The sequence below is a fragment of the Loxodonta africana genome, chromosome 4 (assembly GCF_030014295.1).
Source record: "Loxodonta africana isolate mLoxAfr1 chromosome 4, mLoxAfr1.hap2, whole genome shotgun sequence".
NCBI lineage: Eukaryota > Metazoa > Chordata > Mammalia > Proboscidea > Elephantidae > Loxodonta > Loxodonta africana.
Genome location: NC_087345.1, coordinates 144,559,909 through 144,704,087, shown reverse-complemented (window position 1 = coordinate 144,704,087; position 144,179 = coordinate 144,559,909). Strand labels below are relative to the sequence as shown.

General features: G+C 40.2%; 1 protein-coding gene and 1 pseudogene across 1 annotated transcript; both read left to right on the top strand.

Annotated features, from left to right (window-relative positions):
* Positions 1 to 40,579: 40,579 nt before the first annotated feature.
* Positions 40,580 to 119,502, top strand: IL2RA (interleukin 2 receptor subunit alpha). The gene is made up of 8 exons (XM_023548949.2): positions 40,580 to 41,146; positions 99,724 to 99,915; positions 102,649 to 102,759; positions 106,930 to 107,133; positions 111,297 to 111,368; positions 111,837 to 111,908; positions 112,796 to 112,862; positions 117,612 to 119,502. Exons 1-8 carry the CDS (start codon positions 41,083 to 41,085, stop codon positions 117,634 to 117,636), a joined length of 807 nt encoding a protein of 268 aa, XP_023404717.2. The 5' UTR covers positions 40,580 to 41,082; the 3' UTR covers positions 117,637 to 119,502.
* An 11,987-nt stretch (positions 119,503 to 131,489) lies between these two features.
* Positions 131,490 to 134,383, top strand: LOC100655643 (programmed cell death protein 10-like; annotated as a pseudogene).
* Positions 134,384 to 144,179: the final 9,796 nt, after the last annotated feature.

Here is a 144,179-nt window from a genome sequence, read left to right as displayed (position 1 = left end):
TGTGTTCATTGGTTGAAAGCCAAGCATTTAAATAAGAAATTCACATTTTTAAAACTGAGTTTTTGTGCGTGCCTAATGACTTTAAGTGGATAACTTTCTTTAATTGTGCTTTAAGTGAAAGTTTACAGCTCAAGTTAGTTTCCCATACAAAAATTTATACATACATTGTTATGTGACTGTAGTTGCTCTCCCTATAATGTGACAGCACACTAAGTGGGTATTTTTTAAATGCCAAGTCTACATATACACACCTAAAATGGCCAACAAAATTATAAGGTATCTTTATCACTTTCCAGCTGTGAGGTTCCCACTCTTCAAGCAGTGAAATCAAAAGCTCTGTTAACCATATCTGAGTGATGACTCCTTGGTGGGCTGTTATCTCTTCCATCATGTCCTGTAGTGCCACCCCCAGAGTACGTCGGCAGAAGGCAAACCTGGCTCCAAGACTTTCATCATGAATACAACTTTGAGTGGAGACCTTAATGTGGTCCTCACTGTGTGACTGGATCATCAAAGTTGATAAATGACTTACGTGGCAGGATCGGGAAATAAGATTATCTGTCATCGGAGGGTTTTGAGGGATTAGTAACCCTTTCAACTTCTCTCTCTGTCAAGCAAAACTGTGAAAGGAGCAGCAATGACAGCTTAACACTGAGGTAAAACATCTGGGGAGGCCAGGTGATGAGAGAACACAACCTCAGGGTCCATGACCACAGGATGATGGTCCTCAAATTTCTCTTTAAGCCACCTTTCCCTCACCAAATCTTATTTCAACCCACCATGCCAGGAGAAATTAATAAGTGTGAAGAGATTTCTGTTTATTTGAGAAAGAGGCACACCATTAGTAATAGCCCCCACCCGCTCTATCCGCAGTCTTCTCCAGCCCTGAAGGTGGTAAGAGTGAATAGATTCTTAGCAGGTAAATAAAAGGAGAAGGTTTTGCAAAAGCACAGGAAAAGAATACACCCATAGAATTGTAGAGGAGAACTAGTGCCAACCATATGCTAGGAGTTTTAACATAAACCATTGCATTCACTCCTAATAACTCAATGATAAGAGAGAAAAAAAAAAAAAAAACAGTTGCCACCAAGTCAACTTTGACTCATGGCCACCCCATGTGTGTCACAGTAGAACTCTATGCTCCATTGGGATTTCGATGGCTGATTTTATTGGAAATAGACTGCCAGGCCTTTCTTCCAAGGTGTCTGTGGGTGAACTCAACCACCTTTCAGTTAGTAGCCAAGCAAGTTCACTCTTCATACCACCCTGGGACTCCAACCCAATGGTACAGTTATTATGGCCATTTTTCAGAATAGGAAACTGAGGCTCAAAGAAGTTAGGTAAGTTGCTGAAGTTACACAACTTGCAAATGGGTGAACTGCAGTGAGAATCTAGGCTTGTCTGACTGAGGTTAGTGGGCTTTTTAATATATTAAGCTGCTTCATGATGTGGAGGTAATTTAACAAATGAGTGGTACCATGGTGCTACCATCAGACATCTCTCTAGGATCCTACAGGTTTGTCTCCACACCCCCAATGGTCGCTCCCATCATCCCCATCTGATAAACCATACCACTTATCAAGCTCTTTCTATGTACCAGGTTCTAGGGTGAGCAACTTACACGTATTATCTAATTTATTCTTTACAACAGCCCTTTAAGGTGGCTATAATCATCCCCATTTATAGATGAAGGAATTGCAGCTTAGAGAAATTATTTGCCCAAGGCCCTTAAATACTTGAATCCAGAGCTCCCTGGTTCCAAAGCCTGTTCTCTTAATCTCTACTCCTTACTCCACCTAGTAAATGTAGGCAAAGACCAATCTCACTATGATAGATTTTTTTTTTTAATATGGATATACAGTAAAAAACATTTATAACAACATTCCGGTATGGCGTAAAATTTTAGATGAATTCTTAGATTTTATTCAATTCCAACTTAGAGTTTTTGAGTCCAGTTTCTTAGAACTCATCCTAGATCAGTATTGTACTTCAGAAATTAAGAACTTTCTTTGGCTTTGAATATCAAAAGCAGGATTAAAAAACCCTCCAGTTTTAAAAGGGAAAGGTAGACTGGGTGATATCTGAGATATCACCATAAAACCACAGATGTGATAAAAAACAGAAGTGTAAACTCCACCTTTAACCAGAAGATATCTCTGACTCTGGTCTACAAGAAAGGGCTGCCATGTGCAGGGAAGGCTAAACAAGGTGCAGGACAGTTCTCTCTGCAGCTGAACATCTCAGACTCCAGAAGAACACAACTCTTACACAGAAGCTTAATTCAACGAGCAAATTCATTCCTTGTCTGAACCAATAGAAATGGGGTGTGCAGGCCAAGGGAGGGAGTGTTTCTGGACTGTGTTTGGAACTTAGGAGAAGCAAGGGAGGTGGGATGGATGAGGAATAACCCTTGTGTAGGAAGCTGTCTGTGACAGAGGCAGGCTAGAGGAAAGGAACTGCATTGTAAGTATCCTTGCAGCAGCTGACAACTTGTTAGGAAGGACTGAAGGAGATCCATATTTGTGTGCATTCTAAACAAAGGTGATCCAACAAAATGCAGAAATCTTTGAACAATATCATTGGCATTAAGAAAAAAAAGAATTTTTTTTTTCTTAATCATTAACATTACACCCATGTGAAATTTTGCTGAAGATCATTCAAAAGCGGTTGCAGCAGTACACCGACAGGAAACTGCCAGAAATTCAAGCTGGATTCAGAAGAGGTTGTATAACAAGCGATATCATAGCTAATATCAGATGGATCTTGGCCGAAAGCACAGAATACCAGAAAGATGTTTATCTGAGTTTTATTGACTATGCAAAGGCATTCAACTGTGTGGATCATAACAAATTATGGATAACATTGAGAAGAATGGGAATTCCAGAACACTTAATTGTACTCATGAGGAACCTGTACGAAGATCAAGAGGCAGTTGTTCAACATAACAAGGAGATAGGTGCGTGGTTTAAAGTCAGGCAAGGTGTGCATCAGGGTTGTATACTTTCACTGTATCTATTCAATCTGTATGCTGAGCAAATAATCTGAGAAGGTGGACTATGTGAAGAAGAACGGGGCATCAAAATTGGAGGAAGACTAACAACCTGCAATATGCAGATGACATGACCTTCTTGAGGAAAGTGAAGAGGACTTGAAGCACTTACTGGTGAAGATCAAAGACCACAGTCTTCAGTATGGATTATACCTTAACATAAAGAAAACAAAAATCCTCACAACTGGGCCAATAAGCAACATCATTATAAACTGAGAAAAGATTGAAGCTGTCAAGGATTTCATTTTTCTTGGATCCACAATCAACCCCCATGGAAGCAGCAATCAAAACACCAAATGACCAGGGAGGCAGAGCCAAGATGGCGGAATAGACAGACACTTCCGGTGAGCCCTCTTACAGCAAAAACCCGAAAAAACAAGTGAAACAAGTATATTTATGACAAGCTAGGAGACCTGAATATCAAAGGCAAGCCTAGAAAATGAACTGAAGGGCAGGGGGAGAAAGAGACGGTTCAGAAGTGGAGAGGAGTTACCGGACCTGAATTGCGGGGAGCCCTCAGGCACCATTCCCAGGAGTGGTGGCAGCGGGCTGTTACTAGCGTTCAGCTGCAGTTTCCTCAGGGAGAAGCAGCCAGCCACACAGTCTACCCACACCTCCGGAACCAGAGAAGAACGGCACTCTCGACAAAACCTAAGTACTTGCGTATATTTTACTGTGTGCCACTCCCAAGCTGGCTTCAGTGGCTGATTTCACTGAGCTTGAGATAGGCCCTGTTGAGAGCCTAGAGCCATCCTCCCAGCCTTGGAGAAGGAATAAATTTGCAATTTCGAGCAAAGGTAATTTGCCAGCTCCACTAACCAGGGAAGCTCAGGACAGAAGCGGTTGCTGTCCAGGCATAGACGGTCCATGGACTTTGAATACTGCTCCCCTCTGCATGGACCTGTGTGGGCCCATTTCAGGAGAATAGGCCCTTGTTGGCAAACTCCAACCATTTCAGCCGTGTGGTGCAGAGGTGGGTGTTTGATGTTTGACATTGCTTTGCCTATTAAACAGGGTCCTCACCTACCCACATCAGGGGCCTAAGGACTGGTGGCTCCACTCAGGTCACCCAGCCACCCACGACAGGGTTCCAAGGATAACTGGTACCTCCCAGTCCTTACAATCAAATACATTGGGTGCCCATGGTCCGTTTGCAGAACCCACCCACCTATACGCTCTAGGCAACAGGGACATTCTTTCCTCAGAGACACTCGGGGGATGATTCTTAGCCCCCTGCCTTGTTCAGAGTGTGACCCCCTGGTGCAACCAGATACTGGTACCTATACCAATCATCCCTGCCCCTCTAAGACTGTAGGACAAAGCCTGTGCTACACACTTGATGATCAGCTACCTGGACAACTGAGCCGAATTCATACAAAAAAAGTGAATGGACTCCTAGACCAATATACTTGATAATAGCTCTAGCAATATGGGGACAGGACGTCAGAGCTCCAAAGGCAAAAATAATCAAGCTAGCTCACTTAAGCAATCCATTTGGGCATATCAGAGCAAAACAAAGCAAGAAGCTATGACACTGTAAGCAAACATAAAGTAAACTAATACAATAACTTATAGATGGCTTGGAGACAACAGTCAATATCAAGTCACATAAAGAAACAGACCATGATCGCCTCAACAAGCACTCAAAACAAAGAAACAAGGGATCTTCTAGATGAAAGTGCCTTCCTAGAATTACCAAAAGCAGAATACAAAAGACTAATATACAGAATACTTTAAGACATCAGGAAGGAAATGAGGCATTACCCAGAACAAGCCAAGGAAAACACAGATAAGGTAGTCGAAGAAATTAAAAAGGTTATTCAAGAACATAATGAAAAATTGAAGAAGCTGCAAGAATCCATAGACAGACAGCAATCAGAAATTCAGAAGGTTAACAATAAAATTACAAAAGTAGACAACTCAATAGAAAGTCAGAGGAGCAGAATTGAGCAAGTACAAGCTAGAATATCTGAACTTGAAGATAAATCACTTGGCACTAATATATTTGAAGAAAAATCAGATAAAAGAATTTTAAAAAATGAAGAAACCTTAAGAATCATGTGGGACTCTATCAAGAGAAATAACCTGCAAGTGATTGGAGTACCAGAACAGGGAGGGATAACAGAAAATACAGAGAGAATTGTTGAAGATTTGTTGGCAGAAAACTTCTCTGATATCACGAAAGATGAGAAGGTATCTATCCAAGATGCTCATCGAACTCCATACAAGGTAGATTTTAAAAGAAAGTCACCAAGACATATTATAATCAAACTTGCCAAAACCAAAGATAAAGAGAGAACTTAAAGAGCAGCTAGGGATAAGCGAAAAGTCATCTACAAAGGAGAGTCAATAAGAATAAGCTTGGATTACTTGGCAGAAACCATGCAGGCAAGAAGGCAATGGGATGACTTATATAAAAAATTGAAGGAAAAAAAAATGCCGGTCAAGAATCTTATATCCAGCAAAACTGTCTCTCAAATATGAAGGTGAAATTAGGATATTTCCAGATAAACAGAAGGTTAGGGAATTTGTGAAAACCAAACCAAAAGTACAAGAAATACTAAAGGGAGTTCTTTGGTTAGAAAATCAATAATATCAGGTATCAATCCAAGAGTAGAACACTGGGCAGAGCAATCAGAAGTCAACCCAGACAGGGAAATCACAAAAATAAATCAAGATAAAAAAGCTCAAAAAAGGGAAACAGAGATGTTATTATGTAAAAGAAGACAACATTAAAACAATAAAGAGGGACGAAGAAATGTAGTCATAGATCTTTCATATGGAGAGGAAGACAAGGTGATGCAAAAAATAAAAGTTACATTTAAATTTAAGAAAAATAGAGGTAAATAATAAGGCAACCACAAAGGAGACAAACTATCCTACACAACAAAATAAAACAAGAAAAAAATAGACTCAGCAGAAACAAAATCAACAACAATGAATATGAGGAAAGGGCAATATATAAAGATAAGCTACTCAGCACAAGAAAGTAAGTGTGAAAAAGAAACCGTCAACAACACACAAAAAAAGACATCAAAATGATAGCACTAAATTCATACCTATCCATAAATCACCCTGATTGTAAATGGACTAAATGCACCAAAAAGAGACAAAGAATGGCAGAATGGATTAAAAAACATGATCCATCTATATGCCACCTAGAAGAGACACACCTTAGACTTAGAGACAAAAACAAACTAAAACTCAAAGGATGGGAAAACTATATCAAGCAAACAATAATCAAAAAAGCAGGGGTGGCAATATTAATTTCTGACAAAATAGACTTTAAAGTTAAATCCACCACAAAGAATAAGGAAGGACACTATATAACGATTAAAGGGACAATATACCCAGAAGATATAACCATATTAAATATTTATGCACCCAATGACAGGGCTGCAAGATACATAAAACAAACTCTATCGGCATTGAAAAGTGAGATAACTCCACAGTAATAGTAGGAGATTTCAACACACCACTTTCGGTGAAGGACAGACCATCCAGAAAAAAGCTCAGTAAAGACACGGAAGATCTAAATGCCACAATAAGCCAACTCAGCCTCATAGACATATACAGAAAACTCCACCCAACAGCAGCCAAGTATACTTTCTTTTCTAGTGTACATGGAACATTCTCTAGAATAGACCACATATTAGGTCATAAAGCAAGCCTTAGCAGGATCCAAAACATTGAAATATTACAAAGCATCTTCTCTGACCACAGGGCCATAAAAGTGGAAATCAATAGCAGAAAAAGCAGGGAAAAGAAATCAAACACTTGGAAACTGAACAATACCCTGCTCAAAAAAGACTGGATTATAGAAGACATTAAGGATGGAATAAAGAAATTCATAGAATCCAATGAGAACGAAAACACTTCCTAACAGAACCTTTGGGACACAGCGAAAGCAGTGCTCAGAGGTCAATTTATATCAATAAACGCATACATCCAAAAAGAAGAAAGGGCCAGAATTAAAGCATTATCCCTACAACTTGAACAAATAGAAAGAGAGCAACAAAAGAAACCCTCAGGTACCAGAAGAAAACAAATAATAAAAATTAGAGCTGAACTAAACGAAACAGAAAAACAATTGAAATAATTAACAAGACCAAAAGCTGGTTCCTTGAAAAAAGCAACAAAATTGATAAACCATTGGCCAAACTGACAAAAGAAAAACAGAAGAGGAAGCAAATGATGCGAATAAGAAATCAGATGGGCGATATTACAGCAGACCCAAAAGAAATTAAACGAATCATATGAGATTGCTATGAAAAATTGTACTCTAACAAATTTGAAAACCTAGAAGAAATGGATGAATTCCTAGAAACACACTACCTACCTAAACTAACACAGAGGTAGAACAACTAAATAGACCCATAACAAAAGAAGAGATTGAAAAGGAAATAAAAAAAAAAAAACTCCCAACAACAACAAAAAAAAAGCCTAGGCCCAGACGGCTTCACTGCAGAGTCCCACTAAACTTTCAGAGAAAAGTTAAGACCACTACTACTAAAGGTATTTCAGAGCATAGAAAAGGACGGAACACTCCAAACTCATTCTATGAAGCCAGCACATCACTGATACCAAAACCAGCTAAAGACACCCGCCCCAAAAGAAAATTACAGACCTATATCCCTCATGAACTTAGATACAAAAAAAAAATCCTAAACAAAATTCTAGCCAATAGAATTCAACAATGTATCAAAAAAATAATTCACCATGACCAAGTGGCATTCATACCAGGTATGCAGGGATGGTTCAACATTAGAAAAACAATTAATGTAATCCATCATATAAATAAAACAGAATCACATGATTTTATCAATTAATGCAAAAAGGCATTTGACAAAGTTCAACACCCTTTCATGATGAATACTCTCAGGAAAATAGAAATAAAGGGCATTTATACAAAGCCAACAGCCAGCATCATCCTAAATGTAGAGAGCCTGAAAGCATTCCCCTTGAGATCGGGAACCCGACAAGGATGCTCTTTGTCACCACTCTTATTCAACATTGTGCTGGAGGTCCTAGCCAGAGCAATTAGGCTAGATGAAGAAATAAAGGGCAACCGCATTGGCAAGGAAGAAGTCAAAGTATTTCTATTTGCAGATGACATGATATTATACACAGAGAACACTAAGGAATCCTCAAGAAAACTACTGAAACTAATAAAAGAGTTCAGCAGAGTATCAGGATACAAGATAAACATACAAAAATCAGTTGGATTCCTCTACATCAAGAAAAAGAACGTTGAAGAGGAAGCCACCAAATCAATACCATTTACAGTTGCCCCCAAGGAGATAAAATACTTAGGAATAAATTTTACCAGAGATGTAAAAGGCTTATACAAAGAAAAACTACAAAACACTTCTGCAAGAAACCAAAAGAGACCTATGTAAGTGGAGAAACATACCTTGCTCATGGATAGGAAGACTTAACATTGTAAAAATATCTATTCTTCCAAAAGTGATCTATAGATTTAATGCAATTCTGATCCAAATTCCAATGATATTTTTTAATGAGATGGAGAAAAAAATCACCAACTTCATACAGAAGGGCTAGAGGCCCCAAATAAGCAAAGCATTATTGAAAAAGAAGAACAAAGTGGGAGGCTTTACTCTGCCTGATTTTAGAACCTATTATATCGCCACAGTAGTCAAAACATCCTGGTACTGGTACAACAACAGATACATAGACCAATGGAAGAGAATTGAGAATCCAGACATAAATCCATCCACATATCAGCAGTTGATATTTGACAAAGGCCCCAAAACAGTTAAATGGGAAAAGACAGTCTTTTTAACAAATGGTGCTGGCATAACTGGATATCCATCTGCAAAAAAATGAAACAAGACCCATACCTCACACCATGCACAAAAAAGAGCTCAAAATGGATCAAAGACCTAAATATAAAATCTAAAACGATAAAGGTCATGGAAGAAAAAATAGGGACAACGTTAGGAGCCCTAATACATGACATAAACAGTATAGAAAACATTATAACGTACGTAGAAGAAGAACTAGATAACTGGGAGCTCCTAGAAATCAAACACCTACACTCATCCGAAGACTTCACCAAAAGAGTGAAAAGATTACCTACAGATGGGGAAAAAGTTTTTAGCTATGACATTTCCGATCAGCACCTGACCTCTAAAATCTACATGATATTGCAAAAACTCAACTACAAAAAGACAAATGACCCAATTAAAAATGGGCAAAAGGTATGAACAGACACTTCACTGAAGAAGGCATTCAGGTAGCTAACAGATACATGAGGAAATGCTCACCATCATTACCCATTAGAGAAATGCAAATCAAAACTACAATGAGTTTCCATCTCACTCCAACAAGACTGGCATTAGTCCAAAAAACACAGAGTAATGAATGTTTGAGAGGTCATGGAGAGACTGGAACACTTATACACTGCTAGTGGGAATGTAAAATAGTACAACCACTTTGGAAATCAATTTGGCACTTCCTTCAAAAGCTTGAAATAGAACTACCGTACGATCCAGCAATCCCACTCCTCGGAATATATCCTAGAGAAACAAGAGCCTTTACACAAACAGATATATGCACACGCATGTTCACTGCAGCACTGTTTACAATAGCAAAATGATGGAAGCAACCAAGGTGCCCAACAACGGATGAATGGATAAATAAATTATGATATATTCACACAATGGAATACTATGCATTGATAAAGAACGGTGATGAATCTGTGAAACATTTCATAACATGGGGGAATCTGGAAGGCATTATGCTGAGTGAAATTAGTCAGTTGCAGAAGGACAAATATTGTATAAGACCACTAATATAAGAACTCGAGAAATAGTTTAAACAGAGAACAAAATATTCTTTGATGGTTAGGAGAGGGGTGAGGGAGGGAGAGTAGAAGAGTGGTATTCACTAACTAGATAGTAGATAAGAACTACTTTAGGTGATGGAAAAGACAACACACAATACAGGCGAGGTCAGCACAACTGGACTAAACCAAAAGCAGAGAAGCTTCCTGAATAAATTGAACGTTTCGAAGCCCAGCATAGCAGGGGCGGCGGTTTGGAGACCACGGTTTCAGGGTACATCTAAGACAATTGGCATAATAAAATCTATTAAGAAAATATTCTGCATCCCACTTTGGAGAGTGGCATCTGGGGTCTTAAATGCTAGCAAGTGGCCATCTAAGGTGTATCAATTGGTCTCAACCCACCTGGACCAAAGGAGAATGAAGAATACCAAGACACAAGGTAATTACGAGCCCAAGAAACAGAAAGGGCCACATAAACCAGAGACCACATCGGCCTGAGACCAGAAGAACTAGAGGTGGCCTGGCCACAAACGATGACTGCCCTGACAGGGAACACAACAGAGATCCCCTGAGGGAGTAGAAGAGTGGTGGGATGCAGACCCAAATTCTCATAAAAAAAGACCAGACTTAATGGTCTGACTGAGACTAGAAGGACCCCGGTGGTCATGGCCCCCAGACCTTCTGTTGGCCCAGGACAGGATCCATTCCCAAAGCTAACTCTTCAGACAGGGATTGGACTGGACAAGGGGATGGAGAGGGATGCTGGTGAGGAGTGAGCTTCTTGGGTCAGGTGGACACTTGAGACTATGTTGGCATCTCCTGCCTGGAGGGGAGAGGGTAGAGGGGGTTAGAAGCTAGTGAAATGGACACGAAAAGAGACACTGGAGGGAGGGAGTGGGCTGTCTCATTAGGGGGAGAGCAATTGGGCGTAGGTAGCAAGGCGTGTATAAGTTCTTGTGTGAGAGACTGACTCGATTTGTAAACTTTCACTGAGCACAATAAAAATTAAAAAAAAAATCAAATGACATATTGCATTAGGCAAAGCTGCTGCAAAAGTCCTCGTTAAAATGTTAAAAAGCAAAGACGTAGCTTTGAGGAGTAAGGTGCACCTGACCCAAGCCATGGTGTTTTCATTCGCTGCATTTGCTGGGCTATGTATGAATAAAGAAGACCAAAGAAGAATTGATGCCTTTGAATTACGGTGTTGGTGAAGAATACTGCATACACCAGGTACTACCAGAAGAGCGAGCAAATGTGTCTTGGAGTAAGTACAGCCAGAATGCTCCTTAGAAGCAAGGATGGCAAGACTTCGTCTCACATACTTTGGACATGTTTTCAGGAGGGATCACTCCCTGGAGAAGGACATCATCCTTGGTAAAGTAGAGGGGCAGTGAAAAAGAGGAAGAGCCTCAATGAGATGGTTTAACACAGTGGCTGCAACGATGGGCTCAAGCATAACAATGATTGTGAGGATGGCGCAGGACGGGGCAGTGTTTCGTTCTGTTGTCCATAGGGTCGCTCTTAGTGGAAACCTACGCGATGGCACACAACAACAACAACAATTCTAAATAATGATTCCCCACATTCCATTCACACCACAAAGCACTGACGCTTTTGCACCAGAGGATTGTTTCCAAAAAGGGGTCACAAGGACCAGCATGAAAATGTGCAGTATATATACATGTGTAATTAGGAGGGCAAAGATGATAACTTGAAGTAAAATGAGAAACCGTTTCTTCTGTTCCACCTCACCTCATTTCCACCACATTTCAAGGTAAGATAGCAGCTCTGTGACGAAACAGTACCAAGTGTATCTACCACAGTGCGACCGTATCTCTACTCACCAAAAAGGATGTCTTTATCAAAATACCTGTAATTGTGACCTTCAAAGAGACAGAACAAGAAGTGCCCATGAATTTCTTGTTTTTTTCACAGGTATTTTCTCTCTCGCTCGCTCTCATTTCCTTTATATCTAAGACCTCTTCCTTGAGCAAAAGCAAATACAGCGTCTCTCTATTACAAAAAAATTGGAAGACAGTTTAATTTGTTTCTATACATTTGCTTTCCTCTTCTGTGATAGTTGCTTTTCCCTGCTCTGAGAAAAGGCATTATGTTTGTCTGGACCTGAACATCCTCCCGGAAAAGAAAGTGACCCTGAAACATCTTCTTTCAGCCGTGGTTGGTGTCATCCTCTTGTCAAAAGCCGTAAAGTGACTGACTGGATACCTCTCCTTTCTCGAGTCAGAGAAGGGAATGGATTGAAAAGCCATTATAGAATTATATACTCTTAGAGTCGAAAGGAACTCTACACCATCTGGAGTCTCTGGGTGGTGCAAACGGTTAACATGCTTAGCTGCTAACTGAAAAGTCAGAGGTTTGTGTCCACCCAGAGGCACCTCGGAAGAAAAGCCTGGTGATCTACTTCTAAAAAATCAGCCATTGAAAATGCTATCAAGCACAGTTCTACTCTGACACACACAGGATCACCGCAAATTGGAAGAGGCATGATGGCAACTCATTTATATACCATCTAACCCCCATCACCTAATTCAGTGCTTAAATACATATTTCCTATTTATACCCAAATTGTTGGGCTTTGAGACAGCTAATTAATTCCATCTCTCTGCCTCTGGACACTGAACCTATTGAGAAATAAGGGAAGGATAAGGGAAGGGGGCACATAGGGATCAAAATATTAGTTTTCCTGATGGTAAAGGGAGTTTGGAGAAGGCAGTGGGTTTGAGGGAGAGTTGAGTATGCAGAACAGACACTTGCCCAGCCACTGTGCAGAGGGAGTGGCCTGCCTTATACCTTCTCTGGGCAGGAAGAGTATAAGAGAGAACTTCTAACACACTAACCCTGTTGAGTACAGTAACAAAGACCAATGCCTGCTGGACTATGACACCTCAGCCATCAGGGGATCATGCATCTCTCTGGGGGAAAAGCCAGCCAGGGTTGAAAGAAGGTAGCAATTTATACTCAGTAATAGTCAGGAGTGGAAACCCTGGTGGCATAGTGATTAAGTGTTATGGCTGCTAACCAAAAGGTTGGCAGTTCGAATCCACCAGGCGTTCCTTGGAAATTCAATGGGGCAGTTCTACTCTGTCCTGTAGGGTCGCTAGGAATAGGAATCTACTCAACGGCAACAGGTTTGGCTTTTTGTTTTTGTTTTTTTTTAGTACCAGGAACTCATTATCCTGAGGCTGTTCATATTTGGACAGTTGTGGCCTCTAGAAAATTCCTTAGGTGAAACTAAAATCCATAATATTGTGGCTTCTGCTCTATTCTCCCTGTTTTATTCATTGGCGCTTTTTAGAATAAAATAATCTCTCTTCCACTTAACAGCCCGTCAGCTTTCAGATATACTTTCAGACTGTTCTCATATTCCACCTTCTCTCAGATGAACAGTTTTGGGCTCACTCACCGTCTTGGTCTGTATATTAGATAATATTGTGAAAGCTACATTAAAACAACAACAAAAAAAAACAACACTCATTTATAAAGTACAAAAAAAATACACCAAAAAGTCTCTAAATAAAATGAAAATAGAAAGAAAATAAATATGATAAGGAGCACTTACTAAAAATACAATAAAACATCACACTAAATGATGAATAATCTTAAAATCATTAAAATTCAGGAACAAGACAAAGATGCCTACCCTCACCACTGTCATTAAATATTGTTAAGTTCTAGCTAAGCAGTAAGACAAGGAAGTGAAATAATGTTATAAATCTTGGAAATTAGGCACTTTTTTTTAATCTATAGACGATAACATATTGTTAGAGAAACAGCCCTGGTTTTCTTAGTTTATTAAAGATCTGTGATACAGTTTTGAAATCTTATTTACTAATTCTTGCTGTACCCCAGGGGATTTTACTCATTAAAAGAAGTTAACTAGAACCATCTCTTTCTCTTAGAAATACAATACTCTTTTTCCTTGAAAAAGGACAAGATTTCCTGGACAAAATTAGTCTCTTAGCATTTTTTGCAAAACAGTGCAAAGCTCTTTTGGTTGTACTTCTCTTTCTTCTTTAAAACTTCAGTTCGATTTAGATTATAGCTTTACCACACTGTTCCACAGACCTGTGCCACAATCTTGTAATTATCAGTGTCTGGTTTTCCAGACAATGCATGTATGAATACCCTTTTCCTATTATGTATGCATATACTTTTGAAATCTTAGCTTTCAGAATTTCCTGTTCAGTTATTTAATTTTCCTTTCTTGTTGGCATCATTATTTGAACTATGCCATCAGAAATGAAATGCTTTTGCTTCCGGAGTTTCTCATGCCATCTTTCCTCTCCCAATCTTATGTCATCTAATTTTGCCTGTATTTTTGTGAACATTTTGAAATATTCATTTCTAAAGGTTAACGTATGTGGATTAAGGATTCGTTCCTGCTACTTTTACCATTATCCAATTATTTCTTCTCAATTAGAATTATGTAGAGCAAAGAGTCTCAGTGTTGTCCCAGACCAACAGCATCAGCACCACCTAGGAACTTTTAGAAATGCAAATTTCTGGTCCCACATCAGACCTAGGAAATCAGAAACTCTGAAGACAGTACCCAGCAGTCTGTGTTTTAACAACCCCTCCAGGTGATCCTGATCCACGCAGAAGTTTGAGAACCACTGAAGTAGAGGATAGAATTACACCAGTTCTCATTTAAAAAAAAAAAAAAAGTTTTTTTTTAACTGTGCTCTAAGAGAAAGTTTACAATTCAAGTCATTTTCTCAGACAAAAACTTATACACACATTGTTATGTAACCATAGTTGCTCTTCCTAAGATGTGACAGCACACTCCTCTCCACCCTGTATTTCCCATGTCCATTCAACCCACTCCTGTCCCCCTCTGCTTTCTCATCTCACCTCCAGAGAGGAGCCACCCACACAGTCTCACATATCTACTTGAGCTAAGAAGCTCACTCCTCACCAGTATCATTTTAAGTCTTACAGTCCAGTCTAATCTTTGTCTGAAGAGTTGGCTTCAGGAATAGTTTTACTTTGGAGTTAGCAGACAGTACGGAGGCCATAACCTCTGGGGTCCCTCCAATCTCAGTCAGACCATTAAGTCTGGTCTTCTTACTAGAATTTGAGGTCTGCATCCCACTTTTCTCCTGCTCCATGAGCGATTCTCTGTTGTGTTCCCTGTCAGGGCAGTCATTGGTGGTAGCTGGGCACCACCTAGTTCTTCTGATCTCAGGCAGATGGAGTCTCTGGTTTATGTGGCCCTTTCTGTCTCTTGGGCTTACATTTTCCTTGTGTCTTTGGTATTCTTCATTCTCTTTCACTCCAGGTGGGTTGAGATCAGTTGATGCATCTCACATGGCCACTTTCTAGCTTTTAAGCCCCAGATGCCACTCACCAAAGTGGGATGTAGAACATTTTCTTAATACATTTTGTTATGCCGATTGACCCAGATGTCCCCTGAAACCATGGTCCCCAGACCGCTGCCCCTGATACTCTGTCCCTTGAAGTGTTTGGTTGTATTCAGGAAACTTCTTAGCTTTTGGGTTGATCCAGTTGTGCTGACTTCCCTGTATTATGTGTTGTCCTTCCCTTCACTTAAAATAAATTTTTTTTTATCTAATTAGTGAATACCCTTCTTCCTCCCTCCGCACCCTCTTAACCGTCAAAGAATGTTTTCTCCTGTGTTTAAACCTTTTCTTGAGGTCTTATAACAGTGGTCTCATACAATATTTGTCCTTTTACAACTGCCTAATTTCACTCAGCATAATGCCTTCCAGATTCCTCCATGTTCATCCTTGTTCTTTATCTTTGCTTAGTATTCCATTTTGTGAATATACCATAATTTGTTTATCCATTCATCCGTTGATGGGGACCTTGGTTGCTTCTACCTTTTTGCTATTGAAACAGGGCTGCAATGAACATGGGTGTGCATGTATCTATTCATGTAGTGAGATGGTATCTCATTGTAGTTTTGATTTGCATTTCTCTAATGGCTAATAACCGTGAGCATTTCCTCATGTATCTGTTAGCTGCCTGAATGTCTTCTTTGGAGACATGCCTGTTCATATTCTTTGCCCATATTTTAATTGGGCTATTTGTCTTTTTGTTGTTGAGGTTTTGCAGTATCTTCTAGATTTTAGAAATTAGATGCTGATTGGAATTTGTCGTAACCATAAATTTTTTCCCAGTCTGTAGGTTGTCTTTTTACTCTTTTGGTGAAGTCTTTGGATGAGCATAGGTGTTTGATTTTTAGGAGCTCCCAGTTATCTAGTTTCTCTTCTGGTGTTTGTGCATTGTTAGTATTGTTTTGTATACTGTTTACACCATGTATGAGGGCTTCTAGTGTTGTCCCTATTTTTTTCTTCCATGATCTTTATCGTTTTAGATTTTATATTTAGGTCTTTGATCCATTTTGAGCTCGTTTTTGTGCATGGTGTGAGGTATGGGTCTTGTTTCATTTTTTTTTTTGCAGATGGATATCCAGTTATGCCAGCACCGTTTGTTAAAAAGACTGTCTTTTCCCCTGTTTAACTGAATTTGGGCCTTTGTCAAATATCAGCTGCTCATATGTGGATGGATTTATGTCTGGATTCTCAATTCTGTTCGATTGGTCTATGTATCTGTTGTTGTACCAGTACCAGGCTGTTTTAACTAGTGTGGTGGTGTAACAGATTCTAAAATCAGGTAGCGTGAGGCCCCCCACTTTGTTCTTCTTTTTCAGTAATGCTTTAGTTATTCAGGACCTCTTCCCTTTCCATATGAAATTGATGATTTGTTTCTCCATCTCATTAAAAAAAGCCATTGGAATTTGGATTGGGATTGCATTGTATCTATAGATCCCTTTGGGTAGAACAGACATTTTCACAATGTTAAGTCTTCCGATCCATGAGCAAGTTATATTTTTTCACTTATGTAGATCTCTTTTGGTTTCTTGCGGTAGTGTCTTGTAGTTTTCTTTGTATAGGTCTTTTAAGTCTCTGGTTACATTTATTCCTAAATATTTTATCATCTTGGGGGCTATTTTAAATTGGTGATTTCCTCTTCAAAGTTGTCTTTGTTGGTGTGGAGCAATCCAACTGATTTTTGTATGTTTATCTTATATCCTGATAGTTTGCTGAACTCTTATATTAGTTCCAGTAGTTTTCTTGTGGATTCTTTAGGGTTTTCTGTGTATCGGCTCATATCCTCTGCAAATGGAAATACTTTTACTTCTTCCTCACCAATTTGGATACCCCGTATTTCTTTTTCTAGCCTTCTTGCTCGGCTAGGACCTCCAGTACAAATGTTGAATAAGAGTGGTGATAAAGGGCATCCTTTTCTGGTTCCCATGTTCAAGGGGAATGTTTTCAGACTCTCTCTATTTAGGATGATGTCGGCTATTGGCTTTGTATAAATGCCTTTTATTATGTTGAAGAATTTCCCTTCTATTCCTATTTTGTTGAGAGTTTTTATCATGAATGGGTGTTGGACTTTGTCAAATGCCTTTTCTGCATCAATTGATGAGATCACATGGCTCTCATTTTTTGTTTTATTTGTATGATGGATTACATTGATTGTTTTTCTAATGTTAAACCATCCCTGCATACCTGATATGTATCTCACTTGGTCATGGTGAATTATTTTTTTGATATGTTGTTGAATTCTGTTGGCTAGAATTTTGTTGTGAATTTTTGCATTAAGTTCATGAGGGATATAAGTCTGTAATTTTCTTTTTTTGTGGTGTCTTTTCCTAGTTTTGATATCAGGGATATGTTGGTTTCATAGAATGAGCTTGGGAGTATTCCATCCTTTTCTATGCTCTCAAAAACCTATAGTAGTGGTGGTGTTAACTCTTCTCTGAAAGTTTGGTAGAATTCTCCAGTGAAGCCGTCAGGGCCAGGGCTTTTTTTTGTTGTGAGTTTTTGAACTACCTTTTCAATCTCTTCTTTTGTCATGGGTTTATTTAGTTATTCTACTTCTGTTTGCGTTAGTTTAGGTAGGTAGTGTGTTTCTAGAAATTTGTCCATTTCCTCTAGCTTTTCAAATTTTTAGAGTACAATTTTTCATAGTAATCTGATATGATTCTTTCAACTTCAGTTGCGTCTGTTGTAATATTGCCCATTTCTTATTTGTGTTTTTTGCTTCCTCTTCTGTTTTTCTTTTGTCAGTATGGCCAATGTTTTGTCAATTTTGTTGATCTTTTCAAAGAACCAGCTTTTGGTCTTGTTAATTCTTTCAATTCTTTTTCTGTTCTCTATTTCATTCAGTTCTGCTCTAATTTTTATTATTTGCTTTCTTCTGGTGCCCGAGGGGTTCTTTTGCTGCTCTCTTTCTATTTGTTTGAGTTGTACGGATAACTCTTTGATTTTGGCCCTTTCTTCTTTTTGAATGTGTGCATTTATTGCTCTTAATTGACTTCTGAGCACTGCTTTTGCTGTGTCCCAAACATTCTGATAGGAAGAGTTTTCATTCTCGTTTGATTCTCTGAATTTCTTTATTCTGATCTTATTTTCTTCTATAACCCAGTAGTTTTTTTTTTTTTTAAGAAAAGAAATGAGTTTTATTGAGGAATAGGACAGCTATAGTTGGGCAACACTAGGTAAAAGAATACCCAGTAGTTTTTGAGCAAGGTGTTTTTCAGTTCCCATGCATTTGATTCCCCCCCCCCCTTTTTATTGATTTCTACTTTTATGGCTTTATGGTTAGAAAAGATGCTTTGTAATATTTCATTGTTTTGGATTCTGTTAAGCCTTGCTTTTTGACCTAATATGTGGTCTATTCTGAAGAATGTTCCATGTGCATTGGAAAAGAAAGTATATGTGGCTGCTGTTGGGTGGAGTGTTCTGTATATGTCTATGAGGTCAAGTTGGTTGACTGTGGCATTTAGATCTTCCGTGTCTTTACTGAGCTACTTTCTGAATATTCTGTCTTTCACCAAAAGTGGTTTGTTGAAGTCTCCTACTATTATTGTGGTGCTATCTCTCTTTTCAATGCTGATAGAGTTTGTTTTATGTATTTTGTCGCCTTGTCGTTGGGTGCATAAATATTTATTATGGTTATGTCCTCCTGGTGTACTGACCATTTAACCATTATATAGTGTCCTTCCTTATCCTCTGTGGTGGGTTCTGCTTTAAAGTCTATTTTGTCAGAGATTAATATTGCCACTCCTGCTCTTTTTTTGATTGTTGTTTGCTTGACATATTATTTCCCATCCTTTGAGTTTTAGTTTGTGCCTTTAAGTCTAAGGTGTGTCTTTTGTAGGCAGCATATAGGCAGATCATGTTTTTTTTTTTATCCATTCTGCCACTCTCTGTCTCTTTATTGGTGCCTGTAGTCCATTTACATTTGGGACAATTATTGATAGGTTTTTTTTTTTTTATAGTGCTGCCATTTTGATGTCTTTTTTTGTGTGTTGTTGACAGTTTCTTTGTTCCATTTAATTTTCTGTGCTGAGTAGGTTTTTTTATATATTGTCTTTTCCTCCTTTTCATTGTCGTTGGTTTTGTTTTCGCTGAGTCTTTATGTTTTTCTTGTGTTTTATTTTGATGTGTAGGGTTGTTAGTCTCCTTTATGATTACCTTATTATTTACCCCTATTTTTCTAAGTTTAAACCAAACTTTTATTTCTTTATATCACCTTGACTTCCTGTACATATGAATGACCTATGACTACATTTTTTAGTCCCTCTTTATTGATTTAATGTTTTCATCTTTTCAGCATTTTTTTTAATCGTGATTTATTTTTGTGATTTCCCTATCTGAGTTGATATCTGGTTGTTCTGTCCTGTGTTCTAGTCTTGGGTTGTCACCCGATGTTATTGATTTTCTAACTGGAGGACTCCCTTTAGTATTTCTTGTAATTTTGGTTTGGTTTCTGCAAATTTTCTAAATTTTTGTTTATCTGGAAATATCTTACTTTCACCCTCATATTTGAGAGACAGCTTTGCTGGATGTATGATTCTTGGCTGGCAGTTTTTTTCCTTCAAGGCTTTACATATTTCATCCCATTGTCTTCTTTCCTGCATGGTCTCTGCTGAGTAGTCTGAGCTTATTCCTTTTGACTCTCTTTTGTAGGTGACTTTTCATTTATCCCTAGCCGCTTTTAAAATTCTCTGTGTTTGTTTGGTTTTGGCAAGTTTGATTATAATATGTCCTGGTGACTTTCTTTTGGGATCTACCTTGTGTGGGGTCGATGGATATCTTGAATAGATGTCTTCTCATCTTCCATGATATCAGAGAAGTTTTCTGCCAACAGATCTTCAACAATTCTCTCTGTATTTTCTGTTATCCCCCCCTGTTCTGGTACTCCAATTACTTATAGGTTATTTCTCTTGATAGAGCCCCACATAATTCTTAGGGCTTCTTCATTTTTTAAAATTCTTTTATCTGACTTTTCCTCAAATATGTTTGTGTCAAGTGCTTTATCTTCAGTCTTACTAATTCTAACTTCCAGTTCCTCAGTTCTGCTCCTAAGACTGTCTATTGAGCTGTGTAATTATGAAATTTTATTGTTAATCTTCCGAATTTCTGTTTGCTGTCTCTCTATGGGTTCTTGCAGTCTATTAAATTTGTCATTATGCTCTTTTCTAATCTTCATAAGTTCCTCTAATAACATGCCTATGCATTCCTTGGCTTGTTCTGCATTTTGCCTGATCTCCTTCCCGACCTCTTGAAGAGTTCTGTATATTAATCTTTTGTATTCTACCTCTCATAGTTCCCGAAAGTTGTCTTCATCTGGAAGAATTCTTGATTCTTTGTTTTGAGAGCTTGCTGGAGTCATCATGGTCTGCCCCTTTATGTGATTTGATATTGACCGTTGTCTCTGAGCCATCAATAAGTTATTGTATATATTTATTTTATGTTTGTTTACTATGTCCTAGCTTCTTGTTTTGTTTTGTTTTGTTTTGATATGTCCAAATAGGCTGCTTCAGTGAGCTAGTTTGATTATTGGTGCCTTTGAAGCTCTAGTGTCCTGTCACCAGGTGGCTAAATCTGTTACTAGGTATATGAGTCCAGGAGTCCATTTACGTTTCTTGTAGAGATTCAGCTCATGTGTCCAGGAGTCAGTCACCAAGTGTGTGGAGCAGACTCTTACTTGCAGTTTTAGGTGAGCAGGTGTGATTGGTGTAGGCACAGGTATCTGGCTGCAGTAGGGGACCACGTGCTGAGAAAGGCAGGGGACTGACAACTGCCCCTGAGCGTCTATGAGGAAAGCATGTCCCTTTTCCCTAAAGCACCTTGGTGTGTGGGTTTTGCAGCCAGACTATGGGCACCCAGTGCTGTTGGCTGTAAGAGTGGGAGGCACCACTTTTTCTTGGACCCCCTATGGAGGGTGTCTAGGTGGCATGGGTGAAGCTACAAGTTCTCAGGCCCCTGATGTGGGTAGGTAAAGTCCCTGCTTAATAGGCAGAGCTGTGGCAAATGTCACAAACCTGCCTTTCCACCATATAGCTGAAACAGTTGAAGCTAGACTTCAGTTATATACCCTGTTGTACTGTGCTAATGAGGGCCTACACTGTTGAAATTGGCCCACACAGGTCTATGCAAGGGTGCAAGGCACTCAAAGGCCCTGGACTGCTTATACATGTGCCTAGGCAAAGGAGCTGTTTCTGCCCTGAGTTACCCACTTAGGGGAGCTGGCAGATTAGTTTTCCCCCCCTATTCGTTAATTTGTTCCTTCTCCAAGACCGGGTGGATGGCTCAGGCGCACAACAGGTTTTACTTCCAGCACAGGGAAAGAGGCCATCACTGAAGCCAGCTTGGGACCTGGTGCAGAGTAGGGAAGGGTCAGCTAAATGGGAGAGAATTTTTTCCAAAGGGGTGTTTTTTTGTCCACATGGTAGATTAGACGCAAGTACTTATCTTTTGCCAAGAGTACTGCTTTTTGCTGATTCTGGAGACGTGAGCAAACTCTCTGCTCCTCGGTCTCTCCCAGTGTGGAAAACGTGTCCCGAATGCCTCTGCTTGTTTCACTGTGCTCACGCCAACGGATCCGGCCTGTGGGGTGTCCATTCCCACTGAGTCAGGTCTAGCAACACCTTGCTGCTTCTGAATTGTCTCTACCTCCCCTTGCCCCTCAGTCTGATTCCTCAACTTTGCCTTTGTTCAGGGCCCCTAGATTTTCATATATAATTGATTCACTTTTTTTTTCAGGTCTTTGTTGTAAGAGGGACCGCTGGAAGCATCTGACTACTCTGCCATCTTGGCCCTTCCTCTGAATAATGAGGTTTCTAAAAGATATTCCTTTATTAGAATGTATGCAGCCTCTATGTGTTTTTTATCTTCATTCAAATATTTCCTGGCTCTTTCTATTCCTAGTGTGATACCTTTTCATGCAGATATACACCTTGACATATTGCAAGATTCTTTCTCCCCTCCTAAGGGGGGCATAGAATTGAGTATGCCCTTTCAGTGCTATATTCTAATCTTAAGTGTCTATCTGTTGATTTTATGCAGCTGCTTCTGCATACTTCACCAAGTGACTCACCCTCGGTAGATTTCCAAAATATTCTGCTGAGCCCCAGATGTTGTGATGGTGCCTTAGCAAACACCACAGGGGATAGGGGAAGGCTGAGTGGGAGTGCTTTGGGTCCTTCTACACCCATCTCAACTAGAGTGACTCTGCTTTTATCCAAGTTTAAATGTTGTAATTCTACAGCATATAATTTTCAAGAAGAAAAAGAAGAAGGAAGTTTTCCTGCTTTAAGAGTGTTTGAAGACCATTAGGTTAAATAACTGAAATGCATGTCTGTCTAGGAAGGCTTAGGCATGACCCAAAGGTGGGACAGGTACCAAATGTCTGAAATAATGCTTGCCTAGTCGTTACCATTATTATTAATCAGAAGTTACTTATATCACTGGCATTCTTCTGAAAATGCTCTTCATAAAAGGCCTATAGCCCACATAGAAAACTGCAGAGCAAAATGGACGTCACTAGCCTGATTCTCAGCCCTCTACTTCTCACTCTTTTAGTTCAAGGAGCTTATTAAGTTACTGTGACCCAAGTTACTCCCAGTTTCTGTGCCTTCTGAAAGTAGCTCCTGACTTTACTTGGCTTTCTATTAACATGGATGTAGTCAGTTTCCATTCTCTTCTTAAAAATTTCCCTATATATCAGTGTTATGGTTCTTAAGCCAGTTATACGTATGAATGTATCATTTCTTCAAATAAATTATAAGGTCTTCTATTTCACAGAGGGGCTGGAGTGAGGAAGAGATGTGTGTACGTGAACCATCAGGGGAACAAGTATATAAAACAGGAAACAACAAAATCATCATGTTTAGTGAGCTTTTATATATTCTGAATACAATATTTTGCAGGCGATATAATTCTCATCTATGTTTTTATTATGTTTATTCCGATAGTTTGAGTTTTTCTGTTTAAAATAATTAACTGCAAGGAAGACAGTCTCAAAGAAGCATGTTTAGTGCCAGAAAGAAGCCAAGCTGACATTATAAAATTGCTGTAGAAATTCATCAAATGTAGAAGCAAGAGTTGTTGATAGTGCCACATATCCTAATTAATTCATTCTTTCAATATTCTCCCTTTTACATTTCTGAGATAATCTTATTCTCTTTTGGGATTCCTACTCAGCCAAGGATTACCATCTTCCAGAACTAACCCCCATTGCCATAATCATACTATGTGACCATGGCCCCCTGGCAGAGTTGATTGGTCAAGAAATGGACCCATCTTAAACCAAAACCAAACCCACTGCCGTCAAGTCGATTCTGACTCATAGCAACCCCATAGGACAGAGTAGAATTGCCTCATAGAGTTTCCAAGGAGCGCCCGGTGGATTCAAACTGCCAAACTTTTGGTTAGCAACTGTAGCACTTAATCATTACACCACCAGGGTTTCCATCTTAAGGAAATTCAATTCATTGTTTGCCTATGGCCAATCAGATGCTCTCTTGAGAACATGCATTGACAACAAGAAACTGAGAATTGTGGAGAGAGTCATGCAAAGCTGGTTCATTAGATTGACAGCCCATACTTTCCCACAAAGCTCCCAAAGCTGCCTTGGTCCAGCGGAGTCACTAGGAGGGTGCTGGAGTGTACATCGCACTCCTTGACACTGTCAGAGGGGGTGACACTAAAATGACCCCAGGGTCTGCAATGGCAGTGGGCAGTCCAGCACCACTGGGGAAGGAGCCACCAAGGCAGTGGTGTCACTAGGGTTGGTGTCACCCATCACCCAGTGTAGTAAATCACCCCATCCCCACCCCCATTATTCCCACGCCTAACCCACCCCCACTGTCCTGCCCACTCCCTACTCCCAACTATCCCCTCTCTTCAGCATTGCCACCAGCATACCGCTACACTATAATAACTCTTTAGAAAACAAACAAAGAAGCAAAAAACTTCCTAGTCCTCCACAACTCCTTCCAGCTACTGCCCTATATTCTCTGTTCCTTTTTAGAGCACAACTCCTCAAACAACTTGTTTTTCCAACTGTCTAAAACGACATCTCTGCTTAGATGTCAATTACAATGGTCAAAACAGAACTCTTGACTCCACCTGTCTCCCATAATACTAAATCACTTTCTTTCTACCCAGCTTCCCTACTCAGGGAAACCCTGGTGGCCTAGTGGTTAAGTGCTACAGCTGCTAACCAAAGGGTCGGTAGTTGGAATCTACCAGGCGCTTCTTGAAAACTCTATGAAACACTTCTACTCATGGCACTGGGTTTGGTTTGATCTTGGTTTCCCTACTCAGTAAATGGCAACATCTTTTGTTCAATACTCAGGCCAAAAATCTGAGTCATACTTGATTCTTCTATTTTCCTTACACTCCTCAACCAAACAATCAAGCAAGTTCTGTGGATTCTAGTTTTAAACTGCATCCCAAAATTGGCTACTTCTCACACTTCCGCTGTGATCCTCCCAGTCCAAACCACTATCTCCTTGCTTAGACAACTGCAATAACCTGTTACTTTGCTCCCCCGCTCTCATCCTTCCAGTGGCTTCCCATCACGCTCATTAAAGTCTCAAACTCCTTACCTGTTCTACAGTTTCTTAAACAATCTAGTCTCTACTCACTGTTCAGTCCTACATCTCTTACTTCTCTGTCGCCTGGCTGACTCCACTCACACCAGCCTGTTGTTTCTAGGACATCAAGCTCATTCCTGCTACAGGGATGCCTTTCACCCAAATAGCTTATTGCCTCACTTCTTTCAGATCTCTGCCCAATGTCACCACCTCAGCGGGGTTTTTCCTGACCTCTCCACCTAAAACATAATCTTCTCTACCCCCATGCCTGGCATGTTTTACTTGCCTCCATTGTTTTTCTTTGTAACACTTATCACCATGGAATAGTACATTATACACCGATTTGTTAATTTGCTTATAGTCAGTCTGCCTCATCAAAATGCAAGCTCCATAAAGGTAAGGATTTTGTCTACTTTGTTCTTACTATAGTCTCAGTATTTGTGTGCCTGGCACATAGTAGGTACTCAATAAATAGTTGTAACAGAGCGCCAAAATTGATCTCAGCAGAGAATTAGGAATTACCTTCTTCATATAAAACAGACCAATTACCAATGTGAGGAAGTACGTTTAACAGTAGAATAGAGATGGGGCTTTTCAGTAAAAGGGAGGTGAGAAAGTTAGATATTACTCCCATTCTACCACTGGGTGAAATTCATCTAGTATCAACAGATCTCAATCTCTTCATCTGTCAAAGAAGGAACAGCGTATTTCACAGTGGGTTGGGGAGGGAAAAAAATGAGGCTCCTCACACAAAAAGTTTTGAACTTCTCAGAAAAATCAATTTCGTCAATTCCAGGTATTGTGAATACCCCATCTGGGCAAGGCTGATGAAACAGATACTTGAATTCCATGAATTTAGCCACTTGTTAATGTCATTTCTAGGTTCTTCAGACCTCTGTTCTAGTTTAACCCTTCAGACGTCATGTGAAAAAATTTGTCTATATGTAAATAATCCTCTGGCCTCATTACCCAGGAAATCCCTGTTGAATTTTTTTTCCCACTCAAGTTTTGAAACTAGAAGCTGCCGGGAAGAATTGTGGAGAAAGCTGTGAGTTTTAATGGAGGGGGCCAGAGTTGCTCGGGACCTAAAATAAGCAAAATGTTATACTTCCCCCTCCTCACCCTTCATTGCCTCATATACTCAGAAGACAGGGTTACTCAGCTCAGTTCTGGAGGTCTAACTGATCTTAAGGAGAGGCAAGTCCAGAATCAAAGAGAACAGCCTGCTCCTAAAAGAGAGGGGCTTACCTCAGCCGGCTAATTGCATCCAATTCTTTTGATTTTGTAGTTGAGAATACAGGCTGTTCTTGCCTATTGAAACTGAAGTGCAATTACAATTAAACTCTTTGTAATATAATGCATAATTATAGACTCTAGGCTCGGATATAGGAACCCTGGTGGTACAACGGTTACGCACTCAGCTGCTAACCAAAAGGTTGGCAGTTAGAACCCACCCAGCCACTCCATGGGAAAAAGAGCTAGTGATCTGGTCTTGTAAAGACTACAGCCTTGAAAACCCTATGGGGAAGTTCTATTCTGTCACATGGGATCGCTATGATTTGAAAATTGACTCTACCGCATGGCACCTAACAACACAACAGACTCAGCTATACCACAATCGAATGATTTTTCCTCAAATCCTATTCCATAAGGTAAAAAGCCTGATGAAAAATAGTTAAGGTTGATGCCATACTAGTCTTGTTTCCCAAAATCAGAGCCATAAAGGGTTCTCCACACAATCATTCATTCAACAGATGCTTACTAGGTGTCTATTTATATGCAAAGTACTACACAAGGCACTGGGGATAAAAAGGTGATTTAAGCGCATATCCTGCCTCTAAAGACGCTTGCAGTCAAGTTGCACTAATCAGACGTGTCTCCAGAGAGCTACAACACAGTTATGAATGGGTATATGCTCTGACAGCAATGTGACAGTGGCAGGTTTAAGAGTTAGAAAGACCTGGGGAATCAGACAGGACTCCACCCCTTACTAATTACGTGAATGTGGGCAAGTTCCACAACCACAGTGAAACTCAACGTCTTCGTTTGCAAAATGGAAATTGTGAGTGTACACCTACCTCAGCAGATTGCTGTGAGAAGTCAATGGGATCACACATGTCAAATGCTTAGCACAGTGTCTGCCATATATATATATATTAAAAATGTATATACGCATGTATATATATATATTTTGCCCTCGAGTCAATCCTGACTCATACTGACCCTACGGGACAGAGTAGAACTGCCCCATAGGGTTTCCGAGGGGCACCTGGTGGATTCAAACTGCCGACCTTTTGGTTAGCAGCCAAGCTCTTAACCACTGTGCCAAAATCAATGCTACACACACACACACACACACACACGCACGCACACAAACACACTTTGCTGTCAAGTAGATTCTGACTAGTGATTACTACATTACTGAGATGCAGATAGGGTAACAGTTCAGAGGAGTGAGAGCACTCAGGTGGAGGTAGAGGGCAGACAACTTTTAGGAGGTAGCATTTGAGTAAGTTAGATTTGGATTTACGGATTTGGCAGAGAGGACAAAGGAAGAGGAAGGCATAGTGGGGGGATACCGAGCAGGTCTTTTTTTTTTTTAGAGTTTTTTGTTTGTTTGTTTTCTACAGCAAAGACAGCATGAAGGAGAATAAAACCAGTTGTTGCCTAGTCGGCTCTGACTCATGGCTACCCCCATGTGTGTCAGAGTAGAACTGTGCGCCACAGAGTTTTCAATGGCTGATTTTTCAGAAGTAGATCATCAGGCCTTTCTTCCCAGGCACCTCTGAGTGAAGTTGAACCTCTAACCTTCCTGTTAGCAGCTGAGTGCCAACTGTCTGCACCACCTATGGACTCTGGACTCTATGAAGAATAAACCAGTTGCCATCGAGTTGATTCTGATTTAAGTGTAGAGTAGAACTGCACTCCATAGGTTTTTCATGGTTGTGACATTTTGGAAGCAGATTGCCAGGCTTTTCTTCCTAGGTACCTCTGGGTAGGTTCAAGCTGCCAAAGTTTTGGTTAGTAGCTGAGGACTTAATCTTTTCTGCCACCAGGGCTGAACGAGAATAGTGGAGAGTTAATGTTAAAAAAGATAGGTTAGAGCATGTTGTGGAGGGTCTTGAATGCCAAGCTAAGGGATTGGGGCTTCATTCCAAAGACACAGACTTTCCAAAGACACTTAGTTTTGGATAAGGAGAGGAACAAAATTACGGTTGTACTTCAGGAAGATTAAACCGGAAACAATGTATAAGAATTATGGAGGTGGGGGGAGATACAGTTGAGTCAGGGAAGCCAGTTGGAAAGTGATTGTAGAAGTCTAGACAAAGAGTGATACAGTCTTGTCTTCACACCCGCTTCTGAACACCTACGGCCCACTGAGCTCAGCTAGTGCCTCAGTCTTTACCCCAGACAGCCGTTAGTAAATGATCAGTGTTGGCTTGAGAGGAGAAATATAGTCACCATTTCTGAACTAGAGCCAGATGGAAGAGGCGAGGTATCCATTCAGCACACACATCCTTCTCTTGAATGGCAATGGGGTAAAGGAACCTGACGTTTTGACAATGTCCAACAGGAATGGTCACTGTAAGCTACAAAATGATGGCAAAGTCAAAGTCAATCTTCAACTGTTAGGGACTGAACACTTAGCTTATGATTCATACAAACCAACTGTCCTCCTTTTCTCCCAAATGGTTGCCTTTGTGGTATTTCATGGGCGGGGCAATTCACAACAGTCAAATAGCTCCTTGGGAGCTAGACATTTCAGTAGGGGAGGAAGTTGTCTGGTTCATTGTGGATTTCAGCTTTCCACAGGACCCCTGTGCCCCATCTGGTAAAATCTAGTGGAAATTACAAACTGTAGAAATTCAACTCAGAGTCACAATAACAGGATGCACCTGTAGGTTCGTAGAATTGGCAGCAGCGTTCTCAACCGGTGTTTGAGAGAAATGAGACTGTTTGCACAGCACCAACTGGGGCAAAACCTGAAGGGTTCTTACATGCTTGCAAATGATGGAAGGTATCTGTCACCGTAGATACTGTCCATCCATCTACCCAGCCACCCACTTAATGTGTATTGAAGAACAGTTTTATTGAAAGCATGATTTATTTACTATTCTTGGGATCATCAATTTGACATATGTGTTTGCAGTTACAGACTTTTCTGTTCCCCAACACCCACAATTAGATTGCAGACTCTTTGAGAGCGGGAACCCTTTTTTATTTGTTTTTGCATCTGCCAGACCCTGGATGGTTGCCTAGTTCCTGGATCCTCAATAGGTATTCATCGCATTGAATTATACTAAAGGATATGCCTACTACCGTGAAGTCAGTTTGTCGTACTATGGTGGCTTACGTGTTGCCATGATGCTGCAGGCTCTGCCACTGGTATGTCAAATACCAGCAGAGTAGCCCATGGTGGACAGGTCTCAGCAGAGCTTTCAGACTAAGACAAACTAGGAAGAAAGGCCAAAAATTAACCTGTGGATCATAACAGAACACTGTTCAACTTGCTTGCTTTGGACACATCATTGGGACAGATCAATCGTTGGAGGAGGACATCCTGTTTGGTGGTGAAGTAAAGGGCCAGGGAGGGAAGGGGAGAGAGACACTCAGAGAGATGGATTGGCACAACAGCCGCAATGATGAACTTGAACGTGCCAGCAACTGTGGAAGTGACACAGGACCAGGCTTTGTTTCATTCCGTTGTACATAAAGTCGTCATGAGTCAGAGTCAACTTGAGGGGGGCTATCTAGCTATAAAGGAAACACGAAGAGCACATGAGCTTTGTAAAAAGTAAATTACGGAACCTCAGATGGAGGTTTCAGGTCCAGATCTAAGGGATAAAGAACAGAAAGGCCTGGGATACCACAGGCTTGGACAACAACCTCTATTACTGAAGCTAACAAGAATGTCAAATATGTAAACACCAGGTCTCTGCAACTATTAATACTTCGGTCAGTATACTGCCACTGTCCAAGAAAGCAAAGGCTTTTCCTCTCTTTAGATTTTGACCCTGAGGCGACAGCTCAGTGCCTTACTCTTCTAGAGAAATGAGACGGTGACATGAGAGGGTGAGGCTGCTTTTATGTGGTGCCAGCTGGGTAGGGCAGGGCTGGCCTCTTTAAAGGTTCCCTGCAGAACTGATCAGCCATTTCCCTTTTCAAGTCCTATCTCTTTTTCTCTTGGAGTCAATTGTGAGCATCCTCAGAGGAGGGACCGTGTCTTCATGTTTTGGATCTCACTCCAGATCCTAGCATAGTGCTTTTTTTAATTGCAGGTACTCAGTCAACATTTGTTGATGGACTACTTGACAGAAGTGAAATTCTTTTATCTGAGTTTCGGCTTTCCCTTCCCATGGATTTCCCTGGTGAAGACGCTAGTAAGCACTGAAGTGGTAACAGGACAGCAGCAGGAAAGAGAGGAGAAAACTCACGTGATTCCTGGGATAAACAGCCTTCCCTCTTGTCCCTAGTTCACAGAGAAAGCTGTGCTCAGCATTTTAACACCTCAAAGTTAATTCACTCAGATCAGTGAATTTTACCTCTGCCAAAACTCACAACATCTGTTCTTTATTAAAACTGCAGTTTTCCTTTGCAAGATATTCTGACATCAACCCTCCTTGTCATGAATTTTACTCAAGCTTTTTTTTGAATGTTAGGGGAAAGGATTAACATTTCAAAGTGAATTGCTAACTATTATTTTTCAAATGATTTTTTAAATTGTTTTTATGCTCTCCTACTGTTTCCCCAAAATTTCTCTTGTCTTTTTACTTTATCCTGTCACTTTCCTCCAATTCCACCTCTCCATTGTCCACCATTTCTTTTCTGCTATAGAGCCTCTATAACCCCTCAATGTCAAGCATGCCTTGGCAAACCAGTGTTTAATACCTGACAACAGTAATAAGTGTATTCAATAAAGAGCTCGTCTTAGCGACCTTTAGTCTCCAGTGTGACACCATCTTCCCATGATGAGGAGTTAGTAAGCTGTGGTACCCATTAGCAAGGAGGACTCACCATTTCTCACTGTGTTCACTTCTTTCTTATCTCTTTTTTCCTTATCCTCTTTTTTCTCCTTACTCTTTATTTCTGCATCCTCTCAATCATGATCCATTTCTTTCGTCTTCCTTTCATCCAAATTTTTTTGTTACATCTGTGCCATTTGGGACTAGGGACATTGTTGAAATGATCATCGACAAGCCACAAAGGAAGATGAAAGAAAAGGTAAGGAAGATGATTTATTTCTCCTCACCTATCCCCTTTACCCCCTCCCCCCAGTTGCAGTGGAATTGACTGACTCATGGCAACCTCATGTGTATCAGAGTAGAACGGTGCTCTGTAGGGTTTTCAATGACTGATTTTTTTGGAAGCAGATCACCACAGAGGCACCTCTGGGTGGACTACAACCTCCAACCTTTTGGTTAGCAGTCAAGTGTGTTAACTGTTTTCACCATCCAGGGACTCGCCCTTTCCCCTACGACTCCTCTTCTTTTCTTCCTTTCTTCCCAACCTAGACTCTGACAAATACGAACTGTTTCTGTTACAAGCCAACAATTCATCAATGGAATGGGGAGCCAAGGTTTAAAGTAGTCTGGATAAGAAATGCCAAAAACTAAGTTCTATCTTCAAGTACCATCAAATATAGTGGGAACGAGAGAATACACAAAAGTGAACAACTAACTCTTACACACTAATCGTACCTTCACCTTACCTCAGCTTCATGTTTCTGGATTCAATCACGTGTTGTCTTCTCCTCTCTCCCCGTGTTGTTTTCTCCATTGCATGTTTACTAGCATCTGGGCCAGGGAATGTTCATGGAAAGGAAAAGTTAAAACTCAAATCAGTGAATTTTACCTCTGCCAAAACTCACAACTTCTGCTCTTTATTAAAACCGCAGTTTTCCTTTGCAAGATATTCTGACATCAACCCTCCTTGCCATTCCAATTTGCATCATTTCATTCAACTCCTTATTAACTCATTAATTCATGCTGGAGAACATCCTGACGTGTCTCTAAGCCTCCTACATCCTTGTTCCTTTGCTCTTTCCTGCGCATGTCAACAGCTCAGGCTTACTATGACATCACCTGTATTATGTCCCGTTCCTCTTTAGACATCTTCAGTGGCTGCAGTCCAAACATCTTATTCTGTCCTTCAAAGTCTACCCTACTCTGAATCCAACAGATTTTTCTACCCTTAACTACTATTACCTATGTCCCCAACTCTACTTCTGGTCAATTGTAGGCCATGCTTGCTACCTCAGGATCCATCTACAAAGCCCACATCCACCCTTCAAAGCAATTCTTACACCTTTCTTGACCATATCAGCCCAGTACTGAGTTCCTGTTCTTATCATGATTGTTAGCATTTTCCAAGTCACTGGATAATACAAACAGTTAAGGCACTCAGCTGCTAAATGAAAGGTTGGAGGTTCTAGTCCACCCAAAGGCCCTTTGGAAGAAAGGCCTGGTGATCTACATTTGACAAATCAGCCTTTGAAAACCGTATGGAACACATTTCTATTCTGATACACATAGGGTTACCATGAGTCAGAATCAACTACAGCAACTGACTTTTACTGCAAGGAAATTATTTCAAATCTAAGATAAGACAGACTGGGTCAGAAAATTTGTCGTCTGATGTAATGAATAGCTTCTTCTAGGAAGCACCAAGCATTTCTGATAATCAGGGTGAGCAATTTCCTGATAAACTGAGACTCAACCTGCACAATTGACCGTCTGTCCCGGGAGTAACTTAGTTACTGTGATGGCTAAGGTTATGGTCAACTTGGCTAGACCATGGTTCTCCATGGTTTGGCAGATATTATGTAATCACCCTCCATTTTGGGATCTGATGTGAGCAGCTGATCAGTTGAAAGGAGAATTTCCTTGGGTGTGTGGCCTGCATCCAATATACATGGATATTCTGGCAAAACTCGCTCTCTCTTGATTCTGCATCCAACTCATCAACCTCTGACCTCTGGTTCTTGGGATATGAGCCAGCAGCTTGCCATCTGACCTGCAGATTTTGGGATTCGCTGACTCCCACAGATTTTGGGCTTATCAGCCCCTGCAACCACGTGAATCAAGAGAAGCCTCCAGCCTGATGCTTAACACACAGATTTGGGACTTGCCAGCCTCCACAACTCCATAAGCCATTTCCTTGAACTAAATCTCTCTACGTATGTATATATATCTACACTTCACTGGTTTTGCTCCTCTAGCGAACCCTGCCTAAGACAGTTACCTTTAACAAAATGTTTCTTTCTTGAACCTAATCCATCAGTGTTTTCAAGCTACCTTTTCTTCCTAAAAACTCTCTACCAGGAAAGAAATCTTTGACCTGGACCTTTTGGATATCACCTCCTTGCAGCAAATATGAAACAAAATCTTTACAGGTACTGACGAAAAATTTGTCTGAAATTGCTTTAATATCTGTTAGTTGTATTTTTCATGTGCATGTGTCTTACTTAACAAATAGCTGTTGGACACCCTTATGTGTTATATATTGTGTTAGGTGACACGAGTTTAAAGACATATTGGACATAGACCTGTGCTCTAGAGTCCCACAGTCTGGCACAGATGTCTTTAACCTGAGGCCCTTGGACCCTCTGGTTCAAAGTGTCTATGAAACTGCCTACTGAATTACTGGGTGTATACTGACGTGAATTTTTTCCAAGGGAAGAACCACAGATTTCACCAGATTCTCATAAGGATCCTTAATTCCAGAAAAGGTTAACAACTACTAGACTAGAGGAAGAAAAGGCATGTAAATAGCGAATTACAATACAGTGGGGCAAGATGTATGATACCAGCTGCTGTCGAGTCAATTCGGACTCATGGTGACCCCATATGTGTCACAATAGAATCGTGCTCCACAGTTTTCAATGGCTGATTTTTTTGGAAGTAGATCACTAAGGCCTTTCTTCTAAGGTGCCCCTGGGTGGACTCAAACCTCCAACCTTAAAGTTAGCAATTGAGTTCATTAGCTGTTTACCCCACCCAGGGACTCTGCTGTAACAAATGGCCCAGCAATAATGTGGCTTAAAGCACAAAAAAAGTTTACTTCTTCCTCATATTACCAACTTGAGTTATGTATTCCAGGTCATAGGTAGCTATGTTGCAGTCATTCAGGAACCCTGGCTGAGCACAGAACTGCCATTTTTAACACCTGGCTTCCGGAATCGCTCTGGTCATGGCCATTCTAGCCAGCAGGAAAGAGGAAAAGCCAAGGATTCCCAGAGAGCAAGCAAGGCAGAAGTGCTAAACATCATTTACACTAACGTTTCTTGGCAAGAAGTTCATTATATGACCACACTAAGCTAGGGAAGGCTAACAAATGTATCCTATTCATGTACCTAAGACAAAAAGGAACAACAGTTTTGGTGGACTGTTGGCAGTCTCCATCACACCAAGTTTCATTTTGCAGCTGTCAATTTATTAGTCCCTGGTTTGTGTTAGGAGCCCCAGTGGCACAGTGGTTAAGAGCTCAGCTGCTGACCAAAAAGTTGGCAGTTCGAATCCACCAGCACCTCCTTGGAAACCCTATGGGGAAGTTCTACTCTGTCCTATAGGGTCACTATGAGTCAGACTCAACTTGACGGTGATGGGTTTAGTTTTTTAAATCTGTGTCAGGTTGGTGCAAACAGTTAATACAACCAGCTGCTAACCAAAAGGATGGAGGCTCGAATCCACCCAGGGTTGCCTCGAAAGAAAGGCCTGGAGATCTACTTCCAAAAAAGCTGCCACTAAAAACCCTATAAACACAGTTGTACTCCAACACGTATGGGATCACCATGAGTCAGAGTCAACTTGATGGCAAGTAGTACTTGATTTGGTGTACGTTATGTAACTGAAGTTTTAATTTCTTGTGTATTTAATTTCATGTATTTGTGATATTATTTTGTTTAACAAATATCCAACATTTGTACCATATAATCATGGTTGACTTGGCTCTCTGACTGAAAAAAAGAATTTTAAACAAAAAGCAGTCTCAGGCTTCTTCAGCTGGGACTGACTTGAACAAGCAACAAGTCCTAACATTTCAAAGTGAAAATGAAAACTCCAGCCTGCAAGTTCTGAAAAATTGAGAAGTGAACTCTCGAAAGTAAATCAACTGATAAATTTTTTGAGCAGTATAAAAACATTGAAAATATGCAATTTCTACAATCTTTCTGCTAATATACCTGTGCAGAATGGAATGTAAGGATTGTCTAATGTGGCCTCTGACACAAGGCTCTAACTCAGCGACATCATTCAAAAATTAAACCGTTATTTGATTAAAAAAAAAAACCCAAAATTACTATTTTCATTTTAATGGTTTGTATTTCATTGTTAATAATTTTAAAATGTAAAATAAAAGGCATTTAACCTATTTTGCTAATATTTCATTATTTTGTTACTAATAAAATAAAATAAAATTGATTTAACTTTTCCAATCATTATGAGGAGGAGTTGAGGGAGGCATTTTTGTAAAGCAATACAAAAATCATGATTCATACTCAGATTATTTTGTATAGCAATAAATTAATTTGTGAAATTAATTTTGCTGCCTTCTTTAATACAAGTATACCTCATAAGTTCTGGTTAGTGTTTCTGTGATCTCTCCCAAATTTTCAGTAGAGAATGTTGAATTTAATTTTACTTAAACTTACTAGAAGAAAAAGAAACATACAAAACTGAAAGCATTACTGAATTTCATGTAACTGTTACTTAACAATGTTGTTGTTGTTGTTGTTAAGTGCCATCAAGTTGGTTCTGACTCATGGTGACCCTATGTACAACAGAATGAAACGCTGTCTGGTCCTGTGCCATTCTCACAATTGTTATCCATAAGCCCGTTGTTGCAGCCACTGTGTCAATGCATCTTGTTGAGCGTTTTTGTATTTTTTGCTGATCCTCTACTTTACCAAGAATGATGTCTTTCTTCAGGGACTGATCCCTCCCGATAACATGTCCAAAGCATGTGAGACGTAGTCTCGCCATCGTTGCTTCTAATGAACACTCTGGTTGTACTTCTTCCAAGACAGATTTGTTCATTCTTTTGGCAGTCCATGGTATATTCAATTCTTTGCCAATGCCACAATTCAAAGGCATCAATTCTTCTTCAGTCTTCCTTATCCTTCGTCTAGCTTTCACATGCATATGAGGCAATTAAAAACACCATGTCTTGGGTCAGGTGCACCTTAGTCTTCAAAGTGATATGTTTGCTTTTTAACACTTTAAAGAGGTCGTTTGCTGAGATTTACCCAATGCAATGCATCTTTTGGTTTCTTGACTTTTGCTTCCAAGAGTGTCAATTGTGGATCCAAGTAAAATGAAATCCTTGACGACTTCAATCTTTTCTCTATTTATCATGATGTTGCTTATTGGTCAAGTTGTGAGGATTTTTGTTTTCTTTATGTTGTGGTGTAATCCATACTGAAGGCTGTGGTCTTTGGTCTTCATCAGTAAGTGCTTCAAGTCCTCATCACTTTCAGCAAACAAGGTTACTTAACAATAAGAAATATGAATTCCTAATACCCTTTAGAGTTTAAAAACTTAATGAAATACATTAAAAGCTTGGAAATCATTATTGTTTTGCTTTCCTTGCTTCTTCATTACGGTGAACATATGTGCTGATTCTCTGAGCTGGTCTGAATTTCAAATTTTGGCCTCATTTTCCTTTTATTTCCTTACTCATGAATGGTGGTCACTAGCCTTCCCTTCTCTTTCCCTTTCTGGAAAATTCAGTCCTAAAACTGTTAAGAGGAGTAAAGCAAGGGAGGTATCTGTTGTGTTCTGGTAGAAGGGGATGCTGTAGCTCAGCGTGGGGTGTCACAGCCCAAACAGGTAAAGAGGGTGTCACTGTGGGGAGACAGTCTAGAATGAGAAGTCAGATCTAAGCTGAGTGAAGAGGGTTCCCAAAGGAGGGTAATCTAGTGTAGGAAGTCAGACCTGTTAGGATCCACACAGACTGGCAGGTAGAAAAGGGGTATCCCTCAAGTAGGGTGGGGAGGATGTCGATGCATGGGGATGAGTTGGCAAGGGTATCAGAACTTAAGCAAATTGAGCAGGTCATCCACAGGGGGGATGGCTCAGCATGGGGATTCAGTGCCTGAACAAGGTCAGAAGGATGTCCATGTGGGGGTGGATGGCTAGCCTGGCATGGAGCCTTAGGGTGAGGAGGCCATTCACTTAGGGTTGGGAGTTGGCCCAGAAGAGAGCATCAGCCTGAGCAGACAGAAGAAGGGTATCTGCACGGGGAAGGGGGTGGTGATAGAGATAGGAGATTGGTAACATAGGGGTATTGATCGAATAAGTAAATATATTAGTGATAATGAAAGTCAAATTTCTCACTGTCAGGGAAAAGAGTTACAAATACAGAAGAAAACACTAGCATTCAACCCTGTGGTGCTGGATTAGAATGGGGATGCTGGGATATATTCATGTGAATTCATGGCTTCCAATATAGATAGTGTCATGGATTGAATTGTGTCCCCTAAAATATGTGTCAACATGGCTAGGCCATGATTCCCAGAATTGTGTGCTTGTCCTCCATTTTGTGATCTGATGTAATTGTCCTGTGTATTGTAAATCCTAATCTCTGCCTATAGTTGATGAGGCAAGATTAGATTATGTTAAAGAGAATTAGAGTGGGATGCAACACCCTTAATCAGGTCACAGCCCAGATCTGCTGTAAGGGGAGTTTTCTTTGGGTATAGCCTGCATCACCTTTTATCTTACAAAGGGTAAAAGGAGAGGGAAGTGAGCAGAGAGAGGGGAACCCCACTGCCACCAAAAAAAAAGTGCCTGGAATAGAGCACATCCTTTGGACTCTGGATCCCTGCTACCAGAACCTCCTAGATCCAGGGGAAGATTGATGGCAAGATACATGGACAGCTCCAAGGAACGCCAGGCCCACGACGTTGAAAGGAGTCGAGGACCTTCCCCCAGAGCCAACAAAGAGAGAGAAAGCATTCCCCTAGAGCTGGTGTGCTGAATTCAGACTTCTAGCCCCCTAAACTGTGAGAGAATAAATTTCTGTTTGTTAAAGCCATTCACTTGTGGTACTTCTGTTATAGCAGCATTAAATAACTAAGACAGATGGATCTAGAAACAAATATAGGTGTAAAGCTGTGTGTGTGTGTGTGTGCGCGCACGCATGCAAGTGTATTACCTAGCTATGCCCACAGGGAAAGACTAGGAGCAGTGACACCTCAATAGCAATGAATACAGCTAGTGCCCAGGTCTTGGCTTCTAAAGGCCGTTTTCCTCTAAAGGAACCAAGACTCTTCGTAAAAAATGACTGGTTCCAGAAAGTTCAAGATGAGCCTGAAAAATCTTTTTGTGCTTCCAAAGCAAAGAAGTACTCAAAGAATAATGAGGATATGCCAAAAGGACACAAAAGCCAGCTCTCGTGGACATGGGCTCCCACTGGACAAACAGGAGACAATTTAAACATTGAAATAAAGAACTTTAATAATAGATTATAATCCATCGAATAAAATAGAAAATCATGAGTCCATACAGATATAAATAAACAAATGAGTAAATTAAAAGTTTGAGCAAGGGGATATTTGCATAACTTCACAAAATATTTATTACACAGGGGAAAAGAGTAACTTGAAAGAGAAGGCACTGGGGAGACACCACTTTAATCAAGTGATGAAAGTGAACATCATCAGCGATAGGATAAACTAAAATTGTGAAAGAACACAATGAACGCAATGAAGAGAACACAGCACCACTTCTGTGTTGTTCCTGCCAAAGGTGCAAAACCTGAACCTAATCATGAGAAAACAAAAAAGATGATCCAACTTCTTCAAAAGTGTTGAGGTTATGAAAGTTGAGGAAAAATAGAGGAACTGTTCTAGACTGAAGGAGGCTAAAGATAACGTGAAAACTAAGTGCAACAAATTATTCTGAACTGGATCCTTTTGAAAGGATCTGTTGAGTGAAAGACTATGGAGAACACTAGAGACACCTGGGTATGAGGACTGAATGGTAGTAATGCATCGGTGGAGCCCTGGTACAGTGGTTAAGAACTATGGCTAAAAAAAAAAAAAATTTAAATGGCTGCTAACCCAAAAATTGGCAGTTCAAATCTATCATCTATTCCTTGGAAACCCTATGGGGCAGTTCTACTCTGTTCCATAGGGTCGCTATGAGTTGGATTCGACTTGACAGCAACAGGTTTAATGCATTAATGTTATTTCATGAGTTTTTTATAGTTGTAGTGACATTGGACAATGTTCTTGTTTGTAGTAAATACACATTATTCAGGGGCGATAAACATCACATTGGCAATTTACTTTCAAAATGGTTTAGGGAAAAAAGTTATTTGTGTTATTCTCCTAATTTTTCTGTAAATTTGCGATTTTTTCAAAATTATATGATGGTAACAATAGCTAGGAAAGATCTCCAGCTTAATATCTGGGACAGGCCCTGAGGGTAATAGGAATTGCTGCAGTTGAAAATGTTTCTAGCAATGAGGCTGTATCTACTTGGAAATGTTGAAAGGTAATCTCACATTTTTGAAGTACCCTCATCCCCTGAAAGAGATCACTGTTTTTGTCTGCAAACTCTGGAACCTGGAGACCACTCAGTTCATTTTTAGAACTCTAAGACTCTTTTTAGAGATATTGCCTTCCTGAGAGATTTATGTTAGGGGTGAGAGCAATGCTTGTTGGAGCCATGACCTGCTTTGGATTGTCCAGCTGGTCTTCCTTTTGCCAATATCTTTGTTTGCTTTCTAATATTTTTAAAGTTGTTTTGTACTATGACTATATGATTCAAAATGGGCATACAAACTTCCAGATAGCAAAACAGTCAATGATTTCATGAAAACCAGAATACAGCTCTGATCATTAAATAAATAAGATTTCATTTATTAAAAAAAGTCCAAAGTTTAAAACCAAAGCCCACTTTTAGTATGATTCCTTTAGAGAAAGACAAACCTGGAGGCAAATTATCTTATAAAATGACAAATCACTTTCAGGAACCCAGGACATCGTCGTGAAATTATGGTTAGTACCAATTTCAAACCTGAGATTATTCACAAATTCTGGATATCAGTCAGTCAACTCATACCTGAATGTTGGAGACCCAGCCTTGCAGCACACTAGACATTTTAAAGGAATCTAAGTACGACTCCTGAGTGGCACAAATGATTTGTGTTCAACTTCGAACCCAAAGATTGACTGTTCAAACCCACCTATTGTTGCTGTGAAAGGCCTGGCAATCTGTTTCCGTAAAGATTACAGCTAAGAAAACCCTATGGGGGACAGCTCTACTCTGTCACATGGCATTACTATGAGTTGGAATTGACTTGATGGCAACAGGTTTTTTTTTTTTTTTTGGTTTATAGTCAGACAGAGGGCAGTGGTGGTTCAGTGGTAGAATTCTTGCCTTCCATGCAGGAGACTCAGGTTTGATTCACGGTCAATGCACCTTAAGCTCAACCACCACCCATCTGTCAATGGAGGCTTGAGTTTTGCTTTGATGCTGAATAGGCTTCAGCAGAGCTTCCAGACTAAGATGGGCTAGGAAGAAAGGCTTGGCGATCAACCAGGAAAACCCAATGGATCAGCCATGAAAACCCTGTGGATCACAACAGTTCAATCCCCTTATGCATGGTGGTCACAGGGGTTGACTTGACGGCAGCTAACAATGGCAATGACATGGTCAGACAACTTAAGGAAATGCCCGCCTATGGCCAAGACATTCTTGGCACGGTCTTGCTCCTGTGTCCTGTGTGGTACTTGTTGACACTACAGGGAGCTGTGAAATTGGGGAAGGACCTCTTTTTATGGTGACGTCAGTTTATGAAAAGCCAGATGAGACCACTGCCAAGAAGTGCTTGCTCACCTCTCCTTCAACGGCAGGGGAATCTCCCTTTCCTTTTCTGGGTGAAGCGCAGAAAGGATTCAGAAATGAAGCTCTATCCCTCTCACCAACCCCAGCCCACACCTCCCAGCAATTGAACTTGAAAAAAACCCTGGTCTGAAAAATTACCACAAACTATGTTGTCATCAAAAAACCACTTCCTATACTTGAGGCCAAAGAAGAGAGTGGCAGGCACGATTTCCTGGCTGAGCAAACCATTCTAATACTTAAAGAGAGCAACACTTGACTGTTATAGAGACTGGATGGACCGGCAAGGGTGACAACCTGAATGGATTGATCCTCTCTTCCCCACCCTTCCGGCACAATGGAAAGAAGAGGCTGACAGGCAAATCCAGCATTCTGTAGAAAAAACATCTTTTCTTCACTGCTCCCAAATAGGCAGCCAGTCCCAGGTCCCAGGAAGATGAAGCCAAGCTTGCTGGTGTGCGGATTATTGACATTCACCATGGTAACTGGCTACGTGGCAGGTAAGGGGCCAAGGGATACCTCTGGAATATTGAGAAGGCTGATGGATGTTACGTTTCCCAGCCACAGACCAGAGAGGGGGCAACTAAGTAGAAAGTTCATGGAAAGGCATGTCCATGACCCACGGGGCCCCATTTTCTGCCTCAGTGGGCCCTAATCTGTAAAGCTAGCTTGGAATGGTTGTAGGCTCTCTGTCATTTAAAGTCTTTGAGGATTAATTTTGTGAAAAATGAAATGACATGATATTTGAATGTTGACAGAATACTGATGAGCATATTCCTCAAGAAATTCTCTTTTATTCTTCAATTAATTTTTTTTTTTCCTACCCTCACTGGCTATAAGAAAATACTAAAAAAAACTATTAGGAATCTGACTCCAGGTTAATGTACCTGAAATATCAGTAAATGTTACATAAAACACTGTGATAATTTAATGTGTCCAAAAAGTTTAGCTTCAAGGATGTATACTTTGTTTTTTCTGCATTAGGAAATAATACCTAGGAAGCTCCTTACCAGTCTAACTGCAACTTCATAGACATTTTAGAAAATCTAAGGATAATCACTTTCAGAAAATTATTTTGTCCTCTGTTTTATGTGTATCTATATATACATATATGTGTGTGTTTGTGTGTATAATCATACATACGCAAATTTGAATTTCATTCATCCTTTCAAATGGGTTTTCGCAAAGTTTTTTTTTTTTTTTTTAAGAAAAAAAAAAATCACCAACTTCTACCTCAAACCGCTCTTCCTAATTCGATGTGAACTTTCTGGTAACTTTTTTCCCTTCTGACCCAGGAAGACAGATAAGATTTAAAAGTTCTGTAATTTCATATACTTAATTTTTAGTCCTTATATTCAGGAATTGTCAACTGTCTACAAAAAAAAAAAAAAGAAAAGAAGAAGAAGTGAAACATGATGATGTGTAAGAGTCTGTTAGCTTGTTTGGGGGAAGTAGCCAAGTTATATTGGACTATGTACTGACCCAGGTGTAGGAATTTCTTCTTTCTGGAATTAAAGCCAGGCTGATTTCTGGAAGGCTTGTGGTGTGATTTCTGCCTTAGCTGTCACAAGATTTTTGGCAAGTAGGAGGTCAGTCTAAACCAGAACAGCAAAATCTCTACAGTTAATCATGCCCTGTCTCTGGGAAACCCATTTCAAATAAACCTATGTAATTACTAGCCTTGGCAACTTTATCTGAGGAGTTGAGTTGTCTCTCGTGTCAGTGGAGCAAATGGAGATAACACATGGGCTCTTTCATTTCAGTTCTCCAAAAATCCATCTGGTACTTAGGATGTCACTTTTCAACATTATAGGAAATACAAAAATGAGCAAGGCATAGTCCTGATCCTTAAGAGGTTTATAACATAGTGAGGGGGAGAAAGGCACAGATATAATAACAGTAATACAAGTTGGAATGTACTAAAAGCTATGAGAGACTGGGGCTATCAGAGAAGGCTTTATGGAGGAGGCATGCAAACAGAGCCTTGAGGGGCTAGTAGAATGTCTCTAAGTGGAGATTCCAGAAAGAGAGAGAGAGAAACCATAGGAGCAAAGACACAACAATGCATTGTTGTTGGTAGCTGCCATTGAGTTCACCCCTTACTCATGGCAACTCCATGCACGACAGAATGCTGGACAGTCCTGTGCCATTCCCATTATTGGTTACTGATCAAACCATTGTGGTCCACATGGTTTTTACTGGCTGATTTTCAGAAATAGATTACCAGGCCTTTCTTTCTAGTCTGTCTTAGCCTAAGAACTCTCCTGAAACCTATTCAGCATCACAGCAACACACAAGCCCCCACTGATGGGCCAGTGGCGTCTGCACATGAGGCGCTGTCTTAGTTATCTAGTGCTGCTGTAACAGAAATACCACAAGTGGATGGCTTTAATAAAGAGAAATTTATTTTCTCATAGTCTAGTAGTGGTGTAGTGGTTAAGTGATACAGCTGCTAACCAAAAGGTCAGCAGTTTGAATCCACCAGGCACTCCTTGGAAACTCTGTGGGGCAGTTCTACTCTGTCTGATAGGGTCCCTACGAGTTGGAATTGATTTGATAGCAAAGGGTTTGGTTTTTTGGGTTTTAGTAGACTAGACGTCCAAATTCAGGGCATCAGCTCCAGGGGAAGCCTTTCTCTCTTTGTCGGCTCTGGAGGAAGGTCCTTGGCATCAATATTGCCATGGTCAAGGAGCTTCTCAGGCACAGGGACCCCTGGTCCAAAGGACGTGCTCTGCTTCTGGTGCTGCTTTCTTGGTGGTATGACTTCCCTCATCTCTGCTCAATCCCCTCTCCTTTTATCTCTTGTAAGATAAAAGATGGTGCAGGCCACACCCCGGGTAAACTTCTCTTACACTGGATCAAGGATGCGACCTGAGCAAGGGTGTTACATCCCACCCTAACCCTCCTTGACATAATCCAATCTTGCCTCATTAAACCACAGGAGGAGATTAGGATTTACAACATATAGGAAAATTATATCAATCACAAAATGGAGGACAACCACACAATACTAGGAATCATGGCCTAACCAAGCTGACACATATTTTCAGGGGGACACAATTCAATCCATGACAGGTACATTGGCTGAAAATCAAACTCAGGTCTCCTCACAGAAGGCAGGAGCGCTACCACTGAACCACCCCCACACCCATCAGTAGTGCATTAGGGAACAGCATGTGGTCTACTGTGCTACAACACGGGTTGGGTAAATGGAGATGCTAGAAATTAAGACTGGAAAGGCACAATAGGATCAAAGGAATGATACAAGTCCTTGTATATCAAGTCCAACATTTTAAAACTTTATTTGGTAGGCAATAAAGAACTATTAAAAAGTTACCATTTATAGAGTATCTTCTATGTGACAGACAGGTAAGTCTTATTTTAATCCTTTTAACCACTTTACGATATGAAGTCATGAACCCCATTAGATGAAAAAACCAAAACTCAGAAGTCACACGGGCAGTGACAGAGCCAGGGTTCAAACTCAGGTCCCTCTGGCTTGTGCTCATTCTGTTCACTCTGCAGACAGGGTCAGAGCTTTATGAAGATGTCATAGAGAGGTGAGAGATTAGATGCACAGAGATGTGGAATAACCAACCATTGCCATTGAGTCGATTCTGATTCATGGTGACCCCATGTGTGCAGAGCAGAATGGCACCATACCATTTTGATGGCTGTGATCTTTTGGCAGTAGATCACCAGGCCTGTCTTCTGAGGGACCTCTGGGTGAGTTCAAACCACCAATCTTCCAGTTAGTAGCTGAGCACTTAGCTGTTTGTGCCACCCAGGGACTCATAAGACATGGCACGAAGTCCTTGAAATGGTCCACTCAAGAGACAAATGAGGACCATAGCGGGCAGAGAGAATGACATAGGCTCAACATGTGGCCTAGGAACCATTCCAGGGTAAGAAATAATTTCGTCTCAGGCTTTTTCATCCAAGAGGGGACAAGTCTTTATATAAACAAGTCTTTTTATTCCTCAAGGGGTGGGAGTTCTCTAAAGAAATCAAACAGACTGTCAACAGATGCAATTTCTAGCTGATTCATAAGGCAGATTTTCATTCTGAAAATTTCCAAAGCCACGATTTAAAATTGTGAGGGGTGGTGGTGTGGGGGGGGGGGTGGGTGTATTAGTCAACTTGGCTATTTTTTAGTCTCTATATTACTGGGTCCTGGGATGTGGTTAAAAAGAGAATTCTCCTGATGTTGCCAACACGGCACGTTATTGAAGCTACCTTTCTCAGAATTGTGGAAATTCTGAGAGTTTATCTGTCCCTTGATCATCTTTCTTTCATTCTAGGAATTCTGTGATCAAATCTTCAGCTCCTAGATTCAAAAAAAAAACAAAGTGTGGAAACCTATAACGATGATATTTTTGTCTAAATTATCCCTTCTTGTAAAGACTGCTGCCCACACTGGAATTTCCCACCTTCACATTTGTGTTTTAATGACAATTAAAACACAAAATTTAACTCTTCACATTTGATCATTCAATTTATCCAGGTCCCATAGCATTATTACTGCTATTACCTTGCTTATTTTCAAGATAAGCCTTGCAGAGGTAGGGCTTTGGTAAGTATAGGAAGTATCTGGTAAAACGGTCACTACTGTCTTTAAAACTGTACGTCTTAAGTTATTGTTGTTGTTTTGTACCGTTGAGTCGATTCCAACTCATAGTGACACTTTACGACAGAGTAGAGCTTCCCCATACGTTTTTAATCTTCCGGGGAGCAGATTGCCAGGTCTTTTCTCCTGCACGGCAGATATCGACCTTTCGGTTAGCAACCAAGCACTTAACCGTTATGCCACCAGGGCTCCTTGTATGTATTAAGTAGGCAGTGCTAAATATCACCTGTACATGTGTTCCTTTTTAGATTTGAGGAAACTGAGGCACAAATAGAACTGACTTCACTAATGAGTGGGAGATGTTTGTATAGAATGGTCAGTGGGATCCACAACTCTACCACTTAAATGTACTCTTCCCAAAAAAAAGTAGCCTTACACTTTTTTGGCATTCACTTGCTAAAGCCTTGGGTATTGTTATGTGTAATTTCTTGTTGAAGTCATTCCTGTAATAGCTATAGTCACCATTTAGTAGGGCTATGCCTCAGCACTGTGGCCATTCAAGGTATTGAAGTTCTCTGCTCCATTCATTCCCAATGTAGGAACTTCACAAGTAAACAGAGATTTCCCTTAGGAAGTCACTTGAGTTCAGTGAGGAGCAGAATTAGGAGGAAACTAAACCTTGGAGGAAGCTGAAAGTGTGCCAAGGCACCTCCTGACTAACGTCGTCGGAGAACTGTAGAAAAGACTTGCAAAGAGTGTGACCTTTGACAAACTGCTGTACTACTCGAGCCTCAGTTTCTCCCTATAAGATGAGAAGGTTGACCTACATGATCTTTAACCCCCCTTCCTGTTTCACCACTCTATGTTAAGAATTCTGAAAAGGAAATAAAATAAGCTCTGCTTAAAAGGCATTTTCAAGCTGGGGTACTTTTGGATGAAAAAGTTTCCAAACTCAAGATTTACAAGGCAGGGTCTGGGTGCAGAGACCTTTGAGTGTCAAAGCACCAAAGCCTGATATCTCACTGTAGGTTATTTCCAACTTTTAAAAGGTACTGCACTGTGCTCATGCATGACCCACTGCTTCCGTAACCGCTGCAGTTGTAGATGTCAAGACAAAAACACCACCAACCGTTGCTGAGGACTTCTGCTCTTTGTTTGCCTGTTCAGGGAATTTTTACCCTCCAACAATTTCTTTGTTTCCCTCAGGAGAATTCTTATGTGAGTGGAAACCTGTTTCTCTTCTCTTTATACCAGGCCGTTCCATTGTGAGAAGGCGGGGGGCGGGGCGGGGGGGACAGTTGCCATCAAGTCAATTCCAACTCCTGGTTAGCACTTGTGTGCCAGAAGTAGAACTGTGCTCCATAGCGTTTTCAATGGCCAATTTTTCAGAAGTACATTGCCAGGCTTTTCTTCCAAGGTGCCCCTGGGTAGACTAGAATCTCCTAGCAGCTGAGTACGTTAACATTTTGTACCACCCAGGGACTTCAAGAAAGGGATCCAAAAAAACCAAACCAAACTCGTTACCATCGAGTCAATTCCAACTCATAGGGGTCCTATAGGACAGAGTAGAACTGACACATAGGCTTTCCAAGGAGCAGCTGTTATATTTGAACTGCCGACCTTTTGGCTAGCAGCCAAGCTCTTAACCACTGCACCATCAGGGCTTGAGGACCTTAACTCAATGGACTGCTTCAAAGAGTTGTAAGCCCCCTCATCCTTAAAACGTTTAAATAGAAGCTGTATGGCCACTTCCTGGGGCACCATAGAGGAATGACCATGCTGGCTGGGGAGATGAACTGGACGGCATTCTGGGCTCCTTCCAAGCTATCCATTCTGGTTCTCCTCTCCTATTTTCCAATCTCTACTTTATACTTCCTCTCCAAGGTAGTAAAATTACCCATTAACTATTGCCATAGAGTCGATTCCAACTCATAGTGACTCTATGGGACAGAGTGGGACTGCCCCATTGGGTTTCCAAAGAACAGGTGGTGTATTAAAACTGCCGACCTTTTGGGTAACAGCCGATAAAACTAGTGATACGTGATTTTCATACTTTTCAGTTGAAGAAGCACCCAGATCCACAAGTGTGCATTCTAGACCAAATAATGCTTAAAATGGAAAACATGACCCAGTCCACTGTCTATCCCTGACCCAAACTTTGGGAAACAATGAGAAGCTCAAAAGGAAAGAGAATTTGAATGACAGTGGTAACTGAGGCTGGGTGAGGGGAATCAAGTGAAAAGGTAAAACTTGAACTATGGCTTTATTTGTGCTTGGTGAGCTTCCGATAGCCAAGCATTCAGAGTAAAGAGTTCCTCCATCCTTTTTTTCTCCCCATGTCATTGGCTTCCTTTCTCTGGAAGTGTTTAAACAGGGCCCGAAGGACTATTTGTCAAAAGGGTTGCAAAGATTTCCCTATACCGGGCTGGAGGCAGAAGTGATAGCCTCTGATTCCTTCAGGCTTGGAATCTGATTCCTTCTTGCTGGGCTGGCAATGCATGTCACCTCAGCATCAATCTATGGCCTACCCAAGGACCCTCTAAGGCTACGTATGGGAGATCTCTAAACCCTCCCTGTGGCCCTCTTTCTACTTAGCTCTTCTTACAGGCAGATATTAGATGAGGAAAGTTTGGAGAATTTAAAGATTCGAAGATTTCCCTCCTCCCTTGTCTTTCTCCTTGGTGACCCTTTCTAATAATTTCTTCAGGGAGTTCTAATTAGGTGGGGTCAGCTGCTGTCCCTGGTAGCACTGAGGGGGCAAAAAAAAAAAAAATGGCCCAGAGAACCTCGCTATATCAGCCCTATACACACAGCCTGAAATTCTCAACAGGAAAAGCAATATGTTAGCAAGAATCTACTTAGCTTTTTGGTTCTTAATCTTTTTTTTGGTGATGAGCCCTTGAAAAAATTTTATATCTATTCACTGTGTCTTAAGAAAAATGTACCAAAACCAAAAAACCAAACCCATTGCCATCAAGTTGATTCTGACTCATAGCGACCCTACAGGACAGAGTAGAACTGTCCCATAGAGTTTCCAAGGAGCGCCCAGTGGATTCGAACTGCTGACCTTTTGGTTAGCAGCCGTAGCGCTTAACCACTACGCCACCAGGGTTTCCAAGAAAAATGTACATACACACAAAATTTTGTATACAATTCTTGGGGTTATAGTCTTCTTATAAACCAGACCCCTAGGTAAGACCTCTGATCATGCTTTTTAATGTATTAACAACCACAGTCATGAACAGAGAGCATAAAGGCTGAGAAGATGAGACACTGGAAGTTACCCTCCCTAGAAGGAGAACTAAGGTGGCTTGGCAAGGGCAATATAAAAGGTCTGGGTTATTAGGGAGGATAGCAGGAAAAGGGTACCCAAGACAAACCAAGTACACTAGGCAAATGAGAGAAGTGGCAGAGCCAGGACTAGAACCCAGGCCTCTCAAATTCTAGTCCAATATTCCTTGCATATCTTTACAATAACTCTCAGTGATATAGTCATTCATCCAGCGACTCATGCATTCATCTATTTATTCTTTCCAAAAACATGTATGCACTTTTACTCTGGACTAGGAACTTTGCCGCATACTAGGATTACAGAGATGAAAAAGGTCACAGTCCTTGCCCTCAAACGGCTCGTGGTTAACGATGGAGACAAAACATCTGCTGAGCAAGAGAAGCCTGCCAAAGGAAAGCCAACAGTGTTAGCCAATGAGTCAACAGCCCTTCACTGAATCCCCCATTGCCCTTTCACGTAAATCACCCATTTAGGGGAAAACAATTAACATCATCATCTCTAGGGATTTTAGGTATTTTCCACTCTAAGTTTACTCTGATTTTTTGGGGGGCTCTTGAACTGATTTAAGGTTATTCTGAGATTTGCATCCATCAAGAAGAGAACACAAGTCCCCCTGGGAAATGTATGTAAAGCAGCAGTTCCCAACACCAGCTGCATATGAGCATGTGTATCAGGGATGCCCTAAAAAATGATGCCCAAGCCAAATCAAGACCAATTAAATAAAAATCTCTGACGAGAAACAGACATTGTTATTTTAAGTGCTTCAAATGATTTAAGATGCAGTTAGGACTGATAGCTACCAGTTAGAGAGACACAATGATGATTTCCACAGTTGATCTGGTTCCATTATTCATCTCTATGCACTAAGAATCAGTGCCCAGGTGTAGTACTTCTCAAATTTTAACGTGTTTACAGATGCCCTGGGAACCTCTTTACAGTGCAGATTCTGACTCAGAACGTCGGGGCAGGACCTGAGATTCTGCATTTCTAATAGGCTCCTACATCAGGCCTGTGTTCTGGTACGTGGACCACATTTCAGGTAGCAAGGCTAGGATGGAAGAAAAAATGCGCATTGCTGCTACCCAACCAGAACGTACAACTAAAATGGAAAACAAATCTTAGAAAGACGGAAGAAAACAAATCTTAGAAAGACAAAGCTGATTAATGTCATAGGTGGTCAGTATAGGGGGCACAATGCTACCTAGACAGGTAGGAAAGGCTTCTTGGAGAAGATGGCCCATCGACATGCTGGCTCTGAGTGGTGCTTCTGAATATCTTGAGACAGACCGAAGGGAAGTCTTTCCTATTGACTTTGCTAAAGCTGTATACATGGACCATGCTCCATGAGTAACCAACTCTGAAAACCGAGGAGCTTCTAGGACCATTAAATAAATGACCCATATTTCATATATATAAACATTTTGTGTTTGTGCCGAGTTGAAATGAGGCCCAAAAAGGCTAGCACTCAAATGACGACAACTAATGCTTTTGCTCAGACAAAAAGGCTTCAAGTGTTCCTCATCTCATCTTAATCCCCAGTGTCTATGGATGTCCCTGGTCTCTGATAGATTCCTTGACATGATGGACCATTGAATCAGTATCACCAGTACCTCCTGGGTAACAAAATACCCCAAGGAGTCCCTAGGTAGTGTAAAACAATTAACCTGCTTAGCTGCTAATCAAAAGGTTGGAAGTTCAAGTGTGCCCAGAGATGCCTTTGCTTGGTGATCTGCTTCTGAAAAATCAGCCACTGAAAGCCCTGTGAGGCACAGTTCTATTCTGACACGTGTGGGGTTGCCATGAGCTAGAATCGACCCATTGGCAGCTGGTAATAATCAAAGAAGTCCTGGATCCGATTTCCCTGACTTCTACCCCTGACTTAACTCCAGTGAACCACATACCGCAAAGCTTCCATCCTGACTGCCCACTTTTGTAACTGAGCCACACGATTTGTGGGGCTTTTGATCCAGGTCTGCTTATAGCTCTCGACCCAGGACTAGGTATCCTGAGTACAGAAGAATTTCAGGCAGCAGAAAACTCTAAGGCACCAAACTCTGGGTGACATGGGTTGGCGGAGCTGACCAGAAAAGGTCCTGGGAGGAAGATAAGTGGAGGGAACAGAAGGAGCGGAAGGAGCAAGATACTGATCAGAAGTCTCCCTTCCTTTGCCGCTGCAGGCCTGCCCGTGGGTGAGGGCACAGACCAGGTTAGTCAGATGTGCTTGCTGAGGTGCTTTCTGTCCTTTTGCAAGGCTTTCCCCTCAAGCTGGATGCAAAGGAAAAGCAGTCTTGTGTCATGAGTCTAGGAGCAATTGAGTAGTTATTCCCAAAGGAAGAAGAAAGAGCAGAGTGTTTAAAAAAAATAAAAAGGAAGTTATAAGGAAGCAATTGGTCCTTTAACCTAAAGAGCAAGGGAAATAGACAAGGCTCTAACAGGAACTGATCTCCTGTAGGTGAGAAAGATGATCAAAACTGTGAACTGTAAAACCAGCCCATGCCCAAATAGTGATGCTAATACCTATTTTTTTTTCCCCTCTGAGGCTTATTTGTTTTAGACCTTGTTGCAGGAAGCATTTTAAACACTAATGATAACAGGGCTAGTATTTATTGTATATATGCTGTCTTCCAGGTACTATGTTAAAACAGTATTACTTCATTTAATCCTCATATTAAGTTATGTCTCATTATAATCCCCATTTCGCAGCTGGAGAATTGAGGCTTACAGAGGTTAAGTAAGTTCCCCAATGTAACACACCCTAGAAGGTGCTAGGATTTGAACCCAGGCAGTCTCATTCCAAGGAGCCCTGGTGGCGCAGTGGTTAATCTCTCCACTGCTGATCGAAAGGTTGGCGGTTTGAACCCACCAGCCATTCCACAGGACAAAAGACTTGGCGATCTGCTCCTGGAAAGACTAGAGCCTAGAAAACACTATGGAGCAGTTCTAATCTGTCATATAGGGTTTCTATGAGTCCAAATCGACTTGATGACACACAAGAACAATAACAGTCTAATTCCAGAGCCAGCATTCTTTACTACTATTCTAAACCACTGTTAAAGGTCAAAGATATACATGCTGAGTTAATAAGAAAGTTTATTTTTGCCTTCTAAAAAGTTCAAGTACACTATGAAGTATATACTCTGCTGCTCATATAGCTGTGCATAAATTAAGAGTGCCCATGCCTACAGGACCCCTACCACCATGGCCATACACCAGTTGCCATCAAGTCAATTTCAACTCATGGTGACCTTATACATGTGAGAGTAGAACAGTGTTCCATAGGGCTTTCAAAGGGTTGATTTTTTTTTTCAGAAGTATATTGCCAGGCCTTTCTTCCAAGGTGCCTCTGGGTGGACTTAGACCTCCAACCTTTCTGTAAGCAGCTGAGCATATTAACCATTTGCACCGCTCATGGACTCCCCATGGCCATATAGCAGCTCCTTAATTGACTTTAGTGATTGACCTCTTGTAGAATCTTAAAGCCGCATCTGGTCCTTGGAGTCTTGGTTCTCTGCATCCTGCTGCTTCCCTCCAGTCCTCTTTCTACCCTCGGAGAGCAGCTTTGGGTGTCTTTCTTGCATTTGACTGTGCTTCAAAGAAAGCTTTGCAGTCGACTCAAGTCTGCCCCAGCAGCCCACAAAACAGAGGAAATTCTGAGTACTTCTGGGCATGAGTCACCACCCCGTGTTCAGGAATTGCCATCTCTGCCCACGGAATCACCCACTCTTTTCTGTTTGGGACTGAAATAGATACCTCCTTCAGAAGCCCCACTGTTCACTCTACTCTCAGCAATAAAAAACAAAGTCAAAGATAGGTGTGCGCCTCTAAGGCATGAGGTGGGAGTTTTCTCTCGTGTGACGATTTTCAGGGTAAAAGAGTTACTGCAGCAGTATTGTCAACAGAAGGGGTGGGTGTGACAGGTGGAAGGGGGAATGCAGGTGATTGGGAACAACCTTGCTCAGGGGCAGGACTTCCAGTCATTCATTTGTTCTTATTTATTGAGCAATTACTATGTGTCAGATACAGGGTTAGAGATACAAAGACAACTAAGACCCAGCCCTTGGTCTCCAGGAGTTCACCATCTAGTAGGAGAGAAATGTATAACACAAGTTAGGTGCTAAAATAGAAGTTTGAAGACAATTGATGGAACACACAGACGTGCATGACTACTGCAAGACCCAAACCAACCAAATCAAACCAGTTACCATTAAGTCAATTCTGACTCATAGCGACCCTATAGGACAGAGTAGAACTGCCCCATAGGGTTTCCAAGGAGCTGCTAGTGGATGCGAACTCCCAACCTATTGGCTAGCAGTTGGGTCTTAATCACTGCAAGACCCAGCACATCTCAAATCAGCAACTGCCTCGTGTTTATACTAACATTTGGGACAGAGAGGAGAGCCGAGTGCTTTGCTTTGTCATGTCGAAGTAATAAAATTATTAAAATCAAATGCCACTAATTTTGAATTTAGAATAATAGAGACAGAAGACACATTGGGATTTTCTTTTGCTTAAGAAACTCCTTTACAGAGATCATGGAATCATTCCAGGTGGAAGTATTCGTATTCCTTTAAGAACAGTTGTTTGGTGGCTTCCATAGCCTCCAAGTATTTATAGACAATACTAAGCAATTGTCACGTGTCCTACCCATCCTAAATGTCTGTGACCTCTCCAAGGAATGAATGAATGAACCTCCTTAGTCCAGCTTAAGTTATTATGTATTTAGAAGCAAAACAACGATGTTCCATATATATATATATATATATATATAATTTTATGAAATGGTCCCTGAGAAGCCATGTGCCCCAACTCTTCAGAGAAAGATCAGTTTATTTCATTACCTAGTAAAGAACAAGGAGGAGTCCCTGGGTGGTGCAAACTGTTAACATGCTCAGCTGCTAACCAAAAATTGGAGGTTCAAGCCTTGGAAGAAAGGCCTGGAGATCTGCTCTCGAAAAGTCAGGCATTGAAAATCCTATGGAGCACAGCTCTACTCTGACACACATGAGTTGCCATGAGTTGGAGTCAGCTCAACAGGCAACTAGTTAAAAAACAAAGGAATCATTTCTAAGTTGTCTGAAGTCCTCAAATGTAAGTTTATGTCAGCTTCTTTCTGTTCCGGAGCTCTGTAAGTTTCCTGGGAGTTTTTGGGGACTGTGACTTTCAGAGAGCCGCCTATCTGACCACTTTCCAGGCTGTAGGTGGGGCTTTCAGTAGGCTTCCCCTCTGATGAAATGAGCAACGCCTTCAAACCCAGCTGAGCACTGGTGTGGTATCTACTTCCGGCCCTGTGGTAGACACCTCTGTTAAGAACCTGATTTAGAATAAAAGGACCTTTATAAAGAGAAAACTCATTATTTTAAGTGGAAAGCAAAACAAACAGCAACCAAAAAAAATCCCCCCTTTTTAAAAATAAAGACAATTTCCTCAGACATCCTGCTAACCCACAGGCGATCACTGAGACCGCAAAGGGTTAACATTTAAGCTCTTGATGTTCAATCATTTTGGCGCTTATTTCACTTTTGGCTTTCACCGCCTTTCACTCACCAGACCCATTAGTTTCACTTTCCCTCTTCCTGAGTTTTACTTCTCTGGCCCGAGTTTTTAATGAGCTGGCGCAGAGGAATGGTCCCTGGGTGGTGCAAGTGGTTAAGTGCTCCACTGCTAGCCTGAGGGTTGGTGGTTCGATCCTGCCCTGTGGCGCCTTGGAAGACAGGCCTGGCAATCTTCTTCCAAAAGTTCACGGCCTTGAAAAATCATGATGGGAGAGCAAATGCAGTCTAACCTGGACGGGAGCTGAGGCAGTGGCATCACTAAGGGGGTGCAGGGGTGCAGGCCGCACTGGGTGACACCATCAGAGGGGATGACACCAAAATGACTGTCTATAAAATTTTTGTGCAGTGTTTCAGCAGAAACTTATTTTTTAAATTAAAATACCCCTGTAGTTAGATATAACAACAAAAGCATTTTTCATAAAGCCAGCTAACATGCATCGATATACCTACAAGGCTAAAACTCTTTGCTAATTTACTTTTTGAACCTTCTAAAGGGCTCCAGTCACAGCTGTCATTATTACCCAATTACAAATCACATGTTTTTTTCTGCAAGTGCTGCAACCACTCACTATCGTTTTCATTGCTTCTGAATTTTTATAGTCGCTGATTTTGTCAATTCTTTTGGTGTTTTAGCTACAATATCAAAATTGACTTGACGGCAGTGGGTGGGGTGAGTTTACTGTGGTGTTAGCATGGGGGGGGTGACACCATGAGTTACCACACTGGGTGACACCAACCGTAGTGACACCACTGAGGCTAGGGTGAGAGACTTGGGGGAAAGAAGCTGAGGGCTTAGTTAGCTTAGGAGTCATTGTGACCTGAAGTTTGGACCTAAGGTTAATAACAGCAACAGCAGCCACAAATAACATTTTTTGAGCACTTAAAAGGTACTAAACGTTTTATGTACATTAAGGTCCTTGGGTGGCACAAACAGTTGGTACTCACTACTAAAGGTTGGCAGTTTAAAAAGAAAAAAGTTGACAGCCTTGAAAACCCTATGGAGCAGTTCTACTCTGCACACATGAGGCCACAATGAGTGGGAGTCAACTTGGCAGCAGCTGACAACAGTGCCGAAGAGCTGTGAGCCGGAGCGTGCCAGTGCCTCCAAATCACTCTGCCTTCCTCACCATCACACCACAGTAATGGAACTGCAGCTGCTGAGCATTTAACCACACTGTGCACTTTGCATCTAGTATTTCACCAAATCACCCCAACAACCCTATGAGATGGGTACTATTATCATCATTCCCATTTTACATATGAGGAAACTGAGGTTGCGAAGCAATAACTCACTTGCCCAAGAAAGTGATGGAGCTGGTCCACTTGACCAGAAACCATGCTTTCAACCCTGTACACATGGTGACTCTTCCTACGTGCACTCAAAGGAAGCAAGCTGTCAGCAGGTATCATTCATTCCCATGGGTTTCTTAGGCAAGACTTCAGTCTTTCATTTTGTCATTCTTTCATCCATTCCCAAATTAATCTCCCTTAAAAGTAATCTTGATTATGTCTTTCTCCTTTCCAAGAGCTCCAGTCATTCTCCATGGCCCATAGGGCACATTGCAGTCTCCTCTGCCTGACAGTCTGGGCTGTGTAATGACATGTAAGCCCCCTGTGCGATAACATGCACCCCAGCTGCAGGTCTTCTGTGCTTCAAACGCAACTTCCTCACCTGTGATTTCAAAGCTTGACTCCTCTGGGCACCCTTCCCACCTACTGAAATAATCTTCCAAATCTCATCTGCTTAGTGGAATTCTTCCCAACTGGAAAGCATCCTGGGGTAATAGAAAGGGCTCATCAGGTTAGGAGTCTGATAGACTTGAATTCAAATCCTAGCTTGGACTTTCCTTTAAACAATCTTTGAGGGTCTGTTTTCTGCAGGCACTAACTAGCAAGGTGGGTGGGGGTACAATGGATCCAGTATGGTAAGTGCCATGTGAAGAAATGGCAAGATGGTCTAGGAGTGCAGAGGAATGCCACAAAACTGAGGCTGGGGAAGGTTCCAGAAGGCTTCCTAGCGAAAATGACCACTAAGGGGAGGGCTGCAGGACAAGCAAGGAAAAAAAAAAAAAAAACTAAACCCGTTGCCGTCGAGTCGATTCTGACTCATAGTGCCCCTACAGGACAGAGTAGAACTACCCCACAGGGTTTCCATGGAACACCTGGTGGATTCGAACTGATGACCTTTTGGTTAGCAGCTATATAGCTCTTAACGACTACACCAAGCAGGAAATAAGAAGGTGGAAACTAAACAGTGAGCACAGCATGAGCAAGGCCAAAGACAAGCAACATGGTGAGTTCCAAGCCCTGCACGCAGTTCTGCAAGGCCCGAGAGTCCAGTTGTGAGGCAGGAAGTAGAGATCTTCGAGGCTGGGGCGTGAGCTATGCCACGGAGGCCTTGCCATGTAAAGGGGCTTAGGCTGTATCCCAAGAGGAATGGAACACCTTGGAGGCGTTTGAGACAGGGACCGAATGGCATGATAGTTTGTGCTTTACATCTTGTGCTTCAGATTCTTCAATATGAAGAACAGTTGAAGACAGACGAGACAGGAGGCAGACGGGCAAAATTAAAAGGCACTGCTTTTTAACCTAGGTGAGAGCTGATAGCAGGCAGGTTCTTTAAACGTCTGCGGGCCTTGGTTTCTATTGGCATAAAATGAAAATAACACGCCACTTGCTGTAAGGTTAAATAAGATTTAAAACAAACAAAAACAGTCGCCATCCAGTTGATTCTGACTCGTGGCACACTCGTGTGTGTCAGAGTAGAACTGCTCCACGGGGTCTTCGTGATTGTGACTTCTCAGAAGCAGGCTGCCAGAGCCTTCTTCCTGGGCACCTCTGGGTGGGTTTGAACTGCCAGCCTCTCAGTTAGTAGCCCAGTGCTTAACAGTTTGCACTACCCAGGGACGTTAAATAAGATTGCCTGTCTTAAGTAACCAGGATACAGTAGGTGCTCAATAAACATGACATGCCAGGTCTCTAATCCACATAGCCGAAGACCCAGCAGACCTTTTCACACGGATATCTCAGCAGGCTTCTCAAACTCCATGCATCCAAAACTGTTCCCCCAGGGCTACTCTTTCTCTTATATTTCCTATCTCAATGAATGGTACCACAATCCACCCAATCGCCCAAGAAACCTGTGCAAAATCCTTGTTTCTTCCCTTTTGCTCAACCCACATACCCAATCAGGCCCCAATTCCCGGAGATTCCAACCCTTGAAATTTCTTAACGTTAGGAATCTCTCTTCATGCTCACTGTCACCGTCTCCATGTACATTTTCATCACTTCCTGCCAAGCTTTCTATGTCCTCCCCAGGTACAGGAGCAGAGCTGTAACAAATGCCATGAAAGATCCCAGGCCACAGTAACCACAGGAGCAGGACGGAGCCAGTACACAGACGAAAGAAAGGTTGGAAGAAAAGTGGCTAAGAGCACGGACTCGAATCAGGCCACCTGGGTCCAAATCCTGGCTTCACCACTGACTGGCTATGTGACTTAGTGCCTTCATCTAGAAAACAGAGGTGATAATAATTGCACCTACTTCATAGGGTGGCTGGGATGATTAGAGAAGTTAGTGTATGTGAAGTACCTAGAACAGTGCCTGGCATGCAGTAAGTGTCAAATTTTAGTTAATATTATTGTTGATATCAGTGGTCCAGTGGAACAGGTTGGGAGTAGGCATGGCAGTCTTAGAAAAGGCTTCGGAGCAAGAGTGACCCCTGGACTTTACTCAGGTATCATCACTTCTGACACCCTCTCGATGTCAAATAATCTCTCACCAAGCTCTTGTTTCTCTTGTACTTTGTCCTGAGCAATTAGTGTAGTATATGTCATATTCCTGTCCTCTAATTGTATCATGTAGTGCCCTTTTCTATATTAGAATATAATGCTGTTAGCACGGTAGCGAACCTGTGCACTAATTGTTTCCTGTGCCTGCTGTGATGGTGCCCCACCATTATCCCCTTCTTCTGATCAGCGAGGGTCCTGTAAGTGGAGTCTTTGCACCCCCTGGCAGGGCTTACACCATGCAGGGACATACATGGTGGACCTCCAGGAACAATGAGAGGCTTTGGGAAAAGCATTCACTTTCTCTGTATAAGTGAGAAGACCGATATAGAGGGTTTTTATGAATCCTTTCATCTATAACATTCTGTATTTTAATAAATACTTGCTCTAACCCCAAAACCAAATGCATTGCTGTTGAGTCGATTCTGACTCATGGCAGCCCCGCGTGCTTCCGAATAGAACTGTGTTGCATAAGGTTTCCAATGGATTTTTTCAGAAGTAGACCGCCAGGCATTTCTTCCAAGGCACCTCTGGATGGACTCAGAGGTTAGTAGCCCCGAGCTTAACCTTCTGCACCACCCGAGGATTCCTATACTCGCTCTATGTTGTTAGTTGTGGTTGAGTTGATTCCAAGTCATGGCTGCCCCTGTGTGTGGTGTAGAACTGCCCCATGGGGTTTTCAAGGCTTTCGGAAGCAGATCTGTAGGCCTGTCTTCCAAGGTGCCTCTGAGTGGGTTCAAATCACCAACCTTTAGGCTAGTAGTGGAGTGCTTAATCATTTGTGCTACCAGGGACTCCAGACTTACCCTATAGCTGATTAAAAAGCAATATCTCTTCAATACCATATTGACTAAGTCATTACCCTCTCAGCAGGACAGCAAGCACCCCTGGTTGTTATTGTGTGCCATCGAGTCAGTTCCGACTCAAAGCAACCCTACAGCGCAGAGTAAAATTGCCCCGTAGAGTTTCCAAGATTGTAATCTTTATGGAAGCAGATTTCAACATCTTTCTGCAGTGAAGCGTCTGATGGGTTCAAACTGCCAACCTTTCGGTTAGCAGCCAAGCACTTAACCACTGCACCAACAGGGCTCCTCACAACTCCCCTACTTGCATCTAGTTCACAAGCAGAACACTGAATGTATTGGTTCAAGCCTGAGAAGTATATTTAGTTCATGGTGTAATTACTACATCCATACCCAACCAGTGTCCTCGAGTCGATTCCGACTCATAGCGACTCTATAGGGCAGAGTAGAGCTGCCTCGTAGAGTTTTCAAGAAGCGCCTGGCGGATTTGAACTGCTGACCCTTTGGTTAGCATCCATACCAATTCCTATTTTTCACTTTTTAGCACAAAGCAATTTCCAGTAAATGATGACAAAAGATCTTAAATTCTTATGAATTTGAAAAATATGGCCACTTTGGTTTTAAATTTCATAATAAGCCCAACATTAACCACCACGGCAGGAGTGTTATCTGTGGTCACGTTACTAACTTTCAGGTGTCTATTGGAAAGATAGGACCCATTTATCTGAGATGATCAGAGATAATGATTTCACATGTAAGCTAAGAATTTACATAAGGCAGGGAGAATTTACAGCCAAAACTTTAAAAGTGAGCTCTGGGGAAAATGTAATATGATTCTTTTCACATTGGCTGAGGGAGAAGGATGCCAGCTCAGCTAACAGGAGCTTTTTTTGTTTGTTTGTTTGTTTAAATAATATTTTATTGCATTTTCAGTGAAGGTTACACAGCAGTTTAGGTTCCCATTCAACAATTTCTACACAACTTGTTCAGTGACATTGGTTACACTCTTCACAATGCACTAACACTCTCATTATTTGTGTTCTGGTTGTTCCGTTTCCATTAATCTAGTTTCCTTGCCCCCTTACATTCTCGTCTTTGTTTTAAAGTAATTGTTGACCATTTGGTCTTAGGTAGGTGATTTTTTAAAGGAGCACAGCACTCATGAGTGATAGTCTTTATTTTGTGAGCCAATCCGTTATTCAGCTAAAAGGTGACTTCAAGGGCTAGTTTTGATTCAAGGTTTAAAGAGTATCTCAGGCCGAGAGTCTCGGGGAATCCTCCAGTCTCAACCAGTATAGTGAGTGTGTTTTTTTGTTTTTTTTTTTAAACGAATTTGAGGTTCTGTTCCACATTTTTCTCCCATTCTATCAGGGTTCATCTATTGTGGCCTTGATTGCAACAGTCATTAGTGGTAGCCGGGCACCCTCTGGCTCTGGTCTCGGAGTAGATAAACCATGGCTCCTGTAGATTATTAGTCTTGTAGACTAGTTTCTTCTTTGAGTCTTTGGTTTCCTTCTTTCTGGTTTTGTCTGGATGAACAGAGACAAATATTTGTATCTTAGATGTTCTCTCGCACACTTTTAAGATCCCAGACAGTACTTACCAGACTAAGATGTAGTACATAAACTTTATGAACCGTATTATGTCAATTGACTGAGATGTCCCATCAGACTATGGTCCTAAACCTTCAAACCAAGGTAATAAATCCCAGGAGGTGTTTGGTGCAAACAGGAGTTCTTGATCAGCTCACTCTGATTACATAGACTGAACTCAACAAAAGCATCTAAGTTGGTCTTTGTTTTTCTGAAGACAGTCCCTGGAGCTCACAGGAGGGCTTTCGGTGTCATTTTCTTAACATAGTCTTAATATAACCTTCTGCCTCTCCTGTGTTGCCCACCCTACCAATCCCACCCACACCTGAAATGCCATTATCCTTCACTCGTATTTGGTGTCCACCGCCCCTCTCTGTCAGTTTGTTGTTCTGTGGTCACTTGTGTGTTGCTATGACACTGAAAGCTATGCTACCAGTATTTCAAATACCAGCAGGGTCATCCAAAGTGGGCAGGTTTCAGTAGAGCTTAGAGACTAAGACAGACTAGAAAGGAAGGCCTGGTGATCTACTTCCAAAAATTAGCCAACAAAAACTCTATGGATCACAACAGAATACTGTTTGATATAGTGCTGGAAGATGAGCCCCTAGGTTGGAAGACATTCAAAATATACAGTGGCTGCAACAATGGACTGAAGCGTACCAATGATCATGAAGATGACAAAGGATCGGGTAATGTTTTGTTCTGTTGTACATAAGGTCACCAATATGAGAGCAACTAACAAAAACATATTTGGTGAGCACTTGTCAACATGTGGATTTCTGGAGAACTTCCATGCTGCTGTTTATACAGAATCCATGTTAAGCACAGTCACAGTAGAGAAGCAGATCATCTGTTTAGGGCTAGATCTAAATCACCAAGAACCTCAGAACTTAAATCAATTCTCCCTTCCTCAGGTGGTTTGTGGTCTAACTTCCATGCTTGGACTGTCATTCTACATTAAAGGATTTGACCTCTATCAAAAATGGATAGAGTATACAACTCTTGTGTTTAAAATCGAGTGAATTCTTGACAGCAGGAAGTAAAAATGGTTGAGATGGTGCTGGCTGCCTTAAAGTGCGGGATACAAAGAGGCACTCCCAGAGAAAGGGATGTGAAAAATGGCAGAGAGGGGACCCTGGCTATTGGGAACATTCTACCCAGGGACATCTCAGATTCAGTACATATGAACTTGGTGTGTCTGACATGATTAGGACCTGTGTCAACACTATCAGTCGTTGCCCAACACCTGGGCTAGGCTACAGTTCTGAGGAGAAATACTTTGTCTCATCACTCCCTCAGACTGCATATGATCACAGCACTGCTAGCAGGACTTTTTCCTTATTTTCTATGTTTTGCTTTCTGGTCTTAAGTTTCCATCCAGCATTATGTTTACCTATTAAGTCTTTTTTTTTTTTAATCTCAGGGGAAATTCCATTGCTATCCAGTTGAAAATCTCCTCAGGTCTATTGTCTAATTTCTCAGAAGACTCTTGCCTTCCAGAACACTGTGGGTGGGATTCACCGATTTAGCATATTTATACCAAAAATATCACTCTGTCCCAAGGAAGAAGTTTCAAAGGTTTGAGGGAAAACTGTTCTTAGATTTTGGAGAAAGAACAAGAGTATATTTCTACCCCCTGTTTTTTTAATCTGATAACCCTTTAATTTTCATCAGGTTGACATTCTGTGGTAAACTTGTGGTTAACTTTTCATGTACAGAAACTTGTTTAGAAGCCACTATCAACTGTGAAGTCTCCCAGGGATAGAAAAAAAAACAGCCCCCCACATTTCATTTGAAAATGTATTCGAGATTCCAAAACATGAGAGATTAGATTTAAAGACAGCAGTTGGGGGGATTATTTTTGGTTCCCTGACTCCTTTTTTCCTCCCAAGGTAAAAAGGACATAACTGGATCCTTTTAAAAAAAAAAAAAAAACAAGTGTTGATTAAGGGACAAGTTATTCTCCAACAGCCTGTCAGCCTATGAGTCACTCATTCTTGGGTCATGGAATGGAACACAGGAAACCTGACCATTTGACCCAGCCAGGGGCAGCCAGGCTCCGGAAACTGTGGGTGAGGTAACACAAATAACTGAGGTCCTGACTGAGAGTTGATCAGTGCTAATTCCTACAGAAGTGTGTCCAGTTATGCTGATATCTTCTCCCTCAAGCACGCTGCCTCTTCTCTGATTCCCCATCAGGCGCCTTTTCTTTAATGGCTATAACAATAAATGTTTACAGTTTACTTTGTTCGCTCCAAGTGTTTTGTTTTTTTTTTTTTAATTTTTAATAACATTAGAGAGATAGTGGAGCTCCCTCTGTATCTACCCAAATTCATTCTTCCTCCCAAATAATTGCTCTCTTGAACTTATGGTGCATCTTCGGATGCAATCTGCACTTCTGTTTTCGCGTGTGTCTGTTTTTGAATATTCATAAATAATATTTTTTTCTTCTGTAGCTTACTTTTTTCACTCAGTACTGTTTTTGAGGTTTATTCTAGATTAAAAAAAAGAAAAACCCATTGCCATCAAGTCAATTCCAACTCATAGCGACCTATAGGACAGAGTAGAACTGCCCCATGCGGTTTCCAAGGGGCAGCTGTTTTAGTCATCTAAGTGGATGGCTTTAACAAAGGTAAGTTTATTTTCTCACAGTCCAGTAGGCTAGAAGTCTGAATTCAGGGCACGGGCTCCAGGTGGAAGGCTTTCTTTCTCTGCAGGCTCTCGAGGAATGTCCTTGTCATCAATCTTCCCTTTGTCTGGGAGCACCTCAGCGCAGGAACCTGAGGTCCAAAGGAAGCTCTCTGTTCTCAGCACTGCTTTCTTGGTGGTATGAGGTCCCCAACTCTCTGCTTACTTCCCTTTCCTTTTCTCTCTTCAGAGATAAAAGGCGGTGCAACCCACACCCCAGGGAAACTCCTTTGTATTGGATCAGGGATGTGACCCAGTAAGGGTGTTACAATCCCACCCTAATCCTCTTTAACATAAAATTACAATCACAAAATGGAGGACAACCACAGAATACTGGGAATCATGGCCTAACCAAATTAATACATTTTTGGGGGGACATAATTCAATCCGTGTTAACTTTCGTTCCCCCCACCCCATTCCACTCTGCTTCTGCCACATTTCCCTCAGCATTTATCCTTAATGAATGAAAGAATGAAGACGGATATCCATTTGAATGAATAAATTAATGGATATCTGTTTGAATGAATAAATTAATGAGTTGATAGTATTACCAGTGCAAATATGCCCATGTACTTATTAATGCAGGCCATGTTCAAAAAGAGTTACAAAGTCAGACAAGACATATTTTCTGTTCTTGGATACTGATCTAGCCTGAGATACTGGGTGGGAGGGTGAGGTCCTCATACCACCGTTTGTATTTTGCTCTATCCTATTTTTGTTGTCGTTCTTTTCAATGGGCACATAACCAAACCAAATCGAACCTGCTGCCGCCCAGTCGATTCTGACTCATAGCAACCCTATAGGACAGAGAGACTTGCCCCACAGGGTTTCCAAAGAGCGGCTGGTGGATTCAAACCGCTGACCTTTTGGTTAGCAGCCTGAGCTATTAACCACTTCGTCTCCAGGACATATATAATATTTTATATAGCTGTCATTATGCAATTTTTTAGAAGTCCTCTTAACGCTTCCTCTAGGAAGCTTCACACTGAATTCAGTCGCTGAGGACTGAAAAAGGGGATGGAGACCATAGAAATGAGAAATAAAACTGGGAATAAGACATAAAAAAAAAAAATTTTTTTTTTTTTTGCAGCTTTTATTTCCTGCGGTGGAGGCCTAACCTGAGTGGGGGGTGGGGGTGGGTGTGTCTTCCTCTGATAAATTTCTGTAACCACAAATGGAAGGGAAAGGCTCTGACTCCGTCACTTCCTTCAGCAGAAGCTTTAGGGAAGGAAGAATTAGTTATCTGAGAACTTGGCAAGAAAACCCATTTGTTCAACAAAAGTTTTAAATTACAGGTAGTCCCCAACTTACGACGTATTTGAGTTACTATGAATCACACTTAAACAACCGTTGTTTTTTTTTTTTTTTTGTATATCGTATTATTAGTAATATGTACTACACATATAATGTCGTAGCACGTAATTTGCTGATGTTATTATTTTCAGATGTCCACTCCCAGATGTTCAAAGATCAAATTTATAAAGAGACCGATAATAAAAGGCAAAAATAATAATAAAAAAGAGGTAATCAACTTACATCAGAACCGACTTACCAGGGAGTCTTCGGAACACAGCCCCGTCGTAAATTGGGGACTACCTGTATTCAAATCTCAAATAATACAGAGATTAATACAGCAAACAATCACGTGCCCACCATCAGGATTCAATAAATGTTCAGTTTACTTTGTTTGCTCCAAGTGTTGTTTTTTGTGAATTTTTAATAACGTTAGAGAGATAGTAGAGCTCCCCCTGTATCTACCCAAATTCATTCTTCCTCCCAAATAATTGCTTTCTTGAACTCACGGTGCATCTTCTGATGCAATCTACAGTACTGTTTTTGTGTGTGTCACTTTTTGAATATTCATAAATATTATTTTTTTCTTCCGTATCTTACTTTTTTCACTCAACACTGTTTTAGAGATTTATTCTTGATTTAAAAAAAAAAAAAACAAAAAAAAAACCATTGCCATCAAGTCAATTCTAACTCATAGTGGCCCTATAGGACGGAATAGAACTGCCCCGTAGGGTTTCCCGGGGCCATCCCGTGGATTTGCTGACCTTTTCATTAGCAGCTGTAGCTCTTAACCACTGCACCATTTGTTCTTGATAGTGCATGTTTATTCTTTTTAACTCCTGTATAGTATTTTATGTGCAATTCTGCCAAAGTTTCTTAATCTAACCTCCTACTAGTGGAGGGTTAGATTGTTTCGAATTTTATGGGTGTTACAAGCAATGCTCTAATCAACAGCACTGAACATGTGCACAAGCTGCTAGAGCTTCTCCAGGGAATCTACCTAGAAATGGAACTGTTAGTTCGTAGAACTGTGCACCTTCACTTTTTCTACTATATTTTCAAATTTCTCTTTGAAGTAGCTTCATTAATTTACACTTACCATCAATTTATGAGATTCCCCCATTTCCTCACATATTTCCCACCATCATTTAGTATTGGGAAACCTAACAATTTCTGGCTAACCTGATAGAATGAAATGAAGTCTCATTAGTATTTTAAGTTTCATCGATGGCTGGTGATATTGAGCATGCTTTTACATGCTATATGGGTCATAGGGCTTCCTCCTCCTCGGTGACCTGCTTGTTGGTATCTTTTGTCCCTTTTTCTATTGAGTTGTTTTCTTTTGTACTTATTCATTTGTGAGAGTTCTTTAATATTCTCGGTACTTAATATTGGGGATAATTGTTTGCTGATTCCTGGATTTTCTTAGCAGATACCATTATCTGTACTGACTGTAGTGATTTCTATTGATGCTTTTGCCTTGAAGTCTCATATTAATATAACTAGAAACTCAAAGGTTAGAACAGATTGATAAAGGTTTAATACACCAGAAAAAATGTAAAAATTCTACACTTTTATGTACCCAGTAATATAGCTTCAAAATGAGCAAATATTAACAGAACAAGGACAGATTTACACATCTAGAGATGGTGATACCTGCCTAGATGTTGACACCAAAATCTAGAATGTGCTGACATCTAGTTCTAGCCACCACATTGCCTAACCATTTTGTCTATTTTCCATCTCTTTATCCCTTCCTGGTGCTTTTGGAAATTTTCTCAGTGTGGTATGCCAGATTCCTAATCCATGCCTCTGCCGTATTCCTGTTCAACCCATCTCTTGTGTTCTTTGTTTCAGTTATTTTAACTAATCTCTAGGCTTTCTTGTCCTTGCCTCATCCTTTCCGTATTCTCTTTCACCTCTTTTAGGACATAAAAAGTTTATTTAAAAAAAATTTTTTTTTTTTCCTGGTCTCTTGATTCTGCTTTGGTAGGTACACGCTTTTCAGTCTGTTGTTGTTTCTTTCCTACTGGTTGCATTCCTCACTTGTTTTGTTATTTTCCCTTCTGAGGTCACTGCTTCTGGGGATGTCAACCCAGATGTCCTATGGAAGAGGCTAAAGGCTGAGTCCTGGATATGGCCCAGCTGCTCAGTTTGCAACTGGGAGAAAACAGGACATTCCTCAGGCCAGAGAGGGCTGTTGCTGCTGTCTGTGCCCCTGCCTCCCCTATTTGCCACACCACCACCCTCGCCTGTGGGCACCCTCCTGGAGAACGGATCCTGCTCTTTTCCCAAGGTTGTCTCTCTCGTGGTAGTCACCTAGCCTTGGACACAAACTGGGGAGCAGCAGGAAGAAAGAATGTCCAGGGACTAGCCAGTCCCCTGTATCTGTTGATGTCAACCTAACCACCCAGGCAACCTTAAAATTGCCACGGTATAAGTCCACTGCCTGCTGCTGGTGCTGAATTAAAAACCAGTTGCTGTTGACTGGGTTCCGATTCATGATGGCCCCACCTGTGACAAAGTAGAACCGTGTTCCACAGAGTTTTCAATGATTGATTTTTTGGAAGTAGATTGCCAAGTCTTTTTTCTGAGATGCGTCTGGGTAGACTGGGACCACCAACTTTTTGATTAGCAGTTAAGCACCTTAACCATTTGCAGTACCCAGGAATTAGTGGCGGATTGTTGCTGTTGTTGTGTAGCGTCAAGTTGATTCCAAGTCATAGTGACCCTATAGGACAGAGTAGAACTGCCCCACAGAGCTTTCCAGGCTATATTCGTTTTGGGAGCAGATTGCCAGGTCTTTTCTCTCATGGAACTGCTAGGTAGGTTTGAAACTCTGGCCTTTTGATTAGCGGCTGAGCACTTCACCATTGCACCACCAGCACTCCTCAGTGCTAGACTAAAAAATTCTATTGCCGTGGAGTCAATTCTGACTCATGCTGACCCTGTAGGACAGAGTAGAACTGCCCCACAGGGTTTCCAAGGCTGTAAGCTTTATGGAAGCAGATGGCCACATCTTTCTCCCATGATGTGGTTGGCAGGTTCGAATCCCTGACCTTTTGGTTAACAGCCAAGCCCTTAACCACTGCTCCAGCAGGGTTCCTTAGTGCTGGATTATAGTGCTGGATTAGCTCTGCTAATTTTCTGCTTTACTGCAGTGATAGAGTAGGGAGTGCAGGGAAGCAATACGAATGCAATTAGAAACCCTGCCTCCCAAAGCATGGCTTTATATCCTCCCCAATCTTTGTGGCCTCACCCTTATAACACACATACATACACACACGCATACAGAGAGAGACTCAACCACCTTCTGCCATGTTTATGTTAGTTTCTCAGATCTCTAAATTGCCCTTTTACTCTTGTGACACTCCAGGGTTGGGTTTGTAGGAGGGAGCCAGAATTCATGTTAATTTGTTATCTTGTCAAGGAACATAGACCTTAGCTCTTTTAAGGGACAGAGTTGTATTTATATATAATCCACATGCTGGAGCAAACACATAGCAGAACAGAACAGAACAGGTTTTTACAACCTGATATATCTGAATCTTGGAACTAGCTCTAGTCCTAGCCATTTCCAGCAAGGGTGTTCTAGAAATCAAGGAGCATGGCTTATGTTCATCTGGTATACCCTAGTGTGGTGGTTCTTAAAGTATGGTTAGCAGACACTTTTTGAAAATGAACAGTGAGCCTGTCACTTCAAGGAAAACAACTGACAGTATTTATTGTCAATGATACAATTTGAGCTTTCAAGCAAAAATTAGAATTTTGGAAAACTTGTAGTGCCACTGCGAGTTGACAGATGTAAAGATTTTTCTGATGTGATTAGAGGTGATATTAGCAAATATGATTTTTTCAATATACATAATAAAACGTGTCAGTATTTGGAAGATCTGCATAACTGTGAACCATTCCTTTCCAAAAGGCTGATGCACGGTGTTACAAAATCATGGATGGGTAAAAAGAGCCATTAAAGTGCAAGATAGATTAATGGGTTTTAATGTAACAAAGTACGAAAAGTTCATTGACATGCAATTAACAATTAAGAAACTACCACTTGTCGAGTATTGGTATAGTATTAAATACCTACAATTATCTGAGAAGGCTATTAAAATGCTTTTCTCTTTTCCAACAATATTAGGCTGCATTTCCTTCATGTACTTAAATTGAAACAACATATTTCAATAGATTGAATGCAGGAGCAAATTTGAGAAATCAGTTGTCTTCTATTAAATCAGATATTGAATAAACTTGCAAAAGCGTAGAACAATACCATTCTTTTTGCTAGTTTTTTTTTTTTTTTTGTAAAATTTAGTTAACATAACGATATGTTGTTTATGTTAACAGTATAAAGGATTTAGCCCTGGTGGCACAGTGGTTAGGTACTCAGCTGCTGACCAAAAGATCAGCAGCTCCAACCCATTAGCCGCTCTGCTGGAGAAAGCTGTGGCAGTCTGTTTCTGTAAAGATTACAGTTGTGGAAGCCCTATGGGGCAGTTCTACTCTGTCCTGTAGGATCGCTATGAGTCAGAATGGGCTCAACACCAATGGTTTTGGTTTATTTTTAAATTAATTAATACATCAATAAATTTTAAATTTCTCAGTTTTAATTTCTAATATGGTAAGCCATGAGTGATATAACCACAAAAGCTTTTGGGAGTCTCAATAGCTTTTAAGAGTATAAAGGCATCCTGAGATTAAATATTTTGAAAACCGCTGACATAGCCACAACCTAGCCAAATTTTTAGCAACCAGCTAAAAAAACTGAAATACTTCCAAACTTGCTAGTAAATATCTGTTGCCTTGAGCCTCTTGAATGACCCCTTTCATACCCATTACCCAGGTCCCTCCAACTGGAGGCTTCAGACCTCCCACACACCAGCAACTAAAGGGTTAATACCTGGGCCACGGGGGGCTCCAGGACCTTCAGGTCATCCCTACCTTGGTGTCCCTGAAGGATGGATCATGAAGCCATATGCTACTCGTTAAATATTTTGAATCTTGCTCTTGCAGAGAAACCAACTTCACTGCTCCCTGAGCTTCTATGGTAAACTGAGTTCAGGGAAATCTTTTTTCCTCTTCATCCTCACTTCCTCCTAATATATTTGATTTTGCTATTTGAAATAATTTCCTGAAAGTAAAAACTGAGACTAAAAAAAAGGCAGAAACGAGGGCAACAATAGTAGGCTCTCACATGATTCCTGCCTCACTACCAGCTGTGTGGTTTTATGTAATTTACTGAATCTCTCTGAACCTCCAACTCCTCCTATGCAAAGTGGGGATGAGAATGTCTACCTTTTGGGGTTGCAGTGAATATTAAAGATAGTATAACAAAGAGGCAGCACATAAGCACGGCTCAGACAGCACCACTATTATTATGTAAATAGCCCCAAATGGAAGATCTGAGCTAGCTGACTTCTTCGAAGATAATGATCTGAATTAAACCACAACATTTCATAAGCACCTCCCAGTGACCCAGATAGTCGAGATATAGCTCTACTTCTTAGGGAGAGAAAACCTTCAGGAGATGAGTGAAAAGCACACCATTTCCTGAAGATTAGCACTGAACTGGGAGTCAGGGGACCTGGCTCTAATCCCAGGTTTGTCACAAACTCGCCGAATGGCCACAGCCTCAGTTTCCTCATGTATAAAATGTGGAGGCCAACCTAAATGATCTCTAAGGTCTCACCCAACACTAGGATTCTACGATTCTGAGAAACGGAAAATTGAACATGTTCTATTTTGCACCAAATCCACTTACTTTCTATAAAGCCCAGACTCCTGGTTTGGGTTCCCCAAGGAAGTGGGGGGACTGTCTTTGACATTAGTGTATCTTTTGGATTCTTATTGGCCCTGACATAGCAGATGAATGGCTTTAGGGAAAATAACAGATCACTTCTTTACCAGATGCCCCAAGTCTCTGATGTAATGCTTAGTAAATCAACATCTAGACGTTTCTGTGCTTATTAAGTTATTCCAATGTTCAACCTCAATCCCTATTACACAGATGGGGAAAAGGAGACGCAAAAGATGAAGGTATTTACTTAATGCTGCCTGGGCTGTGGGTGAACATAACTTGCCCTTGATTCACCCACAGAACAAAGAAATTTATCTCAGACTCACTTCACAACCTTCTGAAGCCCGTTCCTTTTCTGTGTCTTTCATGTTACTCATACCGGCCACAAGAGGCAGAGGCGCTTTCTCTTATTTTGAATAGCATCAGAGAAAAACCAAAAAAAAAAAAAAATTCATCCGGCCCTCAAATGTTTTTTCACCCACCTACCTTTCCTCCTTTCCTCCAGGCAGCGAAGGCTCTACTGCACCCTAGCAGATACTGAGCAAAGCACCTGGGTACAAAACTGTAAGCAAATTCAGCAGCTAACCCAGGGTCCCTACTCCCTGTATACAGGTAGGCATGTGGATCCTTAGGAAGGGGACGGGTAGAGAGGGAGGATCAGCAGCCAGGGCTTCAGTCACTCTAAACCCTTTAAAGTGTGGTCTGATTCCCATCTGATTTGTATGCACATTAAAATTTGACAAGCTCTGCTGAAAACAATCCAACCATCAGTTCTGGCAGTTGTAGAGAATCCAACTTAGATACATTCGGTCAGCAGTGAGTAGCTAACTGATGAAACGAACAGCTATATTCTCTGCCTGTTTACTTTGTGACATATTGGTTGTGTTTCTGGTTAACTCAAAGGACACAAATATATTTCACAGCAAAATCTATATATTTTTTGTTCTATTACCCTTCTAAAATGCAGGGGTCAAAAATAAAGGGATAACCTTTATACTCAAAGAGTGGAATTGAGGGCATATGGTGAAACAAAATAAAAATGTATCACAATCCCAAATCAGATTAAGAACCACTGGTCCGCATACCTTGCTCGTTACATTTGTTATTGTGCAATGTGGCCACTTATCATGAAGAAAAGAGGGCAAGACAGAAAGTAAAGACGACCTCATTTCATGAAATTTCTCTTCATTTGTTTGAAACCCCAGAAGTAGAGGCTGCACATTTGCCCTTCCGGAATAGTGACAGATGGCTGATAGTATGATCTAATATTCTAAAGGAGAGAGCAGATGTCTGGAAACCACAAAGCTGGTTTGAATTCCTAAATCTTTTGCTGTTGGTCCTTGGTTAAGTCATTCCTGTCATCTATGAAATGAGAGCTACAAATGCCTGGACATGGTGAGATGGAGAAGTCGAGTCTCTAGCCTGCCCTGGAGGGAATAAAAACAGTTGAAAGAAGAGTTCCCTCACTTTCACCTACTCCAGAGGAAGCTATTGTCTCAGTTACTGTCACTAATATTTGCCAATGTGTCAGCTGAGGAAGCCAAAAGCTCCTAAGGGGTGTTGCCCTCCGGTTGAGCAGGGAACTCCTGGAGGCAACGAATCTACAACGGATCCCAGGGAAAAAGGCACCATTGGTAGTATTTCAGGCACAGTGGTAGAGACACAGCGTGGGAAGGAATGGAAAGATAAGTGTTTTTTTAATGGGTTCCTGCCTGTGTCTGTCAAATTACCATCTGTATTAGTTTCCTTGTGCTGCAGTAACAAAGGACCAAAAACTGGGTGGCTGAAAACAACAGAAATTTATTCTCTCACGTTTCTGGTGGCTATTGTTGTGAGTTGCCTTCGAGTCAATTCTAACTCATGGTGACCTCCTGTATGTCAGAGTAGAATTATGCTCTGTAGGGTTTTCAAGGCTGTGACCTTTTGGAAGCAGATTGCCAGGCCTGTCTTCCAAAGTGACTCTGGGTGGGCTCCAACCACCAACCTTTCAACTAGTGGTCAAGCACTTAACCATTTGTGCCAGCTGGGGAGGAGGCTAGAAGTCCAAAATCAAGGTGTCAGCAGAGCCATGCTCTCTGTGAAGGCTCTAGGGGAAGATCACTCCTTGCCTCTTCCAGCTTCTGGTGGTTCCTGGCAATCCTTGGATTCCTTGGCTTGTAGATGCATTACTCCAATCTCTGCCGCCATCTTCCCTTTGTGTTTGTGTCTCTTCTCTTTTTATCATGGCACCAGTCGTAGTGAACTAGGACCCGCCTTACTCTTATATGACCTTGTGTTAACTTATAACATCTTCAAAGACTCTTTTGCCTAACCACAGGTGCCAGGGGTTAGGACTTCAGCATACCTTTTGTGGGGGGGGCGGGGCGGGCAGATATAATTCAACCTGTAACACCATCCATAGCAAAAGTCTGAAATAAGCTGTGAAACAACTTTCTGCATCAGGAAGGCTTGGTTTAAATCTCTCTGAATGCATGTCCCAGGTCTAAGCCCTTCGGATTTTCAAGGTTAATAATACCTGCTGGCTGCCTCTTTTTCCCTCTGCCCACATAAAGGTACAAAAGCTAAAAGCCAAGGCTACATCAATGTACCTCTGAGACTATGGCAGTTCTCTCCTTCTCAGAGCCCCACTTTCCAAGCTCTGAGCAGTTGCCCCAACTTCCCAATACAAAGTTAAGTAATCTAACATTATTTCTCCAACCCAGAAGCAGCAGACATTTTAAATACTCTCAGTAGAGAAAATTACATCTAAATCCAGAATTCTACCTATACTTTAAAATTACAGGGAGAAAAATTCTTCTTTTCCCATCTTCCAAAGAAAATTCTGTGTTTGCCTGTTGAATTTCCTGCCCACTGTGGTATGAGCTGAAGTAATAGGTGAAGTCGAGAACCGGAGAGGCTGGGAGGTCAGAATGACTTACGTTAAAAAGTCAAGCAACTGGTAGAAGCAAGAAATTGATCTGAAAAGGGAGGAGCAAGGATAAAGACAGAGAATGGAATTTGGAGAGTTTTTAAGAAGTAAAACTAGAGAATAGGGCAACTGCCATGTTGCACAAAAAAAAAAAAGTGATAATATAGGGAAAGAGGATTTAATGATATTTAGCTGGATGTTATAAATGGAATTCTCCTTTGCTACCTCTCTGAAAGACTTCAGGATAGACAAATCGATTTTTGATTCTTTTTGTGAACGTTGTCCTGCTGTTTCTTTGGTAATATCATGCTCAGAAAGGCCAAAAAATACCCCGGATTTATTCCTATTAGATTAAAAAGAAACAAACCTCCAGAGCTACCTTTCCCTCAGACTTTTCTGCTTCCCACTTCCATCAGGTGACTCTTGGGATACCCTTGGCAAGGACTTCCAAGGAAAAAGACTGTAGCCAAGGTGCTGACTGGTTCTTAGCTATATACTTAGAAGTTTCAGTGCTTCTAAATTCCAGGAAGGATACTTTTATGAAAGGAAAGTCTGTGAGAGTAACAAGGTCTGGAACTTTCCCTTGTCCCTACATGACCTCTTCAGATACAAGCTAATTTATGGTAACTCTGGGAATTTCCATGGCTGTGCCTAGAAAAACATACTATCGTGTAATTAAAGAATTTTGAAGGGCAAGAAGTTGCCTCAAGAGCAATTTGTCTTTCTCTTTTCAAGTTTATGCATTTAGAAACTTTCTTGCTTGTGGTTCAGATATCAGATTTCGAATGCATCTGAGGTCAATTCTTATTTGTGCTCATGGATAATTAAAAATTATATAAGTATTTTTATTATTTTTTATGGAGTAAACTTACAATGAAATGCACAGATCTTAAGTGTACAATTTGATGAGTTCTGATAAATTGATACACCCATATAATCACATTTCTATTACCTCACTGCCCCTTTCAATCAATCTTAACCCACATAGAGCAACCACTATTCTGATTTTTTTCTCTGCATATTAGGTTTGTCTTTTCTTGAACTTCTTATCAATGGAATCATACATTATGTACTATTTTGTGTCTGGCTTCTTCTGTTGAATGTTTTTGAGATTTATCCATGTTGTTTTATTAGTAGTTCATTCTTTTTTTTTTTTTTACTGTTCAGTAGTATTCTAGTGTATGAATATATAATAAAATGTTTGTCTCTTCTCTCAATGATGTATATTTGAACTTTTCCTATTTCTTGTTACTTCTAATAAAGTGGTTAAGAGCTCAGCAGCTAACCAAAAGGTCCACTGTTCAAACCCACCAGCTGCTCCTTGGAAACCCTATGGGGCAGTTCTACCCTGTCCTCTAGGGTCACTATGAATCAGAAATCAACTTGACAGCAAAGGGTCTCTTTTTTTTTTTTCAATTAATAAAGCTACTATAAATATTTTGTACAAGTCTTTTTGTAGATACAGCTTTCACTTGTCTTAGAAAAATATCTAGGAATGGAATTGCTGCATCATAGATCATAAAAAATTTTCAAACAATTTTCCAAAGTAGTTGTATTATGTTACACTCCCATCAATAATATAAGAGTTTTAGTACCTCTACATCCTCTCCAACAGTAGATGTTCTCAGACTTTTATCAATTTTATCCATTCTAATTGGTTATTTCATGGTGGTTTTCAATTTGTATTACCTTGTCTGATGATGTTGAGTACCCATATTGACAACCATATATCTTCTTTTGAGAATTGTCTGTTTAAGTTATCACTCATTTATGTATTGGATTGTTTGCCATTTAGTATTCATCTGCAGCTTTTTTGTTTGTTTTTATGTTCTGGACACAAGTCTTTTGTCAAATATGTGTTATGCTTTGGTGAAGGGTAAGAGTGCACAATACTGGGGAAGCCAGCACAACTTGTACAAGGCAAGGTCATGGAAGCTCTATAGACATATCCAAACTTCCTGAGGGACTGAATTACCGGGCTGAGGGCTGTGGGGACCATGGTCTCAGGGAACATCTAGTTCAATTGGCATAACATAGTTTATAAAGAAAATGTTGTACATTGTACTTTGGTGAGTAGCGTCTGGGGTCTTAAAAGTTTGTGAGCGGCCATCTAAGATACTCCCCACTGGTCTCACCCCATTGGAAGCAAGGGAAAATGAAGAAAACCAAAGACACAGGGAAAGATTAGTCCAAAGGACTAATGGGTCACAACTACCACATCCTCCACCAGACTGAGTCCAGTACAACTAGATGGTGCCCAGCTACTACCACTGACTGCTCTGACAGGAATCACAATAGAGGGTTCTGGACAGAGCTGGAGAAAAATACAGAATAAAATTCTGACTCACAAAAAGGGGCCAGACTTATTGGCCCGACAGAGACTGGAGAAACCCTGAGAGTATGGCCCCCGAACACACTTTTAACTCTGTAGTGAAGCCACTCCTGAGGTTCACCTTTCAGCCAAAGATTAGACAGACCCATAAAACAAAATGAGACTGAAGGGGCACACCAGCCCTGCGGCAAGGACTAGAAGGCAGGAGGGGACAGGAAACAACAGTAATAAAATACAGACATATATACATAAATATGTATGTGTGTGTGTGTTACAAAGATTTTCTCCAAGTCTCTGACTTGCTTTTTCACTTTCTTAATGTCTTTTAATAAGCAAAAGTTTTGCTTTTATTTTCTTTTATGATTAGTGCATTTCATTTCCTAAGAAATTTTTGCCTACCTCCATGCGAAGCTATTTGCCTTTTATTTTCTTTTAGGAGATTTTATGTTTATATCTATAATGTGCAAGCCACACTGAAGGTATTTGCAAAAAAAAAAACAAGACTCAGGAATTGATGAAATACCTACTGAAACGTTTCAACAAACAGATGCAACACTGGGAGCACTTACTCATCTATGTCAAGAAATTTGGAAGACAGCTATCCAGCCAACTGACTGGATGAAATTCATATTCTTGCCCATTCCAAAGAAAGGTGATCCAACAGAATGCAGAATTTATTGAACGATATCATTAATATCACATGCTAGCAAAGTTTTTTTTTGAAGATAATTCAAAAACAGCTATAACCATACATCAACAAGGAATTGCCAGAAGTTCAAGCTGGATTCAGAAGAGGACATGGGACAAGCGATATCATTGCTGATGTCAGATGGATCTTTGCCAAAAGCAAAGAATACCAGAAAGGTGCTAACCCGTGTTTCATCAACTATGTGAAGGCATTTGATTGTGTGGATTATAACAAATTACAGGTAACATTGCGAAGAATGGAAATTCGAGAACAATTAATTGAGCTCACATGGAATCTGAATGTGAATCAATAGGCAGTCATTCAAACAGAAAAAGGGAATACTGTGTGGTTTAAAATTGGAAAAGGTGTGTGGCAAGTTTGTGTCTTTTCACCTTACTTATTCAATGTATATGCTGGACAAATAATCCAAGAAGCTGGATCAGAATGGGGAAGATTTATCAACAACATGAGATATGCAGATGACACAACCTTGCTTGCCAAAAATGAAGATAAGTTGAAGCACTTGCTGATGAAATAAAAGACTACAGCCTTACGCCTCAACATAAAGAAAACAAAAATCCTTACGACTGGACCAATAAATAACATCATGACAAATGGTGAAGAAATTGAAGTTGTCAAGGATTTCATTCTTCTTGGATCCACAATCAAAGCCCATTGAAGCATCAGTCAAGAAATCAAACGACATATTGCATTGGGCAAATCAGCTGCAAAAGACCTTTTTAAAGTGTTAAAAAGCAAAGACGTCACTTCGAGAGCTAACGTGGGCCTAAACCCTAGCAACGGTATTTTCAATTGTCTCACATGCATGTGAAAGCTGGATAACGAAAAAGGAAGACCGAAGGAGAATTGACGCATTTGAATTGTGACAGTAGTGAAGAATTATCAGAAGAACGAACAAATCTGTCTTGAAGGAAGTACACCAGAATGCTCCTTAGAAGTGAGAATGAGACTTCAACTCCCTTACTTTGGACATATCATCAGGAGGGACCAATTGCTGGAGAAGGATATCATGCTTGGAGGGTCAGCAAAAAAGAGGGAAACCCTCAATGAGATGGACTGACACAGTGGCTCCAACAATGGGCTTAAACATAGCAACACTGTGAGGATGGTGCAGGACCCAGCAACACGTCCGTGAGGTCCCTACAGGTTGGAGCCAGCTGAACGGCACCTGACAATAACAACATAGATCTAGTGTATGGATAGTTTGTGTTTAGGTCTCTAAAGCAATAATTTTTATACAAGCTGAGGTTCTTTTCTCCCCACACATTTGTTCAGTCATTCCAGAAGCATTTGTTGGGAAGATTTTCCTTGCCTTATTGAATTGCCTTAACCCTTTTATAAATTATCGATTGCTCTGGACTTTCTATTCTGTTCCATTACTTTTCCTAACTTTATGTCAATACTATACTGTCTTGGACACTGTAGCTTTATAAGAAGCCTTGGTATCAGACAGTGTGATGAGTCCTTTAACTTTGTACTTCTTTTAAAGACTGCTTTAGATATTCTAGACCCTTTGCTTTTCCAGGAGGTTTTAGAATCTACTTACCAATTTCTATCAAAAAGTGTGTTGGATTTTTATTGGAATTGCATTGAATTTGAAGATTAATTTAAAGCAACATTTTTTAAAAATTAAATCTTCCAATCTATAAACATTTATACATTTCTCCTTTATCTCAGCAATGTTTCAGAGTTTTCAGTTTAGAGATTTTGCAAATTTTGAGGTACACTTATTTGTGAGTATTTTCTGGTTCTGATGCTCTTGTAAGTTGAATTTTTTTTCCAAATTGTTTCCTTCTGATATATAGAACTAACTACAATTAATTTTTGTATAAAAAGTGTTAAATTTGCCAAGTTGTAGTAGCCTTGTAGATATTTCTGTAATTTTATATAAACAATTGTGTTATCTAGGAATAAAGACAGTTTACTTCTTCCTGTCCAATATATGTATGACTTTATTTCCTTTTCTTATCTTGGTGGACTGGCTAGAATCTTCCATACAATGTTGATTAGAAGTGGTAAGACCAGACATTCTTGCCTTGTTCCTGATCATAGGGAAAAAGCATTCAGTCCTTCACCATTAAATGCAATGCTGGCAGTAGGTTCTTCATACATAATATTTATGAGGACATTCTCTTCTATTTATAGTTTGTTGAGAGGTTTTTTTCGTTCTTTTTTTTCATTGTGCTCTAAGTGAAAGTTTACAGCTCAAGTTAGTTTCTCATAAAAAAAGGACACACACATTGCTATGTGAACCTAGTTGTTATCCCTTATAATGTGACAGCACACTCCTCCTTTCCACCCAGGATTTCCCGTGTCCATAAAGCCAGCTCCTCCCTTTCTGCCCTCTCATCTCTCCTGTATCAGCAGCTGCCCAGTTAGTCTCGTGTATCTACTTGAACTAGGAAGCACACTCTTCAAGAGTGTCATTTTATGTCTTATAGTCCAATCTAATCTTTATCTGAAGAGCTGGCTTCGGGAATGGTTTTTGTTCTGGGTTAACAGAGAGTCCGGGGACCATGTCTTCTGGGGTTCCTCCAGTCTGTCAGACCATTAAATCTGGTCTTTTTACTAAATTCGAGTTCTGCACCCCACTTTTCTCCTGCTCTGTCAGGGACTCTCCGTTGTGTTCTCTTTCAGGGCGGTCATCGGTGGTAGCCAGGCACCATCTAATTCTTCTGGTCTCGGGCTGATGGGGTCTCTGGTTTATGTAGCCCTTTCTGTCTCTTGGGCTCGTATTTTCCTTGTGTCTTTGGTGTTCTTCATTGTCCTTTGTGCCAGGTGGGTTGCAACCAATTGATGCATCTTAGATGGCCACTTGCTAGCTTTTAAGACCCCATACACCACTCACCAAAGTGGGATGCAGAACATTTTAACCTGATTTTTCTTCAAATATATTGGTGCCAAGTATGTTATCTTCAGGTTCACCAATTCTGCCTTCCACTTGCTCAATTCTGTTCCTCTGATTTTCTACTGAGTTGTCTAATTCTATAATTTTATTGTTAATCTTCTGAATTGCTGATTGCTGTCTCTTTATAGATTCTTGCAGCTTATTCAATTTTTCATTATGTTCTTGAATAACCTTTTTATTTTCTTCGACTACTTTATCTGTGTTTTCCTTGGCTTGTTCTGCATATTGCCTGATCTCCTTCTTAATTTCATTCCTGATGTCTTGAAGAGTTCTGCATATTAATCTTTTGAATTCTGCATCTGGTAATTCCAGGAAGGCACCTTCATCCAGAAGATTAGTTGATTCTTTTTTTGAGAGCTTGTTGAGGTGATCATGGTCTGTTTCTTTATATTGACTGTTGTCTCCGAGCCATCTATAAGTTACTGTATTAGTTTATTTTGTTTGCTTACTGTATCCTAGTTTCTCACTTTGTTTTGTTTTGATATGCCCAGATGGGTTGCTTGAGTGAGCTAGCTTGATTATTTTTGCCTTTGGAGCTCTGACATCCTGTCACCAGATGGCTAGAGCTGCTATCAGGTATACCAGTTTAGGAGTCCATTCACTTTTCTTATATGAATTCAGCTCAGATGTCCAGGTAGCTGATCATCAAGTGTGTGGTACAGGCTCTGTCCTACAGTCTTAGAGGGGCGGGGGTGATTGGTGTAGGTACCGGTATCTGGTTGCAGCAGGGGGTCATGCTCTAAACAAGGCAGGGGGCTGAGAATCGTCCCCCAAGTGTCTCTGAAGAAAGCACATCCCTCTTCCCTACAGCGTACAGGTGGGTGGGCAGCCAATGTTTTTAGTTGTAAGGACTGGGAGGTACGGGTTATCCTTGGACCCCTGTCATGGGTGCCTGGGTGACCAGAGTAGAGCCACCAGACCTTAGGCCCCTGATGTGGGTAGGTGAGGGCCCTATTTAATAGGCAAAGCAATGTCAAACATCAAACACCCACCTCTCCACCGCACAGCTGAAATGGTTGGAGTCTGCCAACAAGGGCCTATTCTCCTGAAATAGGCCCACACAGGTCCATGCAGGGGGAAAGGTATTCAAAGTCCATGGACTGTTTATGCCTGGACAGGAGGTGCTTCTGTCCTGAGCTCCCTAGATTAGTGGAGTTGGCAAATTATCTTTTCCTCCAATTGCAAATTTATTTCCTCTCCAAGGCTGGGAGGATGGCTCCAGGTGCTCAACAGGGCCTATCTCAGGACCAGGGAAATCAACAGCCTCTGAAGCTGGCTTGGGGGTGGGGGGTGCAGTAAAATATGGCCGAGTACTTTGCTTTTGCCGAGAGCGCCGTTATTCTCTGGTTCTGGAGGTGTGAGCAGACTGTGTGGCTGGCTGCTTCTCCTTGCAGAAACCACGGCCAAACGCTACTTCTGGCCTGCCACAGCCGCTCCCGGGAATGGTGCCTGGGGGATCCCAGCGATTCAGGTCCAGCAACTCCTCTCTGCTTCTGAACTATCTCTCACCCTTCCACTCAGTCCATTTTCTAACTTTGCCTTTGATGTTCAGGGCTCCTAGGTTGTCATAAGTATAATCACTTCACTCGTTTTTTTCGGGTCTTCCAGTTCACAGGAAGCATCTGGCTTCCGCCATATTGGCCCCACCTATCCATAACATTTTCTTAATAAACTTTGTTATGCCAATTGACCTAGACTTGTCCCCTGAAACTGTTGTCCCCAGTCCCCTGCCCCTGCTACTCTGTCCCTCAAAGTGTTTGGTTATAGTCAGGAAACTTCTTGGCTTTTGGTTTAGTCCAGTTGTGATGACTTCTCCTGTATTGTGGGTTGTCCTTCCCTTCACCTAAGATAAATCTTGTCTGCTATCTAGTTAGTGAATATACCTCTCCCTTCTTCCCCATCCTCATAACCATCAAAGAATGTTTTCTCCTGTGTTTAAACCTTTTCTTCAGTTCTTATAATAGTGGTCTCATACAATATTTGTCCTTTTGTGACTGACTAATTTCACTCAGCATATTGCCTTCCACATTCCACCATGTTCTGAGATGTTTCACAGATTCATCATTGTTCTTTATTGTTGCATAGTATTCTGTTGTGTGAATATACCATAATTGTTTATCCATTCATGCATTGATGGGCACCTTAGTTGCTTCTATCTTTTTGGTATTGTAAACAGTGCTCCAATGAACATGGGTGTGGGTATATCTGTTTGTGTAAAGGCTCTTATTTCTCTAGGATATGTTCCAAAGAGTGGGATTGCTGGATCATGTGGTAGTTCTATTTCTAGCTTTTTAAGAAAGCACCAAATCGATTTCCAAAGTGGTCATGCCATTTTACATTCCCACCAGCAGTGTATAAGTGTTCCAATCTCTCCACAACCTCCCCAACATTTATTATTTTGTGTTTTTTGGATTAATGCCAGCCTTGTTGTGGTGAGATGGAATCTTATTGTAGTTTTGATTTTCATTTCTCTAATGGCTAATGATCATGAGCATTTCCTCATGTATCTGTTAGCCACCTGAATGTCTTCTTTGGTAAAGTGCCTGTTCATATCCTCTGCCCATTTTTTAATTGGGCTATTTGTATTTTTGTTGTTGAGGTTTTGCAGTATTTTGTAGATTTTAGAGATTAGGCCCTGATTGGATATATTGTACCCAAACATTTTTTCCCATTGCGTAGGTTGCCTTTTTATTCTTTTGGTGAAGTCTTTTGACGAGTATAAGTGTTTGATTTTTAGGAGTTCCCAGTTATCTACTTTCTTTTCTGGTGTTTGTTCATTGTTAGTAATGTTTTGTATTCTGTTCCATCATGTATTAAGGCTCCTAGCATTATCCCTATCTTTTTCTTTTATGATTTTTATCATTTTAGATTTTATATTTAGGTCTTTCATCCATTTGGAGTTAGTTTTTGTGCATGGCATGAGGTATGGGTCTTGTTTCGTTGTTTTGCAAATGAATATCCAGCTATGCCAGCACCATTTCTTAAAGAGACTGCCCTTTCCCCATATAATGGACTTTGGGCCTTTGTCAAATATCAGCTGCTCATAGGTGGATGAATTTATGTTTGGATTCTCAATTCTGTTCCATTGGTCTATGTATCTGTTGTTGTACCAGTACCAGGCAGTTTGGACTAGTGTGGCAATACAATGGGTTCTAAAATCAGGTAGTGTGAGGCCTCCCACTTTGATCTTCTTTTTCACTAATGCTTTAGTTATCCGGGGCCTCTTCCCTTTCCATGTTTTGTTTCTCCATCTCATTAAAAAATGCTGTTGGAGTTTGGATCGAGATTGCATTGTATCTGTAGATCACTTTGGGTAGAACTTACATTCTTACAATGTTAAGTCTTCCTATCCATGAGCAAGGTATGTTTTTCCACTTATGTAGGTCTCTTTTGGTTTCTTGCATTAGTGTCTTTTAGTTTTCTTTGTATAGTTTTTTTATATCTCTGGTTAGATTTATTCTGAAGTATTTTATGTTCTTGGTGGCTATTGTAAATGGCATCGATTTGGTGATTTCCACTTCACAGTTCTGTTTGTCGGTGTAGAGGAATCCAACTGATTTTTGTATGTTTATCATGTATACTGATACTTTGCTGAACTCTTCTATTAGTTCCAGTAGTTTTCTTGTGGATTCTTTCAGGTTTTCTGTGTATAAGATCATATCATCTGCAAATAGGGGAACTTTAAGTTCTTCCTTACCAATTTGGATGCCCTTTATTTCTTTTTCTAGCCTAATTGCTCTGGCTAGGACTTCCAGCACAATGTTGAATAAGAGTGGTGATAAAGAGCATACTTATCTCATTCCTGTTCTCAAAGGGAATGATTTCAGACTCTCTCCATTTAGGACAATGTTAGCTGTTGGCTTTGTATAAATGCCCTGCTATGGATTGAATTATGTCCCCCTCAAAAATGTGTATATTAACTTGGTTAGGCCATAATTCCCAGTATTCTGTGGTTGTCCTCCATTTTGTGATTGTAATTTTATGTTAAAGAGGATTAGGGTGGGATTGTAACACCCTCACCAGGTCACATCCCTGATCCAATACAAAGGGAGTTTCCCTGGGGTGTGGCCTGCACCACCTCTTATCTCTGAAGAGAGAAAAGGAAAGGGAACTAAGCAGAGAGTTGGGGACCTCATACCACCAAGAAAGCAGCACCAGGAGCAGAGAGCATCCTTTGGACCCAGGGTCCCTACACCTGAGAAGCTCCTCGGACAGGGGAAGATTGAAGACAAGGACCTTCCTCCAGAGCCACAGAGAGAGAAAGCCTTTCCCTGAAGCTGGTGCCCTGAATTCAGACTTCTAACTTACTGGACTGTGAGAGAATAATCTTTTCTTCGTTAAAGCCATCCACTTGGGTATTTCTATCATGACAGCACTAGATGACCAAGACAGATTTGGTACCAAAAGAGTGCAGTGCTGCTCTAACAGATACCTAAGATGTGGAAGCAGTTTTGAAACTGTGAACGGACAGAGGAGCATCAGCAACAGAGGGCTGGCAGCAGCAGAGAACCTGCAGCAGCAAAGAACCAGCAGCAGCAGAACCAGAAGATCAGTGCAAGACAGCACTGGGACTGACCCATGGAGGGAGAGAGCTGAGTGCCTGTGCGCAGGAGGCTTCCTGGCGGAGTGAGTTATCTCCGGGCACCTGACAGTGGAGCTAGGCTTGCCGACCCATGGAGCAAGAAAGCTGAGTGCCTGCGCATAGGAGGCTTCCTGGCAGAGTAGGGTACCTCCAGGTACTTATCAGTGGAGCTTCAGAGCTTTGGAACACTTGCCCCAGCAGGGCAGATGCAGGCATGAGGCCCGAGGAGCCGAGAGGCCAAGAGACCAGGAGGCAGGAGTTGAAGAGACAAAGAACACAAGAAGCCAAGCTGCCTCATTCTCAAAAGGTATGGCCATGATGTCAGGGGTTTCAAAGAGTGGAGCCGTGGCCTCTGGTGTTTCTAAAGGTGAAGTCGCCACTCAGAAGGACTAGGAGAATGGTGCGCCTAAAGCTGACGGAGCACAGTTGCTGTCCCAGTGAACCTGGAAGGCAGAGCTGAAGCCCAGGGCCAAGTGGCCTCCACTCAGAATCCAGAGAGTATGGCCAATACCTAGACATTGGAGGGCAGGGTTATTGTGTAAATCATCTCAGAGAACAGAGGATTATTTTTAAAGCCTTGAGGGCTAACGTAATGTGTTCTGCTGACTTGCTTGGTGCCTGTTATCCCTCTTTCCTTCCAGATTCTCCCATTTATAATGGAAATGCCTAGCTTATGCCTGTTCTGCCATTGTACCTTTGGAAGCAAATAACTTGTATCCTAGATTTCACAGACGAAGAGGAATTTTTGGATTTTGGACTTGGAGTTAAGACTTTTGCTATACAATGGTTATGAATATGTTTTGCTGTTGGAAGAATGTGATTTGGGGGGATTTGTCACGGATTGAATTATGTCCCCCCCCAAAATGTGTGTATTAACTTGGTTAGGCCATGATTCTCAGTATTCTGTGGTTGTCCTCCATTTTGTGATTGTAATTTTATGTTAAAGAGGATTAGGGTGGGATTGTAACACCCTCACCAGGTCACATCCCTGATCCAATACAAAGGGAGTTTCCCTGGGGTGTGGCCTGCACCACCTCTTATCTCCGAAGAGAGAAAAGGAAAGGGAACTAAGCAGAGAGTTGGGGACCTCACACCACCAAGAAAGCAGCACCAGGAGCAGAGAGCATCCTTTGGACCCAGGGTCCCTGCACCTGAGAAGCTCCTCGGACAGGGGAAGATTGAAGACAAGGACCTTCCTCCAGAGCCACAGAGAGATAAAATCTTCCCTTGGAGCTGGTGCCCTGAGTTCTGACTTCTAATTTACTAGACTGTGAGAGAATAAACTTCTCTTTGTTAAAGCCATCCACTTGTGGTATTTCTGCTATAGCAGCACTAGATGACCAAGGCATGCCCTTTATTATTGTGGAGAATTTCCCTTCCATTCCTATTTTGCTAAGAGTTTTTATCCTGAGTGGGTGTTGGACTTTGTCAAATGCCTTTTCTGCATCAATTGATAGGGTCATGTGGTTGTTGTCTTTTGTTTTATTTATATGATAGAGCACATTGATTGTTTTTCTAATGTTGAACTATCCCTGCATACCTGGTATGAATCCCATTTGGTCACGGTTTTTTTTTTTTTTTTTGATATGTTGTTGAATTGTATTGGTTAGAATTTTGTTGAGGGTTTTTGTATCTATGTTCATGAGAGATATTGGTCTGTGATTTTCTTTTTTTTTTTTTTTTTTGTGGTGTCTTTACCTGGTTTTGGTATCAGGGTTATGCTGGCTTCATAGAATGAGCTTGGGAGTATACCATCATTTTGTATGCTCTGAAATACCTTTAGTAATAGTGGTGTTAACTCTTCTCTAAAACTGGTAGAATTCTCCAGTGAAGCTGTCAGGGCCAGGGCTATTTTTTGTTGTGAGTTTTTTAATTACCTTTTCAATCTCTTCTTAGGTTATATGTTTATTTAGTTGTTCTACCTCTGTTTGTGTTAGTTTAGGTAGGTAGTGTGTTTCTAGGAAATTCTCCATTTCCTCTGGGTTTTCAACTTTGTTGAAATACAATTTTTCATAGTATTCTGTTATTCCTTTAATTTCATTTGGGTCTGTTGTGATATCGCCCATCTCATTTCTTATTTGGGTTATTTGCTTCCTCTCCTGTTTTTCTTTTATCAGTTTGGCCAATGGTTTATTGATTTTGTTGATGTTTTCAAACAGCTAGCTTTTGGTCTTGTTAACTCTTTCAGTTGTTTTCTATTCTCTATTTCATTTAATTCTCCCCTAATTTTTATTATTTGTTTTCTTCAGGTGCCCAAGGGCTTCTTTTGCTTCTCTCCATTTGTTAAAATTTATAGGGTTAATGTTTTGAATTTGGCCCCCTTTTTTTGTATGTGTGCATTTATTGCTATAAATTGACCTCTGAGCACTGTTTTTGCTGTGTCACAAAGGTTCTGGTAGGATGCGCTTTCATCCTTATTTGATTCTGTGAATTTCTTTATTCTGTCCTTAATTTCTTCTATAACCCAGTAGTTTTTGAGAAAGGTGTTGTTCAGTTTCCAGATGTTTGGTTTTTTTTTTTTTTCCTTGCTTTTTCTGATATTGATTTCTACTTTTATGGCTTTATGGTTAGAAAAGATGCTTTGTAATATTTCAATGCTTTGGATTCTGTTAAGGCTTGCTTTGTGGCCTAATATGTGGTCTATTCTGGAGAATATTCCATGTGTGTTGGGAGAGAAAGTATACTTGACTGCTGTTGGGTGGCGTATTCTGTATATGTCTATGGGGTCAGGTTTGTTGGTTGTGGCATTTAGGACTTCCCTGTCTTTATTGAGCTTCTTTCTGGATGTTCTGTCCTTCATCAAAAGTGGTGTGTTGAAGTCTCCTACTATTATTATGGAGCTGTCCATTTCTTTTTCAATGCTGTTAGAGTTTGTTTTATGTATTTTGGCGCCCTGTCGTTGGGTGCATAAATATTTATTATGGTTATGTCCTCCTGGTGTACTGACCCTTTAATCATTACATAGTGTCCTTCCTTATCCTCTGTGGTAGACTTTGCTTTAAAGTCTATTTTGTCAGAGATTAATATTGCCGCTTCTGCTCTTTTTTTTGATTGTTGTTTGCTTGATATATTTTTTTCCATCCTCTGAGTTTTAGTTTGTGTCTTTAAGTCTGAGATGTGTCTCTTGTGGGCAGCATATAGATTGATTACATCTTTTTATCCATTCTGCCACTCTCTGTCTTTTTATTGGTGCATTTAGCCCATTTACATTCAGCCTAATTATTGATACGTATGAGTTTAGTTCTGTCATTTTGATGTATATTTTGTGTTGATGACAGTTTCTTTGTTCCACTTAATTTTCTTTGCTGAGTTGTTTTTCTTTATGTATTTTCTTTTCATCCTTTTCATTGTTGTTGATTTTGTATGTGCTGAATCTTTATGTTTTTCTTGTTTTTTATTTTTATGTGTAGGGCTGTTAGTTTCCTTTGTAGTTACCTTAATATTTACCATTGTTTTTCTAAGTTTAAACAAACCTTTTACTTCTTTATATCGCCTTGATTTCCTCTCCATATGAAAGATCTATGACTACATTACTTAGTCCCTCTTTTTTGTTTTAATGTTGTCATGTTTTACATATTGACATCTCTGTCTCCCTATTTTCAATGTTTTAGCTTTAATTTATTTGTGACTTCCCTATATGGATTGATATCTGGTTGTTCTGTCCTGTGTTCTAGTCTTGGGTTAGTATCTGATGTTACTGATTTTCTAACCAGAAGACTCCTTTTAGTATCTCTTGTAATTTTGGTTTTGTTTTTAGAAATTTCCTAACCTTCCGTTTATCCGGAAATGCCCTAATTTTGCCATCATATTTCAGAGACAGTTTTGCTGGATATATAATTTTTTTTTTAATTTCTATTGCGCTTTAAGTGCAAGTCTACAAATCAAGTCAGTCTCTCATACAAAAATTTGTATACACCCTGCCACACTTTCCCAATTGCTCTCGCCCCAATGAGACAGCACACTCACCCCCTCCACCTTCCACTCTCATGTCCACTCAGCCAGCCTCTGACCCCCTCCACTCTCCCCTCTCCCCTCCAGACAGGAGATGCCAACATAGTTTTGTGTGTCTACTTGATCCAAGAAGCTCATTCTTCACCGATATCATTTTCCATCCCATAGTCCAGTCCAATCTCTGTCTGAAGAGCTGGCCCCGGGAATGGCTCCTGTTCTGGGCTAACAGAAGGTTCAGGGACTGTGACCTCTGGGGTCCCTCTAGTCCCAGTCAGACCATCAACTCTTGTCCCTTTATGAGAATTTGGGGTCTGCATCCAACCGCTCTCTTGCTCCCTCAGGGGCTCTCCATTGCACTCCCTGTCAGGGCAGTCATTGGTTGTATCCAGGCACCATCTAGCTCTTCATGTCTCAGGGCGATGCAGTCTCTGGTTTATGTGATCTTTTCTGTCTCCTCAGCTCATAATTACCTTGTGTCTTTGGTGTTCTTCATTCTCCCTTGCTCCAGGTGGGCTAAGACCCATTGATGCATTTTAGACGGCCGCTTGCAAGTGTTTAAGACCCCAGATGCCACTCTCCAAAGTGGGATGCAGAATGTTTTCTTAATAGATTTTCTTATGCCAATTGACTTAGACGTCCCCTGAAACCATGGTCCCTAAACCCCCGCCCCTGCTACATTGGCCTTTGAAGAGGTCAATTTATTCAGGAAACTTCATTGGTTTTTGTTTAGTCCAGTTGTGCTGACCTCACCTGTATTGTGTGTTGTTTTTCCCTTCACCTAAAATAATTCTTATCTACTATCTAATTAGTGAAAAATCCTCTCCCTCACTCCCTCCCTCCCCCCTCTCGTAACCATCAAAGAATATTTTCTTCTCTGTTTAAACTATTTCTCCAGTTATTATAATAGTGGCCTTATACAATATTTGTCCTTTTGCAACTGACTAATTTCACTCAGCATAATACCTTCCAGATTCCTCCATGTTATGAAATGTTTCATGGATTCATCATCATTCTTTATCGATGCATAGTATTCCATTGTGTGAATATACCATTATTTATTTATCCATTCATCTGTTGATGGGCACCTTTGTTGCATCCATCTTTTTGCTGTTGTAAACAGTGTTGCAATGAAAATGGGTGTGCGTATATCTGTTGGATATATAATTCTTGACAGACAATTTTTCTCTTTCAAGGCTTTCTATATGTCATCCCAGTGGCTTCTTGCCTGCATGGTTTCTGCTGAGTAGTCAAAGCTTATTCTTATCAGCTCGCCTTCGTAGATGACTTTTCTTTTATCCCTAACAGCTCTTTTTTAAAAAAATTTTATTGTTTTTTAATGAAAGTTTACAAATCAAGTCGGACCGTCATACAAAAATTAACAAGCACATTGCTATATACTCCTAACTGCGCTCCCCCTAATGAGACAGCACACTCCTTCCCTCCTCTATTTCTTTTCGTGTCCATCGAGCCAGATTCTTACCCTCCCTACCCTCTCATTTACCCTTCAGACAGGAGATGCCAACACAGTCTTATGTGTCTACTTGATCCAAGAAGCTCATTCTTCGCAAGTATCATTGTCTACCCCATAGTCTAGTCCAAACCTTGTCTGAAGAGTTAGCTTTAGGAATGATTCCTGTCTTGGGCTAACAGAAGGTCTGGGGACCATGACCTCCAGGGTCCTTCTAGTCTCAGTCAGACCATTAAGTCTGGTCTTTTTATGAGAATTTTGGGTCTGCATCCCACTGCTCTCCTGCTCCCTCAGGGGATCTCTGTTGTGTTCCCTGTCAGGGCAGTCATCAGTGGTAGCTGGGCACCATCTAGTTCTTTTGGTCTCAGGCTGATGTAGTCTCTGGTTTATGTGGCCCTTTCTGTCTCTTGGGCTCACAATTACCTTGTGTCTTTGGTGTTCTTCATTCTTCTTTCCTCCAGGTAGGTTGAGACGAATTGATGCATCTTAGAATGACCACTTGCTGGCGTTTAAGACACCAAAGTGGGATGCAGAATGTTCTCTTAATAGATTTTCTTATGCCAATTGACTTAGATGTCCCCTGAAACCATGGTCCCCAAACCCCTCCCCCTGCTACGCTGACCTTCAATGCCTTCAGTTTATTCAGGAAATTTCTTTGCTTTTGTTTTAGTCCAGTTATGTTGACCTTTCCTGTATTGTGTGTTGTCTTTCCCTTCACCTAAAATAGTTCTTATCTACTATCTAATAAGTGAAAACCCCTCTTCCTCTCTTCCTCCCTCCCCTCTCTCATAACCATCAAAGAATATACTCTTCTCTGTTTAAACTATTTCTTGAGTTCTTACAACAGTGGTCTTATACAATATTTGTCCTTTTGCAGCTGACTATTAATTTCACTCAGGATAATGCCTTCCAGATTCCTCCATGTTATAAAATGTTTCACGGATTCATCATTGTTTTTTATCAATGTCTAATATCCCATTGTGTGAATATACCATAATTTACTTATCCATTCATCCTTTGATGGGCACCTTGGTTGCTTCCAACTTTTTGCTATTGTAAACAGTGCTGCAATGAACATGGGTGTGCATATATTTGTCTGTGTAAAGGCTCTTATTTCTCTAGGATATATTTCAGGGAGTGGAATTGCTGGATCGTATGGTAGTTCTATTTCTAGTTTTTTAAGGAAGCGGCAAATCAATTTCCAAAGTGGTTGTACCATTTGACATTCCCACCAGCAGTGTATAAGTGCTCCAGTCTCTCCACAACCTCTCCAACATTTATTATTTTGTGTCTTTTGGATTAATGGCAGCCTTGTTGGAGTGAGATGGAATCTCATTGTAGTTTTGATTTACTTTTCTTTAATGGATAATGATTGTGAGCATTTCCTCATGTATCTGTCAGCCACCTGAATGTCTTCATTAGTGAAGTGCCTGTTCATATCTCTCGCCCATTTTTTAATTGAGTTTTTTGTCTTTTCGTAGTTGAGTTTTTGCAATATCATGTAGATTTTGGAGATCAGATGCTGATCGGAAACGTCATAGCTAAAAACTTTTTCCCAGTCTGTAGGTAATCTTTTCACTCTTTTGGTGAAGTCTTTGGGTGAGCGCAGGTGTTTGATTGTTAGGAGCTCCCGGTTATCTAGTTTCTCTTCTGCATGGTTAGTAATGTTTCGTATACTGTTTATGTCAAGTGTTAGGGCTCCTAGCGCTGTCCCCATTTTTTCTTCCACGATCTTTATCAATTTAGATTTTATATTTAGGTCTTTGATCTATTTTGAGTTAGTTTTTGTGCATGGTGTGAGGTATGGATCTTGTTTCATTTTTTTTCAGATGGATATCTAGTTATGCCAGCACCATTTGTTAAAAAGACTGTCTTTTCCCATTTAACTGATTTTGGGACTTTGTCAAATATCAGCAGCTTATATGTGGATGGATTTATGTCTGGATTCTCAATTCTGTTCCATTGGTCTATGTATCTGTTGTTGTACCAGTACCAGGCTGTTTTGACTACTGTGGCAGTATATTAGGTTCTAAAACCAGGTAGAGTGAGGCCTCCCACTTTGTTCTTCTTTTTCAGTAATGCTTTACTTACCCGGGGCCTCTTTCCCTTCTGTATGAAGTTGGTGATTTGTTTCTCCATCTCATTAAAAAATGTCTTTGGAATTTCGATGGGAATTGCATTGTATCTATAGATGGCTTTTTGTAGAATAGACATTTTTACAATGTTAAGCCTTCCTATCCATGAATAAGATATGTTTTTCCAATTATGTAAGCCTCTTTTGGTTTCTTGCAGTAGTGTCTTGTAGTTTTCTTTGTATACATCTTTTACGTCTCTGGTAAGATTTACTCCTAAATATTTTATCTTCTTGGGAGCTACTGTAAATGGTATTTATTCTGTGATTTCCTCTTCGATGTTCTTTTTGTTGGTGTAGAGGAATCCAACTGATTTTTGTATGTTTGTCTTGTATCCTGATACTCTGCTGAACTCCTCTATTAGTTTCAGTAGTTTTCTTGAGGATTCCTTAGGGTTTTCTGTGTATAAAATCATGTCATCTGCAAATAGAGATACTTTTACTTCTTCCTTACCAATCTGGATGCCCTTTATTTCTTTATCTAGCCTAATTGGTCTGGCTAGGACCTCAAGCACAATGTTGAATAAGAGTGGTGATAAAGGGCGTCCTTGTCTGGTTCCTGATCTCAAGGGGAATGCTTTCAGGCTCTCTCCATTTAGGGTGATGTTGGCTGTTGTTTTCGTGTAAATGCCCCTTATTATGTTGAGGAATATTCCTTCTATTCCTATTTTGCTGAGAGTTTTTATCACGAATAGGTGTTGAACTTTGTAAAATGCCTTTTCTGCATCGATTGATCAAATCATGTGGTTCTTGTCTTTTGTTTTATTTATATGATGGATTGCAGTGATTGTTTTTCTAATGTTGAACCATCCCTGCACACCTGGTATGAAACCCACTGTGTCATGGTGAATTATTTTTTTGATATCTTGTTGATTTCTATTGGCTAGAATTTTGTTGAAGATTATTGCATCTAAGTTCATCAGGGATATAGGTCTGTAATTTTGTTTTTTTGTAGTCTTTACCTGGTTTTAGTAACAGTGATATGCTGGCTTCATAAAATGGGTTTGGGAGTATTCCATCCTTTTCTATGCTCTGAAATACCTTTAGTAGTAGTGGTGTTAATTCGTCTCTGAAAGTTTGGTAGAACTCTGGAGGGTAGCTGTCCAGGCCAGAGCTTTTATTGTTGGGAGTTTTTTGATTACTTTTCAATTTCTTCTTTCGTTATGGGTCTATTTAGTTATTCTACCTTTGTTTGTGTTAGTTTAGGTAGGTAGCGTGTTTCTAGGAATTCATCCATTTCTTCTAGGTTTTCAAATTTGTTAGAGTACAATTTTTCATAGTAATCTGATATGATTCTTTTAATTTCAGTTGGGTCTGTTGTAATATCCCCCATCTTCTTTCTTATTCAGGTTATTTGCTTCCTCTCCTGTTTTTCTTTTGTCAGTTTGGCTGATGGTTTATCATTTTTCTTAATTTTTTCAAAAAACCAGCTTTCAGTCTTGTTAACTCTTTCAATTGTTTTTCTGTTTTCTGTTTCATTTAGTTCTGCTCTAATTTTTGTTATTTCCTTTCTTCTAGTGTCTGAAGCCTTCTTTTGTTGCTCTCTTTCTATTTGTTCAAGTTGTAGGGATAATTCTTTGATTTCAGCCCTTTCTTCTTTTTGTATGTGTGCATTTATTCATATAAATTGACCTCTGAGCACTGCTTTTGCTGTGTCCCAAAGGTTCTAATAGGAAGTGTTTTCATTCTCACTGGATTCTTTGAATTTCTTTATTTCGTCCTTAATGTCTTCTATAACCCAGTCTTTTTGAGCAGGGTGTTGTTCAGTTTCCAAGTGTTTGATTTCTTTTCCCTGCTTTTTCTGTTGTTGATTTCTACTTTTATGGCCTTATGGTCAGAGGAGATGCTTTGTAATATTTCAATGTTTTGGATTCTGCTAAGGCTTGCTTTATGACCTGATATGTGGTCTAGTCTAGAGAATATTCCATGTGCACTAGAAAAGAAAGTATACTTGGCTGCTGTTGGGTGGAGTGTTCTGTATATGTCTATGAGGCCAAGTTGGTTGATTGTGGCATTTAGATCTTCCGTGTCTTTATTTAGCTTCTTTCTGTATGCCCTGTCCTCCACCGAAAGTGGTGTGTTGAAATCTACTATGATTGTGGAGCTGTCTATCTCACTTCTCTATGCTGTTAAAGTTTGTTTCATATATCTTGCAGCCCTGTCATTGTGTGTGTAAATATTTAATATGGTTATATCCTCCTGGTATATTGTCCCTTTAATCAATAAATAGTGTCCCTCCTTATCCTTTGTCGTGGATTTAACTATATGGTCAGATGTTAATATTGCCACTCCTGGTCTTTTTTGATTGCTGTTTGCTTGATATATTTTTTTCCATCCTTTAAGTTTTAGTTTATTTGTGTCTCTAAGTGTAAGGTATGTCTCTTGTAGGCAGCATATAGATGGACAGTGTCTCTTTTATCCATTCTGCCACTCTCTGTCTCTTTATCAGTGCATTTAGTTCATTAACATTCAGCGTAATTATGGATAGGTTTTTTTTTATGAGTTTAGTGCTGTCATTTTGATGTCTTTTTTTGTGTGTTGTTGACAGTGTCTTTTTCTGTCTTACTTTTTTGTGCTGAGTAATTTATCTTTATATATCGTCTTTTCCTCTTATTTGTCATTGTTGATTTAGTTTCTGCTGAGTCTCTATTTTTTTTCTTGTATTTTATTTTGGTGGGTAGGATAGTTAGTCTCCTTTGTGGTTACCTTATTATTTACCTCTATTTTTCTAAGTTTAAACCTAACTTTTATTTCTTTGTATTGCCTTGTCTTCCACTCCATATGAAAGATCTATGACTACATTTCTTAGTCCCTCTTTTTTATTTTAATGTGGTCTTCTTTTACATAATGAGATCGCTTTTTCCCCATTTTAAGCATTTTTTTAATCTTGATTTATTTTTGTGGTTTCCCTGTCTGTGTTAACATCTGATTATTCTGTCCAGTGTTCTAGTCTTGGTTTGATACCTGATGTTATTGATTTTCTAACGAGAGAACTCCCTTTAGTATTTCTTGTAGTTTTAGTTTGGTTTTTACAAAATCCCTAAACTTCTGTTTATCTGGAAATGTCCTAATTTCATCTTTATATTTAAGAGACAGTTTTGCTGGATATATGATTCTTGGCTGGCAATTTTTTTCCTTGAAAACTTTATATAAGTCATCCCATTGCTGTCTTGCCTGCATGGTTTCTGCTGAGTAGTCCAAGCTTATTATTATTGACTGTCCTTTATAGGTCACTTTTCATTTATTCCTAGCTGCTCTTAAAATTCTCTCTTTACCTGTGGTTTTGGCCAGTTTGATTATGTCTTGGTGACTTTTTTTAACATCTACCTTATGTGGTTTTTTAATGAGCATTTTGGATTGATATCTTCTCATCCTTCACGATATCAGGTAAGTTTTCTGCCGACAAATCTTCAACAATTCTCTCTGTGTTTTCTTTTATCCCTCCCTGTTCTGGTTCTCCAATCACTCATAGGTTATTTCTCTTGATAGAGTCCTACATGGTTCTTAAGGTGTCTTCATTTTTTTTTTTAATTCTTTTATCTGATATTTCTTCAAATATATTGGTGCTAAGTGCTTTATCTTCAAGGTCCTCAATTCTGCCTTCCACTTGCTCAATTCTGTTCCTCTGACTTTCTACTGAGCTGTCCAATTCTGTAATTTTATTTTTAATCTTTTGAATTTCTGATTGTTGTCACTCTATGGATTCTTCCAGCTTATTAAATTTTTCATTATATTCTTGAAGAACCTTTTTAATTTCTTCAACTGTTTTATCTGTGTTTTCCTTGGCTTGTTCTGCGTATTGCCTGATCTCCTTCCTTATGTTTTGAAGAGTTCTGCATATTAATCTTTTGAATTCTGAATCTGGTAATTCCAGGGAGCCACCTTCATCCAGAAGATCTTTGACTCTCTGTTTTGAGAGCTTGTTGAAGTGATCATGGCCTGTTTCTTTATGTGGTTTGATATTGACTGTTGCCTCCAAGCCATCTATAAATTATTGTATTAGCTTATTTTATGTTTGCTTACTGTATCCTAGTTTCTTGCTTTGTTCTGTGTTGATATGCCAAATGGGTAGCTTGAGTGAGCTAGCTTGCTTATTTTCACAATTGGACCTCTGATGTCATGTTACCAGATGGGTAGAGATGTTATCAGGTATATGAGCTTATGAGTCCATTGACTTTTCTTTTGATTCAGCTCAGGTGTCCAAGTAGCTGGTTATCAAGCGTGTGGTATAGGCTCTGTCCTACAGTCTTACAGGAGCAGGGGTGTTTGGTGTAGGTACCGGTATCTGGTTGCAGCAGGGGGTCATGCTCTGAACAAGTCAGGGGGCTGAGAACCAAACCCTGAGTATCTCTGAGGAAAGCACATCCCTCTTCCCTAAAGCATGCAGGTGGGTGGGTTCTGCAGATGGGCCATGGGCACCCAATGCTTTTGGTTGTAAGGACTGGGAGGTACCAGTTATCCTTGGACTGCTGTCATGGGGGCTGCGTGATCTAAGAGGAGCCACCAGTCCTCAGGCCCCTGATGTTTGTAAGTGAGTACCCTGTTTAACAGGCAAAGCTGTGTCAAATATCAAATAGCCACCTCTCCACCACACAGCTTATACAGTCACAGTCTGCCAGCAAGGGCCTATTCTCCTGAAATAGGCCCACATTGGTCCATGCAGGGGGAAACGTATTCAAAGTCCATGGACCATTTATGCCTGGACAGTAGCCGCTTCTGTCCCGAGCTTACCAGTTTAGTGGAGTTGGCAAATTATCTTTTCCCCCGTTGTGAATTTATTCCTTCTCCAAGTGCAGGAGCATGGCTCAGGGCACTCAAATGGGCCTATCTCAGGAAATTATAGAACCATATCATTAATATCACATGCAAATAAAATTTTGCTGAAGATCATTCAAAAATGGCTGCAGCAGTATATCGACAGGGAACTGCCAGAAATTCAGCCTGGTTCCAGAAGAGGACATGGAACCAGGGATATCTTTGCTGATGTCAGATGGATCCTGGCTGAAAGCAGAGAATACCAGAAGGATGTTTAAAAAAAAAAAATTATTGACTATGCAAAGGCATTCGACTGTGTGGATCATAACAAATTATGGATAACACTGTGAAGAATGGGAATTCCAGAACACTTAATTGTGCTCATGAGGAACCTTTACATAGATCAAGAGGCAGCTGTTCAGACAGAACAAGGGAATACTAATTGATTTAAAGTCAGGAAAGCTGTGCATCAGGGTTGTATTCTTTCACCATACCTATTTAATCTGTATGCTGAACAAATAATACAAGAAGCTAAACTATATGAAGAAGAATGGGGCATCAGAATTGGAGGAAGACTCACTAACAACCTGCGTTATGCAGATGACACAACCTTGCTTGCTGAAAGTGAAGAGGACTTGAAGCACTTACTAATGAAGATCAAAGACCACAGCCTTCAGTATGGATTACACCTCAGCATAAAAATCCTCACAAATGGACCAATGAGCAACATCATGATAAACGGAGAAAAGATTGAAGTTGTCAAGGATTTCATTTTACTTGGATCCACAATCAACAGCCATGGAAGCAGCAGTCGAGAAATCAAAAGACTCATTGCATTGGGCAAATCTGCTGCAAAGGACCTCTTCAAAGTGTTGAAGAGCAAAGATGTCACCTTGAAGACTAAGGTGCACCTGACCCAAGCCATGGTATTTTCAATTGCATCATATGCATGTGAAAGCTGGACAATGAATAAGGAAGACAGAAGAGTTGACGCCTTTCAATTGTGGTGTTGGCAAAGAATGTTGAATATATCATGGACTGCCAAAAGAACGAACAAATCCGTCTCAGAAGAAGAGCGGCCAGAATGCTCCTTATAGGCAAGGATGGCGAGACTGCATCTTACATACTTTGGACATGTTGTCAGGAGGGATCAGTCCCTGGAGAAGGACATCATGCTTTGCAGAGTACAGGGTCAGCGGAAAAGAGGAAGACCCTCAACAAGGTGGATTGACACAGTGGCTGCAACAATGAGCTCAAGCATAACAACGATAATAAGGATGGTGCAGGACGGGGCAGTGTTTCATTCTGTTGTGCATAGGGTCGCTATGAGTTGGAACCCACTCGACAGTACCTAACAACAATAACAACAGATTGTCATATATAATCAATTCACTTGTTTTTTTGGGTCTTTGTTGTAAGAGGGACCACAGGAAGCATCTCACTACTCCACCATCTTGGCCCCACCTTGGCTTTTTTTTTTTTTTTTTAATGAATGTATGTTGAATTTTTTCAAACATTTTTTCTGAATACGTTGAGGTTTTCATGTGATTTTCATCCTTTATGTCATAAATGTGATGTGTTACATTCACAGATTTTCAAATGTTAAACTAGACTTACGTGCCTAGTTTAAATCTTCTTGGTCATAACATTTTACCCTTTTTATATATTCCTATTTTTTTATTTTATATATGATTGGGGGAAACCCTGGTGGCGTAGTGGTTAAGTGCTACGGCTGCTAATCAAAGGGTCGGCAGTTTGAATCTGTCAGGCACTCCTTGGAAACTCTATGGGGCAGTTCTACTCCATCCTATAGGGTCGCTATGAGTCGGAATCGACTTGACGGCACTGGTTTTTGGGGTTTATATATGATTGGAAACCCTGGTGGCATAGTGGTTAAGTGCTATGGGTGCTAACCAAAGGGTCGGCAGTTCAAACCCACCAGGCTCTCCTTGGAAACTCTATGGGGCAGTTCTACTCTGTCCTATAGGGTCGCTATGAATCAGAATCGACTCGATGGCACTGGGTTTTTGTTTTATATATGATTTGCAAATACTTTTTAATGAATTTTGCATCTATGTTCATAAAGAATAGTGATCTGTAATTTTTTTTTCTTGCAATGTCTGAGTCAAGTTTTGATATCAGAATTTTACTGGCTTCATAAAATTAGTTAGCAAGTATCCACTTCCCCTCTATTTCCTGAAGAAGTTTGCATAAGAGTGACAGTATTTATTTCTTAAATATTTGGTAGAATTAATCAGTGAAATCATTTGGACATGTAATTTTCTTTGTGGGAATGTTTTTGGTTATGAATTCAATTACTTTAATAGATACAATGCTATTATTGTTTTCTAATTCTTTTTGTGTCATTTTGGGAAATATTACTTTTCATTGAATTTGTTCATTTCATCTGTTGTCAAATTTATTTACATACATATGCTCATAGTATTGCCTTATCTTTTCATATCTCTAGACTCTATAGTGATGTTCTTTTCATTCCTGATATTGGTTATTTGTTCTCTCTGTTTCTCTCTCTCCCCCTATTCTTCCTCCTTTCCTCCTTCCCTCTTCAGTTTTGCTAAGAGTTTATCAATTTTATTAATCATTTCAAAGAACCAACTCTTGGCTTTGTTAGTTTTCTCTATTGTTTGCCTGTTTTATATTTTATTAATTTCCTTTTTATTTTCTTCTTTATACTACTCTGAGTTTAATTTGCTTATATTTTCCAGCTTCTTAACATCAAAGCATAGATCACTGATTTATTTTTTCTAATATAAACATTCAAAATTATTTAAAATTATAAATTTCTCTCTAAGCCCTGCTTTAGCTACATCCAACAAATTTTGATGTGTTGTATTTTCATTATAATTCATTTGGAACCATCTTCTACTTTTCTTTGTGACTTATTCTCTGACCTATGGGTTATTTAAAATTGTATTTTTAAATTTTCAAATATTTGGTATTTTCTAGATATCTTCTTTATTTTAAATTTTATCCACTGTGGTCAAAGGACATACTCTCTAAGATTTCAATCTTTTGAAATTTATTTAGACATTTTAAGGGCCACCATTTAGTTATCTTAGTAGATGTCCCATGTGCACTTGAAAAGAAAGGTATTCTGCATTTGTTGGATATAATATTTTATAAATGGAAATTAATAAAGTTGGTTAAAAGATTTTTTTAAGTTGGTTAATAATGATTAAATCTATAGCTTACTGATTTTTATTTAGTTGGTGTGTCAATTATTGAGAGAATAGTGTTAAAATTTTTTACCAATGTGGATTTATCTGTTTCCCTTTAATCCTGTCAATTTTTTCCTTTATGAACTTTGAAACTCTATTATTAAGATGCACAGACATTTAGGATTGTTTTGCTTCCTGGTGAGTTGAGACTTTCATAATGAAATGTTCCTCTTTATCCTTTTTAGTACTTTTTATCTTAAAGCCACTTTCTGACATCAATATAGCAACACAGGTTTTTTATGTTTACTTTTACATGATATATCTTTTTTCTATCCTTTTACTTTAACCTAGCATTTTCTTTGCATTTAAAGTGTATTCTCTTGTAGGGAGCATATAGTTGGGTCCTGCTGCTTTATCTAGTCTGAAAATCTCTACCTTTTAAATTATGTGCCTTGTCCATTTACATTTAATGTAACTATTGATATGGTTGGATCTAGGTCTACCTTGTAGATACCTGTTTCCTAATTGAGACCTCTGCTCTTTTATCCTTCTATTCTTCATTTTCTCTCTTTATTTTGGTTAACTTTTGAACTATCTATGGTACAAAGGCTTCTAAAGAACAGTGGTAATAGCCTTAGTTCCCTTCTAGGAGATGGTAGGTTATATATAAATATTTTAAATACAGGGAAGAAATATGTGATTAAATAATTACATGAGTAGATATGTGAGTGTTTGATGGGAACCTTCTGAACTCCTGATAAGTTTTTTTTTTTCCTTTGCAGAGTTTTGTTACGATGGTCCACCAGAGATCAGATATGCCACTTTCAAAGCCCACACATACAAGAATGGCACCATACTCAACTGTGAATGCAAGAAAGGTTTTCGCAGAATAAGAAATGGATCACCGTATATTCTTTGTACAGGAAATTCTAGTCATGTTTCCTGGGAAAACAAATGTCAATGCATGAGTAATTGTAAGTGATTCCTTTTGTAACTACCCAGGGAAGGAGAACTGTAACACACAGAGACACTGCTTCAGCTTTTGTTGACTCAGCCCCATAGACAAAAATTGGCTTGTTCACTCTCCCTCAGAAAAGTTAACATTGTACTCTACACACAGATGATAACTAATTTTAGTACTTCCTGGAATATTTAGTCATTAAACAAATATTTAATGAGCATTTATTTGTTCCTGTGGGACAGTTCTATACTCAGTCCTACAGGGTTGCTATGAGTCAGAATCAACTCAACAGCAATGGGTTTTGTTTATTAGTTCCCAAGGACTGTTCTAGGACCTGGAGATACAATAGGGATAGCGCTCAAGAAGTTTACATTTCAGGGTGCAGGGGAAAGACATCACACTAAAAATTACAAAACAATTTGAAAATAGTTCTAGTGAAAAATACTGACCTATAAGGCTGAGTTAACTTTTTTATTTTTTGGTTTTCAAAGCTCACACATCATACCATTTATATCCTAGCTCTATCCCTGAACAACATGACAGCGTGAATTCCTAAGAATTTCCCATTCTCCCCCTCCACCCATCCCCTTTTCAATAACCATCTCTGAACTATGGAATAAGTTCTGGGTAGAAAGAAGGAGGCAATGAGAGAGGCATTTTCTCCCTTAATGAGTATAAAGAGAGGAAAAGATCATTCTTCTAAATTCTGAGGTCTTATCTATTACCATGGAGCCCTGGTGGCACAGTGGTTAAGAGCCTGGTTGCTAACCAAATGTTGGCAATTCAAATCTACCAGCCTTTCCATGGAAACCCTATGGGGCAGTTCTACTCTGCCCTATTGGGTTGCTATGAGTTGGAATCGACTCGACAGCAATGGGTTTGGTTTTGGTTTATCTATTACCAATATTTTTCACTCTGGTTCTGTGACACCTTTCAGAGATTTCTTTGGGGAAAAAATGTACTGTCCAGGAGAAAGCATTGTCAAGTATTGTCAGTGCAGGACCTTCCCCAGCCCCATGTCAGAAACTGGCTTTCCGGAGCATGAGGAATATATCCAAATACCCTATATCCCCAAAAAGGCTGCTGCTTATTGTTCCAGTCCAGCAGGAATCCTTTGGGTGCAGGAGGGAGGGAGCGAAGGTGAGATTTGGGAGGACAGAGAGGGAAGCGACAAGCCCACAGGCAGATCAAACTGCTATTTGGGCTCCAAATCAGCAGGAGGAAAACAGCAAAGCAGAAAAGGTGGTTAACTTTTAACTTATTTATTTATGGACATCAAAACATAGCTTAAGAGCCTTAGACCATGGTCCTCAATGCTGGATGTAATTGGAATCGTTGTTGGAGATTTTTTAAAGTACACCTGTCCAAGGATTAATCCTGACCTGACGAATCTGAGATTCCAATGCTCTGTCAAGGTTGCAAATCACTGCTTCAGATGGTCTTTCCCAAGTAAATAAACAACAAGCATCCAGCACCTGCTATATGTCTGGCTCTATGCCCAATATTATGGTAGATAAAAATGTTAGACATCTGTCTTGATATCTGCCCTCAAGGAGTTTACAGACAGGGGAGAAGGCAGAACTAGCGCATATGAAAGGACTAAAGGACAGCTTAGTGGCTGCCAACACTAAGAACCCCAAACATCATGGTTGCTGGTAAAGGCGAGCAGAGATGGTGGGATCACGTATTCAAATAGTGTAGGTATGTTTCCTCCCTTGAATGACCCCTTCTAAAGACACTTTCTAAATCTAAGTTTATCTGATACCATGACTTGCTGTTGAGCCTTCTTCCTTTAATCCCAGAAGCTCTCTGACATAAGTTCCATTTCCCCACTAGGTCTCTTATTCATTGTGTGGTATTAGAATGTAGTGAACAGTGGTAAATTCATCTGTCTTTTTATTTTGTAAGACGATGTCAGTGAGCCTTGGTATCTTTGTCCTACCCAAACCATGTAAAAACCAAACCAAACCCGTTGCTGCCAAATCAATTCTGACTTATAGCAACCCTATAGGACAGAGTAGAACTGCCCCACAGAGTTTCCGAGGAGCACCTGGTGGATTTGAATTGCCAACATTTTGGTTAGCAGCTGTAGCACTTAACACTATGCTACCAGGGTTTCCAAACCATGTATGGACTGCAAAATTTGAAGCATTGCATTATCACTCTTTGCTAGCAGGTCCCCTCTCTCACACTAAGTTGGAATTCTGATCTCCATTTCACTGTGGTGCCAATATCCAACTCCTTTGCCAAATACCACAATAGAGACATGTTACAGGATAAGTTTTCTTGTCATTGCTTTAAGATTGTATCTCTCTAGCTTTTTAAGTTCTGAACTGCTTTAGGGGAGCAAAGGAGCCAGTGGGTCATTGAACCAGACCACTCCTAATCGCCATCAGCCACATACCCATGCACAATATTGACAGAATTGATGAAAAAAGAACAGAGTTCTTTTTGAGGACACACACACACACTTCTACCAGAAAAGCGTTCATTCTTTCTGAAACATATTGTAGGCATTGCAATTATGCACATGAATATCAAGAGGCCAGTGCTGAGCTGGGTGGGAGCAGGCCCCACTGAGAGCACCCCTAGGGCATGGCTCATCTTTGTAACCAGCACCCAGACGTTGCCTGGCACTTCCCAGATACTAGATAGACACTCTTTTTGAGTGAATAAATGAATGAACAGTGTTTTTTATTTTTAACATTTGTGAAGTTATTTGCTTCATTCTACACATATTCTCTAGCCCCTTGGTACACAGAGAAACAAGTTACATCTAAACCTGAACAAGAAGAGGAAAGAAAAAGCTCGGAAATGCAAAGTCAGATGCAGCTCCTGGACCAAGTAAAGCTTCTAGGTAAGAGATGGATTTCAAACTGTCCTTTGCCTGACTCCTCAGAACTGACCCTTCTCTTGCATGTGTGTGATAATGTTTCCCAAAGGAGGAAAGTCATTTTCTAAGGCTATCAGGTTAAAAAAAAAAAAAGACAAGATCTATTCGATAGTGTCTGCTGGCTATTTTCTCAGCATCTCAAACCACTCTCACAGCAGCCTACTTGGGCTCAGGGCTTCTTTTTCCTGAAGGTATTGCATACTTCATAGCTTTGGGAGCTGGCCGAGTAGAATTCAACTCAATTCCATTCAAAAAGCTTGTGTTGGGACTAACTGCATGCCAGGCACTGCAGACAGAAGATACAAATAGGAATAGAACAACAGTCCTTTCCCTCAAGGAAACCCTCTGTATTTTTCCGTAAGTACAAGACAATGAACTGCAAGCAGAACAATTTCTTTCAGGTGTTTCTTTCAGGTCCTGATTGTAAATTGTGCTGTGCTGGGGATTCTGAAAAACTGCAGACAAATAGCTCCTAGCTAATGCGCTGTGCAAGAGTGAGCACTGTGACTACCACCTGGCCTGCCTACTCCTCTCCAAAATGACTAATGTTTAAGTCCTAATGTCAGGGAGAAAGACAGCCTGTTAGGAAAACCTGAGCTTTTTGGGGACCAGCAAACCTTAAGAGACCCTGTAGCCAAAAAAAGAAAGGAAAACCTGAAACTCATAGCCATCAAGTCAAATCCAACTCATAGCAAACCTATAGGACAGAGTAGAACTGCCCCGTAGGGTTTCCAAGAAGCAGCTGGTGGATTTGATCTGCCAACCTTTTGGTTAGCAGCCAAAGCTATTAACCACTGTGCAACCAGGGCTCCTGAGACCCTACAGCCCTATGCTAATTTTGTAACTTAACAAAGAGCATTATCTTATCATAGATACTCTCATTTGAGCCTCACAACCCAATGAGTCAGGGAGCAGGAAATACTATTCCCATTTACTGATGAAGAAACTGTGACACGAAGAAGTTACAAGACTTGGCTAGGCTCACATAATAGAACAGGAATAACACCTCCAAAACAAACAAACAAAAAACAGTTGTCTTCGAGTCACATGACCCTATGTACATCACAGTAGAACTGTGCTCCATAGCATTTTTTTTTTTAATTAACTGAGGTCCTTACTTCATTTGAATATTCTCAGCTTTTCCTTATTGTCCTTTTTTTTTGTTGTTCCAGGAGATGAATACATCTCCTTAGGCTCCTCTTGGTTGTGACAGTTTCTTAGATGTTCCTTGCTTTTGTTGACTTTGACAATTTTAAGGAGTACTAGTCAGGTGTTTCATAGCATGTCCCTCAGTGGGATTTGTCTGATGTTGTTCTCACAATAAGAATGGGGTAACGTTTTGTTTTGTTTTTCCGGGGGAAGACCACAGAGGTAAAATGCAATTTTCATCACATCATTTCAAAGATGTTGTTGTTATTAGTCACCATTTCATCAGCTCTGGTTCATAGCGACCCCATACATAACAGAACGTAACTTTGCTGGTCTTGCACCATCTTCATGATCATTGGCATGTTTGAGCACATTCTTGCAGCCAGTGTGTCAATCCATCTCACTGAGGGTTTCCCTCGACTTTGCTGGCACTCCACTTTACCAAACATGATGCCCTTCTCCAGTGATTGGTCCCTCCCTATGAGATATCCAAAGAAAGCGAGTTGAAGTCTCAAACAATGTTCTGTGACCCATAGTGTTTTCATCTGTTAATTTTTAGAATTAGATTGCCAGGTTTTTCTTCTTAGTTGGTCTTAGCCTTGAAGCACGGCTAAAACCAATCCATCATCATGGGTGACCCTGCTGGTTTTTGAAATACCAGTGGCATAGCTTCCAGCATCACAGCAACACTCAAGCCACCACAGTAGAACAAACCCACAGATAGGTGGTAGATTTCAAGGGTACATACTGTCAATATGGTTTATCACTGTGGATGTTAACCTCATTACCTGGTTTCAAGTAGTGTTTATCAGATTTCTCCACTGTAAAGTTATCTTCCCCACACCCCCTTTCCATACTGTGCTCTTGCAAAGAAAGTCCTTATGTGCAGCCCACATTTAAGAAGTGAGGAGTTATGCTCCATGTCGCTGAGGGTAAAGTAGCTACTGAAATTATTTGGATTCTTATGCATGAATTCTTCTTCATGTCTATTGCCGTTATTTATTTATTCAATCATTTTTATCAGTATGGACACATGGGTATATATTTCATACTTTGATTTATAATCCAGTACTTTTTAAAAATATTTCATTGGTTTTAGGTGAAAGTTTACAGTGAATATTAGTTTCTTATTCAAATATTTATACACAAATTATTTTGCGACATTGGTTGCAATCCTCGTATTGTGTCAGTACCCTCCCTCTTTCCACCCCGGGTTCCCCATGTCCATTAGTCCAGTTTTCCTGTCTCTTCATGCCTTCTCGGCTTTGCTTTTGGACAGATGTTGCCCATTTGGTCTCACATACTGGATTGAACTAAGAAGCACGTTCCTCATGTGTGTTATTGTTTGTTTTATAGGCCTGTCTAATTTTATGGTAATCTTTGGCTGAAAGGTGACTTCAGGAGTGGCTTCAGTTCTGAGTTAGCAAAGTGTCAGGGGGCATAGTCTCGGGGGCTCCTCCAGTTTCTGTCAGACCAATAAGCCTGGGTTTGTTTGTTTTTTTGCGTGTGAGGAATTTGAATTTTGTTCTATATTTTTCTCCCGCTGTGTCTGAGACCCTCTATTATGATCCCTGTCAGAGTCTTCCATGATAGTAGCTCGGTACCATCTAGTTCTTCTAGGCTAAGGCTGGTGGAGGCTGTGGTCCATGTGGTCCCTTAGTTCTTCAGGCTAATATTTTCCTTGTATCTTTGGTTTTCTTCATTATTCTTTGCTCTGGATGGGATAGGACTAACAGATGTATCTTAGATGGCTTGTTGCAAGCTTTTACAATCCAAGATGCTACTCATCAAAGAAGGATGTAGAACATTTTCCTTATGAACTATGTTATGCCAGTTGACGTAGATGTCCCCCAAGACCATGGTTCTCAGCCCTCAGCCCCAGTAACTCGATCCCTCAAGGTGTTTGGATATGTCTAGGAAGCTTCTGGAGTTCTGGTGGCATAGTGTTTAAGAGTTTGGCTGCTAACCAAAAGGTCGGTAGTTCAAATCCGCCTTGGAAACTGTATGGGGCAGTTCTGCTCTGTCCTATAGGGTCAGTAGGAGTCGGAATTGACTCCACGGCAACCGACTTGGCTTGACAGTACAGGAGATAGTCGTATCAGGACTGCTCAGCCCCAGGCCGGGGCAGGGAGGTTACATAGGGTCTTTGGGTACTAGGGTTGTGGAAAGTCAGAGCGTACATGCAGTTGCACATGTCTGGGGTCAGAGGGTGTTGCAGTTTCATGAGTACAGATGTTGCAAATGCAAGGACGGAGCAAATTCTGAGATTAAATCAGAGCAGGACATGGTCTCTGCTGTTTTAGTAGGGTGAATGGAAAGTTAATGGGCATGGAGAATTTTCAGAGGCTTTGACAGGGCTCATGTGGGTCAAGCTTCAGGCTTGGCTTGCTCAAAGATCAGGCTCCGTTTCTCTGAGATTCTCTCAGCTCTTCCCTTTTCAGGGCTTTGGCTTTGACCCTAGTCCTTCTCCCTTGATTATAAGATGGCCACCAGCCACAAATGGAGAATGTGCTTCCCCGCTTATCCAGTGGAAACCCCAGGTGCTCTTCACATATCTTTGGCCCAAACAGACTTGGACCCACCCTTCTTCCTCAGCTTAGACCACACTTCCCACTCCTGTCCACCCATGAAGTACCTCATCATCTTTCAAGGGCCAGATCAATGCTTTCTGTTTTAGGGTACCACCAATCAAAATTAATCATTCATTCCTCTGTGTTCCCATAGCAAGAATCTGCTCCTCAGTGATAACGCTCACCACGTTCTGCCTCCATATGTCTTTCTTACCCAACTGAATGTCAGCTCCTTACGGGAGTGGCTGAGTCTTTGGTCTTTGTGCCTTCCCATATCGCCTAGCAAAGTTCTCAATATGTACTTGCTGAATGAAAAAAATTAATGAATGGATGAAGGAACAAAAGAATAAGTCTCTTTGGATTCACTCACAGTGCATTTCCCAACTTACCTTCAGAATTTTCTTTCCTCTTCCAGGTCACTGCAGGGAGCCTCCACCATGGGAACATGAAGCTATGGAGAGAAAGTATCATTTTGTGGTGGGGCAGACAGTTCAATACCAGTGCATGAAGGGATACAGGGCCCAAAGGAGAGGCCGTGCCGAAAGCACCTGCAGAGTGATCTGTGGGGAAACGAGGTGGACACAGCCCCGGCTCACGTGCACAAATGAAGTGATTCCAGGTATTGTTTCCAGGTATTGTGGCACCCTTCTTGGGTCCACTACACTGCTTTCCTGCATCAGGTCAAGCAGGGTGAAATTCCTAACTCCACCAGCTATGTGACCTCGGATAGCCACTTAATCTCCCTGGGCCTCAGTTTTTTCACATTCCACAAAATAGACTAGGTGAATTCGAAGGTCTCCTCCCCCAAAGGTCCCTCTATACCCTGGCAGAGGATAAAGAGTAAGATACCAAAGAAGAGCAAAGTTCTTTCAAGTGCTGCCTCACTGGGGATAATGCTTTTCTAGCAGATCCTGAAATTCCACTTCATTCTCTACGATACCAAGGCTTCCTCTAGTTCAAAAGGGAAAGTCCATTCTCCCCACACACGGTTTCTACTTTTACTCACATATAACGTAAATACGTTATTTGTATAGTGCTCCATTGTTAGTAGGCTCCTTCCTCTTGTGTAATTTCCCTACCTGACCTCTGATTAAAAAAAAAAAAGTCCCTGGGTAGCACAAACTGTTTGCACTTGACTACTAACCTGAAGATTGGCATTTCAAATCCACCCAGTAGCACTGCAGAAAAAAAAAAGCCTGTCAAACTGTTTCCATAAAGATTAAAAAAAAAAAAAAACTCTAAGGAGCAGTTCTACTCTGTAATACACGGGGTCATCATAAGTCAGAATCGACTCCATGGCAACAGGTTTGGTTTTGAGTTTTGGATCCGTGATAAAAGTGCAAATGTGCAGGGAAGAGACAGAAAAGTAGGCTTTAGAAGGAAGGTAGGAAGAGGCAGGGTCTGGAATAGATAAATAAGAGGAAACCAGGGTCTACTCCTGACCGCCCAGCATCCTTTCTGAAGGAGAATGCTTTTTTATTCATTCATTCATGAATATTAAAAACAGTCTGTGACAAGTACACACCAGTGAATGTTCTAGGTGAAGGGCACATAATGGTGATACCTTTCTCTTTCCCTTACTTTCTCTCACTCTTTGTCATGTATATATTGTATGTACAATATATATATATATGTAGGTATAGATAGAGATCTTATTTTGGTTTGTCAATGTCTAAAAGAGTCTAAAATGTCCCACAAGGATTGAATATTTGTCAATTTCTCCTTGAAATTCTAAGCACTGTTTTGCTTTATATAGTTCAAATCTACAGTGTTAAGTACCTAAAGATCCATGGTTTTTTTTTTAATTTTCTTTGTGAATTGTAATTGACTTGACTGCAACTAACAACAACAAAAATGTCATTTTTTAGATGTGTCTCATAAACAGCTTATAGCTGGAATTTGTTATGCTTTGTTAACTCAGTCTTAGAATTTCTGTCTTTTAATAATGGAATTTAAATTATTCATGTTTATTGTAATAACTAATGTGATTAGACTAACTCTTGACACCTTATAGTATGTGTTCTATTTATCATTCTTTCTTTTTCAACTTTCTACTTTTTTTTTTCTGCCTTTTATTGGATTGAGTTTTCTTTGTTTTAGTTCTTTTCTCTAATGGCTTGGAAATTAATAATCCTATTTTTATTCTTCCAGTGATTCCCCTTATATTTTAAAAACACACAGTTAAATATGTATTTTGTATCAACATACAGAGTTAATCACAATAATCCCTCACCTAACAGGACAAAAACTTCAGCATGCATTTACTTTCTTTCTCTTTACTTACTCAAGCACACACACAAACACACACTCACTCAGTCACTCATTCATGCATACATACAACCCACGCATGTTGAGATATTCTGGCATTTTCATTCTAAGATCCTTACATATATTTCTACAATCAAAATTACTTACATTTAACAGTAAGTCTTATTGGTTTGATCACCACCAATTCTCATATCCCCTGTCTTCCTCTTGGATTCTTTGGGAATACTGTGTTTCTTTCCCAAAGCCTGCCTTCAGTGAGTGTGAGGAAAAAACAAGACATGCTGATTGCCAGAGTGTGTCAGTAGATAGGTTCCCCATTCCTCTTCAGCTCAAGTGGCCACACTTACTGCTCTAGGCTGGAGGTAAATGCCCCTGCTGCTTGGCCCAAAGTGGGGAAAACCACTTGGCTCCTCTCAATGTCATTCGCCAAGGAATTTCCCTACATCTCTACCAGTTACCTTTGAATTGACCTCGACTCATGGCAACCCCATGTACCTGAGAGTAGAACTGTGCCCCGTAGGGTTTTCAATGACTGATTTTTCAGAAATAGATCACCAGGACTTCCTTCAGAGGTGCCTCTGTGTGAACTTGAACTGACAACCTTTCAGTTAGCAGCCAAACACGTTAATCATTCACACCAGGGACTCCATATGGTCTTTACTGTTCCTTGAATCTATTTCCTTTGAGCTTGGAGTACCCCTAAAATAATTGCCACTTTTTACAACATTCTTCTCCACCCTGTATTTTGGTCTGTGGTTTTCCTCCTCCATCTGATTATATCTTTTTTCAAGGTATCCTCAAAATTTCTCATCTACTGATGGCACAGTTTCTTGCTTTTGGGTGCTCTTATGAATTTATTCTCTTATTAATACATTTTTCTCCTGTTATTGCTAGGGTTTTGATGGGGCAGGGAGAAGCAGATGCATGTTTAGTCCTCAAATTTTAGCCAATCCCTGAAATTCTTTTAGGGGGAATAGGATGTATAAATCTTTTTTAATATTGATTCTTACTCTTCTAATCATAAAATGCTCCGATCAAAACAAAATACTAATCCAGTTTTGAGTGGACTTTTTGCACAAAAGTGAAAAACAGAACATTGATGACATCCTAAATCTACTGTCTTCCTGCAAAATGTCTAACTAGATTAGGTGCCATCCTAATACCATTCCTACCACTAGCCAACTAGTAGGATCCCCAAGGTAGGCCAGCTAAAAGGCATCCTGGAGGTGTTAACACACAGACATAATAAGACTAGGCTATCATTTTGTGCATCTCTACTTTTTTATGATTTTTTAAAAAATTTCATTTATGTTGTTGTTGAGAATATACACAGCAAAACAAGCACCAATTCAAGTTTCTACATGTATCACTTAGTGACTTTGATGACATTCTTCGAGTTGTGAAGCCATTCTCGTCCTTCTTTTCTGAGTTGTTCTTTCCCCATCAACATAAATTCACTGCCCCCTAAGGTTCCTATCTAATCTTTCAAGTTGCTGTTGTCAATTTGATGCCATATACATAATTCTTAAGTGAACATAGTGTTCAAGGCAGACATTTTTTTACTTATTAAACTATTGTTTGGTTTTAAGAAGGCTTCAGGGAATATTTTTGGTTTTAGGTTTAAAGATTATCTCAGGGCAATAGTTTCAGTCCATCCAAACTCCATGACTCCAGGAAGTCTGGAGTCCATGAGAATTTTAAATTCTGTTCTACATTTCCCCCCCTTTTGATCAGAATTCTTCTATGGAATCTCTCATCAAAATGTTCAGTAATGGTAGCTGGGCACTACTCAGTTTTTCTGGTCCCATTGCAAAAGAGTCAGTTGTTCGTGGAGGCAACTGGCCACATATCACATACCTGCCTCCTAATTCCTGAGTCTCCTTCTTCCTCTGTTGCTGTAGGTGAATAGCGACCTAATGTTGTGCCTTGGATGACTGCTTGCAAACCTCTAAGGTCCCAGGCACTACTCAATGAACTAGGAGGTAGAAGAGAAGCACTAAACCTGTTATCAGGCCTATTAACTGGGATGTTACATGAAACCATGACCCTAAACCTCCAAACCAAGGAACCAAATCCCATGAGGTTTTTGGCTGTACATAAGCAGCCTCATCACCTACTTTTCTTCTTCTTTTTTTTTAATACATATACATTTTTACTTCATTTGTTGGTTCAGTCATATTTCTATTATTATGACCCATTTTCTCTGACTTTTTGGTTTCAGAAGATGCTACCTATTCGACAGATGGAAACCAGGGCCATGTAGCAACCATGGGGAGAAATAGTTGTTAGGAGTTTCACGGGAAGTCAAGGTCAGGGTAGAACTCAGTCTCACTCTGCTTTGCTGAGGCCACGTAAGCGCTTCCCTGTGACCTTGATGTAGAACCATGTGAGATATTCCCAGAACCAAGATTCAAGTTTCACACAGTGTTTCTGTGGCCAACTGATGAGGGAGCGGGGAAAGATGTGAGCACTCAGTCTTTAAGTTTCACAAGCATGGCTTACTCTCTCCTCCAGGTAAAGAAGAGGCTGAATCAAGCACTGACACTCTTCCTGAGAGTGAAGCTTCCTGTCCCTCAATAACAACAGGTATGGCTAGGGTTTCTATGAAAACAAAAGCTTGATCATTAAATCACAATGCAAGAAAGGAACAACGATTGTCCGAAATAAGGCTCTCTAGCACATGCATCAGAATTGATCTGTAATGTTAAAGACATCACTCATCAGGCCACCACTCCTCCAACATGTAAAAAAGCAGTAAGGGGGAAGAAAAACCAACCACCACAGCTTCCCATCTCCTCCAAAACAGGAGCCTCACTCTTAGAAACCTGCATAGCCTGAGTCAAGTTTCAGAGAGAAGAAAAAGAATTGACTAGAATGAGGACGGAAATCTCAAGATGGAGAATATAAAGTTTGCCACTTGCCTCTGCTTCTCTTTCACACCCCTTCTTTCAGTCTCCTGAGTTTCTGATTCATTGAAGTGCCCTAACTCTCTCCAGCCTTGTGATGTCCTATAGTTAACATAACTGAGCTTCTTCCCCTCTCTCTTTTTCACAGTTTCTCAAAAATATACAGAAGCAGTTACAACCACAGAGACGTTTATATTTACTACAGAGTATCAGATTGCAGGTGGGTCAGAGTCACTTTCTTTGTTGGCAAAATGTACATCAGAGACTGTGGAACATATTTGTTGGTTGGCGGATTGACTTAAAATGGCCCCCTCCTTATGCTACATAATGTTTACAAGAGTAAAGAACTGATTCAGATGTTAACATAACTCCAAATCACAGAATTTAGTTCTAGAAAGTTGTAAGCCAAATTTCAAACCAGCCCCAACCAGTTTCTCCTGAAATGATCTTAAAGAACAATACCCCTATGTCTGTGTGTTGCACGGGGTGAGGCAAGAGAGGGAGGGATGCAGTATAACCTGGGAAAGAAAGAAATAACATTCCATAAACACTGCAATTGTTTCCTGGTAGGGGGAAAGACCAGGCTTTTGGGCAACATCTCCAAAAAAAAAAAAAAAATTTTTTTTTTCTAGTACCACTGGAAAGCAGAATTTGGGAAATATGAACACTTTTAAGAGATGTTAATGTGTTTATCATTTATTTTTATGTTTCAATTTTTTTTTACCGGATCCAGGAATTATACACTGCCTCTTTAAATGAGGACAGGCCTCTGAACTTTTCTGAAGAGCTCCCATCAGTTTGCTCCCTCAGAAAGAACAGTGACTCTTGAGGAAAGGCATCATCCCCTTTTTCTTAATCAAAGGCTCTCTCTCCACACCCCACCCCATGCTAGCTCTAGTTACTTCAAGACAGAGCAAGTCTCCTAAGAAGTTCTGTGGGGGACTTGTACTCTCAGAAAGGAAAGCAGATACTGCAGAGTCCCACCCCTTCAGGAAACCCTTGCCCATCTGGGGGATTTTCTCAGCCTGCACTGGGGACCTAGATTCCTGCTACCCTCAACACCAAGGCCAGGGCCCTTCTTTGCTGAGTTAATCTCTCTGTCGACAGTGGCCAGCTGTGTTTTCCTGCTGATCAGTATCCTGCTTCTCAGTGTGTTCACCTGGCAACGAAAATGGTGAGTCCAATGCTACTTCAAAGAAGCACTTGCCCAATCTTGTGAGTGCAGCACTTCATCAAAGAACATGTAGGAAAAGTACCTGCAAGAACCAGGTTTAACTTTCCCCCAGTCCACCCCATTCTCTTACTAACCACTAGCTGTTTGGGGATTAGTAGAGAAAGAACCAGCCATCGATGTATTACCAGAGTCTCTCAAAGAGAGTTAAAACAGCAGCGAAATGGAAAGCAAAGGAAACTAATATTTGTTGAGTGTCTATGTGCTAAGCTCAATGCTTATCTTCTGCACATTATTTCAACTTATGTTCCCAATAACCTTTAGAATAGCTACACCTTTGAGAGATTAAGCACCTTGACCAAGATTATATAGTAGAGGCTGAAACTGCTATCGTTCTCTAGATCCCAAGATCTTTCTGCCCTCCGCCTTGCTAGAAGGAAACCAAAGGCAGCACCTCTACTGAGCTTTTCCTATCCTGTGCTCCCCACTCCACCTCTGCAGACACTTCCGTCAAAGCCCCTTTGACCAGGAACATAGCCCATGTGTGGCCTGATTGGCATTGACTAGGGTTCTCAATCCTGGCTGCATAGTAGAACAATCAGGAGAGATTTTTTAAGGTACTAACCCTTGGACTCCAATTAGAATCTCTATGGAGTGGGGCCCAAACATCACTACTTTTTAAAAATTCCTCAGAGGTGTCTAATATGTAGCTAGGTTTGACAACTCAGCGTTAGGCCAGGTTCTTAAATTTCAGTGTACATGAGAATCGCCAGGAAGGCTTATTAAAGCGCAGATGGCTGTGCCCCATCCCCAGAGTTCCTGATTCAGCAGGTCTTAAGTGGGGCACAATAATTTGCATGCCGAACAAATTCCCAAGTGATACTGAAGCTGCTAGTGAAGGGACTAAATTCTGAGAGCCACTGCAGTAGACTAATAGTATTAGCAAGAAAGAGAGTGAAAATATCTCACAAAAATCATGGTTTATTAAGAAAAGTTGGAATTTCTCCCACCCTGTAGAGAATTACAGAGACCTACCACGTCACTGTCTTGACTATATAGGGTGCCCTACCTCTGCCAGAGTGTGTTCTGGTCAACCCTGGTGTAAACCCTCCAGTAAGACTCTGAGAAAACATAGATCCACACCCATCAAAAACACCACTGCTTGGAGCTGTGCCCTAGGGGAGCTCTGAGCAAGGTAGGAAGTAACCAGATTTTCCTGTGCGCTAAATAAGGGTGGGAAAAGTCTAGGACTGCACTGTCCAATAGGATAGCAACTAGCCACATACGGCTATATTTAGCCCAGCCGCAGAGAAAAGAGAGAAAAAATCTTCCATTCTTATATTTATCATTAGGAATACAATATACTTCTAACTTTCCTCATGTGAATTAAGAAGTACAAATTATTTCAATGGAAATGATGAGCCTTTCAGGGTTATTGTGTTAGAAATTATGCACATGCCTGACCGTCTTCCAATTTTTCTAAGGTGTTAGCTGAGTCCTAAAGTGTTATGTTAGGATGACATGAGATTAAGTTGGTAAAATGCCTGACATTGTAGGTGCTCCATACTTGTTAGATCCTCTCCATCCCTAGTTGACAAGGCTTAATAAATACCATCAAGGATCCTTTGGTTTGGTAGCTTGAAGGCCTTCAGACACAAAGGGACGAACTAAGCTACTGGGCAGCGGTAATGGTTTGGAAAAAGGAGCCGTGGTGGTGCAGTGGTCAAGCACTAGGCTGCTAACAGAAAGGTAGGCAGTTCAAACCCACCAGTTGCTCCACAGGAAAAAGATGTGGCAGTCTGCTTCTGTAAAGGTTTACAGCCTTGGAAACCCTGTGGGGCAGTTCTACTCTGGCCTATATAGTCGCTATGCGTCTGAATCGATTTGACAGGGATGGGTTCGGTTTTTTTTTTTTTTTTTTTTAACGGTTTGGAGTTTATGTTGTGAAACAAAGAACTGCTTGAAACTATAGGCGCTCCCACGAGGACTCCCAGAACTACAATCTTCGCAAGACTCGAACATAAATCTCAGAATGAGCCCTCTGTTTGTCCAAAATTGCCGCTAGCATATAATTTCGTCGGATGGTGCCCTCCTGTGGCCAAACAGAAATCCTGCATTTGAATTCCTGAATGATCACCGTATCCTAAGATTTTTTTTCAGCAACTATTAAGAGCCAATGATGTGCTGGAGCAGGTTCGCACTGGCTCACGAGAGCCAAGTGTGAAATTTTCAGAAATTCTGTGAGATAGTGGTTAAACACAGCCATTATTAAAAATTAAATTGTATAAACTTACAACAAAGTAAATTATATTAAAAACAAATGTAATACTCAGAACTAATCACTTCCTAATGATTTTACTACATTTGCTATTATCTTTGTTCTCAGTGTTACTTACATCTATTGTGTCCGTATGGTGGTAATGCTCTACAATGGTACATCTCTTCCCAGCTCTGCGTTCAGTGATTTGTAGCTTGAAAAGGGCCATGGTGGGAGCATTTACACCATGGAAATAGGCGAACTCTTTCAGAGAGCTGGTTGTTAAACATTTGCTGACACACTACGGCTTGGAGCCCTGTACTATGGGACCTCTGAACAAGGTAGGAAGTAACTAGATGATCCTGTGCTCGAAATAAGCACTGGGAAAAGTAAAGGGCTGTACTGTTCAATATGGTAGCAGCTAGCCACATGGGCTATTTAAATTTAAGTCTAAATAAATTAAACACAATCAAAAATTCAATTCCTTGGTTGCACCAGCTACATTTCAAGTGTTCTGTAGCTACAGGTGGGAGTGGCTACCTTATTGGACAACACAGATAAAAAAACATCCCCGTCACTGCAGAGAGGTCTATAGGACAGAGATGGTAGGAACTTTCCAGTTCATGAAAAACAGTCAGCACAGTTAGTTGCTATTATTATTCTTGCTCTGCAGCTAGTGTCCTCTACACAGATCAAAACACATTTATAGAACATCTCTTGTGTAGCAGGCACTGTGCTAGTGGCCCAAAGATGAATACGACATAGCCCCTGCTCTCAGGAGCTTACAGACTAGTGGGGGAGAAAGAGAAAAAATGAGACTGTAAGATCAAGGTGTTATAGGAGAGAAGAGAAAGAACACTTAACCCTACTTAGGATCTAAAGAAGGCTTTTAGAGGAGATAGTGCCTGAAATGCCTGCAGCCAGATAAAGAAGGGCAGGAAATGGTTTCCAGGCAGAGGGAAAAGCGTGAGGACAGGTAAGGAGTCCTGAGCCAGTGTGATGCTTCACTGGGGAAAAGTCAAGCAGTTCTAAACAACTAGGGGGTGAAGTGCATGGAAGCAGTGGAGACAATGATTCTGCAGGGGTGGACAGTGGCCAAGTCATCAAGGATCAGCCTGGCTGAGGAGTTTAGACTTTATCCTGAGGGCAATGGAGACGCACAGAACTCTTTATTTATGAGGCAAATGGTGACATTGGCTGTTTGGATGGTCTGGCTGCAGTATAGAGGCTGGGTTTAAGGTGAGTAATAGTGGTAGCTCCCTGGGTGGTACAAACATTTTATACTCAACAACTAACCTAAAGGCTGGTGGTTTGAACCCATCCAGCAGCACTGTAGAAGAAAGGCCTGGCAAACTGCTTCCGTAAAGATTAAACCGAAAAAACCAAACCCGTTGTCATCAAGTCAATTCCAACTCATGGCGACCCTATAGAACAGAGTAGAACTTCCCCATAGAGTTTCCAAGGAGCACCTGGTGGATTCAAACTGCCAACATTTTGGTTAGTAGTTGTAGCTCTTAACCACTATGCAACCAGGGCTTCTTCCATAAAGATTATAGCCAAGAAAACTCTATGGAGTACTTCTACTCTGTCACACATGGCGTCGCCATGAGTCAGAATCAACTCGATGGCAATGGGTTTGGTTTTTAATAGTGATGGCAGCTTGATTACATTGCAATGGAATAACTCCACACGTGATACAGCGAAAGCCTGAACTAGGTCAGTGGACAGAAGTTAGAAAGGAGGGGAGAAATCAAGAAATATATAAAGAAGGTAAAATTAGCAGAATTTGGTGGCCGATTGGAAGTGAGGGTTAAGGAAGAGAGATGAGTCACAGATACCTCCCAGGTTTTAATATGTGTGTGATAGTGGGACCCTGTGGTAACTATATCCTAGAATGAAACTTAAAGTGAGGATCTCAAGTAATATTGATACAAATGGTTAATGTGCTCAGCTGCTAACCAAATGGTTGGAGGTTCGAGTCCATCCAGAGGTGCCTCAAAGAGCTACTTCCAAAAAAATCAACCACTGAAAACCCTATGGAGCACGGTTCTATTCTGCACATGTGGGGTTGCCATGAGTTGAAATAGACTCAACGGCAACTTATTTTGGTGATTAACTGCAAAGCAGAGCACATCCTATAATTCAGTCCCTCAGCTTCACATCTATAACCATCCAGCCCTGAGTTGACAGGGAAATGAGCAGACTTTCATAGGCTCTTTCTCAGATCCACTTATTGCACTTTGAATTATCATGCTGTGAGAACCACAGAGCAGAGGCTAAGATGGGGCAGTCAGTCTTGGCCCCTGGAGGAATGGAGAAGCCTTGAGGTCACATTTTAACACGTGGGAAGGTAACAGTCTCCTGGGGTAGAAATTAAAGTTAACAGTTCGATTGGGTAACGTTGGCTGCTCTAACCACATTGGTTTAGGGTGGGAACCACATTTTTCTTGGTGCAGTATTACACATACAGCTATGACTTCATTATATCTTTACAGGGGGAAGAGTAGAAGAACAATCTAGAAAACCAAGAGTGGTGAGAAGCCAAGAACAGCCGATAGAAGTCATGGAGCACAAGACAAAATCAAAGAACTTAAACACTCATCCAAGAAGCACTTCTTGCTATCCCTTGGGTTTTGGAAAGCTCTGAAATTGTATCACAGAACAACAGGCAGCTGCAACCCCATCTCTAAGTCAGCTCTGTAGTGTCAATGAGTGAGATCTACCTGCTTCCAATGCCAAGGCCATTGAAGGAAAAGAGAAGAACAAACACAACTCTCTGTGTTATTTTCGTGTATATGTAATGTGTTCATAAAAGCATAAATGGCATGGAACCCTCTCCACACTATACAGAGAATAAAAGAAGTAGCTTTATGTTAATTTCATCACCACTTCTGCCCCAGGTAAAGCCCTTGCACTAATGTAAATAGACACACACACTTCCTATTCTATGTAAGTGGACCTTGTCCCTTGTTCCATAAGAATCCTTCTCCAGCCTCTGGTGGGCCAGCCCATTCCTCTGATCACGTTCCTAATGAATGTCCTTTAAGAACGCTGGACTAGTGACTATGAATCTTTTTGTCCTGAGTTCAATCCTCTAAACTAGCCCTCTTCTATTGAACTTTTAATTTAGAATTTTTAAAATACAATAACCATGGAAAATGATCTTTGGGCAGCCCTTAACACAGGGCAGGCAAGCCCTTGGAACTGTAGATCTTCAACATTTGAAAGGGTTTTCCTAGAGTTAATGCTGGGAACAAAAGGATAAATCAACTATCAGGCAATGAATTATACATAAAATGTCTTTACCTGTACATTCCTGATACATTGAATTTGGGCTGCACTAATGTGAGGCTTACAGATAGACACGTGATGTGCACATGTGTACATTTCCAGATAAGTGTCATAAAAACACCGAAAAGACATCAATGCATTCAATGTTTGTGGAAGGAAAGAAAGAGGGTGGAAGTGACGTGGGACAGAGGAGGGAGATCATTCTGACAGAACGTAACTATGGAAAATGTCATAAAAACGGTTCTCAAACATTAGCAAAAAAGTTAGCAAATCAGAACCACCTGGAGGGCTTGTTAAAACACACTGCTGGGCCCATCCACAAAGCATTTGAATCTGTAGGTCTGGTAGGGAGCCTGAGAACTTGCATTTCTAATGCATTCCCAGGTGATGCTGACGCAGCTGGTCTGAGACCACACTTTGAGAACCACTGGATTATACCTTCTCCACCCACATCCTCAACTTTCTACTGAACACCTTCAGTTCCAGGTGTTTATTCGGTCTCTTGCAAAAAAGATTTCTCTTCCCAAATAAGTTAACTCAGATGTTCTACTTTCATAAAATCACTTGATTAAGGGGATTAATACAGGGTCCAGATCCAGACTAAAGAACCATTTGCTCTCTTTTCTGTGACCAACCAAGTTCAGTCTAGACTGTCTTGTCCACACCCCTTGCACCCATCCAAATATATGCTTTCTGGGTAAACTACAGTTAAAAGGAATCTCAGACCAGACATAAATTTTAAAAACAAATCTTACTTGAACAAAATTGAATTGAATTGAATTATCATTACTATTTTGGGGGAAAGGGGGCCTGTGAGATCAAAATTATTGTCATAATAATATTAAGACGTTATTTACCTTTTTCACTTTCTCTGTGTACTGTGGAGCTTTCCAGGGGCTACATGATAAGTGATGATGCCATTGCTCTGGTGTTAACATATAGTGAGTTTACTTACTGTTATTTTTAAAGAATTAATAAATAATATTTTTTAAATTTCTGTTTTAATTTCTAAATGTTGTAAGTATCATTACATATAACTCATAGAAGCAAAAGCCTCAAAAATAGGTTCAAACATATCAAAGATCATGAAGATGACACAGGACAGGGCAACAGTTCATTCTCTTATCCATAAAGTCACTCCACAGCAACTAACAAAAACAACCCTTTAGGCCACTCTGATTTTCGCCCGTGTTAGAGAAGTTGAACCAATACGCTAACTACAGTGAAACTTGTCAGAGCCAGAGCTCGAAGAGACTACCTTGTTTTTCTGGATCTCAAAAGATTTCCACCTTGGACAGGGTGCAGTCTCATTATCACTCATTTTAGTGGAAAATATTTGAGTTTTCCTTCTCTGACAGTCTTCCACCTGACACAGATTCCAGCTCTCATAGGTTTTACTGTATAACACTCATCAACACCACTACTGATATCATATATATATATATATATACATTATTAAATTAATTCCAACCCCATACATATACATCACCCAATTTTGCTTATACAGTCAAATTAGTATCAAAACATTTTCCAGTGGAAAATAGGACCAAGAATAAGCATTCAACCTTAACAGACTTTCAAATAAATACATGTTTTACTGTCCTATAAATATTATCTTCAAAAAAAGTTCCCTCCAGGAGGTAAATAAGTATACAAGATAAATGACTTTACTAATTTGACTACTGTCTTACTCATCCTCAAAGAATGATTGCAATCAATTCGCAATATTCCTGAAGGCTTTACAAAAATGTTGGCTCACATGGAGATGTTCTTATCAGATGGCACTTTCTGGCTAAGTCAGAAATGAGAAAGGGAGAGCTGCTGAGATTTTCAAAGCCAGTCCTTGTTATTTTCATTCCTCCTTTTAAGAAGTGCAGTGCCAAACACATGTCCTCTTTGTCTACAGTATTGAGAAACATATTTTTTGAGCTATCCTACTGATATGAGGGTTGGTTTGAGAAGAAATCCGAGATCACAAGATAATAGAGTTATTGAGTGACATATTACCAAATGTATCACTTTGCACTCTAAGTAACAAACAACAGAAAATCCAATCAAACTGTTTCATGTACCCAGGTAGCTTTCATTGGTGGTTTCATTCATGGCTCAACAACCTTGCCAAGAACCTGGCTTTTGTTTTTTCCTCTTTCCTTTCTGCCTCCAGTGATATCAGGTATATTCAAAGAACCTCAGGGTGGCAAATAGGCTGTAAATATTCTAGAATTTTTATCAGATCATCACATCTAGAAATAGAAAGAGCTTCTCCCCCAGGAGCTCCCTGCAAACGTCTTCTCTAGTCTTACTGGGTCAAATTAGGTCTCATGTCTACTCCTGCACTGTGGACAGAGGATGAGATGATATTTATTCCTTTGGCCTGAGCCACATACCCCACCCCTAGAACTAAGAGTGGAATCATCCTCCCTCATTGGCTACTTGGGAGGGGGGCAGAAAAAATGAAAATTAGGTCATTATCAAGAGAAGGAGAATGGATGTTGGGGGAAGCAACCATACTTTTCTTTACAGCCTATACACAAGTGTTATTTTATGAGAAATACCCTAAATCTTCACATCAATAATACTATTATAAAGCTTAGAAAGAATTAAGTCAAAGCTCATTCAAGTGAATAGGATACAAAATGTGGACAACAGAATGGTTAGGACTAGCATATAGGAATTTTTAAGGTTATGGAAAGATTTCTTTGATGTTCTTCAGTTGACAACTTGCAGAAGGAAAGTGGTACCAGAAAAAATAGATCTCACAAAGGAATGAAAAAAAAAAAAATGAAGAACAGCGGAAATGGTAATTACTTGAGTAAAATTATTGTTTTTTTCTTGCTATTTAAAAGATAACTGACTATTTAAATGAAAATAATAATAATGTAAAGGATGGTCTATAACACATGCAGAGATAAAATGTATGACAACACTAAGACAAAGGCTGGGAGGGAAAAACAGAAGTATACTAGTTTAGAGTCCTTTTACTATACATGCAGGAGACCCAGAATTGACTCCCAGCCAATGCACTTCACGTGCAGCCACCATCGGTCTATTAGTGGAGGCTTGCGCGTTGCTATGATGCGGACCAGGTTTCAGTGGAGCTTCCGGACTAAGATGGACTAGGAGGAAGGCTCTGGTGACCTACTTCCAAAAATCGGCCATTGAAAACCCTACGGGGAAACATTGTGAGATCCACAACTGATCATGGGGTGGCACAGGGCCAGGCAGCATTTGGTTCCATTCTACGTGGGGTCTCCTTGAGCTGGGGGTGGCTTGTCAGCAGCTAACAACAACAACGTATTATACATGAAGTGTTATAATATCACTTGAAGGTAGATTATGATAACTTAAGGATGTATAGTAAAAACCCTGAGGCAACCTACTAAAAGTAATACAACAAAGAGTTATAGCTAACAAACCATCAAAGAAATTATAAAAAATATTCAACCTGACAGAACGTAGAAAAGAAAAGGGAACAAAGAACAGATGGGACAAATTAAAAACAAATAGCAAGATGGTTTTAAACTCAGGCGTATCAGTAGTCACATTAAATATGAATTGTCTAAACACCCCAATTAACAGACAGAGATTGTCAGATTGGATTTAAAAAGCAAGACCCAACTATAGTCTCACTACAAGAAACCCACTTTAAACACAAAGATACAATAAAGTTAAAAGTAAAAGAATGGTGATAAAATCAAAACATTAGCTATACAATTCAAACAAATAGAAAGAGAACAGCAAAAGAAGCCCACAGCCACCAGAAAAAAGGAAATAAAAAGATCAGGGCAGAAATAAATGAAATAGAGAATAGAAAAACAATAGAATTAACAAAACCAAAAGTTGGTTCTTTGAAAGGATCAACAATATTAACAAACCTTTGGACAACGTGACAAAACAGAAACAGAAGAGGATGCAAACAACCCTAATAAGAAATGAAATGGGGAACATTACAATGGACCCAACTGAAATAAAAAGGATCATAACAGAGTAGTATTACTGTCCTAAAAGTCAACCACAAAAAGACAAACAATCAAATTAAAAAATGGGCAGAGGATATGAACAGACACTTCACTAAGGAAGACATTCAGGCGGCTAACAGATACATGAGGAAATCCTCTCAATCATTAGCCATTAGAGAAATGGAAATCAAAACTACAATGAGATTCCATCTCACTCCAACAAGGCTGACATTAATCCAAAAAACACAAAATAATAAATGTTGGAGAGGCTGTGGAGAGATTGGGACACGTATACACTGCTGGTGGGAATGTAAAATGGTACAACCACTTTGGAAATCGATTTGGCGCTTCCTTAAAAAGTTAGAAATAGAACTACCATACGATCCAGCAATCCCACTCCTTGGAATATATCCTAGAGAAATAAGAGCCTTTACACAAACAGATATATGCACATGCATGTTTACTGTAGCACTGTTTACAATAGAAAAAAAGATGGAACCAACCAAGGTGCCCATCAAAGGATGAATGGATAAATAAATTATGGTATATTTATACAATGGAATACCATGCATCGATAAAGAACAGTGATGAATTTGTGAAACATTTCATAACATGGAGAAACCTGGAAGGCATCATGCTGAGAAAAATTAGTTGGTTGCAAAAGGACAAATATTGTATAAGACCACTATTATAAGATCTTGAGAAATAGTTTAAACTGAGAAGAGCACACTCTTTTGTGGTTACGAGGAGGGGAGAGGGGTATTTACTAAATAGATAGTAGACAAGAACTACTTTGGGTGAAGGGAAGGACAACACTCAACACAGTGGAGGTCAGCACAACTGGCCTAAACCAAAGCAAAGAAGTTTCCTGAAGAAGCTGAATGCTTCGAAGTTCAGCGAAGCAGGAGCAGGGGTTTGGGGATCATGGTTTCAGAGGACAGCTAAGTCAATTGGCATAATAAAATCTATTAAGAAAACACTCTTATCTCACTTTGAAGAGTGGCATCTGGAGTCTTAAATGCTAGCAAGTGGCCATCAAAGATGCATCAATGAGTCTCAACCCACTTGGATCGAAGGAGAATGAAGAACACCAAGAACACAAGACAATAACAAGCCCAAGAGACAGAAAGGGCTACATGAACCAGAGACTACATCATCCTGAGACCAGAAGAACTAGATGGTGCCCAGCCACAACCGATGACTGCCCTGATAGGGAACACAACAGAGAACCCCTGAGGGAGCAGAAGAACAGTGGGATAAGACCCCAAATTCTCATAAAAAGACCAGACTTAATGGTCTGACTGAGACTGGAAGGACACCAGTGATCATGGCCCCCAGACCTTCTATTGGCCCACTATAGGAAACATCCCCGAAGCCAGGTCATCAGACATGGATTGGACTGGACAATGGGTTGGAGAGGGATGCTGGTGAGGCATGAGCTACTTGGTTCGGGTGGACACTTGAGACGATGTTGGCATCTCCTGCCTGGAGGGTAGATGGGAAAGTAGAGGGGCTTAGAAGCTGGCAAAATGGTCACGAAAAGAGAGAGTGGAAGGAGGGAGTGGGCTGTCTCATGGGGGGGGGGAAGTAATTGGGAATATGTAGCAAGTTGTGTATAAGTTTATATGTGAGAGACTGACTTGATTTGTAAACTTTCACTTAAAGCACAATAAAAATTATTTTAAAAAAGTTTGGAGACGACACTCCAGCATTTTTCACCACGGGCGTCTTATTTAAGATAATTATGCTCCTGTCTCTCCTTCTTGGTTCGTGAGTCTCCATGTGACAGAAAGAGCATAGCTTTAGAGTCAGATAAAATTGGGTTCAAAGCTGGGTCTCTAGACTACAGTGTGATACCACTGTACCCTCACTAGGATGGCTATGAGGAGAAAAACAGAAAATAACAAGTTTTGGTGAGGATGTGGAAAATCCTGTAAATTGCTGGTGGCAATGCAAAATGGTGCTGCCACTGTGAAGAACAGTTCATTGGTTCCTCAAAAAGTTAAACATAGAGCTACTATAAACCAAACCCGTTGCCATCGAGTTGACTTCGACTCATAGCAACCCTATCTGACAGAGTAGAACTGCCCCATAGGGTTTCCAAGGAGCACCTGATGGGTTCAAACTGCTGACCTCTTGGTTAGCAGCTGAGCTCTTAACCACTGCGCCACCAGGGCTCCATATGACCCAAGAATTCCACTCCTAGATATACACCCTAGGCTTGAAAGCAAAAGGCAAAGAGACACATGTACAGCAATGTTCACTGCAGCACTATTCACAACAGTCATCAACAGATGTACGGGTAAACAAAATGTGGTATATACATACAATGGAATGTTATTCAGCCATAAAGAAAAATGAAGTTCTGATACATGCTAGAACATGGATGAACCCTGAAAACATTGTACTGAGCGAAATCAGTCAGTCACAAAAGGACAAATGTTGTATAATCCCACTTACATGAAATATCTAGAATTCGGCAAATGTCTACTGGCAGTTATGAGGGGCAGGAGGGATGGAGAAAAGGGGTGTCATTGCTTAGGGTGCACTGAGTTTCTGTTAAGGGTGATGGAAAAATCTGGAAATGGACAGTGAGGATGGCTGCATAACATGATGAACACAAGTAATGTCATGGAATTGGGCATGTAAAAAATGTCAACATGGCAACTGTTTTGTTATATATATTTCACCACAATAAAAAATTAAAAAAAGAAATGAAATGAGGAACATTACAACAGACCCAACTGAAATAAAAAGGATCATAACAGAGTGGTATGAAAAACTGTACTTCGACAAATTTGAAAACCTAGAGGAAACGGACAAATTTCTAGGAACACACTACCTACCCAAACTAACACAAACTGGAGTTGAAAATCTGGACAGACCCATAACAAGAGAAGAGATTGAAAAGGTAACCACAACAACAACAAAAAACCTCCTAAAGAAAAAAGCCCTGGCCCAGATGGCTTCACTGGAGAATTCTACCAAACATTCAGAGAAGAGCTTACACCAGTAATACTCAAACTATTTCAGAATATAGAAATGAAAGGGATAATTCCAAACTCATTCTATGAAGCCAGCATAACCCCGATACCAAAATCAGGCAAAGACACCATAAAAAAAGAAAATTACAGACCAATATCTCTCATGAATATAGATGCAAAAATTCTAAAAAAAATTCTAGCCAATACAATTCAGCATCATATAAAGTTAATAATACACCATGACCAAGCGGGATTCATACCAGGTACGTAAGGATGGTTCAACATTAGAAAATCAATGTAATCCACCACATAAATGAAATAAAAGGATCACATGATCATCTCAGTCGATGCAGAAAAGGCATTCAACAAAGTCCAACACCCATTTCAACAAAAACTCTCAATAAAATAGGTATAGAAGGGAAATTCCTCAATGTAGTAAAAATTATCTATACAAAACCAACAGCCAACATCATTCTCAATGGAGAGAGGCTGAAAACATTCCCCTTGAGAATAGGGACAAGACAAAGATGCCCTTTATCACCACTCCTATTTAACATTGTGCTGGAAGTCCTAGCTACAGCAATAAGGCAAGAAAAAGAAATAAATGGCATCCAAATTGGCAATGAAGAAGTAAAACTGTCCCTATTTGCAGATGATATGATATTATACACAGAAAACCCAAAGACTCCACGAGAAAACTACTGAAACTAATAGAAAGATTCAGCAGACTAGCAGGATACAAGATAAATATACAAAACTCAGTTGGATTACTATACACCAATAAAGAGAACTACAAAAAAGAAAGCATGAAAACAATACCATTTATAATAGCCCCTAAAGATATATATATATATTTAGGAATAAATCTAACCAGGGATGTAAAAGACCTATACTACAAAACACTACTGCAAGAAACCAGAAGAGATCTACATAACTGGAAAAATGGCCCATGCTTATGGATAGGTAGACTTAACATCATGAAAATGTCAGTTCTACCCAACCCACTCTCTAAGGACAGAGTAGAACTGCCCCTTAGAGTTTCCAAGGAGCACCTGGTGGATTTGTACTGCCGACCTTTTGGTTAGCAGCCATAGCACTTAACCACTATGCTACCAGGGTTTCCGTTCCACCCAAACATCTATAAATACAACCCAATCCTGATCCAAATACCAAAAGCATTCTTTAAATAGAAGAAAAACTAATCACTGACATTATATGGAAAGGGAAGAGGCCCCAGATAAGTAAAGCACTATTGAAGAAAAAGAAGAATAAAGTACAAGGACTTACACTACCTGACCTCAGAACCTACTATATAGCTACGGTAGTCAAAACAGCCTGATACTGGTACAATGACAGACACATTGACCAATGGAACAGAACTGAGAGCCAGATGTAAATCCATCCACCTACGGTCACCAGATCTTTGACAAAGGCCCAAAGTCCATCAAATAAGGAAAAGACAGCCTTTGTAACAAATAGTGCTGGCAAAACTGGATGTCCATCTGCAAAAAAATGAAACAGAACCCATACTTCACACCATAAACAAAAACTAATTCAAAATGGATCAAAGACCTAAATATAAAATCAAAAACTATAAAGATCATAGAAGAAAAAATAGAATCAACTCTAGAGGCCCTAATACATGGCATTAAAGGATACAAAACACAACCAACAATACACAAACACTAGATGATAAGGTAGATAACTGGATCTTCTTAAAAATTAAAAACTTATGCTCATCAGAAGACTTCAACAAAAGAGTAAAAAGGAAAAATTTTTTGGCTATGACAAAGGTCTAAAATCTACGGGAAAATCCAACACCTCTACAACAAAAAGACAAATAATCCAATTAAAAATGGGCAGAGGAAATGAACAGACACTTCACCAAAGAAGACATTTAAGCAGCTAACAGATACATGAGGAAATGCTTGAGATCACTAGCCATTAAAAAAAAGAAATGCAAATCAAAGCCACAATGAGATACCATCTCACTCCAACATTACTGGCACAAGTGAAAAAAACAGAAAATAACAAATGTTGGAGAGGTTGCAGGGAGATTGGAACTCTTATGTGCTGATGGTGGGAATGCAAAATGGTACAACCATTTTGGAAAAGGTTATGGTGCTTCCTTAGAAAGATAGAAATAGAAATACCATATGATCTGTCAATCCCACTCCTAGTAATACAACCTAGAGAAATAAGTGCCATCACATGAATAGACATATGTACACCCATGTTCATTGCAGCATTGTCCACAATAGCAAAAAGATGGAAACAACCTAGATCCCCATCAACAGATGAATGGATAAATAAATTATGGTACATACACACAATAGAATACTATGCAACTATAAAGAACAATGACGAACCTGCAAAGCAGCTCACAACATGGATGAATCTGTAGGGCATTATGCTGATTGAAATAAGTCAATCACAAAAGGACAAATATTGTATGAGACCACCACTATAAAAACTCATGAAAAGGTTTACACACAAAAAGAATTTTTGATGGTTACAGGGGGGTGGTGGGGTGGGTGGGAAAAACGCTAAATAGACAAAATATAAGTGGTAACTTTGGTGAAGGGTAAGACAGTACACAATACTGGGGAAGCCAGCACAACTTGTCCAAAGCAAGGTCATGGAAGCTCCAAAGATACATCCAAACTGCCTGACTGAACAAATCACTGGGCTGAGAGCTGTGGGGACCATGGCCTCAGGAAACATCTAGCTCAACTGGCATAACATAATTTATAAAGAAAATGTTCTACATTCTACTTCGCTAAGTAGTGTCCGGGGTCTTAAAAGCTTGTGAGCGGCCATCTAAGACACTCCACTGGTCTCACCCAGTCTGGGAGAATGTAGAAAACCAAAGACACAAGGGAAAGATTAGTCCAAAGGACTAATGGACCACAATTACCACAGCTTCCACCAGACTGAGTCCAGCACAGCTAGATGGTGCCCAGCTACAACCACCAACTGCTCTCACAGAGATCACAATAGAGGGTCCCAAATAGAGTTGGAGAAAAATATAGAACAAAATTCTAACTCACACAAAAAAAGCAGACTTACTGGTCTGACAGAGATTGGAAAAGCCTGTAGAGTGTGGCCTCCAGACACCCTTTTAACTCTGTACTGAAGTCACTCCTGAGGTTCATCCTTCAGCCAAAGATCTGACAGACCCATAAAACAAAACAAGACTAAAAGGGCACACCAGCCCAGGGGCAAGGGTGAGAAGGCAGGAAGGGACAGCAAAAGTGGTAATAGGGAGGCCAGGGTTGAAAGGGGAGAGAGTTGACATGTCGTAGGGTTGGCAACCAATGTCACAAAACAATATGTGTATTAATTGTTTAATGAGATATTTGTTTGTTCTGTAAACCTTCATCTAAAGTACAATTAAAAAAATTTTTTTAAGTAAAAGAATGGAAACTATTGATAAAGAGAAAGCTGGAGTGGTGGTGTTAATATCAGATTAGTAGATTTCAAAGTAAAGACTATTACAAAGGATAAAGATGTCCATTTAATAATGATAAAGATATCAATTCATTAAGAGGACATAACAATTCTTAACTTTTATGAACCTATTAACAAAGCTTCAAAATACATGAAGCAAAAACTGATTGAAGGGCAAGGAGCAACTCAAAAATCCGTTATTATAGTAGGAGATTTTAATATGCCATTCTCAGTAACTGATAGAATAAGTAAATAGAAAATCAGTGAAAAAAATAGAGGATTTAAAAAATACTGTCAACCAATTTGACTTAAATGAAATTTTAAAGAAAAATCTACCCAACAACAATTAAATACATGCTCTTTTCAAATGTATAAGGAACATTTACCAAGACAGACTATCTTCTGGGACATAAAGCAACTCTCAGTACACATAAAAGGATTCAAGTCATATCGTCTGGCCACAATGGAATTAAACTATAAATCAATAACAGAAAGTTATCTGGAAAAATCTCCCAATATTTGGAAAATAAAATGAAACATTTCTAAACAATCCATGGCTCAAAGAAGAAGCTGCAATACAAATTATACAGTATTTTAAAACAAATGAAATTTAGAGCACAATAAAAATAAAATAAAAACTAAATGAAAGCAGTACTAAGAGGAACATTTATAGCACTAAAATGCCTCTACTAGGAGACAGCCCAACATGGCAGCTTAGACACACCATGCCATCCCCCTACAGCAAAGACCCAAGAAACCAAATGAAACAGATAAAGATGACAATCCTGGAACCCTGAGCACCAAAAGAAACGGATGAAGAATTAAATTGAACACCAGCTGGAAGGAAAAATGAACAAAAACAGCAAATGAGGATAGTTATGGATCAGAGATTCTCTGCCAGCCAGCCTGGCACAGTGTGGCCACCTTGAGACAAAGCATGCAGCAACCCCAGGTGAGGAGCCCAGGAAGGCAACTTGATGGAATTCCCAATAAGAGACATTGGAACTTTGTAGACATACCTGGAGTGAAGCCAGGTGAGCAGAACATAAACCAGATCTAAGAAGGGAAACTACAGGAAGGTGGATGAGATCTCCAGGAATCCTGGTGACCACAGAGCAGGGAAGGAGCCAGGAACCAGAGGCAGGACCACTCACTAGCAGCAATCCCTGATGATTAGGGTGGGTGGCACACATGAAGTAGTAGATCCATATTCTTAGCAGGAGGTCCCCCCACCTGACCAGACTCCAGGTAGCTCTCCCCCTACCCCTTGCATTTAGTCAGGGCCAGGCCCCAGTTGCTGGCTGTAGCCTATGGGAATTACTCTAGAACCCACGCCTAGTGGCCAGAGCAGTACACAGACCCTCCCCCTACCCTCCTAGTGACCAGTGGCATAAGCCCCCCCCAACCCACCAGCCTGGGGACCAAGATATGAGCCCTCCCACCTTCCATCAGCCAGCCCCCCACCACCCATGACCAGTGATGCACATCTGCTCTTCCTGCCACTTCCCCAGCCACCCCACCCACCCGACAAGTGGCAGTGCATGACTTGAACTGCCGGACTGAACACCAGTGATGGCACACACCTGTTCCACCCACCAAACCCATCACCCCACCCACTCAGTGAGTGGCAGCACATACTTCCCTTCCGTGACACCAGACAGACGACTGGCAGCAGTGTGCACCCACCCTGCTCATCACCCCAACTGCCACCCCATACACCTGGCAAGCAGCAGCACACACTCCCACACCACCAGACCAATGACTGGTGGTGGCACCTGCCCACTGCTACTCCCCTAGCCCACCCCGGTGATAGGTGGCCAGTGTTCTCATGCTGCCCAACCAGTGATTAGTGCAGCACACCCCCCTCGCCCCCCCCCGATATATCAAAACAAAACAAAATCAGGACAAAACAAACCTACAATCAATAAATATATAAATAAAATAACACCTTAATGCCTCAGAGAGAGCAGACAATAACAAATTATATGAAAAAATAGGATAAGATGGCTCAAACAACTGAACAAAATAAAGGGAAAGAAAATCTTCCTGAGGAAGAAATGATAGTAGAACTACCTGTGAAGGAATTCGAAAGACTTATATTTAGGATCCTCAAAGAAATCAAGAAAAAAAACTCAAGAAAAAGTTCAGGAAAATAATACAAGAACAAAATGATAGACTTAATAAACAAGTAGAAACCATGCAAGAACAACGATCAGAAATTCAGAAAATTAACAATAAATTATCAGAAATAGATAACACAATGGAAGGACACAGAAGTAGAACTGAATCAACGAAGAAAGAATCAGCAAAATAGAGGACAAATACCTTGATACTATTTTTTTGAGGAACAATCAGAAAAAAGAATGAAGAAAGCCTAAGAGTTATGTGGGACACTATCAAGAGGAATAACTTACACGTAATAGGAATTCCAGAAGAGGAGGAGAAAAAAAAAGTACAGAGAAAGTTTTTGAAGATATAGTGGCAGAAAACTTCCCAAATATCATGAAAGATAAGAATGTTTCCATACAAGAAGCCCAACAAGCCCCATACAGGATAGGCCTCAGAAGAAATTCACCAAAACATGTCATAATCAAACTTTCTAAAGCCAAAGACAAAAAATCCTGAAAGCATTTCATGAAAAACAAAATATCACTTACAAAGGGGCACCAACATGACCAAGTGCTGATTTGTTTTCAGAAACCATGCAGGCAAGAAGGCAGTGGGATGACACATAAAATTCTAAAAGAATTGTCAACCAAGGATCATATATTCAGCAAAATTGTCTTTCAGTTGAAGAGGGCACCAAAGGCGGGAAGTGGAGTCAGTGACTCCATTGAATGAAGATGACACTGGAAGAGAAGTGTGAAGCTGAGACCACTTCCACGATTTTCTATGCCTCTCTATGCAGTCATGTATCCTGTCTTTAACGAGCTAGAACAAGTAAATTTGTCTATAGCTTAGACCCTGAGAGCAGCTTTCATTAAGGATGAAAAAGAAAATTCAGGTCTGACACAAGACATCATTATGAAAATATTAGAGGAAAAAAAAGTGTAGTTCACTTCACAGAGTCCCTTCTTCATATGGTAGGTGAAGATGTAGAAGAGTGTATGATTGAACAACCAGAGTCAGAATTTCAGGACCTAAATAAAAAGGTAGGAGCACGTCAATAAACTCTCAGTAAGATCCCAGATAAGATCAACAATGGAGTGTGGCTTTTGCAGATAATCAAGGATATAGCTAGTGCAATAAAAAGAACTTTTTTTTTTTTTTATTAACTTTTACTGAGCTTCAAGTGAACGTTTACAAATCAAGTCAGTCTGTCACATATAAGTTTATATACATCTTACTCCTTACTCCCACTTGCTCTCCCCCTAATGAGTCAGGCCTTCCAGTCTCTCCTTTCGTGAAAACTTTGCCAGCTTCCAACTCTCTATCCTCCCATCCCCCCTCCAGACAGGAGATGCCAACACAGTCTCAAGTGTCCACCTGATATAATTAGCTCACTCTTCATCAGCATCTCTCTCCCACCCACTGTCCAGTCCCTTTCATGTCTGATGAGTTGTCTTCGGGGATGGTTCCCGTCCTGTGCCAACAGAAGGTCTGGGGACCATGACTGCCGGGATTCCTCTAGTCACATCCAGACCATTAAGTATGGTCTTTTTATGAGAATTTGGGGTCTGCATCCCACTGATCTCCTGCTCCCTCAGGGGTTCTCTGTTGTGCTCCCTGTCAGGGCAGTCATCGATTGTGGCTGGGCACCAACTAGTTCTTCTGGTCTCAGGATGATGTAGGTCTCTGGTTCATGTGGCCCTTTCTGTCTCTTGGGCTCTTAGTTGTCGTGTGACCTTGGTGTTCTTCATTCTCCTTTGCTCCAGGTGGGTTGAGACCAATTGACGCATCTTAGATGGCCACTTGTTAGCATTTAAGACCCCAGACGCCACATTTCAAAGTGGGATGCAGAATGTTTTCATAATAGAATTATTTTGCCAATTGACTTAGAAGTCCCCTTAAACCATGGTTCCCAAACCCCCGCCCTTGCTCTGCTGACCTTTGCAGCATTCATTTTATCCCAGAAACTTCTTTGCTTTTGGTCCAGTCCAATTGAGCTGACCTTCCATGTATTGAGTGTTGTCCTTACCCTCACCTAAAGCAGTTCTTATCTGCTAATTAATCAGTAAAAAAACCCTCTCCCTCCCTCCCCCCTTCATAACCACAAAAGTATGTTTTCTTCTCAGTTTTTACTATTTCTCAAGATCTTATAATAGTGGTCTTATACAATATTTGTCCTTTTGCCTCTGACTAATTTCACTCAGCATAATGCCTTCCAGGTTCCTCCATGTTATGAAATGTTTCACAGATTTGTCGCTGTTCTTTATCGATGCGTAGTATTCCATTGTGTGAATATACCACAATTTATTTACCCATTCATCCGTTGATGGACACCTTGGTTGCTTCCAGCTTTTTGCTATTGTAAACAGAGCTGCAATAAACATGGGTGTGCATATATCTGTTTGTGTGAAGGCTCTTGTTTCTCTAGGGTATATTCCGAGGAGTGGGATTTCTGGGTTGTATGGTAGTTCTATTTCTAACTGTTTAAGATAAAGCCAGATAGATTTCCAAAGTGGTTGTACCATTTTACATTCCCACCAGCAGTGTATAAGAGTTCCAATCTCTCCACAGCCTCTCCAATACTTATTATTTTGTGTTTTTTGGATTAATGCCAGCCTTGTTGGAGTGAGATGGAATCTCATCGTAGTTTTAATTTGCATTTCTCTAATGGCTAATGATTGAGAGCATTTTCTCATGTATCTGTTAGCTGCCTGAATATCTTCTTTAGTGAAGTGTGTGTTCATATCCTTTGCCCACTTCTTGATTGGGTTATTTGTCTTTTTGTGGTTGAGTTTTGACAGAATCATGTAGATTTTAGAGATCAGGTGCTGGTCGGAGATGTCATAGCTGAAAATTCTTTCCCAGTCTGTAGGTGGTCTTTTTACCCTTTTGGTGAAGTCTTTAGATGAGCATAGGTGTTTGATTTTTAGGAGTTCCCACTTATCTGGTTTCTCTTTGTCATTTTTGGTAATGTTTTGTATTCTGTTTATGCCTTGTATTAGGGCTCCTAGGGTTGTCCCTATTTTTGCTTCCATGATCTTTATCGTTTTAGTCTTTATGTTTAGGTCTTTGATCCACTTGGAGTTAGTTTTTGTGCTTGGTGTGAGGTATGGGTCCTGTTTCATTTTTTGCAAATGGATATCCAATTATGCCAAAAAAGAACTTCTTGACATAGTAAATAATGTCTTCAAGAGATATCAATACTAGAATCACAGGGCACTTGAACACCAAAAGAAAGAATTTGTAAAGTACTCCAAAAGATTCAGTGATACCCTGAAAATCTGTTTTAAAGTTGGCAAGGCAAAAAATGTATTCATAAGTGCCAACTGACTAATTCATCAAACCAATTTGATACTTCAGATCTTCAAAACCGTGCACTCGAGACAGAGCTGCAAAACACAAAACAAGCTCTAATAAAACTGAAAAGAGAAATAGGCAGTTCTATGATAAATATAAGAGATTTTAACACACCACCTCTGACAACGAACAGAAAACTAGAAAGAAACTCAATAAAGATGCAGAAGATACCAACTCAACCTTATAGATGTATTCAGAACACACCACCCAACAGCAGCACAGTACACATTCTTCTTCAATGCACATGGATCTTTCTCCAGAATAGGCCATATTCTAGGCCACAAAGCAAGCCTCAATAAATTAAAAAACATTGACATAGTACAAAGCATTTTCTCTGACCATGACATTTTAAAACTAAAAACCAACAACAGAAAGAGCAAGGAAAAAAAAAAATACATGGGAACTGAAAAACACATTCTTTAAAAACTATTGGGTCATAGAAGAAATAAAAAATAAAATTAAAAACCCTTAGAATCAAATAAGAATGAAGACCCCACATACCAAAACCTCAGATACAGCAAAAGCAGTGCCCGGAGGAAAATTTATAGCAATAAATGCACATATTAAAAATGAAGAAACATCCAAAATACATAACTGAACCAACAACTTGAACAAATAAAAAAGGAATAGCAAAAGAAGTCCACAGTCACAAGAAGAAAGGAGATAATAAAGATCAGAGCAGAAATAAATGAAATAGAAAAGCAATAGAAAAATATCAACAAAAGTAGAAGTTGGTTCTTTGAGAGAATCAATAAAATTGTCAAACTACTGGCCAAATTGATCAAGGAAAAAAATGAGAAGAAACAAATAACCGAAATAAGAAATGAAATGGGTGACATTACAACAGAAATGACACAGATAAAGAGAGTCACAACAGACTATTATGAAAAATTGTACTCCAACAAATTTGAAAACCTAGAAGAAATGGACAAATTTCTAGAAATACACTACCTATATAAACTAACACAAATAAAGGTAGAAAATCTAAATAAATCCATAACAAAAGAAGAAATTGAAGATATCATCAGAAAACTCCCAACAACACAAAAAAGTCCTAGCCCAGGTGACTTCACTGGAGAATTCTACCAAACATTCACAGAAGAGTTGACACTAATTCTACTCAAAATATTCCAGTACATCGAAAAGGAAGGAATATTCCCTAATTTATTCAATGATGCCAGCATAACCCTGCTACCAAAGCCAGGCAAAGATACCACAAAAAAAGAAAATTACAGACCAATATCCTTCATGAATATAGACACAAAAACTCTAAGCAAAATTTTAGCCCAAAGACTACAACAACATATCAAAAAAGTAATACTTCCGGGATAAACTGAATACTTCAAAGGTCAGCGGAGCAAGGGCGGGGGTTTGGGAACCATGGTTTAAGGGGACTTCTAAGTCAATTGGCAAAATAATTCTATTATGAAAACATTCTGCATCCCACTTTGAAATGTGGCGTCTGGGGTCTTAAATGCTGACAAGTGGCCATCTAAGACGCGTCAATTGGTCTCAACCCACCTGGAGCAAAGGAGAATGAAGAACACCAAGGTCACACGACAACTAAGAGCCCAAGAGACAGAAAGGGCCACATGAACCAGAGACCTACATCATCCTGAGACCAGAAGAACTAGTTGGTGCCCGGCCACAATCGATGACTGCCCTGACAGGGAGCACAACAGAGAACCCCTGAGGGAGCAGGAGATCAGTGGGATGCAGACCCCAAATTCTCATAAAAAGACCATACTTAATGGTCTGGATGTGACTAGAGGAATCCCGGCGGTCATGGTCCCCAGACCTTCTGTTGGCACAGGACGGGAACCATCCCCGAAGACAATTCATCAGACATGAAAGGGACTGGACAGTGGGTGGGAGAGAGATGCTGATGAAGAGTGAGCTAATTATATCAGGTGGACACTTGAGACTGTGTTGGCATCTCCTGTCTGGAGGGGGGATGGGAGGATAGAGGGAGTTGGAGGCTGGCAAAGTTTTCACGAAAGGAGAGACTGGAAGGCCTGACTCATTAGGGGGAGAGCAAGTGGGAGTAAAGAGTAAGATGTATATTAACTTATATGTGACAGACTGACTTGATTTGTAAACGTTCACTTGAAGCTCAATAAAAGTTAATAATAAAAAATAAAAGTAATATGATCAAGTAGAATTCACACAAGGATGCAGGGTCGTTCAACATTAGAAAATCAATCACCATAATTCACCACATATAAAAAAAACAAAGGAAAAGAATCATACGATCATGTCAATGAACACAGAAAAGACATCTAATAAAGTCCAAAACACTTTCCTGAAAAATGACTCTCAGCATAATAGGAATAGAAGGGAAATTCCTCAACATAAGCATTATTGTCAATGGAGAGTTTGAAAGCATTCCTCTTGAGAATGGGAATGAGATAAGGATGCCCTGATTATCACCACTCTTATTCAATATTATACTGGAAGTCCTAACCAGATCAATAAGCCAAGAAAGGAAAATAAAGGGTATCCAAATTGATAAATAAGTTAAATGTTCCCGATTCGCAGATGACATGATTCTATACATAGAAAATTCCAAAGACTTCACAAGAAAGTTACTGAAACTAATAGAAGGACTCAGCAAAGTGGCAGGGTACAAGATCAACACATAAAAATCAGTTGTGCTCTTCTACACTAACAAGAAGACCTCTGAAAATTAAGAAAACAATACCATTTACAATAGCTCCCCCCCCAAAATACCTAGAAATAAATCTAACTAGGTACATCAGTTGTGTTCTTCTACACTAACAGGAAAACCTCTGAAAAGTAAATCAAGAAAACAATGCCGTTCACAATAGCCCCCCCCCAAAAAATAAAATACCTAGAAGTAAATCTAACTAGGTACATAAAAGACTTATACAAGGAAAACTATAAAACATTATTGCAAGAAAACAAAAGAGACTTTGTTGTTGCTGTTGTTAGGTGCTGTCGAGCTGGTTCTGACTCATAGTGACCCTATGTACAACAGAACAAAACAGTACTGGGCCCTGAGCCATGCTTAAGCCCATTGTTGCAGCCACTGTGTTAATCCATCTCGTTGAGGGTCTCCCCCTTTTTCAATGACCCTTTACTTTATCATGCATGATGTCCTTCTCCAGGGACTGATCCTCCCTGATAACATGTCCAAAGTATGTGAGATGTAGTCTCACCATCCTTGCTTCTAAGAAGCATTCTGGTTGTACTTCTTCCAAGACAGATTTGTTCATTCTTTTGGCAGTCCATGGCATATTCAATATTCTTCACCAACGCCACAATTCAAAGGCATCGATTCTTCTGTCTTCGTTATTCTTTGTCCAGCTTTCGTGTGCATTTGAAGCGATTGAAAACACCACGGCCTGGGTCAGGTGCACCTTAGTCTTCAAGGTGACATCTTTGCTTTTCAACACTTTAAAGAGGTCTTTTGCAGCTGATTTGCCCAAAGCAATGTCTTCTGATTTCTTGACTGCTGCTTCCATGGGTGTTGATTGTGGATACAAGTAAAATGAAATCCTGACAAGTTCAATCTTTTTTCTGTTTATCATGATGCTGCTTATTGGTCCAGTTGTGAGGATTTTTGTTTTCTTTTTATGTTGAGTTGTAATCCATACAGAAGGCTGTGGTCTTTGACCTTCATCAGTAAGTGCTTCAAATTCTCTTCTATTTAGCAAACAAGGTTGTGTCATCTGCATAACACAGGTTGTTAATGAGTCTTCCTCCAACTGGGATGCCCCCTTCTTCTTCATATAGTCCAGCTTCTCAGGTTATTTGTTCTGCATACAGACTGAATAGTTATGGTGAAAGGATACAATCCTGATGCACAACTTTCCTGACTTTAAACCAATCAGTATCCCCTTGTTCTGTTTGAACAACTGTCTCTTGATTCATGTGCAGATTCCTCATGAGCACAAGTGTTTCAGAATTTCCATTCTCTGCAATATTATCCATAATTTGTTATGATCCACACAGTCAAAAGCCTTAGCATAGTCAATAAAACACAGGTAAATATCTTTCCAGTATTCTCTTCTTTCAGCCGGGGTCCATCTGACATTGGCATTGATATCTCTGGTTCCATATTCTCTTCTAAATCTGGCTTGAATTTCTGGTGGTTCCCTGTCAATATATCCATGTCAATGCTCATGGATCGGAAGACTTAACATTGTAAAAATGTCGATACCACCCAAAGCAATTTCTAAATATAATGCAATCCTGGTCCAAATCCCAACAGCCTTCTTTAACAAAATGGAAAAACTAATCTCCAACTTTATATGGAAAGGAAACAGGCTCTGAATAGCTAACAAAATATTGAAGAAGGACAAAGTAGGAGGCCTCGCACTTCCTGATCTCAGAAATTACTATATGTCCACAGCAATCAAAATAGTCTGGTACTGGTATAATGACAGACACATAGACCAATGGAACAGAATTAAGAACCCAGAAGTAAATCCACCCATCTATGGACAGCTAATCTTAGACAAAGGGTTGAAGTCCATTCATTGGGGAAGAGACAGTCTCTTGAAAAAATGATGCTGGCAAAACTGGATATCCAGTTGCAGGAAAATGAAACAGGATCCATACCTCACACCATACACAAAACTAACTCAAAATGAACCAAAGATCTAAATGTTAAAATGAAAACTATAAAATTCCTGGAAGATAACACAGGGACAAAGCTAGGGGTCCTAATATTTGGCATAAATACACTTTCAAACACAACTAAAAATCCACAAATAACAGAAGATAAGCTAGATAACTGGGACTTCCTAAAAATTAATACTTATGCTCATGAAAAGTCTTTATCAAAAGAGCAAAAAGAGAATCAACAGACTGGGAAAAAAGTTTTGATAACAACATATTTGATAAGGGTCTAATCTCTAAAATATATAGAAAACTTCAACACCTCAGCAACAAAAAGATAAACAATGCAGTCAAAAAAATGGGCAAAGGACATGAACAAACTTCAACAAAGAGGGCATTCAGGTGGCTAACAAACACATGAAGAGATGCTCAGTATCATAGCCATTAGAGAGATGCAAATCAAAATTACAATGAGATACCATCTCACCCCTGCAAAAATGGCACAGATCAAAAAAAAAAACAGAAAACAACAAATGCTGGCGAGGTTGTGGGGGGTTGGAACTCTTATACATTGTTGGTGAGATTGTAAAATGGTAAAACCACTATGGAAAACGGTACTTTTCCCTCAAATAGCTAGAAATAGAAATATCTTATGATACAGCAATCCCACTCCTAGGTATATTTTCTAGAGATGTAAGAGCTGTGACTCAAATAGACATACGCAAACCCACGTTCATTGCAGCGTTATTCACAATAACAAAAAGATGGAAAAAACCTAAGTGCCCATTAACAGAAGAAGGGATAAACAAATTGTGGTACATGCATACAATGGAATACCATGCAATGATAAAGAATAATGATGAGTCTTATAACATGGATGAATCTGGAAGATATTATGCTGAGTGAAATATGTCAAACACAAAAGGACAAATATTGTATGATATCAATTTTATCAAAAGTCAAGAATAGGCATATGCACAAAAAACAGCGTTCTTTGGTGATTACCGGGGATGGGGAGGAGGGGAAATCATTTACTAGATAGTAGACACATGTTAATTCTAGTGATGGCAAAGGCAATACACAATATCGGGAAAGTCGGCACAACTTGACCAAAGTAAATGAAGACACTGAGAGGTATGCAAGAAAAAACGGCATCCAAAAAAAAAAAAAAATTTTTTTTTTTTTTGTGGTACATACTATAACATATACAATTTTGCAACAATAGTAATAGCAAGCAAGAAAAATGTGAATGGTTACATAGGTAGATATGTATGCTATATGGGTGTGGAAGGCACATGGGAGTACATGTATATTTATGGGCATATGTACATATATGTTTGTATGTGCTGCATATATATTCATACATGCAATAAAGCACATAGGAGGCACAGTTATGGATACTTCCTAGACATACCCAAACACCTCATGGGATTGATTTACTGGGTTTGAAGCCTCCAGACCATAGTCTTATGGGACAACTAGGTCAACTGGCAAAACTTAATTCATAATGTTCTACATCCTAGTTTGGTGAGCAGTGTCTGGGGTCTTGAAAACGTGCAAGCAGCCATCTAAGATACAACTATTGGTCTTTTCCCATCTGGAGAAAAGGATAGTGAAGGAAACCAAAGACTCAAGGAAGAAATTAGTCCACAGAGCTAACGGCCCACATGAATCACAGCCTTTTCTCGCCTGAGACCAGAAGTAGATGGTGCCCAGTTCCCACTACCAACCATTCTGACCAGGAACAGAATAGAAGGTCCCTATTAGAGTGGGAGAAAAATGTAGAAACAAAACTCAAATTCATTAAAAAAGACCAGATTTATTGAACTGAGAGAGACTAGAGGAGCGTCCAAGACTATCACCCTAAAATATTCTTTTAACCTGGAATGAAGCCACTCCAGAGGTCACCTTTAAGCCAAATAATAGATTGGCCTATAAAATAAACAATAAAGGAGGAATATACTCCTTTAAACAACCAACTGTACAAGACCAAATGGTCAACATTTACACAAAAGCAAAGGTGAGAAGGCAAGGAGGGGCAGGCAAACTGAATGGATGGAAACAGGGTAGGCGCGATGGGAATGGTGAGAATGCTAACACATTATGGAAATTGTGACCAATGCCACAGAACAATTTGTGTACGAATTGTTGAATGGGAATCTAATTTGCTGTGTAAACTTTCACCCAAAACACAATAAAATATTTTTTTTAAGTCTGTACTAAAAAAGAAAGGATTCATATTAACGTCTATATTAAGAAACTAGAAAAAGAAGAGCAAATCTAACCAAAGTAAGCAGAAAAAAGGAAACAATAAAGAGTGAAAATCAATGAGATTAAAAATAGTAAAACAGGCACACACAAAAAAGTAAAACAATAGAGAAAATCAAAGAAATCAAAAGCTCGTCTTTGAGACCAAAAAAATTAGCAAGAGTGATCAGGAAAAAAAAAAGGAGAAATAAAACACAAATTATCAATATAAAAAATGAGTGAGATAAACCTACAGACATTAAAAGGACAATAAAGGAATATTATGAATAACTTTATGCTGATAAATTTGATGACTTAGATGAAATAGAAAGTTTCTTGAAAGACACAAACTACTAAAGCTCACTTGAGGAAATATAGATAATAGAATAGCCCTAAAGCAATTAAAGAAATTGAATTTGTAGTCTAAAACCTTCTCATAAAGAAAACCCCAGACCCAGACTACTTTACTGGTGAGGTCTATCAAACATTTAAGGAAAAAATAAAACAAATTCTACAAAACCTCTTCCAGAAAATTGAAGACATAATTCAACGTCTATTCCAGATTTAAGGGGAAAAAAAAACCTCAGCAAACTAGGAAAGAATAGAACTTCCTCAACTTTATCTACAAAAAACCCACAGCCAACATCAGACTTATTGGTGATGGACTGAATGTTTTCCCTCAAAGGTTAGGAACAAGGCAAGGATGGCCACACTTGTCACTTCCATTCAACATCTTACTGAAGGCTCTAGTCTGTATAATAGGTAAGAAGAAAGAATTGGAAACCTTATGGGGTAGTTCTACTCTGTCCTATAGGGTCGCTGTGAGTAGGAATCAACTTGAGAGCAATGGGCTTGTTTTTTTTTTTTTTTTAGACTGGAAAAGAAGTAAAACTGTCTACTCACTGATGATATGGATCATCTAACTAGAAAATTCTATGCCAGCTACAAAAGAGCAACTTGAACTAATAACAGGTGGTTTTAGTAGGCTTCAGGTTAGAAAATCAATACACAAAAATCTATTTTATTTCTATATACTAGTAACAATCAGAAATTGAATTTTAAAAATAAGACCATTTACAATAACATGAAAAAAAAGACATAAATCTGAAAAAAAGAGATGCAAGATATGTATACTGAAAACTACAAAACATTGCTGAGAAAGATCAAAAAGGCCAAAATAAATGAAGAAACATACCATGCTGATGTGTCAAAGACTCAATATTGTTAATATGTCAGTTGTCTCCAAATTGGCCCATAGATTCAATGCAATACCAATCAAATCACAGTAGAGCTTTTTGTAAAAATTGATTCTAAAATTCATACAGAAATGAAAAGAATCTAGGATAGCTAAAACAACTTTGAAAAATAAGAACAAAATTGAAGAACTAACCATACCTGATTTCAAGACTTATTATAAAGTTACAATAATCAAGAAAATATGATATTGATGTAAGAGAGACAAATGGATCAAGGCAACAGAATAGAGAGCTCATAAATAGATACATATGGATTTCATATAAACATGCAGAGGCAATACAGCAGAGAAAGGATAATTTTTCAATAAATGATGCTAGAACAATTATATATCCATGTGCAAAATAAAGAAATTTGATCCATGCCTCCCACCATACATAGAAATAACTCAAAATGATCATAGACCTAAATGTAAAACCTAAAACTGTAATACTTGTAGAAGAAAGCATAGCAGTAGTTTATGTGACCTTGGGTTAGACAAAGGTTTCTTAGACACTACACCCATAAGCATGATACATAAAAAGAAAACATTTGATAAATTGGAGTTCTCCGGAATTACCAACTTACTCCGGAAAGGCACTGTTAATGGAACAAAAGGACAAGCTACAGACTGGGAGAACATATTTATATGTCTTGTATCCAGAATGTCTAAGAATCTCTCGAAACTCAGTAATAAGGAAACAAACAATTCAATTTAAAAAATAAGGTTTGAGCAGATTTTGCACCAAAGAGAATGCACCGATAAAAAAAAATAAGCACACAAAAAGATACTTGCTCAACATCATTAGTCATTAGAAAAAAAAAAAAAGAAAAAAAAATTTTTTTAACGCAAATTAAAACCACAAGATACCACTACACAACTATTAGAATAGGTAGAATTTTAAAAATCAATCACACCAAATATTTGTGAAATATTTGGAAACGCTAAATGGTAAAATGGCACAACCACTTCAGAAAGCAATTTGGGAGTTTCTTTAAAAGGCAAACTTACTCGTACCATCTAACGCAGCAATTCCATTTCTAGGTATTTACCCAAAAGAAATGAAAGCATATGTCTACATGAAATTTGTACAGAAATGTTCGTAGTAGCTTTACAAATTAATAACTGAAAACTGGAACCTCTGAAGTGCTAACTTCTTCATGTGCTCATTTTACAAATATTTAACACCACTCCCTAAGGAAGACCTATAATCAGAAAGCTCCAGAGCTAGTGTGGTAGGACAACATATGAAGTATTACATTTTGGCAGACTTAGAAATTAAAGCAACAAATTGCATGTTGTTTCCCTGCAACCTCCTATTCGTGGACTTCTGAAGGCAAAGACACTAGATGCTGATCCGCTGCGTTCAAAGAACACTCCAGGTATGAAACAAACAAAAAAGGTGGGGTATTATAGATCAACCAGAAGAACTGGTTTCCTTCCCTAACCCCACCTGTCCCAGCCTCAGCTGCAATGGAAGAGAAAAGGGGAAGGGAGATAGTGAAGTGTATGCTCAAAGCCTCCACCTCCTTACCCCTTCTTGATTCATGGAGGAAAGGCAGGTCTGAAACACAGTACCCCATTCAACTGAGGCAGCCAAGAGAGTAAGGGAGTCTGGCTGGTTTTTAAGAGCAGCAGCCAAGAATACAAGTCCTATACAACTGGAAGTGAGAAAAGCAAGAGAGAGCTCCCAGGCACCACTCTGAGTTTCCCTCAGTCCAAATGTCCCCATGTGACCAAGTGGGATTTAAACAGTTATACATTCCAGACGATCACTGACAAGGGCCCAAATGAATTAGAGGCCAGAAGTTCAGGCAGATGTCCCCGCCAGGAACTACCTGGCACCCA

Bases quoted from the DNA above. Each gene is read 5' to 3' on its own strand.
- IL2RA (XM_023548949.2), top strand. From the start codon at position 41,083: ATGAAGCCAAGCTTGCTGGTGTGCGGATTATTGACATTCACCATGGTA. The intron at 111,369-111,836 runs GTATGGCTAGGG...TCTTTTTCACAG, and splicing joins CTGTCCCTCAATAACAACAG to TTTCTCAAAAATATACAGAA. The intron at 112,863-117,611 runs GTGAGTCCAATG...ATATCTTTACAG, and splicing joins TTCACCTGGCAACGAAAATG to GGGGAAGAGTAGAAGAACAA.